This window comes from Rissa tridactyla, chromosome 1 (assembly GCF_028500815.1).
Source record: "Rissa tridactyla isolate bRisTri1 chromosome 1, bRisTri1.patW.cur.20221130, whole genome shotgun sequence".
Classification (NCBI taxonomy): Eukaryota; Metazoa; Chordata; class Aves; order Charadriiformes; family Laridae; genus Rissa; species Rissa tridactyla.
In genome coordinates this window covers 8779054-8903704 of record NC_071466.1, presented here as the reverse complement: position 1 = coordinate 8903704, position 124651 = coordinate 8779054, and the positions used below count along the sequence as shown (strand labels likewise).

At 51.6% G+C, this 124651-nt stretch overlaps 4 protein-coding genes across 5 annotated transcripts; 2 read left to right on the top strand and 2 right to left on the bottom strand.

The window, feature by feature from the left end:
* Nucleotides 1–19622: 19622 nt before the first annotated feature.
* On the bottom strand, nucleotides 19623–48082 carry CHRDL2 (chordin like 2). The gene is made up of 11 exons (XM_054218538.1): nucleotides 47614–48082; nucleotides 39217–39329; nucleotides 38675–38768; nucleotides 37587–37729; nucleotides 33992–34085; nucleotides 32834–32889; nucleotides 31320–31488; nucleotides 30213–30407; nucleotides 27178–27360; nucleotides 22455–22547; nucleotides 19623–20565 (listed from the first exon to the last, which is right to left on the bottom strand). Exons 1-11 carry the CDS (start codon nucleotides 47693–47695, stop codon nucleotides 20486–20488), a joined length of 1302 nt encoding a protein of 433 aa, XP_054074513.1. The 5' UTR covers nucleotides 47696–48082; the 3' UTR covers nucleotides 19623–20485.
* A 14377-nt stretch (nucleotides 48083–62459) lies between these two features.
* RNF169 (ring finger protein 169) lies at nucleotides 62460–96827 on the top strand. Of its 2 annotated transcripts, XR_008469518.1 has the most exons (7): nucleotides 62460–62838; nucleotides 77755–77831; nucleotides 86560–86706; nucleotides 87610–87722; nucleotides 88395–88494; nucleotides 90701–93485; nucleotides 95410–96827. XR_008469518.1 is itself a non-coding variant. In XM_054222506.1 (6 exons), exons 1-6 carry the CDS (start codon nucleotides 62460–62462, stop codon nucleotides 91907–91909), a joined length of 2025 nt encoding a protein of 674 aa, XP_054078481.1. In that variant the 3' UTR covers nucleotides 91910–96827. The 2 variants fall into 2 exon arrangements, 1 of the variants encoding a protein (XP_054078481.1); XM_054222506.1 differs by having other exon boundaries at nucleotides 90701–96827.
* Nucleotides 96828–97755: 928 nt separating this feature from the next.
* On the bottom strand, nucleotides 97756–112712 carry XRRA1 (X-ray radiation resistance associated 1). Its single transcript, XM_054219211.1, is given in 18 exon segments — nucleotides 97756–97786; nucleotides 97788–97992; nucleotides 98751–98856; nucleotides 99435–99547; nucleotides 99675–99840; nucleotides 100393–100635; nucleotides 101088–101206; nucleotides 101907–102000; nucleotides 103030–103146; nucleotides 103927–103967; nucleotides 105430–105689; nucleotides 106795–106893; nucleotides 107511–107644; nucleotides 109182–109279; nucleotides 109971–110043; nucleotides 110816–110887; nucleotides 111114–111268; nucleotides 112604–112712. Coding segments are annotated over 18 exon segments (2235 nt in total).
* A 2003-nt stretch (nucleotides 112713–114715) lies between these two features.
* SPCS2 (signal peptidase complex subunit 2) lies at nucleotides 114716–124444 on the top strand. Its single transcript, XM_054183364.1, has 5 exons — nucleotides 114716–114791; nucleotides 121615–121698; nucleotides 122009–122173; nucleotides 123352–123482; nucleotides 124186–124444. The coding sequence occupies exons 1-5, from the start codon at nucleotides 114753–114755 to the stop codon at nucleotides 124370–124372; spliced, it is 606 nt and encodes a 201-aa protein (XP_054039339.1). The 5' UTR covers nucleotides 114716–114752; the 3' UTR covers nucleotides 124373–124444.
* Nucleotides 124445–124651: the final 207 nt, after the last annotated feature.

Sequence of the window (124651 nt, the reverse complement as noted above, 5' to 3'; positions counted from 1 at the left end):
CCATCCCGAGGCAACTGCTGCTGAATCGTCCAACGACAGCTCCTTTGAGCCTTGGAAGGAGGCGCTGGAGACAGGGGATATGGGGAGCACTCCTGAGGAACCTTCACTTCCAGCCCCTGAGGGCTTGCAATGCTTTAAAGACCTAAAACATCCTTCCCAGCACCAAGAGTTGCCAATTCACAATCTGGCAACCAGGCCGGCGTAAAGGCAGGAGGCTGAGAGAAATTCAGGGTTCCAACTTGCTTGTGTACACACTGGTTATTTCAGATATTTTGGTGGCTTCTTTTGAGAAGGTGGTTACGGTTCTGCTGATCGCACTTGGCCAACGGGCAGGGACTGGATTGAAGGATGGGGTTAAATGCAAGGCAGTGGGGCTGAAGTCCAAGTGAAACCCCCCTACCCCCATAGGAGACTCTCTTCATCCTTATCTCAGCTTCAAGTGTTGCACTGGGGCAGGGAAGAGCGGTCAGTGCTGTCCCTGGACCAAGATGGGCCACGTTGGCCCCTGATGAGGTCCAGTTCCTCACCCATCCCTGGTCTTTGACTATTTTAAGGAAAGTCCAGCTCTGGAGCCCAACACAAGAAGGACATGGACCTCTTGGGAGCGGGTCTAGAGGAGGCCACGGAGATCCTCAGAAGGCTGGAACACCTCTCCCATGAAGATGGGCTGAGATAGTTGGGGAGGTTCAGCCTGGAGAAGAGAAGGCTCCACGGAGACCTTGGAGCCCCTTCCAGTCCCTCAAGGGGCTCCAGGAAAGCTGGGGAGGGACTCTGGATGAGGGAGGGGAGCCATGGGACGAGGGGGAAGGGGTTTCCACTGCAAGAGGGGAGATTGAGCTGAGATCACGGGCAGAAATTCTTGGCTGTGAGGGCGGTGAGCCCCTGGCCCAGGTTGCCCAGAGAAGCTGTGGCTGCCCCATCCCTGGAGGGGGTCAAGGCCAGGCTGGACGGGGCTTGGAGCAACCTGGTCTAGTGAGAGGTGTCCCTGCCCATGGCAGGGGGTTGGAACTGGATGATCTTTAAGGTCCCTTCCAACTCAAACCCTTCTGTGATGCTATGACTCTCCCTGTGTTCACGTCCCCTGGCTGCAAGGCACCAGAGATGCTGAGTTTTCGCAGAACTTCCAGGGTTCCTGGTGCCATTATTTGATGTTTTCAACACATGTCTTACCAGGAACTGTGCAGATTGCATGTCTTAATTCATTATTTGATTTATTTTTTTTTAAGAGGCTTCTCCTTTTAAACCACATTTTCTGCAGGGCATGGAGGAGGGCATTCGCCACCTGGAAGCTGCCTGGAGCATCCCAAAAGCTCCCGGTTTGGAAAGCAGCAGCACACCAGGACAACTCCCCTGTGAGAACCCTGAGCCCCTGCTCCAATTTTGGAGCTGGATCTCACATCAAAGCTGACCATGCTTTGGAGCTTGGACCGGAGACCTCGAGGGGTCCCATCCAGCATCTACAAGTCTGGAAATTAAACTGGCAGCTGTGCAAAATCACGGTATTTAAACCCCTATGTGGTGTTCTTCCAGGTGGGGATCTTCTCTATGGGATGTTCGCTGAAATATCGACTCCTTTTGGCTGCGGTGTGGCACGTTAGATGTCTGCAACAGAAAAACATAGCAAATGGGGTGAGCAGAAGGCCACAGCCACTAACAGAGTGGGCCTTCAAGTTAGTAGAGAGGAGAGGGGAGCAAAGCTGCAAAATGCAAGGAGAAAAAGCAGCTGTGGGCTTTTGGAGATGGTTTTTCCACATCCTCTTCCCAGGGAAGTGGTGGAATCGCCATCCCTGGAGGGATTTAAAAGCTGGGCAGACGTGGTGCTGAGAGACATGCGGTAGTGGTGGTTTTTGTCAGTGTTGGGTTGATGGTTGGACTCGATGATCTGAAAGGTCCCTTCCGACCTGGACCATTCTATGATTCCCGTGGTGGGTACCACATGCAATAGCCGAGCATCCCATCCCACTCGCTGAGCCACGAGGGCGCCAGGACCACGATGCTGGGGGCGATAAGCCATTCTTCCTGGATGCTGAACACCCCCATGGGATCTGAGCGTCCCCCAACCTCAGTGCTGAGCACCCTGGGGCCCTTGGGGCTGAGCATCTCCCCCCTGGGTGCTGAGCATCCCCCTTGGTTGTGAGCATCCTTCCGCGGGGCCGAGCAACCTTTCTCGATGCTGAGCATCCTCCGTGAGGGCTGAGCACCGCCCTGGGTGCAGAGCATCCCCCTGGGTGCTGAGCACCCTTCTTCAGGGCACCACCATCACCCAACCTTGGTGCTGAGCATCTCCTTTGATGCTGAGAACCTTCCCTTGAGGAAGAGCGTCCCATCTTGGTGCTGAGCATCCTCCCTCAGGGCTGCGCAGCCCCACTGGCGCTGAGCCCCGCAGCTCCTTGCGGACACATTCATGGTTTGTGGTGGCCCATGATGTCCCCGTCCCCCACGAGCATCCTCGGAGCTGCGGCTTCCACGCCGCCCAGCACGTCCCAGCGCTTGTTTACTCCTCACGTCCCGCCGCGTCGCTTCACCCCAGCGCTTCCTGGGCTGGTGTCTGAAAATAGCTATTTTTAACCTTTTAAAAATAGAAAGTCTCGCAGAATAGCAGCTCCTGTTTTTCCATTCCCTTCTTATTTCATCTTACGGCAAAGGAACCCGAGCTGGGCTGCGCCGGGGGTGGTGGGAACCCAGCGCCGTAAACAGGCTCCTGCAAAACGGGCGCTGGGGAAAACGCACGTGCGTCTTGAGAACAAAAAGAAAGGGGGGAAAAAAAAGAGAAGAAGAAGAAGAAAAAAAAAAATCAATAGAACGGCCGTCCACCTTTCACACGGAGCCTTATTTGGTATTTTCATGAAAAGTTATATCTTCACACTGTAAAAAGTGCCACTTATTACTCATGCTTTACTAGGTAAGTGTATTTTCCTTGGCATCGAGTGCGTTGGGTTGTGTGTTTTTTTTTTTTTTTTATTTTTTTTATTTCTTCACTACTCCCGTACAAACTATTTCGAAGGTCTCATTAGTTTCTCCATCAGAACTGGCGCTTTTTGCCGCTGTCTGGAGGAGCGGGCTATTAAACCCGAGACAGAACCACTGTTTGTTCGGTAAATATTAGGCTTGACTTCGCGGGACCGTAAAAATCACAGCGCGGGTGTCCTGCCATGGGGCGCACAGGGCAGCCTTTCAGCCCCGGTAACGGGCCGCTGCATGGACATGGATGTCACCCCCATCCGTGGATGTCACCCTGTCCCCATGGCACTGCGTGCGTGTGGGCATCATCCACTCCACGGTCACTACAGATGTGTGGGTGTCACCATGGCTGGGCACACACACACACACACACACAGACCCCTTGGTCACAATGAACACACGGGCGTCATCACCTTGTCCCCATGTCACTTGGGCATGGAAATCACTCCATCCCATGGTCGCTACAGATGCATGGATGTCACCCCGTCCCCACGGTGCTATAAGCATAAATGTCACCCTATCCTCCTGGTCTCTGGACACGTGGATGTCACCCTCTCCCTGTTGTCACTGCAGACACAGAGGGATGACACCCCCATCCATGGATGCAGGGATGTCACTGCCTGCGCATGGGCGTCATCCACCCCACGGTCACTACAGATGCGTGGGTGTCACCATCGCTGTGCACACAGACCCCTTGGTCACAACATACACATGGACATCACCCTGTCCCCGTGTCACTTGTGCATGGACGTTACACCATCCCATGGTCATTGCAGATGCATGGATGTCACCTCATCCCCACGGTGCTATGAGCATAAATGTCACCCTATCCTCATGGTCACGATGGACACATGGATGTCACCCTCTCCCCGGTGTCACTGCGGACACGCAGGGATGTCACCCCCATCCATGGATGCATGGGTGTCACCCTGTCCCCATGGCACTGCGTGCACGTGGGCATCATCCACCCCACGATCACTACAGATGCGTGGGTGTCACACACAGACCCCTTGGGCACAACTTACACATGGATGTCACCCTGTCCCCGTGTCACTGGTGCATGGACATCACCCCATCCCATGGTCACTACAGATGCACAGATGTCACCCTGTCCCCATGGTCACTGCACACAGGTGGACATCACCCTGTTCCCATATCACCACGTAGGCATAAGAGCACCCTGTCCCCGTGGCCACGATGCACACATGGACTTTGGCCCATCCCATCGTCACCACATACACACGTGTCACTGTCACCATGCACACTGATGTCAACCTGTCCTCACAATCACTGTGCACACTCATGGGTGTCATCTTCTTCCAGGAGCCCTGCACACACATGGACATCACCTTGTCCCCAAGGCCACTCCATACACATGGACATCACCTTGTCCCCAAGGTCATTACATACACATGAACATCACCTTGTCCCCAGGGTCCCTGCACACAGGGACATAGCCCTGTCCCCAAGGTCACTACATACTCATGGACATCACCTTGTCCCAAGCTCCCTGCACACACGTGGACACCACCTTGTCCCAATGGTCACTACCTGCCCACAGGTGTCACATTGTCCCAGGGTCCCTGCACACACATGGGTGTCACCTTGTCCCTGTGGTCACTACGTACACATGGACATCACCTCCCCTGCACACACACATGCCCACAGGTGTCACCTTGTCCCAAGGTCCCTGCACACACATGGACATTACCTTGTGCCAAGGTCACTACATGCTCACAGGTGTCACCTTGTCCCAGGGTCCCAGCACACACACAGGTGTCATCTTGTCCCCAAGGTCACTACATGCACATGGACATCACCTTGTCCCCATGGTGACTACATGCACATGGACATCACCTTGTCCCCATGGTGACTACACACCCAAAGACATCACCTTGTCCCCAGGGACACTACATGCACACAGATGCCACTTTGTCCAAGGTCCCCGCACACACAGAGACACCACGCACCCCTCCAGCCCCACCATGGGGAAGACCAGCAGCCAAAAAGCCACCTCGCCAGCCCCATACCCGTTCTGCCGGCCACCGCCGCTGGCCACCGCCGCCTGCCTCCGCCGCCCCACGGCCGCCGCCTGGCCCGGGGCCCGAGGCTCGGCGCGAGCCGCGGTTCCCAGCCGCTCTAAAAGCCAGCTTTGTGTTTTACAGCCAGGCCCTCGCTTGGCATACGATTTTAATTAGAGTCTGGTTACACGGCTCGGCAGATGTGGAATGTATTTCTTAGCCCAGGTGGAATAAATCTATTGCCATAAAAACCAACCCCCCTGTTATTAAATTCTCCCTTCTAAATAACCCAGTATTGAGATGCACGGCCCCCCCCGGCCCCCCTGCCCGCACCCCCTCAATGCAAACCCTTCTCTAAGTGCTTAATGAGCTTTAATTTTATTATATTCCCCGGCCGTATGAAATGGGCTTCTGGTCCCGGGGCAGGTTCCCGGCTACCGGCCCTGCTCGGAGAGGGGGTGCAGGCTGCTGGGGAGGACCCTGGCATGGGGGACCGGTCAGCCCCACGGCCAGGGGGTGGCTTTGGGGGGGGGTTGGCACAAGGGTATCATCCTGCCCTGCACCCAGAAGGGGATGCTTGAGGCCAGGGATGCTCGGGACAGGGGATGGCAGAGCTCAGTGCCGGCTGCTGATGGACCATCGTGTCACCCCCAGTGACAGGGATGCTTGTGGGGACTGGTCCCCCCAGTTTGGAGACTCACATCTGCCGGGAGGGCACAGGGACCAGCTGAGAGGTCCCAGGCACCCGAAGGACCTCCCTGCTCTTCCCAGGTCCCCTGTGGTGCACAGGATGTCCACCAGCGTGTCCCTTGGGCTGAGCCCCAGCCCCATACCAAGGCCCATCCATGGCCCTTGAAACACCCCAGTGTGGGCAGAGCCACTCAGGGAGGCAGATGGAGGAATTAAGGGGGACACCTGGCCCCTCCAAATCTGGGATCTCATCCCCCTGCATCCCAGCCACAGTCCCCAATGGCCGCTTCTCCATCCCCAGGCCACCCATGGCCGAGCCACCCTGTACAAACTACAGGGTCAAAAAGGGATGCTGCACCCGCTGCGGGACCCTGGGGTGCGACGGAGCTGGGAGGGTCAGGACACAGCATCCCAACCCCAGGGAATTAAATCTTCTCCACCTCCCCGCCGTGTTGCGGGTGCTGTTTGCAGGGTTTTGGGAGTTGTTTCCATGGGGCTGGGGGCCGGACCCAGCACACAGCCCCCAGTGACACTCACTGACGTCCCCTGCAACGGCACATCACCACATAACAGCCACGGCACCTGGTAAATAAGGGGTCACCCAGCCTGCTAAATTGGGGGTCTTGAAGACTTTGGACCTGTTTATCCAAGATCAGACCTCACTGTCCTCCTCCATCTACTTTTCCTCATCATCCTTCTCCTCCTCCTCCATTGTTGCTCCTGCTTCAGGTCCTGCTCACCCACCACCACGATGTCTTCTGCTAAGGCGGCCATCCCCACTGCACATTTTAAAAGTAATAATATTCAAATAATATGATTATTCTTATAATGATGGATTTCTGCCATTCCTCCTGTCTGAAAGGACTTTAGGAGTAAATTTGGGTGCGATGGGACCTGGCTGAGGTAGCAGACGTACTGTAAAGGAGCTCAACAACATCACCCTCAGCCATCCTTACCCGCTCCCATCCTTATATCCCAGGGATACCTGCCATAGGGGTGTCCCTATCACCCCATATCGTCCCAATTTTGGCCATGAGGATGCTAGTGGAGATGTTGTCAAAAAGCTTTGCCAAAATCCCAGTGTATCCCATCCCTGGCTCACCTGGCAGCTGGAGGTCAGGTTGGTCACGATCCACCCTGGCTGTCCCCACCCTTCACCTGCAGGTGACATTCCCCAGCTGGGATAAATCGGTGGTGGCAGGAGTGGGATCTTCAGTGCTTCGGCCCCAGATGCAAACCCTCTGCCCTGCCCAGGGGTGGAGCAGAAAAGGGGTGTTGATTCCTGTGTCTGGGGAGACAAAACTCCTTGCCGCCGCCAAAGGAGGAGACGTGCCCACTTCTGCTGGCTCTGTAGTGCTGCCCACCATGGTCCAGGGATGGTCCACCTGAGACTGTCCCATGCCAGTGTCACCAGTTGGGTTTATAAGGCTGCTCTAACCATGGAAAAGGCTTTGTCATGCCAGGACTGGATGGATCCTGGGTCAGAGCTGAGTGCTGAAGAGAAAACATCCTGTTCCTGTGGTGTGGAAAGCAGCATTTTGGTCTCCTGGGTTGGTTGGACACCCCACCATGACACCCCACCGGGCTGGAGAAAGCCTCTGAATGCTCCCTGAGATGGAAACTCAGAAACATAGTAAAAAAACTCCAAGCATTTCTAACAAAATCGCCAAGTGCTCTTACCCCCTGGGAGCTTTGGGGGGGGTGTCTCACCTGCTTGGGTGCAAATCAGGAGTAATCAGGGGCCAAAAGTGTTCCTGCAGTGCATTAAAATCTTCTGCAAGACTTTGTGGAGGCCAAAATTATGGGTGGGTTCAAATAGGGCCCAGGTGAGTACGCGGAGCTGCTGATGGCTATTGAGCCACGGTGGTTTGCGATGTGACATCCACCTCCAAGCCCCGACCCGTGTCCTGCCAGGAACCAGGGTGGGGGCACCCCAAGGAAGGGTCATCTCTTACTCACCCTATTTCTGGTGATTTTCCTCAATTTGAGGAGACAAGGATGCCTGGGGAGTTGTCTGCATGGTCTCCTCCAGCAGGCTAAGCAATGGCAGAGCCAGTGCTTGGCAACTTCAAAACTTGGGAAAAAACCCAAAACCAAGTAGCAGTATCTGCTCTCCAAGATCCCACCTCTCCCAGCAGGGGCCATGGGCTGGAAAGGGGAGTAGACTCTGTCCTGCTGGCATCAAAGCAAGGGCTGGAGCCCATGTCAAAGCCTAGAGAGCTTTGTGAACCATCGCAACGCTCTGTTGGGCCTCTGAAAAAGCTCTAAGATGTATAAAAAACCCCAAATTGTAGAAAGGAGGGGAAGATGACACGGGAGAGGAATATGCACAAATGCACGGGGCACCCAAGGGCCTGCTGATTCCATCCCGTGGGAACACTGGCATGTCATTTCCAAAAAAAAAATCTCCCGCTGACATACCCCACTGCACCATCCCAAACCAGGATGTTTGAAGAACAAAACCCCCAGGATTTTTTTTTTTCTGGTTGCAAGAGATGCCTCCTCCCTCCCTTTGCCTTGGTGTAAAAGGAGTAAAACCGTAGGCTCTGTGAGAAGCGGAGTCTGAGCCCTCCCCACCAATTCCCGGCTGGGAGACTTGGCGCTGGGCTCACCCATGAGTTTTCCCCCAGCTGGCCTCTCTTCTGGCTGGTATTTTGCGATTGCTTTTGTGCCAAGGAGCTGCGGATGACGTTATCCCTCTTCCCCAGACCAGGTGTGGGGAGCACGGCTGCTCCCCGGGGGTGCAAAACCTCACGGGGGGATAAGGGACCATCCCCACCGGGAACTGGGACCCCAGAGCTGGTAAGAGCATCACCCAAGGCTTGTTTTGTTGCCCCATGCAGAGATCGGGCTACTTTATGGCTGGTCTCACCAAAAGAAAGAGCAATGAGCTACAACCGAACTATGGCTGCAAATCCCAGCTCGCGCCACTTCTCCATGTGCAGGTAATCATCTGTCTTCTCCTAGGACCTGCAACATGACCCCAAAAGGCACCGAGCCCCTTGGAAGCTAGCCAGCAGCCAATTCAACCCAGACATCCCAATCCCAACCGGTGCACAAGCTGCCCAGCCAAGAAAGAGAGGTAAAACTCAAGTTTTGGGTCATGGGAAAATGATTCCTCCAAGGCAATGACCAGCTAGAAAGGGTTAAATTGCCATTTGAAAGGCAAAACCTCCTTCAAAATCCTTTTGGATGCGTAGGGTTAAACCTTGGCCATGCCAATGTGAAGGACAAAACTCTGATTCTAGTGTGCCTTGATTTTAACCGAAGCTGCTCAGATCTGCAGGACAAGTCCAAGGGCAAGAGGCACCTGAATGCCTTTGGAGAGTCTGGTCACCTTCGGCCAGTGGTTGACGAGGCTGATCTGGAAATCCAAAGTCAATCATACAATCTCTTATTTATTAGCAGATCAACACTCTCTGTAGAGTTCGTTCTAGTTATTTTGGGTATCTTTCACAGGCTGGGGGTCGTTTAGGTGAAGGGCCAAATTATATCCACCTCTAACCGACCTTTTCTGTTGGTTTTGGTGCTTCAGATTCAGCTTCAAATGCCAATAATCCATCTCGGGAAGTCAGCAAAGCAATTTGCTGTCCTCCGCTGGAAACCTCTTGGCCCAGGTAGCAACCGCCAATAGCTGCGTCACGTATTGAAGCAGCTATCATCACGTATTGAAAGCCTTTGCCCGTTGTGCAACTGGGTCTTCCTGACTTCCAAGGAAGGTCATCGAGGGAAGGACAACGTGCAGTTCTCTGTGTCACGTCTGGGCTGTAACGTCAGTAGGCTCCAGATTCCCTCACTCCGCCGAGGAGCAGGAGCCCACACTGGTGTCTGCGTAACTTCTCGGGACGTGCTAAAAGCAGCCTGGAAGGGGATCAATGTTTCCGTTCATTATTTAGTGCTGATCCTCCTGCCATGGAACGGGAGCCGGAAGCCTGATGGGGTTTGGAGGAACCTCAGCAGGTCCCTCTCCAGTCCCCTGCCAAACCCCGCTTGCAAACCGCTGTCTCGGGCAGCCCACTGGGGAGCAAAACTCTGTTTTACCCCATTTTCCTGTGCAAACTGTGGCCTGGAGCACTCGTAACCAAGAAAAAAACAGCCATAGAGACAGGCAGGAAAAATAAAGAAGATGTAAATTTGGCCTGTTTGGGTGGACACTGACATTGTAGGTCTCGGCGGTAGGGGACACCGGTAGGGGACGCTTGCCCACATTTCCCATCTAGATAGGTTTCTTGGAGACCTGCTTGTCCATCCCACTCTGGATCTGGGGGTTTAGTATCGTGTGGTTCCCTTTGTTTGCACAAGGGCCTGGAGGTCGGAGGACTGGTTGCTGAGATTGTCCTGGAGTTTAGCCCTTTCCACATCCCCCACCCATCTCACCACAGCCATCGCTGGGGGAATAACCACCCTGGGCCTCCAGCAGCCAGTGGTTGTGCGACCCAGCGAGGGAGAGATGTGGAGACAGGCAAGAAAGAGCTCCCAACCATGGGAGTGGGCTCTCAGGACTTTCCTCCCCTGGGACGAAAGCTGGGCTTGCAGTTGGGGCTGGGATCCCACTGATTCCTACTGACAAGACCGTACGTAAGCCCATGGTGACATGTCCAGTTTTCTCCAAGCAGGACCAAGTCCTGGAGGGCAACTGGACTGGATCCTTCCTAAAATGTGGGTCTTCATGCCATGCAAAAATGAAAGATGCATAGGGTCACAGCAACAGGACCAACTGATGAAACACATCTCCCACCCAGTCCTCAGCAGCTATTGTGCTGCTTGGTGGGAACCCCATGCCAAGACCACAGCCTGCTCCAACCCCTAGCGGTCCCGAGGAGAACCACTGCTGAGCACAAACACCACAAAACATCTTGCTTTCTGTGGCAATCAGGGATCACAGACACCATTTCAGAGGTGGATGTACCCCCTCCTACCAACATGGATCACTCACCCATGTGTCCTTAGCATGGCCACCCTCTTAAAAGACAATTTTTTCCACCCCACAGGAGGAGAAGTGCTCTCTTGTGCTGCAGGGCAGCTCCAGGATGGTGCAAGAGAGACAAGGAGTTGGCAGTGATGTCGTTCATCTCCCTAGGGAGGAGAACAAGCTCATCCCAAGGATGCTGGATGAGGCTAGTGAGATGCAGTGCTGTGGGGAAAGGAAGTCGTCAGGACAGCTGTACCACGAACTAGTGTCCAACACACACTGCAGCATTTGCCCTGCTGCTCAGGACCTGGGAAGACCCTTGACGCATGGGTCCCGTGCCTCACCAGGTGGACTGGGACACCATGAGTGGGGTCATCCTGCCAAAAAGCATGCCCAAATGCCATGTCTCCTGCCAGGCTGGTCACACTGGCTTCCCCTGGTGATCCCCAGGGAGAAGTGGTGCTGCAAGGGTGGTGTTCATGCCACTGGGTGCCCATATTTCACAACAGCTTCTTCCATCACTTTGTCTCTGTCCCTTTTTGAATTCATATCTATGTTCTTGACCACCACAAGAAGCCATGGTTCCTGTTCCAAACCACAGGTTGAACCTCACCACCCCATCTCAGCTGGGACCTGCACCTTCCCAGGGAAGAGAAGAGGTTTGTTGTCTTCTTCTGACCACCCAAAATCCACCCCTCTGGGCCTCCAGACCAAAAATCTGTCACACAACCACATTTCAGGGATGTCCGCTCAATCCAGAGGAGATGTATGTGTGTATGATCAGATCTGAGCACAAGTTCTTCTGCCATCCGGTCATGCAAGCAATTGCCCCGTTGACGAGAGGAGGTTGACGCATCCAGTTGGCAAAGCTCCTGGTGCAAGCTGTGGTGGCCACAATAATGCCCCATGGAGGAAGATAAATCTTATATCAGTGCTCCTGTGGCTATATCAGGGTCTAGGAAGCTGGGTGCCCTCTCTGCAGAAGACATGGTGGTGTCCATGCTTAGCACAACCTCTAGCAGGCGTGGCCGGACACCCAGCTCCCGTGGGCACAGTGAGGGTGTTGCACAGTGGTGATTGCAGGAAAACCAGGGCTGTAAATCCATATATTGTTCCTACCCAAGACTCCATCCACACCCAGACCCCAACCCGGCCTGGGGGAGATGGGGGACAATGCATCTCATGTGGCTGGTGTGAGGTGGTGGTGATGATGGGGACGCAGAAGCCCATGGTACCACCACTGCTCCTCTCATGATGTAGGAAGAGGTTGATGGGCCCTAAGGGACGTATGCCCAGGCATGAGGATGGGGAAAGGTGCTGGGACCCCAAGGGAAGAGCATTTGGGGACTGCAGAAGACAATGTTGAGGGGATGGACCGATGGTGAGCAAAGGGAGGGATGAAGGGGGTCTGGGGAGGAAAAAGCATGTGAAAAGAGAGGGATAAGGGGATAAATGGGCCAGTTCTGCCTAAGCAGGTGAGTGGACACTGTGCTTGTCCCCGGTCAGTGCAATTTGTCTCATTAATTAATTAGACTCTATCTCCTCATTAAGCTCCTCTTTGCCTGGTTGAGGGGCTCCCTGCTGTGTGTGCACGTGTGTTTGGAGGTCTGGGTGCCAGCAACGCAATCACACCGCAGGTCACAGCCAGGTGGTGGAGAAGCTGTCAGTCTGGGACAGGTACTGGAGAGACTGGGGATGGTGAATTGGAACTGGTGGTACTGGGAGGTCCAAGGCAGCTACTGGAGAGACCATGGAACCTGGGGGCTGGCTGCTGGGAAGGCCATGCAGGGTGCACATGGGTTACCACATGTGGCATCTCCGAACTTACACAACTTGCGTTAAGTCTCATTTCTCAGGTGGCCACCCAGGGATGGACTCTACACGAGTCTGTCCTGAATTTCCAGCAGGCTCCGAGCCCCTCTCAGGGCAGCTTTGGACATGGTAAGCACCCACTCGTCCTTAAAAATCAGCAGTGCTCCCCGCTGCCTTCCCAACTTGGGGGAAGCCCAACTTGGCAAACCCTCAAATCCATCTTCCAGCACCCGCAAGAAACTGCCCAATCTCCAAAGTAGCCCAAGTCCTTCTGAGCAGCAGCGGAGACCTCTGCAAACCCCAACCTTTCCATTGGGCTGCCTCAAGCTTCACAGCTCAAACGCAACCCCCAAAGCTTGAAGAGGAGCATGTCCAGGGCAGAGCTCTTTGCCATTTGGACGTGTGGCCAAGCTCTTCTCCCCTGCTCCTTCCAAGGCCACCACCTTCCCACTCAGGGACACCGACCCGCAGCTGAGAAGGGCACAGCGAGATACAGCGTGATGTTTGCTCCCTCTCCCTGTGTCTAATGAGTCCATCGGGATTATTTTCATTGTCTGTGCAGCTGGGAGGCAAAAAGGGGTGTCCGGGCCAAGTAATCCTTCTTACTTCATTTTCAACTGTTTTCAAAGCCCCTGATCAGACGACCCAGATGGTGCTAAATGGCCGTGAACAACCTTTAAACAGTGGGTTATTGTTGTGCTCATTGAGTTAGATAATTGTGATGGGCCTGAACTAATTAATTTCTACCCAAAAAAAAGCACTGAATCATGGTCTTTTGGCAATGCTGGTGAGAAGGACTTGTAAGCAGCTTTCCTCGGATTTATCCAGCCCCGTACGAACAGGGATCTCCACCGGGGGCCGCGTGCTTCCGTGGGCAAAAAATAGGAAAGCAAGAAACACCATCCCCATGCACTGGAGATGGCAGCCGGAGGTGGGGTGGGAGGCTTTCCTGCATCCCATGGGGCAGGAGGACCACAAGCACCGCGGGATGCTCCATGGGCTCCTTTGCACCATCCGTCTGTCCTAACTCCCCTTTGGAAACCCCACGTTTGGGGATGGCCACGTAACACGTACAGGGCGGAGAGGCCAAGCATCACACCGGAGGAGAAGGCCCCCCGGGGCTGCGGTCATGCCGCGTTGGTCACGTTTCCTCCACCTCCCATCCGTCCTTTGGCTCCAGCTCTGCCAGCCACGGTCTCCGAGGATTTCCCTGTTTTTCTCATCACCCCTCTCTCGGCACCCGTCTTCCAGGCAGCCAGGGGTTTTTTCCAGTGTCCGGATAGTCCTGACTTGCTGGCAAAGCTTTCCTCTGCAGGGATTTTTTTTTTTGTTTCACAGTTCTAGGGGTGTCAAGCTTTGACAAAGCTGGAGGTGGGGAAATGCGATCTCGTTTCCCCAGCAGCTTGGACAACCCGCCAGATTAGGTACATCCTGAGCTGCTCCGGCATCCAAAAAGGTGCAGAAACAGGGGAAAAGAGTGATTACAGACACATTTCTATGTGAGAAGAGACAGGAAATATTAGGACTGTTTAGTCTGGAGAGGAGACAGGTCCACGGTGGCACGAGAACAGCCTGTGAGACGCACAGCACGGATGATCCTCTGGTTTCTCCATTTCTCATCTCTGACAAAGAAAGGGATGTGCAGAGCGGATGCGGGGGAAACGCTCGCCTGGCACGGCACAGGGGTCTCTATGGAGAGCTGCAAGCACCGTTTTAAGAGAAATACCACCTTTTTGGGGAGAAAACCCCCCACCTTGGCTGGGGGAAGTTGATATGAGAACACACAGCCCAACTCATTGGGAGATGCTTCATCTACGAGTCAAAAATTCAAACCATCTCCAGAGCCATGGGCTTCATAGAGGACTTTCAGGGCAGCACCAAACCCAACAAAACCTTCTTGTATGTGACTTAATTTCCCCATGGCAGAGTCCTAATGATGCTGACACCCCAAATTGAGTGGAGCATGTCACCAGCCCCTTCTCTCCCGTCTCGTCCGGTGGGGAACAAGGCTCCAGTGAATGTAGCCGAGAGGTATTGGCTTCCCCTTGGCTCCTGAGCTGCCTGCGGGGAAGGGGGGGGGGCTTCATGCAGATTAAGGTGAAAGCAGATATTTTGCATGACTGCAAATCCGATGCAATGGAAAACAGCAGGAGCCAAGGAAGTGAGTGTAGCTGGCAATTATATAGACATATAGTTTAGAGAAGTGTTTTGACTAACCTGATAATAGAGCATGAAATAGCATGGCTCTGACGTAAAAAAACCCTAAGACCCCGGAGGTAGAGCCAAGATTTCTGATGGTGGCTTGCCATCCATCCCAGAGCACACAGCCACGGGGTAATTCAGGTTGGACGGGACCCCAGGAGGTCCCTGGTCCAACCTCCGGCTCCAAGCAGGGATAGCTTTGAAGTTACATCAGGTTGCTCAGGGTTGCGTCCAGGCAAGGGCTGCGTTTCTCCAAGGATGGAGATGCCCCCCCTTTCCTTCAGTCCCTGTTCCAGCGTTTGATCAACCTGAAGGGGAAAACTTTTTTGGCGTGCCTTCCAGCTGGACTGGGTCCAGCCTGGCACTGCCTGCCTGGTACTGAGGACCCAAACTGGACCCAGTGCCCAAATGCTCTCTGCAGAGACCTAAGGTGTCTCAGCACAGGTTGCACCTGCCATGAGATATCTGATGCACTTATTGCACACAAAACAGATTGCAGCAAGAGGAGAGAAGGATCGCAGGAGGGCTGGCAGGAGATACAGGTCCCACAGAAGAAGCAGCAGGAGACACAGGTCTTGCAGAAGAAGTGGCAGGAGATGCAGGTCCTGCAGAAGCAGTGGCAGCATGCAATTCAATCACAACATCTTCTCCATGAGGGTCAAGAAGAGACTGCGGTGAGGGGACAACAGCCTCAGCCAGGGATGCTGCATTAAACACCCCTGTGTGTTGCTGTTGTCCCATGGACCCAAATCCCTTCCAATGGGAGAGATGCTGCTGTGGTCCAATTGCATGGATGCCCCTGCAAATACCCCGAGGAGCCCACAGAGAGTTCAACAGAGCCGTTACCCAGCGGTGGCGAGAATTAGCCATGTTTAACCCACATGCAAAATGCTGGCAGAGACTAAGCAGATACAGGCAGGGTGGCAAAGCCCATCGATGCCACCTCAGGCCTCACGCAAGAAGCCTTCTCCTTTCAGGGCTGGGTGTGCTGATGTTCCCCTCTCCTCCTGGCTCAGGCCAGGGATGGTGTCTGGGTCCATGACAAGTTCTCTTGGACAGGGCATTTGAAGACCCGAAGACCCAAAACCTTTGGTGTCATACAAGCAGTGTTTGAGTGTTTGCTCTGAGTCTTTTTTCTCTCAAGACATCGGGAAACCTCTATGTGATGGCATCAAGACACATGCTGCTCCTCCAGATCGGTGGTGCCACCAACGGGTGCTGGCTTTCTGCTCACGGGTTTTATCCACACCAGCAAAAGGTCCAAGCTGACTGAAACTCCTTCTCATGCTCTGTGGCTAATTCAAGAGGAACGTGGGGAAGGCAGTCCAGAGCAGGGGGACTTTGGCCGGGTTGTGCAGGGAGGTCTTGGAGAGCTCCATCTTCATCTTTCCCTCACCATGCATCATGTCTGCAACCACAAGCTGAGGTTTTTCCTTGCTCATAGATGTGAAAGCACAGTCAGGATTGCAAGGTTTTGTTCCTAACCCTTGAACAGCTCAGAAGGTAGTCACAACGAGCACAACTGGACAATGACAGGGCTGCAGACCTCATTCAGAAGCTCTAAGGAAGGCGGCCCAGCTGTAAAGAAAGACTACAAAGATGCTGAGCTCAAGGTAAGGGGAGCAAATGCAACCATCAGTGACAGGGTCATGGGCACTTGGGTGGGCAATGGCAGGGCAGGGTGGTCTCAGCCCTGCACATGCCAGGAAGGATGCTGTCCCTGATGGTCCCCCAATTGTGGTGGGATGGGTGCCCCCGTGATCAGGGCTGAAGCAGAGGTGGCCGTGAGATGAGTGGCATGTCCACAGGGAAGGTCCCCTACAGACCCTGGGAGCACCCTGTTAAACCCTCCTTAGAAAGCCCATCCCTGCCCTCCAAGCTCAGTGTCACAAGAGATGAGAGGTCCCGTGGCGCTGGGCCAGCTCTGCCCCAAAATCAGCCCCGGCTTCATGGCTCGTGTGGAAATGGCGTGATTCCTGCAGAGGCAAAAGGACACCGGGAGGAGGAGCGGGGCGAGGGAGGCGATGCCACCAACCGTGAAATGTTGGCTTCTGATCTGTGGCTGCTGATCCAATTAAAAGGGTTAATCCCCAGAGATGCCCCTGTGGGTAAAGCAGCCTCTAAGAGGTCCCCCGTGGAGAGGCATGGTCATTAGGGCATGCTCCTGGCACGGCCGGGTCTGGAGTATCACTGACACGATTACAGATTACCCACCGCTCACAGCCCCCTCCAACCCCACAGCAAGTCCCTCTGCTCCTCCTTGGCCACATGTCACTGGGCAGTGCTACGTGCAGAGGTTGGTCACCAGCCCACGTGGCCCCTGGGCACATCTCCAGCACTCCTCTGGGATCGTTTTTTACAGTCCTTGGAAAAATAAAAGTCTTTGACACTGGCCAGCATTCAGGGTAAACCATGGTGAGGGTGATGTCTTCTCCCTCCCATGCCACTGCAGGGAAGGAAAAGCCAGAGGGCCAAAAAATTTATGGGTGGAGAAGGGAAAGGGTGGATGGAGAAGGATGGATGGATGAATGGATGGATGGGAAGGGTGAGGAACACACCTAAGAAACCCATGGTTGCAGCTCTGCCATCTGCAGGGAGAGCTGAGCCTACTCCTCAAATCCCTGTTGGCTCAGGGATCACCTCAGCTGGGTAAGAACCCTTCCTGCCTCACTGCAGAGAACAGAGGGGAGGCTTTTGGGTCTCCTTGGGTGGAGACAAGCTGTCCTGCGCCACCCGTGGCCGTGTCCCTCTGACAGCAGACACCAGTGCTGCTCCAGGACCAGTGCAAGGCTTATTCCTCCAACCAAACCAGCAAAAGGCAGCGATGTCCTCCTTTTCTCTGCCAGGAGCCGGCAGCCGAACTGTGGCACTTGGCTCCTGCCTACCTGGAGCTCGCCCCTTTGGTCTGTGCTGCCACAGCGAGCGAGGGGGAGCAGCAGCCAAGGCGAAAATGTTTTACTGTTCAATATAAAATTTATGGGGTGCCTTTTATGACAGCGTCCCAAAGCAGGGCTGCAGTAAAGGGATAACTAAAAGGCAGCAGAAAGCCTGACTCGCAACAACAGAGAGCTGGCAGTGGCATAACGCCTGAGGTGGGGGAGAAGTGGGCACCGGAGGAGATGAGATGTTGCTCGGAGGCAGCCAGGGCCCGGCGGTGCAATGGTTCTGGGAGATAAAGAAAGTTATGGGAGGATGGGACAACCACATCATGCAAATGGCATCTTTGGAAACTTCCACATCTTCCTTTCATGGTGGGTACGCTCAGCACCAAACCCTGTGTGCTAGGATCAACTTCAGTGCAAGGACAATGGCAGCAGGAGGAGCAGAGCATACCCAGTCCACCTCGGAGCACCAGGGCAATGCCATCTGTGTTTCTCAGGAATGGACCAGGCCACAGCATCACCTCTTGGTGGGAAGCTCCTTGGGATGAGACCGCTTCTCCATCTCCATCTCGCATCTCCATGAAATCTCTCTCCAAAGAATCTCTCTCTTGCTTATTGCTGTTAATCTCCAAATCTCCCTGCCCAAGGCAAAGCTCAGCCACGTGTCCAGGGTGATACAGCACAGCAGCTCTGGGGTTACTCCAAACACGCAGTGCTTTTTAGAAGAAACATAATGTCCCATGCTCTGGGTAGAGACTACTCGGTGAGGGACGGCAGGGACCTCACCCAGGCAGGTTCCTCTGTCTCTGCTCACCAAAGGGTTTCTCCTGGCTGTGGAGCAGCCGCCACCATCCACCACCCTCCTGGAGATGGTAGAGGAGCTCTGTGTGCACAGCACTCAGCTGATTTGCACCCAAGAGGTCTCCTGCCCGTCTCTGGGCTCAGCATAACTCATATGGGCTCAATATAACCCATACTGGGCCCAGTAATCTATACTGGGATCGGTAATCTATAGATACCTGCAGGAAACCTAGTCTGGGCTGGGCAGTGCTGGGTTTGCGCTGTTTTTTTCCAGGCCATCCCTAGGAACCCAAGCGGGCGGCTTCATTTCAAATGCCTGCGGCTTCTGGTAAACGAGCGTAAATGGGGCCTCAGCTCTGCTTCAATTAGAGCACGCAAGAGCGAGTTAATTAGGCTGAGGAGTGAGGGGTCAGGCTCTGCCCGGGGACTGGCAGCATCCTCCCCGCTGGGGCACGGCTGTGGTCATGCATACAGCCATGGGGCGAGAGGATGGTTTCACTCCCATCCCTTTGCCCCATGCCACAGGGGACACCTCCCAGTGCCCAAAAACATCACTGGGATTTTTTCCTGAATAAATTTAACTGTGTCGGCCCCATCTCCTGGATCATCGCACAGCTCCGGTGAGCGGTGCCAGGTCGCTGCCGACCGGCTGCTCCGATTATCCCCTGTTGCTGCTTGCTGCGGGTTCACTGGAGCTGTGAACATTTTGCTCTTTGGCTTCTCGGCCCTTTGGCCATGCACAGACCTGGTTTCCATCCACATCCTGAGCGCGCGGCAGCAACCGCTGGTTTTTTGGGAGCGTAACGAAGAGAGAAGGGGAAGGCACGGCTGTCCCCAGGGTGGGAGCTGCTCACATTGATCCCTTTACAGCCCCACGTGAGCAGTTGCCTGTCCAAGAGAGAGCACCTGCACTCACTTAGCAGCTTGTTGGGCGCCCATCCAGCACGCCAGGACCTCCCGGTTCCTGGCCCGGGTTTGCCCCCAGCCTTCGCCTGACCCTGGTGCCCCAAAGCTCTGTTTTCAGCCCCAAACCGGCTGCGCACCGTAAGCGAGTGGGGCGGGATGATCCCCTTATGATGAGCAAAGCATCCGTGGGATGCTCTCTGCATGCCTTGATCCCGCATCCCAACCCTTAGGATGCTGCCTGAGTGAGTGAAGGGGATCAGACCCCACCAGGATGGGGGGGGGAAGGCGGGGAGGGGCAACAGGGCCCCCCTATGGGGGAAGGAGAGCCAGCAGAGGAGGCTGAATCAAGAAGACGCTTTAATCAGATTTATCAGACAGATCTGGATCTCCAAATAAATAGATTTATCAAAACAGAATAAAACAAGAAACCAGGGATAAATACATGTACCAAAACAACCTGAAAATCCCCCAAAGCTATTTCCAGACAGGGGGAGGGCGATGCTGGCTGCAAGCCCTCCTCCCCACGCTGCAGAAATGGTCCTGTTTGCCCTTTGGGAGATGCCTCTCCTGTGAATACAGCCCAGTAGATATTATGTAGAATATATATAAATATATAGCATAATAACATGCTTAGTAGCGACCTTAGTGCAGTGTTCGGGGTCTCAGACCCTGTCAGCAGGTGGGTCCTCCCAAAAACTACATCTTCAAGTGACCTGCAAAGAAGGGAAAAGAATCCTCCCAGCTGAAACAGAGGAGAAAAAGCCCAAGATTTTTCAAGAAATGCCCTTCGGAGGATATTCAGCCAAAGAAACCCTTTTGCAGATCACTGGGGCTCTCAAGAAAAGAAATCAGGATGATTTTTCTCTCCTCGCAGGTCATCCTTACGCCGGCGGCTGGTAAAAAGCATGGTCACGTTCTGCTTTACTGCTAGCTCCTGATGCTCTTCAGAAATCCCGGGGTGTCAGGAACGTATCCCCAGTCTTCACATCGCACCAGGTCTCGCATCTCCGCCGTCTCTCCTTCCTCCCTCTGCACACTCGACATCTCCGGTGGCAGGAGACGACGGCCGGCCTCTTCCACTCCCCGGCTGGAGAGAGGCACCTCCACGGCTGTGGCTGCAATGCGGTTCCATTTGGTTCGTTTGCTGGAGTTTCTGTAATTTACACTAGTGTTACCCTTTATTGCTGTGCCAGTCTATTTAATAATGCAACTTTTTTTTTTTTTCTTTTCATATATATGTGTATGTGTGTGTGTGTGTGTGTGTAGATAAATCAATAGCTAGGTTAAAGTGTTTTTCTTTACAAGTTCTTTGTTTCTTTCTCTGGGCTCTCTGTCATCCTCAGCTCTGACGTCCGGGCTCGGAAGATGTTCCAGTGACCTGGATGAGCAAAGATGGACACTCGTTAGTAACAACCCTTGGAGCAGGAAAACACAATTTACCCCACGCATAGCACCCTCCGCACGGGAGAGGACCCACAAGGACCACGCTGGGAGGGAGGTGGGGAGAGAGGGCTACCCACAACATTGGCCAAGGCCAGATGGGGCCCCACAGTCTGGTCCTAGACTTTGCCATCTTGCAATTAAAATTGTATTATTTGAGGTCAAGGGGCCCTTTATACCTCCTGCAATGCAATTAACAGCACAATCGACAGCATAGAATCAGAATCATAGAATCGTTTTGGTTGGAAGAGACCTTTAAAATCATCAAGTCCAACATTTCCAACGCTTTCCCTGGAAACCACTCACACGCTCTTAAAAGAAAAGGAGCTCAGCCCGAAACAGGGATAAATCCTTCCTTCTGCCTCCTCAAACAACGCTTCAACGTGAGCGGTCAGGGCCATGTCTGGGATTGGGGCTGACTCCCTGCCTCTCGGGGGGAAGAAGCATTTCATGGGCTTCTCTCCCCCCTTCTCTCAGTCCCATTTCTTTGGGGTGGGTTGCTCAAAACCCCCACATTTATATTTATTTTTATGCTGCTACCCCAGCCTTGGCTCTTCATGCAGGGCTTTGCGACCACCTATGCAGGGGAAGATCCTGCTGCAGAAGGAGGAGAAACCCCCCTGTATCCCCCCACAACTTCACCAGTGAGCTGCAGGCTCCCCGCAAAGCAAATGCATCGGTGGGAGCTGGGAAACACCCCAAAAACTCGCACAAAGTGTCCCAATCCCTCTCCTTCCTCCCCCAAAACACCAGCATCCCCAGAGGTGCAGGAGGTGGCTGAAGGTGCTTTCCCTCTAGGTGGTTGCTTCCCTTGTAATCCCAGCAAGGATTATGCAGCCCTAATGTCGTCATCCCCAGGGGGGGGCATATTTTCTAGCTGAATTAATCTCCTGTTGTGAAGAAATCACCGGCCAATGCTTTCCTAGAGCTTGTGGCAACGGCAGAGGGATGGTTTCACAACAGGGTTATTTGTCAGGGGAAACTGAGGCAAGAAGCAGTGGGCACACACCGGAGACCCCATCAGGTTGCGAAGGCTAACCTGGGAGCAGGGACTTGAAAAACCCTCCAGGGTTTGGTCAAGAGATGTTGTCTCGAAGGGATTGGAGGTGAAAACAACTCTCCACCCTCCCCAGGGCACTGGGCGTGCTGGTATGCACTGGGCAGCAGCGTCGGTCCCAGCTGACCCCATGACCTGCGGGTGCTGGACAATATGGGAATGGCTCCGATCCGAACCTAACCCATTAAACTCTAACCCAGCCCTGGCGAAGAGGCAGCCAGCGGGAAATAACACGGCAGTTTCGCTCTGCACAGGCACTCTCGGCATGTGCACTGGCATTCCTGCTTTTTGTAACATTTACGCACATCCAAGAACATTAAGAATGATTTTTAAAAATATTTCAAGAGTTTATACTTTTTTTCAAATCCCTTGCATCATTTCACTTCCCCCCCCCGCCCCCTCCCCAGTAACGCCAGATGGATTAGATATAAAAATCAAACAGTTTTACAGGCTTTGGAGAGACAAAGCCTTTGGATTTCACAAGCGCGCATCCACTTTTAGAAAGCTGGCTGCCCTTTCTGATACCATAAAGTGAAAATGCGACTGCTAACCAGGAGTGTTGCATGGGTGTGTGAAGACAGGTCAGCCCCGACCCGTCTGTGATTGCACAAGCTTCTCCCTACGGCTCAGCTCTCCACGCCGCGCCGGGATTTAGGCAGCCTTTGCGAAATGGCAGGAAAACACGGGGGTTGTTTGGGGCATGGTCTGACAAAGGAGCAAGGAAATGGGATTTTTTTTTTTTTTTTTTTTTTTTTCTTTTCTCTCCCTACCTTCGTTCGTCCTGGTGATCAGCCTGAAGTTCTGTGCTTCTTGCTTGAATTCTTGTTTGCTGATCTTCTTGGTCTGTATCAGATGAAATATTCCTGCAGAGGGAAACACAGGGCATCAGGCTCTGCGACGCTCGGTTTAAGGCTCAGAGGGGTTTGGACGCACAGCGCTCTGTCCCCTCCTGAGATGCAGAAGAGAGACACAGGCTGCACTGGATGCCCCGGGGTCCTGGTTCGGTGCGGGACCTGCTGCCAAAGCCTGGTGGGACTTTGGGAGAGAATCCAGGACTGGCCAAGAACTAGGAGAAATCTCGTTTGAAAACGGTGAGTGCTCGTTAAATCAGAACACGGCAGGGACAACACCACGAAGCAGGTGAAAGAATAATAAGACTTTGTTGCTCTGGAAAGCATCTCGCACTGGAGGAGGTCTCATCTCCCCAGAACCATTAGAGAAATTAAGGTGACGCCAATGGGCTCCCCCTCTCTCTCTCTCTCTTGCTCTTGACCATCTACCTTCCCTGACCGCAGAGGCCCCTCCATCCTCAGATGTTTTCCTTTCCTGGAAGCAGCCGGAGACCAAAGTTTTCCATCTCTCTGCCCCCAGCCCTGAACCTCCTCCAGGACAGAAAAAAACCACGAATGACCTCAGCAGAGATTGATATTTCTGTCCGTGCCAGCACCGTCCCGTTAGTGGAGGTGCCTGACTCAGACATTTGACCCAAGAAAACCAGAACCTGCATTTAGCAACGGAAGCGACCTTTCGGCAGGATTAGGGGTTACGATATTCATATTTGCCTGCGAAGCGTGACAAACCAGACAGGTATGCCTGGCACATCCTTCCCCACCTCTCACCCGGGCTCCTCGTGCGTCCAGCCTCTCGCTACCGGCAGACGTGAGAGGCAACGTGGTCCCCCTTATTTGGTTAAGAGACTTTCCCCGATTCCCAGCAGCAATTACACATAAAAAGAGTATGTAACAAATGAGAACCGGCTAGCAATCCATATAAACGAGATGTTATGGACTGTGGAAAATTAATACAGGAAGTCAAAGACATCCGGAGAAATATGTGGATATTTGGACTATTAATAAGTCCTTTAAGTGGATCAGAAAAAGAAGTCCTACCAGTAACAAAAGAAGATACGGGATGAAGATAATAAAACTGTTAATGACGCAAGAAAGGCACAAGTGTTCAATAAATCCTTCTGGTCTATACTTAGAAAGGAGCAGAAGGGTGTGCTTATAGTCCCTGTGGCTGATGAAGCACTTTCCAGTACATTAGTAACCAAGAGGATATTTTAAACAAGAGCTACAAGAGATAAACATCTTTTAATCAACCGACCTAGATAATGTTCACCCAAGAGCCCTCGGAGAGCTGGCTGAGACCTTTGGCCCCACGGACGGTCGTTTCTGACGGATGCCAGGACCTGGGGAGCAGCGGAAGAATGCAGACGATGCTCCAGCACACACAAGGAGAGCACGAGGTGGCGCAGATAAGAATAGCCCGCTGAGCCTGTCATCCGCCGGAGAGGCAACACGGGATGGAGCTGGTAAAAGGTGATGCCGTTTCCCGGTGAGCAGATCCTGTCCACCAGACAGGACCGTTCTGTGCAATGTTTGGGATGAGATGGAGGGAGGTGGCGGGGCTGTCGGGCACTTGCCACCCTTCTTGGTGCTTTAAAGGGGGCTTATAAGAAAGATGGGGACAGAATTTTTAGCAGGGCCTGTGGCGATAGGACAAGGGTTAATGTCTTTAAACTGAAAGAGGGGAGATTCAGAGCAGATATTAGAAAGAAATATTTTATGCTGAGGGTGGTGAGACACTGTCCCAGGTTGCCCAGAGAGGTGGGAGAGGTCACATCCCTGGAAACATTCCAGGTCAGGTTGGGTCGGGCTCCGAGCAACCTGGTCTAGTTGAAGATGTCCTTGCTCATGGCAGGGGGTTGGAATAGAAGGCCTTTAAAGGTCCCTTCCCACCCAAACCATTCTATGATTCTATGCTTTAGGCACTGCCTCAGGACCAAAAAACAAGCGGAGTCCAGTAGGGCGCAAGGAATGAATTAAGGATCAGCGCCATCTCCTCCAAGGCAGCAATTCATCTTTCCTAATTTTGAAGAGATAAGTTCTTCCAGACAGCCATTCTGCCCACCCTGAAATGGATGGACGGGACATACCTTCACCGCTTCTCTCTGTGGACTACATGAGGAGCCAACATGACTCTTTAAACATGATATTTAGCGCTGGGCTGAGGAGTGAAGTTCAAGAAACCGGTCTCAGTACTTGCTAAATCAGCTGCAAAACAAAGCTCCAGCAGGTGGACTGAGACAGGAGCGTGGGTGCACATGGGTGTATGAGACCCACCCTAGCAGGACACAACCTTTACCCAGAGCCCTGCACCCCATTTTGGGCTCTGAACTTCTAGAAAGACAGAGAGAGTCCACAGCAGAGCCATGGGAAGGACCAAAGGACCAGAAATTTCTAACATCAAGGAAAGACTGAAAAAACTCAACTGCTTAAATTGTGTAGGAGAAGACAGAGGCAGGACCTAATGGCATCTGCAGAGGAAAGGAGTCTGCTCTTCACACCTGCGGTGGAAAGGATGAGAAGGCAGGAGCTTGAGGCTACACAGAGGCTGCACATTGCCCTTAGGAAGGGTTTTGTGGCTCTGGAAGAGATTACATGGGCTGTCGAGTCTCCGTGGCAGGAGATCTTCAAGCACATGCCAGAAGAGCGCAAGGACAGCTGTTTTGGAACCTGCAAGCCCCCTCCAGCCCAGATGTGAGGTACACCAGTGTGATGAAACACTGGGCATCGCTGAAGGTCCCAGAGCTGCAGGTTTTCAGAATAGTAAGGAATATTTTGGTCAATGTCTAATCAAAAGCCTGGCAGGGTAAATGTGGGAAAGAGGTCCATGGGGTGACAACAACTCCAAGTACAGCTCAGGCCTCCAGCAAGGCAGGGTGAAGGGCAGGAGTCAACAACAGAGCCTCCAAACCGTGCTGGTCCCTCTCTGATCCTGCCTGTTCCTTTGCTGTCTTCACTCCCCATGATAATTCCTGCTCTAAAACACCAGCAAGTACCATTTCGAAACTTCTGAGGTGTTCAGATGCCTGAAAGCGTGGGGAAACGCCCACTGCAACTCATCTGGGAGCTGGTGGTGCACTACCAGCAAGCTGGTTAAAGCTTTCAGCTGGGTGTTGGCACTGGTTTCTCCTCCCAACTCCTGCCTTGTGGAGGAAACCATTCCGGCACAGAAATAGATGAGGCCACGTAGGTATCATAAGCCCATACAAAGGCAGATGGACAGGTTCCAGGCGCAACTTGCAGTCTCTTTTCTCTACACACGCTGCTCTGTTGGTAGAGTGATGGACCATGGAGAGGTGGAATCCATATGTGACTGAGCTCATGCTCTTTCCCAATAGTAACACTTTGCTCTGCCAAGCAAAAGAGCTGTGTTGGCCTCGGGGACAAGGGCCTCCCCTGTCCTTGGCTGGCAGGGTTCGGGAGCTCCGTGCAGACGTGAAGCTTTTGGCCTCAGAAGGTGGCAAGAAGGTTTGGGTGGCGACCTCTGCCAAGGAGCGAGGAGAGGAAATGGTGGGGCCCAGACAGTGCAGGCTCAGAGCTGTCCTCCAGCTACAAGGTGCCATTGTGAAGGAGGCTTTGCCGAGGCAGGGGGGAGGACGGGGAGAGGGGCACCGTGGAGGACGGAGGATGGCAGGGGGAGGATGGAAACATGGTGGCAGCCACAGCTTCATCTCTGGAGTTAATTTCTCCAGATACTATCTACGTGTGCCCACCCCCGGCAGCTGGAAAGAGCCAGCCCCAGGAGGCCTGAGGTCTCCTTAGGGAGAGAAGTGAGACACGAACATACCCAAGAAACCAGAATATCTGCCTACACATGTCCAGAAGACACCCAGCTACCTGGTGTGAGGGTTGCTGTATCCGTTCTGGGGTGTGACCAACCTCAAGTGCTCAAGGCTCAAGCTTTTGCAAGGAGTAGAGTATGTCCAATGAAGACTTGGGGTTGGGGCGCTGCAATACTTTCCAGGGCCCAAGAGAAAGACAACACAAATATTTACTGGACCAAGCGCCTCCAGTAGAAATAGGCTCCTCTGGTCCATAAGAGTGTTGCAAAGCTAAAGGTATGGGGACAGAGCAAGAGATTTGGTGTTACTTGATGGTGTATCTGCTGTGCTTTGACCTTTGGAGGACACACCAACAGAACCATCCAAATCCACCCATCCAAAAAGTGAGCTGGGGGCAATTCAACCCCTCCTGTGTGCACCTTCGCAGCAGCTCTGCCAGCTTTGCTCCCAAAGATGGGTGGACTGGGGCGGGGGGGCGAGCAAAAGCAAAAATATGGAATGACCAGAACAACTTTTTGTTTTGTTTTCCATGTATGTTTGGCATGCAAGCGGGCAGGTTTGGTGGAGCAGCCCCATGGCCCATGCTTTGTTTGCCCACGTGCTGTGCCTCTGGGTGGTGTTGCAGCTCGTGGTGGGTACACTGGGGCCAACAGTGGTTTCCAGCCCCTGGTCTGTATGCAACTGCAGCACAAGAGCATGAAAAGGGGAGTTAGAAAAGCCAGCCCGCTGTCAGCAGGTTTCGACTCACTACACAAGGTCTGGAGCACCACTAGAAAAGCCTGAAAAATTGAACAAAGCTTGGAGAGCACCAGGTTTCCACACACACCTCCTCCGCTGCTGCCTGGTTTCCTTACAGGACTCACCTTTAATCAGCTTCCAGTTGTAGATTTCCACCTCTTCCGCGGGCTCCTTCTCGATCGCAATCGTCCTGAGGATCTCCTTGGAGGTCTCCGAGCTCGGCGGCACAAACATGTACACCAGGACACGGTTGGGGTTCTTGCCACATCGCGTGGTCACTATTTCATCAGTGGGTTTGACTCTGGTTTCTGGGCAAAAACAAGGACAGAATTCATTAAACAGGGGCAGGAAGAAGCTTGGAGGAGGTCATCTCAGCACCTGAGTTGAGGTAAAGGCATCTCATTGGGTTTGACACCATGTAGCACACCACGTCTCTGAAAAAGACCCTAGCTCCCAGGGTCTGATCCCCAGTGCTCAGATTGGCAACAAAGGGAGGTGTTGATAAAGGATCTGTGGACCCGCTCATCCCCATATTTTCTATTCCCTTTGTTTTTGGCAGCCTCTACGCCAGCGGGGATGGGGAAGGGGGATTTTCTCCACCTGGATCCCCCGTACCCACTGCAGGGACCTTGGTGCCATCCTCAACGCAAAGCCCAGGCTGGATTCCCCACTTCCCATCTCGCTCCTGCTGCTGTCCCAGAGGAGCAACGTCAGTGAAGCGAAGGGATGAGCCCGCAGCGCGGGAGCCAGCGCCGTGGCTGGGCTGCCTGGGCAGCGCGCCCAGCTCAGCCCCACGGGTGGGCTCAGCCCCAGCCCGAGCCCCCTCCCCCGTATGGGGTACAACGGCAGGGAGACCCACACCAGGGATGTCAGTGGGACCCTACGTGACTTTTTCAACATCCCTGGTGAAGGAGAGCCGCAAATTTTTTAATTTCTTTAATGTATCTGGAGTAATTAAGAATCCCCCATGGTTTTGGAAGGAGATTTATTGCCTTTGGTTGTGGTCCTTGGAACGCAGAGGAGCCCAGCTCTGCTGAATTTAGCCTTGTTCTCCCCGTCGTTTTGGATGCTGAAGCTTTTTACACTACTCGAAAGAAAGTTTGGCTATAAATAGACGCGTGGGGTTTATTTTAGTAGACAGTTATTTTAGGCCTGATTCTGCTCTCCCCCGTGCTTTCTGGGGTGGTCCTGAGCTACTCTTCTCAGAGAGGCATGGAAATCCCGATTTAAAGGGATGGAAAGCCAGGCTTTTTCAGCGGTGGGAAGACAAGCGTTCAGTTCTGCAGGCTCAGCGTGATGTAAAAGGGGACAATCCCAGTCTACCACCCTCACCCCTGCCACCGTGGGGTCCGGGTCCCCAAAAACCTCCGTCCCAGACCATTAAATTTCACCCACACCAGGGCTGCTCTTTGCATCAATTGAGGCAGCCCCACCTTCACAACAGGGAAGGAACCACACGTCCTCACAGGTACAACAGGTATTTAACAATCTTGGAGCTTCACACTGGAGCCACACAACGGCCAAGAGCATTGGGAAAGAGGAGCAGGGACCCAGGGGTCCCGGCCGCTAGCTCTGTCCCAGCAGCTGCAATGGTTTTTCCATCCGACCAATGCATCCCAGCAATTCCCTTTCGATCAGGGTCCCTTTTGCAAATAGAAATCACTCAGCGTTTCTCTCCAAGCCTCCCGGCTACAAAGGAGGAAGAGGAGGACAGTCATGGAAACTGCCTGGAAAAAGAAGATGGGTGAAACCTCCGTGCAGTGAAACAGAGGACAAGCATGTAACTTGGCTGAGCAACGTGTATGTGTGTGCGATTGCTATCTGCGAGTACTGGAAAGCAAGAAGAAAATCATTTTGGCTAGGTCAGAGTGTTTAACTGGAAATAAATGAAGACTGAACAGCAGACAAGAGATCCCAGCAGAGAAAGTTGTAGACTTTAAACCAGAAAGACCCGTTATAATGAGAATGCAAGACTGGAAGGGCTCTGCTCAGTCATCACATCCCATTCCCACCAGGCACCACGTCATAAATCCTGCTCATAAACATATCAGAAACCTTATTAAAACAAGCTGAGCTTCTGCCCTTCACTCCCCCGGGGAGGCCATCCCAGAACCTCCTTGCTCAGAGGCTGGAAAAGCTTGAAAATCCCAGCTGAAATTATTTTGCAGCCTGTTTGCCCCCATTCTTAAATGTAGCAATCCCCTTTGCTTCTTCTCCCTGGTGAGACCCCCCTCCACAAAACCACCTTGAAGATGCACATCAGAGGAGATCGCCCAGAAACTGCTGCATCTGCAGTCAGGCTCAAAGAGACTCAGGTATCTTAAGTCTCTCCAGGGAAGCAGTGGGTGGTCCATCATCTAAACATCTACTGCTGAATGATAGTACAGAGAGAAAACATTCTCCAGTGGGAGCAGGAGAAGATCTCATGCCCTGCCACATCTTTGCCAGGTCTGTGGTTTAAGGTAAACAGCTTTCCAAAGACCAAGAAGCAGCTGAGAGACACAAAACCCATTGAACACGAAAAAAAAGAATCATAGAATCATAGGATTGTCTAGGTTGGAAGGGACCTCTCAGATCAAAAGAGGTCCTCTCCACCATGTCCCAGCCCCAGCACCAGCCCTGTTCTACCTGGCCCACCCCAATAGTTGTGTGCCAAAACCTCCCCTTCCTTGGACGGGGACCTCAACTCGAATCAAACAAACCATGAGTGCCACAGATAACCCCACATCCAAAAAGTGTCTTTGTAATCTCAAACCTACGTTTTAGCTGCCACAATTTAACCCTATGACTTCTTGTCCCAGCTGGTCTGGAGAACAGACTGTGCCCTCTGCCCAGAAAGCATCTTCTGTCTGTCTGAAGACTCCTAGCATGTCCCTCCTGGGGCATGCTCTCCAGACATCTTTCTCCAGACTACACCTACCCAACAGATGCAACTTTTTGGGATTGGTGCAGCTTCCTCACCTTTGCTCTCCAAGACAGGCCAACCTTTACATCAGTGCTTGCCCTGCTGAACTCACCTGGTGTGAATTCAAGTCACCAGTGATGTGAACATCTACACATCTCGGCTTTAAACTTTAAACTTTTAAAGCTCTGGGCTTTAAACCAAGGCTAAAGGAAGGAACTGGAAGGCAGCTGCAGGGGCAGGTGGGATCTCACCTACCTGGACATATTTTACAGCATTTTCCATCTACTTTCTCTGGATAGTCACACGGATACTCCTTGGGGCACGTGATCTTCTGGCAGTCCTGGACACCATCCCTGCAAGTGCAGAGGATGCAGGGCAGGAGGCCGTAGAGCCGGAAGACGGGGTGCCACACTTCCCCATGGGAGTAGGTCTTCCCATTGTAAACACAAGCTGGAGGAGAGAGAGAAAAAAGTTGCCAATGGAAATAAATCCTCCTCCTCTCTGTACACTCAGGTCTTGGTGGAGCTCAACACATTTCACCGCCTCAGAAACGGGTGGCCCTGCTGTCTTGAGGAGCATGATCTGCTGGCAGCACATCCAGCAGCAACGAACACTGAGACATAGCAGCCACCCCGCCCAGGAGGTGCCATGAGGCAGGGGACCAGGCTCCAGGAGGTGGAGGCTGCTTGGGTCAACCACCCTGGTGGGGGTGAGTGGAAAGTGTGGGCAGGACCTCACCTGCCTCCAAGCCTCTGTGAGCCCAGGGTCTCTCCGAGGCTGTCACAGGCATGAAGCACAGTGAAGAGTGCCACCTGCTGACTCCTCCATGAAAATTTGTGGAGGTCCCAAAATTTCCTCCAGGGCTTCATCTCCAAGGACTGGAAAGAGCCTTTCTGGAGACACAGTGGTGGGAGAGCCCCCAAGAGAAGAAATGACCTGTCTTTCCCCCTTTGGCTCCATGGGGTTGCCTTCTCATCTCACATTTCTACTCTCTCCTCCAGGAGAAAGACCGCAGCACCAGGACAGACCCAGCACATGGTGTGTGGGTGCAAGGGGGAACATCCTGTCCCTCTGCCACACTGTCCTGGAAGGACCACATGGAGTCTTCCAGCTGAGCACTGCCCTTCCCAGTTCCCAGGTCTCCAAAACACCCCAAATACCAATCTTCTTACAACTCTTTTTGGAAACTGGTAGATTCATGCAGTCAAGAGGCTGTGGGCCACGAGGACTGAGATAGCTAGTGAGGAGTGGGAGGTGGGACTTGATGGTGGAAAGCTGCTGCTGAAACAGATTCCTTGGACAATTCACAGTCCCAGAGAAGTCATCTTAGTCCATGTACAGACCAGCCCTTCTATCTCTTACCTTTCTTGTGCTTCTCCTTCAAGACAATCTTCACGGTGGTGCCACCTCCTCCCTTGGGTTTGAAGCTCCTGGGAATAAACTCCAAGGAAGAACTGAGAACAGTGGACATGGTGGCTCCAGGTGGCTTCCTGCCCATTGCTTCCCCCAAACACTGGTCTTGCGAATGCCTCTGTGAGCAGTCAGAGAAAAAAAGGGACTCAGACCCTAGCAGTTGGGTTGTTCTCACTCCAAAACATGCTGGAAAAAGCCATGCACAACTTTCATCAGGAGTGGAAAGTCTAGAGACCACAGGGATGAGCAAAGACCCAGGAGCCATCTTGGTGCCTGCAACCGCCTAAGGGGTGCTGAGCAGTTTGTGTCAGTGCCCCACACTGGTGTCCTCCCTATGCTGCATGCAGGTCACCCTTATTGGGGCAGCACCCTTCTCATCCCATGCTCATCCCAATGCCCTCAGGTGAGGTCCTACATCACTAACACAGGCAGGGAAATGGGCTAGTCTTTTCTAGATGCCTGCTGGGAAACTGAAGACCAGCATCCGTGCAATGTAACCAGGATCAGAGACATAAGGATGGGTCTTATCCTGCCCTCTCACCTGGCTGTCACCAGGAGGGTTGGTGTGTGGCTGCCAGCCAGCAGGATTGAAATCCCGGTAACATCCCCATCTTCCACGAGCAAACTGCTGGGACAAGACATGCAGCACAAAGGGTCCCCTTGTGTCTATTTTGGAGGTTTTATAGGTGGTGGAGGTGTGACGCTGGCGTTTCACCCAGCAGTATGGAAAAGGGCAGGACCAGGAGCTGTAAGTGATCTAATCCCACAGACCTGGCATGGGCTGCCCAGCTCTGAAATGTCACCACGAATCCACCCTCGGCAGCCAAGGAGTCACTTTTTCCTTGCTGGGGCTGCTGATACAAACAGCCTGGGGAAAGCACACTGGTGGCCAGCTCCACTGCTGGCTGCTCTGTGGGAACTACAACTGGGAGGCAGGACTCCTTTGAGCCCAGAGTGGAGTGGAGACACCATGTCCTGAAGCAAAAGCCCCCAGAGAGAGATTTGGCCCATCTGATTCTATGGGTAAGAGTCACATTTGGCTGTTGGTCACCTCTGAGTCTGCTCTGCCCATGCTCCCCAGCTGTTTTAACCTATTGGCCAAGTTCAGCCAGGTTGGCCAACAAGGAGGAGAAGCGGCCAAGATTTACAGTTCTCGCAGGTCTTTTGCTCTTCCAAAGACATTAGAGGTTCTTCAGAGGAATAGGATGAGAGTCTTTCCCTGGTGGTCTGAAGTCTCAGCCTATGCTGATAGCCCTCACCTAGAGTCAACGCCAAGACACTATTCATCTGCAAACCAGGTGTCCGTGGCTCTGCTGTCCAAGGAACTGACTACCCTCCTAGAGCTGCTGTGGGTCATTTCTTTGCAGAAGATTATGGTCAAGGACAAATGGCTTTCTTTGAGCTGTTTAATGGGGCTGTGCTAGAAGCAATAATCTGAGTTTTAAAATGCAAACGTCACGTACAACACCTCTGTTTAACTGCAGGGGCTCCTCCTCTGTGGACTTCTCATATGAGCCATCTGCAAGGGAAAAACATTGTCCTGTGAAATGCTGCAGGGTTGGATGAGGATTTGCTCCCTGGGGTCCAACTGACTAAAAGCAGCTCTCTTCAGGGTGCTGGCCCACCTGCAAGGTCTGGAAGGAGAAGAGCTTCGCATAGGCAATGCACATCACCCAAAGCAAGTGGGAGCCATACCCCAAAAACCCTTTTATCCCCACTGACTATTAACAAGATCTCAGCTCCAAGAAAGACGTGGCCTTGTAGCTTCTGAAGTCAGGCAGCATGAAAACACCCCCAGAAGTAGAGTATCAGGTGATGGGGATGATCTGGCATTAAAAAGAAATCCAAAGACATTTCTCACAGAGTCAATGACATGTCCCAGCTGCACCAAAGAAAACTGGGAGAGAGGAACACAAATTGCAGAAGGGGAGAGTTTGGAGGAGGCACCTAGAGGAGGTCATTCTGTGTCCACAGCCAGGAGACCACCATGGCCTTACAGCTCCATAAAATTTTCTCATATTAAAGAGTCATTTTGTTCTGTGACTTCACTGTCAGCAAGGTGTGAACCTGCCCACTCGCTCTTGAGTCTGTCTCATTTGGAGACACGAAGCTTGATTTTCTCCTAACCCTCTCAGCTGTGAGTCAGGGGATACAGCAGCAAATTCAAGTATTTCTCCCCCATGGAGGGCTGTGGGAGTAAAACTCAGTCATGCCGTACTGAGGGGGAAGGGGGAAAGTTCCCTGACTGGCCTGGAAACTTCCCTGGAGCAACAGACGCATGCACAATCTTTACGTGGTCCATACAACCATCTCCATCCTGGTGGGTGAGTGGTCTGAAGGACTTTGCCCTTCATGCAGGTCACATCTCTTGCATGATGCACCAGTGGCAGGGCAAAAAGCTCAGCTCTGGCCAGCGTGTGGGCTGCAGGGAGGCAGGACACAGCTAGGTGTGGGAGGGGAAGCACGCAAGGAAAAAACCGAACCCTCATCTTTTGTTTCCTGGTGCAACCAAGACATAGGCAAGTGTCCTGATTTACAGCAGAGGCTTTCAAAATCCTGCTGAAGTGGCTTCAAATGGCTCCCAGCCCTCGCTCAGGAGCAGCTCCTGGGCCCCTCCTTACCTTTGCAGACCTGGCAGCAGGAATCCGGCACAGTTAGGGGAGAGGAGCACAACAGCTCTGGGCATGTCACCAAGCCGCAGTAAATCTGGCCTTCCTAGGAGACAGCAATAAAACCAAAAACACTGTCAGCGTTATCAAGGTCTGGACAGGGGTGTATGTCACCCGTGTTAGGGTGTCAACACTTCAAATTGCAGATCTAGCATAAATCAAAAGCCCCCCAATAGTCCATCCTCAGATATCACCAATTATCTATCAACTGATGAAAGCTGAAAATCTGCCCCTGCCGCACACTCCATCCTGTGGGGTATAGCGTGGTGGGTGGTGTCTTCTCCTGGCATGGCTGGTTCACCAATTGTCAGTCATCATGCTCAGGAGTGGAGTGATCTTCCCCAAAAAGAAGGAGACAGTGCCCTGCTCTCAGCCACTGTTAGCGCTACCAGATCTGAAACAGCCACCACACACCTATAAACTCTGCTTGACACCCACCAATTCAAAGTGGCGCAAGAACCTGACGTCTCCCAGGACAAGGACCTGGAGGAAAGGTGGAAAGGGTAAGTGTGATGCTGAATCCAGGCCCAGGTCGAGGTCACAGCTCTGCCCTCCCTCTGTCTTGGGTTATTCAATAACACCAGAGCCAAGCACACAAAGACGTTGGGTCGAGAGCTGTGGATGGATGTTCAGGTCTACACCTTCTTCTACTGGCTTGGTGGTTAGTTTGGTAAGTATCATTGCTGCAGCGTTTAAGCTGAAAACCATGGGCCAAGGCCAGTCTTGACCTCAGTGCATCCCAGTCCCACGTCAGTCAATGGATTTGCACCCGTTTGCTGCAGGTCTAAGTTTTTCCTGCTTTGCAGAAGGGTAAAAAAGGATGTTCGGCAACCCACCAGCCAGACCTCAACAGCAAGTCCTCTTCTCCAAACAGCAGTTTCCTCTGGGACATACACAAGCTCTCAGTCAACTGAAGCCAAGAGGTTAACCAAAGATTTCCTCAGAAAACCAAACCACAGCAGCTTCTTCTACCATCAGTAAGCCAAACCGCTGTGCAGGGGACGTGAAGAGGAGGAAGAAAGTTTGGTAAATGAGAGGATCTGGTGGAGGCCACTGCAAACCAAACCCTGCTCTCCACTTCAGGGACCTCCACGGGGTCCAGACCTGCAGGGAGCAGGGTTTGGCCATGCAGCTTCTTCCTTCTTTCTCCTTCTGACCAGTAGCTCTCGGCAAAGACCTGCCTTGGGCGGGAAAGAGCAAATGTCATAAAAAGCAGGATTTATCCCGGAGGCACTGGTCTCGGGGCAGTTTTCAAAGAGGTTTAGACCAGCTGTTCACGCAGCTGTTCTAGCAGCTGACAACATCAGACACAGCCCGGCAAGACCCCGCCGCTGCAAAGCTCCTCAGCCATCCTTTTATTTTCCCCTTCGTATCCAAGGCATTATCCTGCCGAATAAACAGAGCTTGAGCGAGAGCCAGTGCCTCTGAGAGGGACACGAGGGTCGCAGGCTCCTGGGGATTGTGGTGGATGGGGTGGGAAAGCAGGGCCAGGTGGGCATGTAAAGTTGAATCCAAGGGCTTCTTCCCAGCGTTTGTCCCCAGCCTGGTGGGCTGGCATCCAGATGGGGTCCATAAGAGAGGAACCAGCCCCAAAAACTCTATAATTTCTATGTCTAAGCTACGCCTCTTGCCACCTAGCTCCAAGCCACCTAGCTCCAAGGCGGGCACAAGCACCAAAGGCTCAGAGCAACTATCCTGGCATCATGGACACTTTACTATCAAGCATCAGCTGATGGTAACCACCATGTGCGTGCTCATGGCATGAGAGAGGGAGGTGGTTTGGGGTCTCTCACCCCTTTTTCTTTTCTGGCCAAACTTAGTCCAATTATTTGCTGCAAGCAAAGGACAGATCAGTGGAGCCTGGTCCCATCTAAGGGCTCTGTATGATGCGTGGTGAAAGCCACGTCTGAAACCCTCTTCTTTTTTACAGCAGAGGCTGTAGCGGGTATGAGAAGTTCCCCACAGCATCCAAGTCCAGCATCGGCACTTTCAATCCCCCTTCCTTGCTCCCTCTCAAGGAGGAGGAGCTGCTCCATTTATCTCCCAACACTCAGCTCCTGGCACGCGTGGCTCTACGCTCCACACACCTTCCTCATCGCCGCTGGCCAGGCTGCCTCGCGTCTCCTGAGTAAAGCATCAGGACTGGGTTTTTGATGGGTTTTTGCAGGATCCCAGACTGCGGGAGAGGGCTGGGCAGAGCGGAGCCAAAGCCCTGTCTCAGGGCACTGACGGAGGCTCACGGATATGGAACGTCCCTCCAGTGCTGGCAATGGGTGGTGGATGGGCAGTCCATCCCGGGGGTGCATGTTGAGGACCACACAGCATCCTGGCCACTGTCACAGCCCTCAGGTAGGGCAACCAGGGCCATCAAGGAAGATGGGCATGCAATGGTCCTGCAAAGGTCATTGTAACTCAGCATGAAAGGCAAATGCTTCCTGAAAACGCTTTTCGTAGACAGCCTGGGAAGCACATGCACAGCCCTTCTCCAGGGCACAGCTCCACACACAACAGCCCAGAAGGTTCGTGAACACGCTGCAGGAGTTTCCAGACAAGAGTAGCTCCTGGTGCTCAAGCACATCTTGGCCCTGAGTTCAGCTTCCACTTAAATCCAGGCAAGGGGAATGAAGATCGCTAGGTGCCTGCCCATTGCCATCTCTGACTGCTAGGCTCCACTGCCCCTGGCTCTCTGCTGTCATCTCCTGGCTGTGTCGGAGCGTGAGATCCAGCCATGCAGGGCAGGAGCTGGCTGCTGGAGGCACTGTGAGACCCAGGCACCCACCAACGGTTGGGAGTCACCAAATCCTTTCTGGAGCTCAGCTCAATTTCACCAGGTCAACATGGGGCTCGATGTCCCAAGAACTTCTGAAGCCCAAGAGCTGGCATCCATGTTGCCTTGAAGGCACACTGAGCTCCCCCATCTTCCCCTGGCTACAAACCCCACCTGCTTTGCACCAAGCACATGGGTAAAAAGGCTCCCTGTCGTCCCCTCTGCCAACCATCTGCCATACGATGCCTCGGTGGGGCAGGTGGGATAGCTGGATGCTGTGGGGACAGCACTGGTCCCCAGCAGGCAAATGCTCAATGGGGACAAGGGCTGTCCCCCTGCCCACCCCAAGGAGCCCCAGAAGGGTCCATCCAGAACTGGCCTGTGGGATGTATGCTGAATAATCCACTCTTGGAGCAGCTTGTTCGTGCTGTTCCCACCAAGAGGAGATGCAGGCAAGTGTTTTGTGCTCTGACCCCAGGGCCCAGCGGACATTTGCAGCCCACCCTGCTCAGGGTCAAGGCCACATAACGCACCTGGGCAGAGGGGGAAGCACCCAGCTCTGTGGTGGTCTTTGGTCACTGGGTAGGGGAGGACCCATCACCATTTCAGAGGAAGCTCAATCTCCTGCACTGATAACCTGATCCTGATAATAAACCATTCCACCATGGGCTGGTACCACCCAATGGTCTTCATGAGGCTTTTGACCTGGTGGAACACTGTTGGGGTGCAGGAGCAGACCCCAAGTCCTCCCCACGTCCCGCGGGCTCGCAGGTAGCTTACGGAGCAGCTGCACTGCACACACTGGTTTGGCTGGCGGCTGGGAAAGAGCTCGTTGGTGGTGAACATCTCGCCTTGCTGGTAGGTCGTCCCGTTGTACTGGCAAGACTTGATGGGTGCCCGGAGGCCAGAAGGCGAATGTGGCTCTGGAAAAGAAGATGAGAAAGCAACTGGGATGAGAGTCAGCCCTTACTTGGCTCCGATGTAGCACAGATGCTCAGCAGATTCCCACCAGCCCAACCCAAAGGGACAAGGAGACCTTTACGCACCGCAGTTATCAGGAAGAAGTGGCCGGGGTATTGCATGGCCAAAAGCTTTTGGAGAATGAGGCTGCCCTGACTACACTGAGCTCAGCACAGAGTTGTGGAGTCTCCTTCTCTGAAGAGAGGAAACCTGCCTGGATGCATTCCTGTCCAAGCTACTCTGGGTGGCCCTACTTTGGCAGAGGGGTTGGACTACGAACGTTCCTTCCAACCCCTACCATTCTGTGATTCTGTGAAAACCTGGAATTCTGATCTCCCACAGTCTTGTCCCCTGCTGTGACAGAATGATGGCAAAGCTAGTCAAAAACCAACAGCAATTTGGGAAATTAGAACAAAAAAAAGAGAAAAAAACACTATTTTTAATTTTTAGCCAATTATCCATGGGAGAAGCCCTTTTTATCTGACTCCATCTGATGGTGAAAGGCATTACACCCAGAGGAGGGAAAAATTCAATAATTGTGTTTAAATTCCTCTAAATTATTCTTTTCCCTACATCCAACACATTTTGCTGGCAAACGATCTGAATAAAGTGCCAGCTTCTGCTTTGTCCCTGAACTGACATTTTGTCTGTCCCTACAAGGTTCTGTGGATGGGGGAGAGTTGGAGAAAGTGGTCTGGTAGAGACACTTGTCCGTCAAAGTGACATTTTGGGGGGGAAAAAAGCAACGTGAACAGCCTGAGCTGCCATTGCTGCCATGACCCTTGAGCAGGGCCAGACCCAGCATTGCTGCGCTGCTCCAAGTGTGAACATTCAAGTGACTGCACTTGAGGTATGCCCTGCAGGACATGGCAACCTTGTCACCTCCTCCCCATGGGATGTCTACCTACCGAGACACCGTGGGCAGCACTGCTGGGGGTCCGTGACGGGACTGGCACACTGCAGAGCCGGGCACTGGATCCGGTAGCACCTGATGTTGGTGTTCTGGGGAGAAACAGAGAAAGATGGTTCGTTCAACTATATGTTCACCCCTGCATGAGGAGGAAGGTGTTGGATGACGGCCACATTATCACAACAGACTGTGCTTGTGTAGCTCACCTAGACAAGGACGTCTCCATCCCTGGCTCAAACCCAGCCAGCTCATGGTCTCATCTCTCATCATCAAAGATCACTTGTGGTCCCACAGCAGGCCTGAGCCACTTCCACCCACAACCCATCAACACTGCCGAGACAGCTCCCTCACAAGGTCAACCCAACAACCCCAGGGGGACATGGGGCTTTGTCAAAAGGAAAGAGATTAATCCAATGTCCCTATGGGACTGGAAAGGGCTTCTCTGGTCAAATTAGACACCAAAACTTAAAAGCTGCCAAAGCAATGCCCCAGGGCAGCAGCAACCCCACCACCTCCCGTGGAACCTCACAGGGGACGTGCCTCAGAGCAGCTGCAGCGGATGCAGTACATCAGCCCCTGTGGCTCCAGATAGGGGTGCCAGCTCTCGCCAGGGCTGTACTTCTTGCCATTGAAGTCGCAGAACATATCGGGCCCTGAAAGTCAACCAGGAGAAGCTATGTGAGAGAAAGGAACGGTCCTTGGGAGAGCTTTCCTCCCTCCATGATAAGAAGAGCAAGGCCAGGTTGGATGGGGCTTTGAGCAACCTGGTCTAGTGGAAGGTGTCCCTGACCATTGCACGGGGATTGGGACTAGGTGATCTTCAAGGTCACTTCTAACTCTAACCATTCTATGATTCTATGACAGCTTGGTGTCTTCATGCTTTCTCCCATGAGCAGATGATGGCCATATCCCATCCACCAAACCCCAGAATGAATACATTCCCCAAAAGCCATTTTTTTGCCGTGATTTGTTATATTTTTAGCCTGGGACCCATCTGACCAGCTGGCAATTCCTCTGTGCAAGCTGGACTCCCTTTGCAGGCAAGGAACAGAATGGGTGGGTTTGAGCCATAAATTAGAGCGCTCTCTCTAAAATATGTCAGTAGAAATGCTCATTTGATGATGGACAGGTGATTTCAGGGTGATGTTATGGGACTGAATTTTCCCCAGAAGGGCTGTGACTGGTGGGGGGGGACAGGAGAGCCTGAATTTAGGAGACGTTTTCACTGTTACCCAGAAATAGAAGAGGAAAAAAAGATATTTTGGGATAGAAACACATTCCAAAGGAAAACCTTTTACTCCCCCTAAGAGCTTCAGCTCATTCTGTCCAGGACCCCTGGACAAGCGCCATCAGCACACAGGCAGCGGAGCATCAGCCCTGAGGAGCAGGACAGTGCTGCCTTGCCCCATCCCACCAGGCTCAGTCCCTCGGCTTTACCAAGCTTGAGATGGCACTGGTCTGTCTGGAATGGGTTGAACCATGCTCTTCATTCATGGGCGTGTCCACGGGGACAGCAAGTCCACCTCATCCACTTTTTGCCCCCAAAAGCACAAAGCCATGTATTTTTCTACTCCTTCCTGATCCTATCATCCTGAGAAGAGCCAGTTTCCAGCCATGCTCCTGAACTGGAAGTGTCTGTCCCAGAAACGATCTAACCCTGCCTACGCTGGCATGGGTTTAACCTTGCCGTGGCACAGGGAGATGGATGAGATGGTGCCCAGCACAACTGGTGAAGGAGATCCCCTTTGGAGATCTCCCCTCTCCCTGGATTTTAGCAGGTCTCTATCAACCCCTTCCATCTCCAAGCCCTTGATTACACACCAACCCTTTGGCAGGACAAGGCCAGCCTGCAGCAGGACCTGTGGGACAAACTGTGGCCATAATCACCACCAACAACCAAAGGGTTTTGGCCAGAAAGCCCAGATCAATCATCCTTAATGTTCGCATCAAAAAGCATTGCAGGACCAAGCTTCGAGCCCAGTTGGACCTGCAAGAACCTGGACCCTGTAACTCCCTCCACAGCCCAGTGGCTGCTCCTGCTCTCCCATGGTGTGTCCTCAGTCCCCGAAAAGCCAGAGGGACGCATCGGGGCTTAAGCTCTTTCATGAAGAAGCACATGCCTGCCCGCGTGTGTTATTAGTGGTTTCAGTGCTTACAGCCCTGCTAAAAACTGAAGGTGATTTAAAAGGTTATGTCATCGAGGGGATTTGAGGTAGTTTGGGTGATTACGTTGCACGAAGGCAGCAGAGACATTTACGCTCCCTGAAGCATTTATGGGTCTTTTAAAGCCTTGTGGTGCCCTGGGGATGTGGGGAGCGGGCAGAAGGCTGTTTTCCAAGGCATGGTGCCCAGCTCTCACCACCTGCTGCATGGTTGGGCAAGCTAGCATGTGCTGACCCCGCTACATGGCTGGAAGGAATCCTCGATGAATAGCAGAGGGTCCCCAAAATCAGCTTGGTGGTGCTCACCACCCCAATGATGCTAAAAGTCATCCCATGCTCCACTCTGTCACCTGGGGCAAAGCAGTGGTCTTGAGATCCATGCCAGCGTTGTCCCACCTTGCCAAAGCTGAAGATGCCACCTTCTTCATGTGTTTCTCCCACCAACCAGGCAAAAACCATATGAATACAACATGGTGGGCTGACATCCCTCCTCCAGCTTCTGACCGTCCTCAGGATGAACCCAAGTGATGCTCTACCACGGCTGGTCCCCATGGCCATCAGGAAGGGCAGCCCTACCTGAGGACCCCTAAGGGTCTATGATGATCCTTATGGGTCCCTTCCAACTCAAGCCACACAGGTCTGCCAGCAGCCATGAGCTCCTCATTGAGTTCATGTCTTCAAGCACATGATTCTACAAGTTGTACCTTCAAAGGAGGTGGTCACCAGCTGCCCAGACCACCTAGTCCAAGCACAGTGGTGTGGGGCCAGTGTTGTGTCTGTAGAGGTGGAGATTTGCAGTGACTTTGGGGTGGATGCTGTCACAGGGACAGGCATTTTCCTTCCTTTTCCCTACTCCGGTCTTTACATTGTCCCCATATCTTGCTCCAAACCTCTCGACAAGTCAGCAAACCCTGGCCATGCACAACACAAGCTTACAGCAAACCACACAAGAATGGGAAGCACGTGGCTGGAAACTGCAGAAACCCAGAAGAAAGGGGAAAAAATCCACGAAACTAAAAAAAAAAAAAAAAAAAAAATCATCATTTTGCAAAAGGGTGAGAAAATGACTTCATTTTTCCCTGCTTGCAGCATCTTCATGAATTACGCTGAGGGTGAAGAAATCGAGTTGCCTTCATGTGACGCGGCCCCGCTCAGCTCGCAGGCTTCCATGCCAGTTGGCTGCTTCGTTCAAACATTTAATCACAAGTCGAGCCCTGGTTTGGGTCCAGCCCTCGAAAGCAGCCTGATTCATGTCTGCAAAGGGCCCGCTGGTAAAATTAAAGCCGACTGGCAGCGCTGGGCAGCAGCAGACACTTGTCCGCATCGCAGTAGCACTATGCCGCGTATTTGGCAAGAGGCGCCAGCATGTTTGGTTAAAAGCAAGCTGGGGATGGGTGGAAGGAGGAGGCTTAAAAGCTGAAGGCTCTGGATCATTTTTTCCCATGCCAGGCTAATAATTTCATTTTCAGAGGTCAAACTTTGGATATCTTCCCAATTCACTCGGACTGAAAAACCATTTGTGGCAGTAAATTGCTCCCGTGCCGTTCAGTCTCCTTATTTATTGCGTCTTCGGCAACAGCATGCTCACAAAAGTCACGTTGTTTTACTTTTCATTTTCCAGAGAGGGCTCCTGAGCTGTGGAGCATTTTCAAGGCTGCAGTACCAAAAATCCAGATGAAGCCATCACCTTGTTTTCCTTCCCGAGGACCACGCCACCCCTGGGTAGGAGAAGACAGGGGGCCAGCCTGGTCCATGCCACCTCGGAGACACAACCACAGCTTGCTGATTGCAAGTCAGAGGCTCTACGCTTGTTGGTGGCCCTACGGGACCTGGAAGCAGGAGCAGAGGTGGGAAGGGGCAAACAGCTCTCATTGCAAACACCTCCAAGAACAGGTCCCATCTAACAGGTCCCACCTAACCAGTTTCTTCTCAAATACAAGAAGCCCCCAATACAAGACCCTGCTCTTCAGAGTATCGTTACGGGTTGTATGAACCAGGAAAACCAACTGAAAACCATGGAAATGATTTCTCTGCCACCCAGCAGCAAGTCCTGTGCCTAGAGGGAGGGTGGGAGATGCTGCAAAGAGCAACTCCTCCATGCAGGAACTGCTCCGCCTTTCCCACCACAAATGGTTCTGCTTGGGGACATCATGGAGGAGGAAGGTTTCTCCCTTCCTCCCCATCCAACAGACAGTGTTTTCTTGGGTGAAGACCACCTGGTTACAACCAAATCATTGAATACCCCAGGCCAGGGTCTGGGGCCTGTGGCCCGGCCCAGCTCATGTTCATACCCACCTGCTGGAACTGCCCTGGCCCAGCTGTCCCCAGGCATTTGCCAAAGCCCAAGTTGGCATCGGCCAACACCACGCTGGGGACTGCACCTGCAGCGAGAGTCTGGACACCCCCAGTCAACACTCAAGGCTGTGCCCAAGCCCTGGTTTACTTTGATTATCATTAATTGTCATTAATTATCATTAATTGCATCCTGGACAGCAAGGAGGGTATGTAATATGACGTGGAAAGTAAGAGGGGGAGGACAAGGCAAGAGAGAAGAATAAAGTTACAAAGAAAAGGGTGTTTTTTGTCCATAACAGGGACAAGAAGCAGTCAACCTGAGGTAAAGCCTGGAAGATTTAAGACAGGTATTGAGGGAAGGTTTCCAGCTACCAGGAGATTTAAACCCCAGAAGAGGCAATCACAAAGTCTCTGAGCCACTCCATGAACCCCTTGGAGCAGCATCTTCATGAAATGGTCTAGAGACATCAATCCAGGGTCACAAACTGAATGGCATGGAGAAACCCCTCCTGCACTGCCTTTTGTGACCGCTGACACCCTCTCACACCATGAGAATGGCCTCAATGCCTCTTTGGGATGTATCTCAACAGCTTCATACACCAACCACCACGGCACCCTGCATCTTCGTGACCTGCTCTAAATCCAGTGAAAGACCATGAAACAAGGGGAGATGGGCAAAATCCCATGGTCTCCTTGCTGAACCATCAAACTGACTGATGTTGATCAGACCACCCCCAGACATCTGGCCTCAGATGCAGACAAGTCCACTCAGGCCAGCATGTCCATGAGACCTTTTCCCTTGAAGCTCTCCCAGCTGCTGACACAGCCCGTTTGAGCCGGTTCCTTCCACCCCTCCACATTCACAGTGGACAAGGATGTCCCCATGGGTTTCCCAACACAGTGTGACTCCTCCCACGCCCTGGGCACTTTGACCTTGGCTGAACCAGGGGCCAAAAACAGGTCAGATGTTCTCCTGCATCAATCCCGAGCATGGTAGCAGGAACCGCAGTGAGCTATCAAACCCGCAAGCGTGGTGGCTACCAAAATGCCACGTTCTGCTGCCAAATCCTCCTTTGGCTCAGGTTGAACCATGCTCACTTCACCTTCCTCTGGGTATAGGGACTGATGCTCAAGAAAGTCAAGCCATAGACACACCTGTGCCTGCAAGATCCTGCCCCTATGTCCCCAACTCCCACATCGGGGTTTCCCATACCTGAGCAGAGCAACCTGATGGGTCATGGGAAGTTTAAAGATGCTTTTACCTCACTGCTCCATCAGCCCAGGGATTCTCACACCCGTTACCCAGTCGGGTCTCCACACACGTGGGATCACCATGCATCAATCCTTACATTCACTGGAGATCCTCCATGCTACAGGACACTGAGGAATCCCCAGAGGCGATTCCCTGCTGCACGTAAAGCCTTGACCCATGGCTAGAGAGGGGCTAATGCGCCCACAAGACCCCAGAGCATGGAAAATGAAGGTAATAACCTCTCCCAATTTGCTCTCCCACTGCAGAAAGCTTCCACCAGCCCTGTGCCTCAGTTTCCCTAGCAGGGACTTTCACTCCAAACCGGCTCCGACAAGGATGCTTCCGAAATATCCCGCAGGTCTCACCCTGCTTCTCCCTCCTTTCATCTCATGGGGTGGGGGGTTTCCTCCACCTCTGCATCCCCAGAGGGTCTCCCCATAGCTCTCCCCCAAGCAGGGCACGTCTGAGCCAGGCTCCCGACCCCGACAGCTTTGTCGGAGGTCAGGCACCTGCCAGCCATCCCTGCGCCGGGCGTGCGGGGGTGTGTTTATGCAAACCATTTTGCGAGTTTTAAGAGCCGCCATAAATAAAGTGTAAAAACCACTGTCTGGTACACAAAGTCCAGGCGCTCCTGTGACAGCCCTGTATTTATGAAGGGCTTAAAATGCAACTTAGCTGCAAAGGGACTGGTTAAAACACACTGGGCCCTTGACATGTGGCATCCTAATGACTCTGCTCACGTCCAGATCGCTTCCCACGCGCTCGCCTCGCTCAGTCCTGGGCTGGGATTTTCTTCTCAGGATTTTGGGAGCCTGGAAAACTCTGCAGCTTTGCAAATGCAGCCTCACAAAGCATCGCTGAACTCCCCAGGGTGGAGGAGCTGAGTGAAGTCCCGCACCCAGAGCATCTGCAGGGGTTCTGCGAGCAGCAGACAGGGCCCCATTTCCCTCCTCTCCTTCCCCCATTTCCCTCCTCTCCTTCCCAAGGGGATGCTCAGTTGTCTAAAGCAGGGCATGCAACCCTCACCCCTCCCTTACCCTAGCCACCAGCAGGATTTGCTTTTCATCCGCATCGTTCCTATCTTGGACCAGTCAGTCCCTTGTCATGCTGAATCCGAACTCGTAGGACAGAAGGATCCCACAAACTCCCTTTTCTCCAAGAATAACATTAAAAAGAAATGAAACGGCAACTTCCAAGCTCCTGGGGAAAACCACTGCCCCACGCTCTCCAGAGATGCTGGTGTTTAAATGCCTCCAGCCAAAACATCATTGCATTTAGCTATTGCCGCTGAATTACTCATAGTGGCCGGGCTGCAGCACATTCGGCCCAGTAACCTGTGCCTCTGTTATTTTTTCAGCTGAGAGTATAAATCCCCTAAAATAGCCTGTTTCTGTGGGCAAATTCTTCTTTTCTGACTGGCCTTCAAGCCCGAGCTTTCTGCTTCTCACCTATTTTTAGCCACGACACTGTAGGTCTCTTGGCTGATGAGCCTGCTCGTAACTAATTTATTCCTGTCTTCATTCTCCTGGAGCGCTCGGCCCTGAGCAAACTTCAAGGCAGTGAGCTGCAGAGGTGGACAGCGGAGAAAAGTCCACGATTTGATGAGGACCTTGTCAACAAGACCCTCCTGCCCTCGACCATGGGGCATCTGGAGCCCCAGCCAAGTCCCCTGCACTGCACCGCAGGATGTGCCCAGCGGCAGAGCCAAAGCGATGCAGAGCTGGGGGTGATCCCGGATCTCCCTTCTCCGATCCTGTCCCTGTCCTGCGGTGTCCAGCCCTTTATCACCATTATAAATCCCACAAACAGACCCCAGCGCTTCCTCCCAAAGCAGACAAACCCCTACTATCCCCATTCATCCTGGCTTATGCCCAATTTAGGGGCTCTGCTACCATCAGCAGGTGCCTCCGAAGAGCAAACACCTCACCTAGCATCTGTGTCACCTTCTGGAGATGTCTCCATCCTCCTCCTAACGTGGGTACCACAGTTAACGCAGCCCTGGCAGAGGCAAGGAATCAGATCCACATCCCTCGCACAAGAAATAGATGCTGCGGTCTGAGATCGGTGGCTTTCCATGAGCCCAGGGAAGGAAAAGCAGCCAAACTCACCCAGGTTTTGCTCTCCAAGGCTCTGCACAGCCCCATCGAGCCGCCTGCCTTCCCCCCCACCAAGCACAACCCACCACCAGGACAAGCAATCCAGCGCTCACATTTTGGGTCGGCACTCCAAGAGGACGATTATTTGCTGAGTGCCTAATGCACTGCTGGCAGCGGGCAAGTCATAAATCATCCTAATGCAGTCACCGACAGACTCTACTGGGATTTCGGGAGATTAAAGGAAAGAATAAGTGTAGGGACACAACAGGTCCTGCTCTGGTTTGCTCGGTGTTCAGGTAGCTTTGTGATGCTGTAGGGGTGCCCTGCGCCCGTTGGTGAGGTCCCAGTGCCTTGCCCAAGCCAAATCCACCTCCCGGTCCCAGTTAACACCTCCGGCACCCTGCAAGCTGCTAAACAGCCCCGGCCAAGTCCTTCAAGTCCTTCTGTACAAGGAAGTGTTGAACCTCCCTTCCCTTCCCCATCCCAAAGCTTATCTTCCCAGTCAGCCAGCTGGGAGCAGGGGTAAGGAGAGAACAAGGGATGGACATGGAGATGGACAAGGGATGGACACGGAGAAAAGCCCCCAACTTTGGTTTGAAGGGGTCATTTCCCACAACTGCCCGCGTCCCCATCCACCCTCAGAGGGGAGATGCACCCATGCAGCGTGGGATCAATGGTTGGACTCGATGATCTGAAAGGTCCCTCCCAACCTAGGCAATTCTATGATTCTATCTGTGCAGGGGAAGGGCTGCAATTCAACCTCCTGCCCTCTGTGATTTCTAGCCCACAGGAGGGGGGGTCCCAGACCTTCAGCACGTCCCTGCCAGCCCATGAAACCCCACAGCCCCCTCACCATCATGCAGCAGTGTGCTCGGCGCTGTACATCCCCACAAAGCAGCCGGGGACAGCAGTGGGTGGAGGGGGACACAGTACAGGATGGGGGACCCAGCTTGCTGCATGCCCTGGGACGTCCTGGCCATGGAGAATGGGCACCTGCCACAGCGAGGAGTCTCCCCGTGATCCTAGCCATGCCCGCAAAGCCCCTTCTGCAACTTCCTGGGGACCCTGGTGATGGGGAAACTGAGGCACAGAGGGAACCAGCCCAGCCGGGAGGGGAGTGGGGGCGACTTACGAGCCCGGGCTCGGCTCTCAGAGGCGAAGAGGAGCAGCAGACACCGGAGGAGGAAGGCGAGGGGACCCGCGCCGGGAAGCATCGCAGCCCGGCGATCGGCGCCCGGGGGCTTCGATCCCGGTGCCCGGCGGTGTCTTGGTCCCAGTGCCGGGGGGCTGCCGCTGCCAGATGTCCCGCTGCTGGTCCCGGTGCCCGGCGGTGCCGCGATCTCGTTCCCGGTGTCGGGTTCCTCGGGGCGGAGGCCGGTACCCGGGGGTGTCGGTTCCCGGGGATGCCGGTGCCGGGAGTGCCGCGGTGCCGATGCCCGGGGATGCCGGTGTCGGGGGTGCCGAGACGCCGGTGCCCGGGGGTGTCGCGGTGCTGGTGCCCGGCGGTGGCGGTGCCGAGGGTACCGAGATGTCGGTGCCCGGGGGTGCCGGTACCGGGGGTGCCGCGGTGCCGGTGCCCGGCGGGGCTCGTCTCGCTCCGATCAAAGGCGCCTCCTTTAGGGAGAGCCGAGGAGTTTGTTTGTTGGTATTAAAGGCGGAGATGGGGAGGGCGGGGGGGGGCGAAGGGAGGCGGGGGGGAGTTGTGTGAGATCCGCAGGGTGGTTGTTTTTTTTTTAATTATTATTATTTTCCCACTTTTTTGCGGGGGGGTGTTTTAGGAAATTCCTCGGCGGCGGGAGGGCGGAGGGAGAGCGGGCGGGCGGGGAGCGGGTGCGGGAGCCGCAGGTTTAACCCCTGCCTCCCTGCAGCCTGGCCGGGGCTCCGCGGGGAGGCTCGGGGGCGGGGGGGCCGGGGGGGTTGGGACGGGACTGGAAGGACCTGCAGGGCTGGCCCCCCTCCTGGGGAGCTACGGGGTGACACTAATGGGATATATCACCCCACACACACAAGGCTGCACCCCTTCTCCCGGTTAAACCCCACCTGGCTCTGGGATGCTTGAGTCCCGTCCCCCCGCCCAGGGAGAGGTTTAAGCCCCCACGCGGGGGTTGAGCCCACGCAGATGCATCTACCCCAGCCCCGAGCATCCCACCGCAGAAATCCAGGTTGCAGCCTCCCCTCCCAGTGCTCTGCTCCATCACCGAGGTCCCCCAGTGCCCTGACTCCCTTCCCAGTAAATCCCAGTGCCATGGATGGGCTCCTTCCTTCCCGGGACAGAGGGGTGCAGCAATCCCCCCTGTACCCACAGGACGTAGGGACAGAGGTTTCAGCGAGACAAAGCGGTCGATCTCGCTCTCCCCGCCAGCTGCTTTACATTCCTCCAGCTGCATAAAGCCATCTTAAATGACCAGCGTAGCCCCTGCCTGCAGGAAACCCCCCCTGTCCCCAAGCCACGATCCCAACAGCGATCATACCTCGACTGCCCTTCGTCTCTGCAGCACGGAGCTGCTGGGCAGGAAACGCCGTCGGTTGGAAAGCCACCGGTCACGCAATCAACCCCTGGAGAAGCCACCTCGCCTCCACACACATTGCTCCTGTTCCTGCTGCTCCCCAAATTCTGCATGAAGTGGTCCAGCTCTGGCTGCCAGCCCTGCTCTGCTTGTCTGTGGGGCTCAGCTTTCTGCTCTCCAGGACCCTCACGGAGAAGTTCGGCAGCATGGGATCCTCCCCGAGCAGCCATGTCCACTCAGCAGCACTGCTTCTCACCACCAAAATAATCCAGGGCCACCAGCCCACCATGGAAATGGGTTCCTGCAGCCTCCTTAGGCCCCCAAGGCCAGATTTTGCGTAGTTTTTTACCCATTTCTGCTCTACCTTCACAACTCATACTTCCAGGGGTGCTTAGAGCAAGACACTTTAGTAGCACAAGAAATACCTTAACGCAGCGCTGAACACCTTCTTGCCCACGTTCCCCCATCGGGCAGGCTTGAACAGAGGTCCCAGACCTTGCAGGAGCCCTGGGCTTCTCCTTCACAAACGGCTTCGTCTCTACACCATGGGGTCTCCTTCAGCTTCCTCACACAGCTGGCCAAGGAGAGACTGTCATCACCTGCGATCCCTCGGCACCAGGTGACCAGAGATCTCCTCTATCAGCTAAGTTATGATTTATTTTGCTCCATTAATTCAAGCTTGGGATTGGGTTTTCCAGAGTGTGAGATCATTGTGCCCGACGCCAAACCACTTGAGAGTGGCACCAAGCCACCAGTCTGCCAACGGCTCCAAGGTGGCCCAAACCCCCTAATACTGGTCACACGAGCCACGTACCTCATTTGACTCGGAGAAGAAAACAGTCAAGGGGAATTTCTGCAACAAAAACTCTTCTTTCCATCCATCTCTTCTTTCCATCTGGCTCTAGCCCTGCCCCAGGAGCCAGACACATCCCCCTGTACCACACCGCATCTGCAGGTGCCTGTTCCCAGAGCTGGATATGAAAGAGGGAAATCTTTGTAAGAAGAAACCTGTTTTTATAACAGTTGTAATCATCATCTTTGTTATTGTCTCTTTAAGCTGCTGAGCACAAGAAGTCAAGGCGCATTTCTGCACCTGCATGAGCTGAACTCATTTTCTGGGAAGAAGGTGTCAATCACCGAACCACGGGCAGCAAATGCAAACGAGTCCTCAGCCCACCTTGACTCTCCCATACGGGAATATCTGTGACCCTCAAAGAGCCCAGCCCTGTGTGCAAAGCAGGACAGAGAGCTGGGTCATCTGCAGGGATCGTCACAGGTTGACTTGTTTACGAGCTCTAAAAATAATTTTACCGCTCGGTGACCTCCCCTGCGAATTGTGAGTATGGTTCTGCTGAAGGACCAAGTCGCTACGGGGAAACATAGGAGCCCGGAACCCAGGACTGCTCTGCACCCCATCTGGCACCCACCACCTACAGAAAGCACAAGCATTGCCATTGCTGCTGCAGTTCAGGGCTACCCAGGGCAATCCTGATGTGACCACACACCTTCAAGTCAAACTATAAAGCTGGTTTTTAGAGAAGGCAGCACAGGAGAGACACGGAGCTGTTGGAGCGGGGCCAGAGGAGGCCCCGGAGATGCTGGGAGGGCTGGAGCCCCTCTGCTGGGAGGACAGGCTGAGAGAGTTGGGGGGGTTCAGCCTGGAGAAGAGAAGGCTCCGCAGAGACCTTGGAGCCCCTTCCAGTCCCTCAAGGGGCTCCAGGAAAGCTGGGGAGGGACTCTGGATGAGGGAGGGGAGCCATGGGATGAGGGGGAAGGGTTTTCCACTGCCAGAGGGGAGACTGAGCTGAGATCTCGGGCAGAAATTCTTGGCTGTGAGGGTGGTGAGCCCCTGGCCCAGGTTGTGGGAGATGCCCCATCCCTGGAGGTGTTCAAGGTCAGGTTGGACAGGGGTTTGAGCAACCTGGTCTAGTTGAAGATGTCCCTGCCCATGGCAGGGGGTTGGACTAGATGGCCTTTAAAGGTCCCTTCCAACCCAAACTATTCTGTGATTCTATGATTTTATGAACATGCCTCGTGAATTACAGCATCGTGTGTCAGAGCAACCCAAAGGCTGGGATGGTCCACGCTGCCCACTCCTCTGAGCGATGGGTCAGCACCTCTGCAGCCTCCACGTAGGTCTGGGATGGGGATGTCCCATGGTGTGGTTGGAAAACCCGCATTTTTCCCCCATCTTACTGTCCCCGCTGCATTATCTGCATGCTGACAGCTCCGTGCAGGGCAGATCCATACCGGCCACGTTCAACTCACCCAATGGTTCCAACTTCTCACCATCTAACCCAGTTTCCCTTGTTTCACTGCTTCACTCATTTCCACCTCCCTGCAAATTTTGCTAGCAATGCCCCTCTATTTTCTTCTCATGCCTCGATAAAGATATTAAAGGGGTTTGCGTAAACAGCAGGCTCCTTCCAGCTCCCACCAGGAACAGCCGGTACCTCCTCTCCCAGCTCTTCCCTTGCACAGGGCAGACTTGAAAAGCCCATTTGTAGCGTAAGTCTGTGGGCAGGTTATGAAAGTGCTTAGAAAAATGGGGACGCGAAGCCCAAGTCAATGAAGTTATTTTACGTCTCTGCTGCAACAGCAACAGCTGAATTCAGGACTGTAGATCCTGGCCCCGCATCAGGGCTAAAACGTATGGGAAAGTTCAGCCATGTCCTAAGCACAGACCCAGGAAATAAAGGCCAGCCTTGTCAGGAGCAAGGTGCTGTGTTACATCTCTCTTGCGTCTCATAAAGAATACATTCATCCTTTGGCAAAAACGAGGCTCTTTATCTTCATCTGCGAAGGAATCCGTCTGACAGTTCGATTCTGCCAACATCAATCCATCTGCGATCATGAATCAGGCTCCAAAAACCATGGGATTGGCTTGGAAATAATAAAACTTGGGTCCTTTTTATTTGCCTTCTGGTTCCTGTGCCTTTAGGTCAAACTCGCTTCATGTTTTCAAGAAGATGAGACGATTCCTTTTTTTTTTTCTTTTTTTTTTTTCGAATGAAAACCGAGATTCTCCTACAAACTACTGAATAAACAGCGTGGGCTCCAATAACATCCCCCGCCACGCAAGCCTCGTGGCAGGATCGTGAGCTGGCCAGACTGCAGGCTGGAGGAGCTGGCTGCACACCACCGTACCTTTCCCTGGAAGTTTGCAGCCCAGCATCCCCGGTGTTTGATCCGGCGCGCGTCTCCAACGCACATGCGAGGGCTGCCAGCTGCAGGCGACGGAGCTGGAAACCTGCAGGACCATGAACCGTTGCGAGCCGGACTAAAGAAATCCGCCTGCAGGAACGAGCCCTGCTCTGGGGACAGAGGAGCTGCTGCCTCACTTGACCGCAGGCTGCAAAAACACGCAGCCTGATGTGGTTCCTTCTGCTCAAGTGTGAAGGCTTGAGCCCGTCCTGGGGAACGCAGGAGTAAATCCTGATTACCAGTAATCCCACAGTGAAAAGCACGGTCCCCGTTCAAGCCCCGCAGCCCGCCCACCCCACCAACCTTCAGCCAGCAACAAAATCCAAGCTGGTACCAACCTCCTCTATCAAGCGGGGAAAATCACCTCCCATGAGCGGATTCTGCTCTTTTTTATTTTTAATCACAGGCTGTGGCATGAGACCCTGAGAAAAACCATCACAGCCTCGTGGGAACTGTGGGCAGTGGGAGGACAGATGCGCTGGCACACGAATTCGGGGTCACCCAAAGCAGAGGTGAGATTCCTGCTGCAACTCCATAGTCTTCCTCCAACCCCGTTGATGACCAGCGACCACATCCTTTATTTTTGGAATGCATTCAAGGAGGAGTTGATGCATCCCACATCGTCATGGTAGAGGTCCCAGGCTGGAGTCAGGGAAGATGGAGGTGGAGATGGAGCCCTCCCATCCCAGTAAGATGGACGTGAAATGGGATGACGCCTCTCCGCCATACTCCACCGGGTATGGCTAAATCGAGCAAAATCCAAATTTTCTTCATACCACAACTACATAAAACTCCTCTCCTATACCTGGAGCCTCGTGGGCTTCCTCTCCTCGTCTGCAGATTTGAAAGATGGTTCATGGCATTTCTGCAGGGAGACACAAGCTGATGGTACCTCCCCAGCCCCCAGCTCCAGCCCAGCCTCCCAAGAGCGCAAGAGTTGTATCTTCAGAGCCCTCAAGAGCAGAAGACATGCCACCAACACTGGCAGCCCAGCCTGAGCCTTGCTGCAGAGTTCAAACCACCCCAGCTGCACAGCCCCAACTGATCCCCTCCATCTGCTTTCCCACATCACCTCGTTTCGGTGGGGTTTATCCCTCCTGTTGCCCTCCTCAAGGAGGAGTCTTGTCACTTTTGTCACTTCTATGTCGCGCTGCTTTTGTACACTCTCTGCAGAAGGATATTGTCCTGCTTGGAGAGTATCAGCCACAAGCGGGATACCCTGGAAATGCTTCCTATCAGCCCTTTTCCTATTTGTCTCTCTTTTTGGCCTTTCCAGCAGGCAGCAGCTATGAATTCTCCTTCATATCCAAAAGCAGCCACCACAGAGAAGTCAGTCCCCTCCACCTCTCAAAGCCTTGAGCCCATGCATGGGTTGGGCAGGAGTGTAAGTCTCCTGCTCCTGGCCCACCCTGCTGTAGCCCTCCTCCCTGCAGATACAGAAGCCACCAGGAGGTAGAGGTGGACATTTGGGTAATTAAGGCTGATGGCCTGGGTGCCTCCATTCCCCGTTGGTCCCTCAGGGCAACATGCAGAGATAGACAGCTGGAGGGGTAAAATATCTCTTTCCAAGCTGCAGAGTTAATCTTGCTGTGAAACCACAGGAGAGGAGCTACCTCCTTCCCACGACTGATGGTGTAATCCTTGAACTTCTCCCTGGGCTCATTGCAGCTGGGCTCCTGCGCCTCCTCGACCCAGGGCCTGGCTTTGGTGCAGTAATGGCAGCAGATGTGCCTCCAAGCTAGAAGTCGACACTGAATGTCTCCTGGAGCTGCAAGGAGACACCTTGCCTGCAAGCAATCAGCACCTCCTTGGGACACAGCAGCTCGGGGAAGCTGCCTCCGGCTGCAGATCTAATACAGACATCACCTTACACAGCATACGGTTTTCTGCTCCCATCCTGATGAGTGATGAACGCTGGCGAGAGCTCCTCCTGAAGGTCTCTTGAAGGCAACTGTGTTCAGGGGATGTTCAAGGAGAGCATTCACAGTGGAGCAGTCCTGGAGATAGCTCTGCCTAATGGACCATGCATGAAACTCAGCCTCACACAGCAGCTTTATCTCATCTCATACCACACCTCAAGCAACAAAGACTGTCTATAGAGGACATCACCCTACCTCTCCTGACTCATGCTCAGGGGAAAAGGAGGAGCAACCTTTGCATCTGTCACCCTACAGCGATGGATCTCACGACCTGCAGGACTCGTGCTGGAGGCAACATAATTTGTCACAGCACCTTGAACACAAAGTGTGTTCCCAAAAGCTTTGCAGAGTTGCAACAGGATCTGGTCAAACCCTGCGAGAGCACGTGCCAGCTCTGGGTTGCCAGCATCTGAGAACGTCTTTTCCTCATGCAAACAGCCATAACTACCACAGGCAAGTGGTTGTTTTTGCATGAATCTGAGTGCTGGAGGACTTTCAAGAGCCCTGAAGCTGCAGCTTCGGGGGTTTAAGGCAGTCAATGACTGATGAGGCTTAAAAAGATTATTTATAAATGGAAACAAGTAGTCCAACCTGGAATGGGAAATCCAGTCATTTTTTTAACATCTAAGCATGTCACCAAGCACAAGACCAACACATAGTAAATAGTCTATACAATCAGGGCAAATCAGCAATACAGAGAGGACAGTGAGTAAAATATTCTCCTCCAGGAATGGAGATCAGCAACCATGTAAGAGCGAGGGGTGATGAGAGGCTGGGCAAAGCAAGAGGGAAGGACAGAGAGGAAAAATGGGGGAGCACAGTGCCATGGGCCTGTCCATATCTCCTGTCTCTGCTGTGACACATACCCACCTGCACCCCGTGGCACGTGTCTGGCCAGTGACAGCATCATCACTGGGAGGGCCACAAAGAGAAACGGCGGTGGCAAAACCCTGCCGGCTCCTCGGGAGAGGTGAGAAGTGGAGAAACATTCCCCGGCAGCCTGGGCAAGGCAGAGGTTTTGGCTTGGGGTGGCGGGATGCGAGGCTGGAGCTTTGCACGGGCTTAGGATACCCTCTGCAGGCCAGTCCTGAGCTCCACATGCCCCGAATCATAGAATCACAGAATGGTTTGGGGTGGGAAGGGACCTTCAAAGATCACATAGTCCAACCTCCCTGCCCTGGGCAGGGACACCTCCTACCAGACCAGGTTGCTCCAAGCCCCGTCCAACCTGGCCTTGAACACCTCCAGGGATGGGGCAGCCACAGCTTCTCTGGGCAACCTGCTCCAACGTCTCACCACCTTCATCATAAAACAGTTCTTCCTTATGTCCAAGCTCAACGCTTTTTCAGTTTAAAACCGTTGCCCCTTGCAGGGGTTTGGGCTGAAAGACAAGCTGGAGACACAGAAACCAAGTTCTGTCCAGGGTGGGCTGGATGTGCAGGAGTAATTTGGCAGAATATCTGGCAGAGATCCCTTTCCTAATCCGCTGTCACTAGGACCTCTGCAGAGAGCTAAAGCTCTGCACAGCGGTTTGTCCCATGAGTGGCTTCGGTGGAGAATTTTCTCCACTTCCCATGTTCTCTGTTCCTCCTCGAGGGCTCCCCAGGCCCCAGCTCCCAGGCTGATCCCGGGGAGTGGGCAGCTTTTGCAGGGGGACAAGGCCTCTGTGGGAATAGCACACCCCATCAGCTTCTACAGGACAGGCACCCCAGTTGCTGGACTAAGTCCAGTCCCAGCACCAAACCGCTGCTTCCTTTGCGTCATCATTCATCTTAATAAAGTCACCACAATTTTTCTGTTGCCTGGAAATCAGCTTTTTTGCTGACTGGCATTTTGCGGATCCCGACAACAGCGAGGATCAATGCACTGATAGCCTTTTAGTCATTCAACAGCTAGAGTAGAGATGACTAAAGACAGAAGCGTGGGTAAAATAGCAAGCAAATGATAACCCCTAGCAAGTTCCTGGCACACATTTAGAGGCTGTTTCTCGGGCACGGATCTTCCCTTCCTCTCTCCAACCGTAGGTCTTTCAAGGAGGTCCAAAGGTCCAGGGCTTCACCTCAGTCTCTGCAGCCACATTTTCTCTGCCGCCATCCCAATGCCTAGGGTAGCTGAGAGCCTTCACCAGGGAGGGACCTGACTCTAAAATATGGTGAAAAGACAGATTGTTTTAGTGCCCCAGTAAATAGATGAACGGCAGAAGCGAAGCACAAGAGATTTCCATAGCAACCAGTGCAGAGACTCTGCCTCCTCTGCTTTTCTCCAATTCACTTTCCCTGCACACAGATAATCCAGGGGTGCTGGTGTGACCACTGACCCCACTGGAAAGGGATGGCCTTAAAGGAAGTGCGGTGAGCACGTGATGGAGCCACGTGGACATAAATCTTCAGCACTGGCTCTTCCTCCAAAGGAAGCACCAAGTTCTTCTAGAGGGGAATTCTGAACCTACGGCTTGCTTAAACACGCCAAAAAAAAATCAGTTCTTCAAGCTGATTGAAGCCCCTGAAGGTAGAAACCTGCAAAGCCAAGTCATGCTCTCAGAACCCTGAGTACGGTTGCCATCACGGTGACATCCAGCCCAAGCACTAACTACTAACTAATTCCATTTCTGGCAATATACAGAAAGGCGAGAGCTCCGTTTGACTTCAAAATAAAGCCACACACAGACTCGACGCTCCTTTGGTCTTCCCAGAAGAAATAGAAAAAACAAGCATAAAGTCACCCTGAGAGCTAAGAAAGAAGTTCTTGCACACCTGAAGATGAAGCTGGTAGGACGCAGAGTCCTGGCGGAAGCTGCTGTGCTCTGGAGAGCACAGAGAGCGGAGGGACAGCAATGGGGGGCATCAAAGCAGGACCGTGTCTGGGGCAGCCCTGCGAGAAGAAACGTGTCCTCTGAGCTGCGCTGGCATTTGAGACGTCTTCTACTTATCATACAGATGATAAGTAGAAACAAATACTTGTTCGGACAGGATGGCAGGTAGGGGTGGGCATCCCAGACAAGACAAATCCCTGGCTTAAATTTCAATAAGAGAAATTCAGATACAAGAGTGAGAGACTAAAAGATTGGGACCGATAATTTAGGAAGGCTTCAGGGTCCCCACTGCTGGAGATCTTTGAGAAGAGGCTGAATTCATCTGTCAGCGATGACATACTCAGAGCTACCTTGGACCGAAGCATAGGAGCAATCTGGATCGCTGTATCCAGCCCTCTGACCGAAGGCTGCCATGCAGCAGAGGTTTCATTCTGATGGTCAACAGGGCATCCACACCACGTGCCACACAGGGACAAAAAACACCTCCCAACATCCCACCTAACGAATGGCTTACCACACCAGGGGAGTGCCTCCGAGCTCAAAGGCCTCTCCTGTACCTACAGCCCTGAAGCAGCAGGGAGGTTGGGTAAAAATCAATCCAGCAACCCCGGTTGCTTGGACCAGGGTGAAATTCCCTTAAACACATTTGGTGCTGGGTGTTAAGGGCGTTAGGCACTGGAAAGCAGGGTGTGCAAACCCAGGGCATGGCTCCTCTGGGCTCTGTCTTGCTCAGCACACAGCTTGGCAAGAAAAAAAACAACTCCCCAAACAGATGCCCCAAAAACACACACATGAGCTGACGGTTTGGTGGCATTTACTGATACCTCGTGCATGTCCTGGCCAAACCCTCTGCCCTGCCCCTCCACGATGGCTTCATGAAGCCTTCGAGCATCCCTGTGTGAACGCGTGTCTCTCCCACTAGCACTGTCTCAGCAATGCAGAGGTCCCTGGAGGTTCTGCTACCCTTGATCCAAAACCTCAGTGCTCTACTCAGCTGCAGTTAAATAAACTCCAACTATAGGTCCCTTAGGTCTCTTCCAACCTAAACCATTCTATGATTTTATATGGCAGCCATGAGGAACTGTTGGAGGTATCTGAAAGATGGAAAGGTACCACAGAGATCTGGTGGCCACAGTGACCTGAAACCAAGAAAGAACAAATCTCCTGAAAAAAAAAAATCCCTAAATCTCTATTATACCCACCTTCCCCTTGTTCCTAGAGCGCATGGAAACAGTCAAACCCGTGGCAGGTGGCTGACAAAGTCCAGATTGTCCCATGTCCCTCTTCCCTAGTCTGGCAGAAGAAACAGCCTCTCCTGCTCCCCGTGTGAGTCCTAACACCCCAACCCCAGCCCGCACAGCTGGCACAGGAAAGAGTAAACTCACCCCAGGAGAAGCTTCAGGGCAATTAGATGGTTTTTCCTCCTCTTCCTTCCCTGCTAACTCACCTCCCAGGACGATTGGATGTTCCCAAGTGTCCTGTGTACTTGGTGCTGCACAAATGTTGAAGCAGGGGTCGAGGATCTACTTAAGCAGAGCGACAAGACTCCTTCCTGACCCAGTGCACGCAATGACCTGGAAAGCAGAACAGCTGGTGAGGTGGCCAGGCGTCCTGCCTGCACGGGTGCTCTGCATCTCCCACTCCTCACATTTAACACCCCAAACAACCTTCACGAGCCTGCACACTGCCTCACTCATGCCAGGCCAGCTCGGAGGGGTGCTGGTGGGCTTTCCAAGCAAATATCCCTCTCAGACTCAGCACAAGGAGCCCAGATTTTGAAGTAATTTAGGTGTCTGGAAAGGGAGATAGGCACCAGATGGGATTTTAACAGCACACAGGCGGTGGCAGCAAGGTGCCCATTGCAGCAACCCTCGCCGACCTCCTCCCACTCCTTCCCAGGGTGCCATGCTGTTTGTGGTAGGCGTCACAGCAATTCATGGCTCCACAGATGGAGCCTGTAGCTGCTAACAAATTAAATAGTCCTTGCTCAGGCTAAAGCCACACTATTAAGTGCTTTGTTCCTTCCCAAACACGGTGGTTGCATCTAAACTACTTTTGAAGAACAACCTGTGGTCCCAGTAACCCCAAAATCGTGCCTGGGGATGGGCTGGGTTAGCATGAAGCCGGTTGTTCAAGACAAAAACTCTGCCAAGGATCTAACAGTTCACTTGGGATGCGTTGGGGTGTAACACCATCCCTGGGATATGGACTTCATCCTGCAGCCCCAGCTGCATCAAGATGAGAGCGGTGGTCAACAGCCAGCCAAATATGAGCCAGCAGTGTGCCCAGGTGGCCAAGAAGGCCAACAGCATCCTGGCCTTCTATCAGGCCAGATCCTGTATCAGGAACAGTGTGGCCGGCAGGACTAGGGAAGCGATTGTCCCCCTGCACTCAGCACTGGTGGGGCCCCTCACCACAAAAAAAAGCCCTTGAGGTGCTGGAGCGTGTCCAGAGAAGGGCACCGGAGCTGGTGAGGGGTCTGGAGCACAAGTCTTGTGAGGAGCAGCTGAGGGAGCTGGGGGTGTTCAGTCTGGAGAAAAGGAGGCTGAGGGGAGACCTTCTCGCTCTCTGCAACTCCCTGAAAGGAGGGGGTAGCCAGGGGGGGGTTGGTCTCTTCTCCCAAGGAACAGGCCATAGGACAAGAGGAAACAGCCTCAAGTTGTGCCAGGGGAGGTTTAGGATGGATATTAGGAAAAAGTTCTTCACTGAAAGGGTTATCATGCATTGGACCAGGCTGCCCAGGGAAGTGGTGGAGTCACCATCCCTGGAGGGATCTAAGAGACATGTAGATGGGGTGCTGAGGGACACGGCTTAGTGGTGGATGTGGCAGTGATAGGTTGATGGTTGGACTATATAATCTTAAAGATCCCTTCCACCCAAAACGATGCTAAGGTAGCTGCTAGTCTAGACTCCTTTGTTACCAGCCTGAGTCAGGAGGAAGGGATGGAGGTTAATGGAGACAGCAGGGTCACCAAGACAAGAATTACGGAAGATTTACATCCAACAATGGAAAAATAGCTTTCTGATGGCAGGGATAAGCTCAGCCAGTTGCCTGGGGGGAAGGTGGGTTGCCAGCAGTGGAGGTCTTTAGGAAGAGGATGACCAAGCCTTGCTCAGGAGTGACCTGGACTGCACTGATCCCACTGCAGGGAAGGGGGGGATAACCAAATAACCCCTTGGGGACCATGCCAGGCCAATTTTCCATGATTCCTGCATGCTCTTGTGTAATATATCACACACATCTGAAACCCCACATAGTATTTGCCTTTAATAACTAGCTGGTCAGCTTAGTGGGGCGAGTTAACAGGGAATTGCGTTCCCCTAGTTCCTAAGGAAATCACATGCATCTGGATGCCACAGCTCCTCTCCTCATGTCTTTCCTCCTGGAAGAGTGTCCCCTCTGCAAGCCCTGCTCGGAGAAGGAAGGGGAAAAGGGAAGCCACCACAAAACAGACCCCAGGAATCTGCTCCTAAGGCAGCCGATGACCCCACGGGGATGGAGCTGGGGTTCACTGCACGCACCAAGCTCACCCCGGCCGGCAGCCAGCACCCCTTGCTTGTGCCCACGCCTCACCATCTTTGCTTCTTTTCCAAGCCTGTTTGCTGCCTCATTTTCCCTGCCCACCCTGCTCTGAATCCACTCTAAGCCAGCTCCGCTTTGCAACCTCTTTCCCACACCCTCCCTTTCCTCCCAAAAAAACCCCACAATGATTAAATGTGACTTTGCATCTCTTCCTCCAAGGCTCTCCCATAGGATGCGGTACCTCTCAGGAGGAAAATAGTTCAAAGCTTTTCTCTCTCAGTAAAAGCTGTTTGTTAAACCGTCAGTCTGCTCCATGAGCATTGAAGCTCTCCTCCTCGTTTGCTAATCGCTTAACGCTGCAGGCCAAACACTGTCTATCTTCCATCAGAAACGGCTGTTCCTCACATTAAGCCTCTGAGGAGTATTTGTTAAATGCTGTTAATGAAAATAATCAACTCTGCATCGCTACACCTTCAAACGCTAACAGCCATGGTTGTACAGCAGTGCTGCCCCTGCAGCTGCGAGGCTTCACACAGGAGTATTGTAAGATTTTTAGGTCTAATTGCTTCTTAATCAGACGGACCTTTCAACCAGCCTGACGGAAAGATAGATATCGCAAAGATATTGTACACCACAATATTCTGTGCAAAGAGGAGCTAGGTAGGAGAAATGTAAATTAGTACCCTGCAGTAAGTGGGATACATTAGTAGACACTGGAGAATCCACAAGGAATGGAGCTCTGTGGGAAGCACATCATTTCGATGACGATTTCCTAAACTTCCCTGCCCCTCACCTCCCAGCAGCTCGCATCCCAAATTAGGCAAGATTAGAACCTACCCCACCACCCCTTTTACTCCTCCTCAGCAAGTTATTTAGCAGAAGTGGAAGTCTTGAGATTAATTCCCAGTCCCTACTTCAAGCAGCAATAGAAAATGATGGGTTAGGGGAGACCTGGAAGTCTTGGGATGTGGTTGGGGAGCTGGGAATTTGGGTTTCTCCAAACCCCGTGGCCGTAGGGCTGAGCACTGCAGTCACCGAGCAAAAACACTGGCTGAATGCTTACAAGCATATACTACCTAGAAAGGGTTAAACTAAAGGGTTGGTGTGGTACTGGCCCCTGTGCTCTGCTGGTTTATAACTTGCTAGTCTCATCTGTGGAGCTCCTGGACACTCATATCCAGCCGGAGAACGGAATGGGGGCTCTCCACTGGCTTGGCCTGTTGATGTCTGGAGTCAAGCTGTGCTTAAGAACCACCAAGGAGTCCAAAAAGGAGCATGTCCTGGGGATATAAGGAAGAAAAGCTGTAACAATAAAAAACAAGATAGAAAAGGCTTGTTAGCACATGGGGATTCTGTGGTGTCCTTTTAAAGGCCCACCACTGGATCTTGTTGGAGGAGGAGGCTGGAGGCAGCCAGAGGGCTCTAGGGCTGCTGAGAGCCCCCATCCAAGAGGGATGGTCTTAAACCCCCTGAGAAATCACAGGGATTTGAAGCAGCACCATGAAAGGCAGGCCAGCAGGAACAACCCGAGATTACGCCCTTCACCCAAGCACCCAGCAAGGCTGAAATAAAAGATACCCCAATCCATAGCCGACTGTGGAGGTTTACCCTCGTGTGGCAGACAGTTTGCTAAAGGATGTGCCACTATGCCCTACGCCCTCCTCGGGGTGGTGGAGGGGACGCTGGCCTCCTTCAGGGACAGGGCTCCTCCCGCCCCACTGCCCCTCACACCGGGCCCGGGCTCCGTGAGTGGACCCGCCGGCCGCTAAACCACCGCCGTCGGCTGAGGCCCCCCGCCTACTGAGGGAAAAGGGAGGCGGCCCCTCCTTATATACCCGAGTCATGAATATTCAGTGAGAGGGCGTGGCTTATGCGGAGTGAGCCCCCGAATACTGACGCGCCGCGGTACTCATGAATATGAAGCGAGGAGGGGCGTGGCCACCTCATGAATTATGTGGGAATTGGGAGGGGCCGCGCGCCCCAACGCTCTGTCCCTTCAAAGTGTGTGAGAAGATGGCGGCGGCAGCGGCGGGGCCCGGCGGCCGGGCCGCGGTACCGGCGCGGCGGGGGCGGCGACGGCGGGGGCGGGCCGGGTCGGCAGCGGCGGCGGAGGAGGAGGAGGAGGAGGACGAGGTGGTGCTGGCGGTGGCGGAGTGCCCGGTATGCCGGCAGGCGTTGGCGGAGGCGGTGACGCCGCCCTGCCGCCACTCGTTCTGCCTCGCCTGCTTCCAGCGCTGCCTGCAGGGCCCGGGCCTTTGCTGCCCGCTCTGCCGCAGCCGCCTCTCCACCTGGGCCCGCCGCCAGCAGGCCCGCGCCGAGCCCGCCGCCACCACAGCCGCCGGAGGAGGAGGAGGAGGAGGCGGCGGCGGGGAGCAGCGGCCGCCGGACCAAGGTGCGGCGGGAAGAAGGCGGGGGGGGGGGGGGGCAGGGTTGGGGTGCGATGAGTTTGCGGGGGCTCAGCCCCGAGGGGGCGGGGCCGGCCTGGCCTGACGGGGGAGGGGGGTGCGATGAGTTTGTGGGGGCTCAACCCCGCCCCCCCACACTCCCCTTCCCCACCTCTTGCAGCGGTGGGAGACGGGTTGCGGGGGGGGGGACATGTTTTCCCACCTCACCAGTTCAACATCTGCTCCGTGCACCGAGTGCGCCCGGGCCCAGCTGTCGGGGTCCCCTCACTGACAGCATCAGGGATGGGAATGGGGGGGGGGGGGGGCAGCAGGACCGTGCCCCCCTCCACAGAAACGGTTCAGCCCCCCACCCCCGGGGCTGAGCCCACCCTCCTTTGCAGTGGTGGGATGATGGGTTGTGGGGGGGCGACGCGTTTCCTCACCTCGCCAGTTCAACATCTGCTCCATGCACTGAGTGCGCTGGGGCTCAGCCGTCGGGGTCCCCTCACCCACAGCATCAGAGATGGGAATGGAGGGGGCAGCAGGATGGTGCCCCCCCTCGACAGAGGTGGTGGAGGGAGAGTCAGGAACCCTCCACAGAGATGGACCAGCCCCCCACCCCCAGGGCTGAGCCCACCCTCCTTTGCAGTGGTGGGATGGTGGGTTTGGTGGGGGACACATGTTTCCGGACCTCCCCATGCCCGGTTCAGCATCTGCTCCATGCACTGAGTTGCGCTTGGGCTCAGCCGTTGGGCTCCCTTCGCCAACAGCATCAGGGATGGGAATGGGGGGAGCAGCAGGATGATGCCCCCCTCCACAGAGTTGGCTCAGCCCCCCACCCCTGGGCCTGAGCCCACCCTCCTTTGCAGTGGTGGGATGATGGTTTTGCAGGGAGGGGACACATTTCCCCACCTCGCCGTGCCCAGTTCAGCATCCGCTCCATGCACTGAGTTGTGCCCGGGCTCAGCCTTCAGGCTGCCTTCGCCAACAGCATCAGGGATGGGACTAGTGGGGGCGGGGGGGAGGTGTGGGCAGCAGGACAATGCCCCCTCCACAGAGATGGCGGGCTGGGGAGATGCAAAGGCTGGGTGGGAGAGGGCTACTGGCATCGTCTCGCCCCATTCTCATCCATGATTTTTAAGAAAACACCCCACGTGGGGCAGGTCTGGTTTGAGCCCCGAAATGCCGAATGGCCAGTTATGTTTATAATACGGTTATTATTTTTGTAAGGGTTCCAGCGGTGCTGCCTGTCGTAAGGGCTGGTAAAAGTCGCGTTGAGAGAGGAAAGCTTTTACACTGTGGGAAGTTCCACTGCTTTGTTGACATTCAAAAAAAAGTCCATCGTTTCTAAGTTCATGGCTTTTTGTCACGCGTTTCCTCCCCGTCCCAAAAGCCGCCAGCCTTCCTCAACTCCTGGAAAATGCTTCCCTTGCCTTTCCTTTAAAATAAATCCTTGTTTGAGCTGGTGGCGTGGCTTTTTCCTGGTGGGAGCTGAGGTGCTGCAGAAGATGCCCTGTCGAAACTCGCGGTGTGCTGGGACCGCTTCTGCTTGTGCCGCGGTGCGTGTTGGTTGGAGAGGGTTGATGCAGCAGCACCGGTGGAGACTGGCCGCCGACGCCGCACCTCCACAAGTGCTTTGCCGACGTCGCAGTGCTGGTGGGAGCCCTGTAGAGCTTCTCCGAGGCTTTAAGCTGCGGATAAACATCCTTTTAGCCATCCAGCCATGCCCTAACCGTTCCTTTTCGAGCGGGTTACGAGTCTCACGGTTCATGCTTGTGTCAGCACCCTCTAATTTGCTGCGGGAAAAATTGGCAGGATGAGCTTAAACGGCTTAAATTGGTGGTTTGAACTAACCCCGCTAACCTTTGCTCGAAGCGGACTGGGAAGCCTTAGCGCAGAAGGATTTGCTGAATCAATGAACAGATGGGGCTGTCCGGAGGGAGCTGAGCCAAACGGCTGGGAGCGGTTCCTCCTCGCCAGCCCAGCCGGAGGAGGGACAACAGCAACTCTCTGAGTTGGTCTCCACTCCGAGGTACTTCTGTCAGTCACACTTAAATATACTCAGCTTGGTCCAGCCTAGCTGGAATGAGAATATCCAGACATGCTGCAGGAATACTTAACGGAGTGCCTTGGCTGTTTGGGTTTTTTTTAAATTAATTTTAATTCTCTGCTTGGCTTGAATTGTCTGAAATATGTATATTTTTGCAGCGAGGCACATGGTTGTCATGTTGATTGTCATTTTCTGCCTGTCCAAACTTCTTAAAGCTCTGGAAGTGTTTTGGAGAGAATTGTGGAAGGTCTTAGCACAGAGAAACGTGGGGTGTGCTCCCCAGACGCGGACGGACACCTGCACCTGGGTGTCACCTTGTACACCTTGAATATGGCTTTGTCATCGGCACTCTAAATTGGGCTGGACTAACCCTTGTACTCTGATTGCGTTTCGTACCATAGACCTCGCCGCCATGAAGTTGCACTTAGAGCTGCAGAGCAGCTGAGTTATCAGCCGATGAGGTGAGCTAAAACCAGCCGTAATCTCAAACGGCGTTTCTGTGGCATTTCTAGCTTAGGCTCAAGCTTGTCCGCCAGACGGCCGAGTTGGGCTAAAAGCTGTCAAGGTAACTGGCCATTTTTAAGTTGGGCTAATAGTGTGGAAATCAAAGGTAGCTGATCCATTACAAACGGTAACGTGCAGAGGGTGAGCAGTGGATGTGCTTTATCTTGATGTTAGTGGGGCTTGTCAGAGAAACACAGCATGGCCGAGGTTGGCAGGGACCTCTGGAGACCACCTAGTCAAACCCCTGCTCAAAGCAGGGTCACCAGGAGCAGGTTGCCCAAGACCATGTCCCGTTGGGTTTTGACTGTCTCCAACTCTGCAGATTCTCTGGGCAACCTGTGTCAGTGCTTGGCCACCCTGACAATAAAAAAGTGTCAACCAGAAGGCTGTGCCGCCATCCAGAGAGACCTGGACGGGCTGGAGAGTTGTGCAGAGAGGAACCTGATGAAGTTCAACAGGGGCTTCTTGTAGGGTCCTGCACCTGGGGAGGAATAACCCCATGCACCAGGACAGGTTGGGGCTGACTTGCTGGAAAGCAGCTCTGCAGAGAGAGACCTGGGAGTCCTGGTGGGCAACAGGATGACCATGAGCCAGCAATGGGCCCTGGTGGCCAAGAAGGCCAATGGTCTCCTGGGGGGCATCAAGAAGAGTGTGGCCAGCAGGTGGAGGGAGGTCATCCTCCCCCTCTGCCCTGCCCTGGGGAGGCCACAGCTGGAGCACTGGGTCCAGTTCTGGGCTCCTCAGTTCCAGAAGGACAGGGAACTGCTGGAGAGTCCGGCCGAGGGCTATGGAGATGCGGAGGGGCTGGAGCATCTCTCTGCTGAGGAAAGGCTGAGAGCCCTGGGGCTGTTCAGCTGGAGAAGAGCAGACCGAGAGGGGATCTCATCAATGCTCAGCAAGAGCTAAAGGGCGGGGGGCAAGAGGATGGGGCCAGACTCTTCTCAGTGGTGCCCAGGGATGGGACAAGGGGCAACGGGCACAAACTGGAACACGGGAAATTCTGTGCAACCACGAGAAAAAACTTTCCTGTGAGGGTGGCAGAGCCCTGGCACAGGCTGCCCAGAGAGGTGGTGGAGTCTCCATCTCTGGAGGTATTCCAAACCCACCTGGACGCGTTCCTGTGCCACCTGCTGTGGGTGACCCTGCTCTGGCAGGGACTTGGATGAGATGATCTCCAGAGGTCCCTTCCAACTCCTACCATTCTGTGATTGTGTGATGATCAGAGGGCTGGAGCACTATGTCACCTATGAGGACAGACTGAGAGAGTTGGTGTTGTTCAGTCTGGAGAAAAGAAGGCTCAGAGGAGACCTTATAGGGGCCTACCAGTATCTTAAGGGGGCCTACAAGAAAGCCGGGGAGGGACTTTTTAGGATGTCGGGGAATGGTAGGACTAGAGGGAATGGATTAAAACTAGAGATAGGTTGATTCAGACTGGAACAGGTTGCCCAGAGAGGTGGTGGAAGCCCCATCCCTGGAAGTTTTTAAGGCCAGGCTGGATGGGGCTCCGAGCAACCTGATCTAGTGGGAGGTGTCCCTGCCCATGGCAGGGGGGTTGGAACTAGATGATCTTTAAGGTCCCATCCAACCCTAACAATTCTATGATTCTATGTTATCCTATGTTAAATGGAACTTCTTGTATTTCAATTTGTGCCCATGTCCTCTTGTCTTGTCACTGGGCATCACAGAGGAGAGCCTGGCTCTGTCTTCTCTACTGTCTTCCACCAGATATTTGAACACATTAGTAAGATCCCCCTGAGCCTTCACTTTTGAGGCTGGACAGTCCCAGCTCTCTCAGCCTGCTCTTGTTAGTCAATACTCCAGTCACTCAATGATCTTCATGGCCCTTCACCGGCGAAGATAAACATCCACTGCTCTCTGCTCATCCACCAAGGCAGTCATCTCCATTAGTTAAGTATGCTTTCCTCTTCATATATCCATGCTGACTACCTCCCCAACACCTTCTTGTCCTTCATGTGTCTGGAAATGGTTGCCAGGAGTAGTTGCTCCATTACCTTTCCAGGGATCGAGGTGGGATGGCCAGCCTTTCATTCCTCCTCCTTGCCCTTTTTAAAGGGAGAAGTGACATTTGCTTTCTTCCAGGCCTCAAGAACCTCTCCCAATGGCCATGACCTTTCAAAGATAATCAACAATGGCCTCCCAATGACGTTGGCCAGCTCCCTTAGCACTTGTGGGTGCAACCCATTAGGTCCCATGGACTTGTGTATGTCCAGTTTGTTTAAATGTTCCCTAAGCTGATCCTCCCTCCAGCGAGGGTGGGTCTTCCTGGCTCCAGACTCTCCCCCTGATCTCAGGGGCTTGGGATTCCTGAGGCTGGTCTTTAGAATGACAGAATGGTCATTGTTTGGAAGGGACCTTCAAAGATCACTTTGTCCAACCCCCCTGACATGGGCAGGGACATCTTCCACTAGATCAGGTTGCTCAGAGCCTCATCCAACCTGGCCTTGAACACCTCCTGAACACCACCTGAAACACACGCACTGGCACAGGTTGCCCAGGGAGGTTCTGGAGTCTCCATCCTTGGAGACAGTCAAAACCCAACTGGAGATGGACCTGGCCAGACGGCTGCTGGTGACCCTGATTGAGCAGAGGGGTTTGGTCTCCGGAGGTCTTTGCCAACCTCAACCATCCTGTGATTCTGTTACCAAACACCAAATAAGCTGAAGTATTTCATTAAATCACTTAAAATCTGTAAAATTGATTTAGAAAACTACTTGGTATTATTTTTTCTTTAAAAACCATGAAAGGTGCCTCCACTTGACACAGCTTAATTCTTCCAGCTTAAATTGGCTAACTAATAATGGTTTCAAGTCCCGATTTTTGTCATTCACTGTGTCATTTATACATAATAGTGGACTTAGGGAGCTCTCAGACCTTGGCTGAGATTGAGGATTCTCTGTTAGGTGCTATATGGATACGTATGAAGACAAAGTCCTTGTCACAACACTCATCAAACAAAACTGGATAGAAGTAAGAGGAGACATCACGTACTCGCTCCCTGTGTTGTGTCTTAGCATGGGCTGGGTTTGGTTGCCTGCTCCTGGGTATGATGCCCTTCGAGCTGCCCCGCTGCCTTCAGTCTGGTCTCCAGTTGCCGCTCCAGAAGGTGTGAGTGGCCCATCAGTCCCACGTCCTCTCTGCCTGCTCTGTGGGCATCTCTAGGTACCATATAGCATCTGGAAATTCACCCTCAATGCTGGCGTAAAACTGAATCTTGAGATAAAGATGGAGTCCTGGCTGTTATACTTTGCTAAGGAAGGTTTCTTATATTAAACCAGTTGCCTGGTGGAAGTCTTGGAAGGCAGATAAGTGCGGCAGATGGGAGGCTTGGAGACTGCGGGTACGTGTTTGAGGATTCAGTTGGCCAAGAAGAACAAAGATGTACGTATCGTGTTTGCAGCAAGTTGCTCAGCCTGATTTGTAAGAAAATAAGTACATTCCCATTTCTCCGAGGAAGATGGAGGACCCTATGAATAAGACAAAAGAAAAGGATGTCATGAAAAAGGACAAGCAGATGAGATTTTGGCGCACTCAGACAGCAGGCACAAGTCCCACCTTCAGTATCAGATACTCACCTGCATCGATAGATTTTTGCCTATCAGTCCTGACATTACTGTCCCAGATTATAGATGCCTTTATGGAGCTTGGAAAATTGCTGAAGGGCAAGCATTCCTTCATGAACTGGGAAAAAGAAATTCAATTTTCCAAGGAAAGGGCTTGTTAAGCTGGTCAAGCGCTTTAAACTCCTACCAGGAAAGTGGGTGGGGAGGGAGAAAATAATTGACTGCTTTTGGAAGGGGCAGGGGAAGTCTGCTCCCCTTCGCCCGGGTAGGATTGAGCGTACCTAAACCATTCCTCGTAGACACCCAAGCCATCCATTCGTCCACAGATGGCAGAAGGGGATCCCACAGCCACCTTTGTTTCAGCCTCTGCACGCCTGGAAAATTTTGCCTAATATCTAATCAAAATCTCCTTTGTTATAAACGCAGCTGATTTCTTTTGTTTCTCTTCTGCCCGGTAGCTATGCAGAACAATTAATAACTGATGGTTTTATAAGAGGGGTGGGGTGTTTTTGCCAGGCTTCTAACGTGACTTCCCCCTCCTTCCTCCGAGTCTTTTTTTGGCTGTGGTTTCCCTCTTTCCCCGCTGAACCAGACCAGTCTAGTTCTTGAGCATTTCCTAGTGATCCCTTAATTTCCTGTCACTTCTGTTGTTCTCTTGCCTGTCGCCAGTTTTTTTGCCTCAAGACCACAGTGCTAAGAGTTTAGAAATGGCAATCCTGACGAAGCCTTTCCCTGCTACATGAAAAGCAGTGATTTACTCCCACATAGAATGGTTTGGTTTGGGTTGGGAGGGACCATAAAGATCATCCAGTTCCACCCCCCTGCCCTGGGCAGGGACACCTCCCACTAGACCAGGTTGCTCCAAGCCCCATCCAGCCCGGCCTTGAACACCTCCAGGGATGGGGCAGCCACAGCTTCTTTGGGCAACCTGGGCCAGGGGCTCACCACCCCCATAGTGAAAAATTTCTTCTTAATATCTAATCTAAATCTCCCCTCTTCCAGTCTGAATCCATTACCCCTTGTCCTATCACAGCCCCTTGTAAAAAGTCCCTCTCCAGCTTTCTTGTAGGCCCCCTTCAGATACTGGAAAGCTGCTCTAAGGTCTCCGCGGAGCCTTCTCTTCTCCAGGCTGAACCCCCCAACTCTCTCAGCCTGTCTTCATAGTAGAGGGGCTCCAACCCTCGCAGCCTCTCCGTGGCCTCCTCTGGCCCCGCTCCAACAGCTCCATGTCTTTCTGATGTTGGGGGCCTCAGAGCTGGACATAGTAGTCCAGGTGGGGTCTCACCAGAGCAGAGTAGAGGGGCAGAACTGATTCAATCAGTTCATCAAACTGGTTAAAGTCAACACCACCTCTTCTTTCCTCCTTGTTGCAGCGCTGGTGGTGTATGGCTGTTTGATGGGATGGGTTTAAAATGGGTTAAATTAAATTAAAAGATTTCCCAGGAAAAGAAAGAAGGCAAGGCTGCCTCTTTGGGGGCAGGAACAACTGTGCCATGAGACTGTTGAAGAGCTTGCACCTCCATCTCCTCCCTCACTGTCCTCTCTCCAGTCATCCATGATACTTAAATTCTTTTTAATCTACTGGTCAAGCCGTTAATGAAGAGAGTGATGAGGACCAGACCCAGAGCTAGCCCCAGTGGCCAATGTGAGAGGCAGTCCTGGCATGGCGGTGGATCGCTAACTCTTGGAAAAATAATTTTTCTGCTAGTTGTGCATCCATCTGAAGAGTGGTTATACCTACACTAGCTTTTTTTTTTCTCACTGTGCTTCTAAGAATGTTTTTTTTTTAATCTGCTTCCAAATGAAGACAAAATAATTTTGACGTACTGTTACTCGGGATGCTAGGGACATGGTTATCCTGCACAACGGGGCTACATCCAGAAAATAGGGGAGCTAAAGGGTGAGCTGGGGATCGGCTTGCAAGGAAACTTCATGGAATGAGCCTGCGTCTGCTGGAATTTGAGCTCCGTCTCGGGACCAGCCCTGCTGCACCCAACCTGGCAGCTCTGCAGGGTTGCACGTGCATCCCTGGCAGCTCCAGGAGAGCACACGAGCTTTTGTGTTTGTGCAACGCTACGCCTGAGCTGAAATGGTCTCCGTGAGCCCAAAGGGTGTTGGCAGTAAGCCGTATCTAGCAAAATTTCTCAACCTACCTTCACAAGGTTAAGAGCTATCGCTCCTTGTCCCACTCCTTACAGCTTCTCCATCTCGTTCTTGGAGCTTCTTCCCTCCGATGCCTCCACACCACACTCCAACCTCCCCAACCAGCTCTTCTCCTCCTTTTTCCACAGAAGCATAAAGGCAGGATTCTGAGTTCCTTTGCGGTGGTTCCTATTCTCATATTTTCTTGCTTTCTTTCCAGAGCAAGTTTTGGACGGTGTAGGAGCAGTTCCTGCATGGGCTGCTCAAAATTACTTGTGTGACCCCTAACACAACACATCCTGCTAGTCCTTAACTTTCTCCGTAAAGAAAAAGTGTGGATATCTTGGTCTCTACAGCTGGCAAAATACCCTCTCACCCCCAGGAGATGAACTCATATCGTTACTTGTTTCTCTCTCATCCCTTAATTATTCCACCAAAGGAGGAGATTGGACTGAATTAATGTGAGTTCTTCTTACTGAGTTGGTTTGTCATCTGCTTGTTACCTTTTAGAGACTTCCTTAATGAACTAAAAATTGGTTGTAGTACCCACTTCGCTAAGTGTGCTGTTTTACAGATTTCAAGTAGCTGCTTCCCCTCACGTTCCCCAACTTCTCCATGACCTTAAAAAAAACCCCTTTTGCTCCAGGAAGCCTCAAAGAAACCACAAACAGTTCAGAACTTACCAAGGGGGTTTTTACCAGCTTTCTAAAGCATCCTCTTCTCTCTTTCCCACTCACATCCCCAGACACCTTCTCCATCTTCCATCTTCCTTTATTCCAAGCCTCTTCCCAGGGTTTGCTACCAGCAGGAACACATCTTTTGGATTTATACCCAATATGGCTTGAATAACTCCCATCTTCACCGAGACTGGCTCTCAATACACCATGCAGAGGCATCGACTGGTCCTCGGCTGCGTCCCGGGAAAGGTCTTTCCATTTACAGTCTATTGTATTCTTGAACTTGGTACATTCCTTTTAGCTTAGATGGCCTTTCATCTATTTATACCACTGTACAACTCACAAATTTTATAAATCCTATCATTTGGATATCATTTGGAGTGGGTCCAGAGGAGGCCACAAAGGTAACCCAAGGGCTGGAGCCCCTCAGCTGTGAAGACAAGCTGTGAGAGCTGAGGTTGTTCAGCCTGGAGAAGAGAAGGCTCCAGGGAGACCTTAGAGCAGCATTTTTACCAAGGTCTACAATGACAGGACAAGGGGCAACACCTTTGAAACTGAAAGAGATTAGGTTTAGATTGGACATAAGGAGGAAATTCTTTACGAGGAGGGTAGTGAGACACTGGAGCGAGTACCTAGAGAAATTGTGGATTCCTCATCATTGAATGTATTCAAGGCCAGGTTGGACAGGGCTTTGAGCAACCTGATCTAGTTGAAGATCATAGAATCATGGAGTCATTTAGGTTGCAAAAGACCTTTAAAATCATCAAGTCCAACCGTAAACCCAACACTGCCAAGTCCACCACTAAATGTCCCTGCCCATGACAGCAGGGTTGGGCTAGGTGAGCTTTGAAGGTCTATTCTAACCCAAACCATTCTGTGATTCTATGAAAATCCGTTGGGAAGACTTGTCTTGGGGAGATTATTGAAATTATTAGTACCAGCCTATTTAGGGTGAAATGACAGTGTGTTAATAGCTATCTACCAAAAAATTAACATTTTTTTAGTGTCATCATCTGCTTCAGCTGGAACTCCAGGCTCAGAACTAGATTAAGTCTATTTTTGTCCCATTTGGCTCTGCATGAGAACTGGTCTGGAGCATGTTAGGTTATGGGAGCTGCCCTGGGGTGAAAAAACAAAACTTTCTGGAGGGTTGTGGGTTTTTTTTTCAGTAGATCAGTCGTAGCTTGGCTTAGTTCCCGTCTCCGGTTTGCTGGACCACAGATGCCCACAGCAGAGCAGGAGAAGGGGGCTGGCGATGCCGCATGTTGTCCTACCAGTATGTGACAGCTGCAAGTCTTCCTACAGCTCCCACCTTATTGATTCTTCCACTTATGAAAAGTTGCAGATTTCTGGCCAAAATATTCTGAGTTTTGATTTCTTGTTTTCAAATGCGCCCCAATCCACCAAGGATACATATATATGTATCCCACAATACAAACCCACCAATAAAACATATATATGAAGTATGCCATTGCATGTCTTCATGTAATTTAGTTAACATCCTTTTAAAAGAACTAGATAAATTATTCTTGTTGGATAACCTCCCCGTAGTCAGAAAACTTCTACCTTCTTGTTTTGTGTTTTGAAAAAATTAAGATCTCATCTTCAGTAACTGCTGGAAGTTAAAAGGAAAAAAAGTGAAAACCTCGAGGTTTTGATTATCCCTGCCAGGAATACAGGGAAGCTACGAAGGCTGCTGCAAGTTTCCATGGAAGCTGGGGGTGAGGGGGATTCGCTGCCGCGGGTGGCAGGGCTTTGACTTGCCGGATGGCATCGGTTTGGCAAAACCCAGGAGCCTCTGAACGACAGGCAGGGAACCGAAGGGTTTCTGAATCGAGTTCAACTTATTTTTATTCAACCCATGTTGTTGAATTCACCAGATGGATGTTTCGGAATCTTTTGCCAGTAAATATAAAATCTGCTGGTCGGGAGTGCGGATTAAGGGTGGCAGTGTGTAATGCATACTTCTGTGCTAACGTTGGAAGGATGGAGTCATTCAAGGGGATTGAGGCTACAAGTCAAATGCCTCTTATAAAGAGAACCAGTGTTAAATAATTAGAAAATATTTTTTCCTCTCAAAAAGTGCAGAAATCAATTGGGTTATTTCCAAGATTGAGCACAATAGGATGAAACTCTCGTCTGCCAGTGTAAAAGAGCAGGATGCCAGGTTTGCTCCTGCCACTGCGACTGTTTCGGTGCTGTCATCGTGCTTGGAAGGAGCATCCCAGTGCCAGCCTTCCCCACAGCCCTTCAAAGTTGTCTCCACTCGGAAACCGTTTCTGCTGACCCACAGCTCGCTGGAGAAGAAAAGCAAGGAGCTTTGCAAATTAAAGCACAAGAAGGACATGGAGCTGTTGGAGCGGGGCCAGAGGAGGCCCCGGAGATGCTGGGAGGGCTGGAGCCCCTCTGCTGGGAGGACGGGCTGAGAGAGCTGGGGGGGTTCAGCCTGGAGAAGAGAAGGCTCCACGGAGACCTTGGAGCCCCTTCCAGTCCCTCAAGGGGCTCCAGGAAAGCTGGGGAGGGACTCTGGATGAGGGAGGGGAGCCATGGGACGAGGGGGAAGGGTTTTCCCCTGCAAGAGGGGAGATTGAGCTGAGATCTCGGGCAGAAATTCTTGGCTGTGAGGGCGGTGAGCCCCTGGCCCAGGTTGCCCAGAGAAGCTGTGGCTGCCCCATCCCTGGAGGGGTTCAAGGCCAGGCTGGACAGGGCTTGGAGCAAGCTGGTCTGGTGGGAGGTGTCCCTGCCCAGGGCAGGGGGGTTGGAAGTGGATGATCTTTCAGGTCCCTTCCAACCCAAACCATTCCATGATTCTATGAAGGCTTTTTCTTCCATCATCTTACCCATTTCATTGTTCTCTTAGGCTGTAGCACACATTGAAACAGCTGCACAGCTTTGTCCTGCACCTGAACATGTAGAATTAGCACATGAGGTGTGCTGGAGGAACACGTGTGATGCTCTGATCATCTTGCCTTCCTCCACAGTTGCGCCCCAGTGCGAGGACCAGTCTGGTCTGCAGCAGTTCTGTGCTGATAGAAGCATCCACAGTGTAGCATCATTCTACCCCAGAAAGTATAACGGGGTGTTGTAAACATGGATATACAGTTGTGCAGAGAGGGGCCTAGGAGTCCTGGTGGGCAACAAGTTGCCCATGAGCTAGCCATGTGCCCTGGTGGCCAAGAAGGCCAATAGTCTCCTGGGGGGCATCAAGAAGAGTGTGGCCGGCAGGTGGAGGGAGGTCATCCTCCCCCTCTGCCCTGCCCTGGGGAGGCCACAGCTGGAGCACTGGGTCCAGTTCTGGGCTCCCCAGTTCCAGAAGGACAGGGAACTGCTGGAGAGTCCGGCCGAGGGCTACGGAGATGCGGAGGGGCTGGAGCATCTCTGTGCTGAGGAAAGGCTGAGAGCCCTGGGGCTGTTCAGCTGGAGAAGAGCAGACCGAGAGGGGATCTCATCAATGCTCAGCAAGAGCTAAAGGGCGGGGGGCAAGAGGATGGGGCCAGACTCTTCTCAGTGGTGCCCAGGGATGGGACAAGGGGCAACGGGCACAAACTGGAACACGGGAAATTCTGTGCAACCACGAGGAAAAACTTTCCTGTGAGGGTGGCAGAGCCCTGGCACAGGCTGCCCAGAGAGGTGGTGGAGTCTCCATCTCTGGAGATATTCCAAACCTGCCTGGATGTGTTCCTGTGCCACCTGCTGTGGGTGACCCTGCTCTGGCAGGGGCTTGGATGAGATGATCTCCAGAGGTCCCTTCCAACCCCTGCCACGCTGTGATTCTGTGTCCACACATTTCTGTTTTCATCTCTTCTGCACACAGTGAGAAATTTGGGTTCTCTGTCTTTTGACCTATCTATAAAATGTACAAGTTGTTGCATAAAGATGCTCTACATAAAATTGCCTCCACCTGGTGTTAGACCACAAGCTAAACCAGCCCAACTTTATAGATAAACGTACCGTTATTATAAACCTCCTCTGGGCTGCCGAAGCCATGTAAGCAATGAAACAGTTGATGCGGCTTGCCTTTACTGCTGCGCGTTTCCCTCGGGTTAGCTAGTATGCTTTTATTACCCTGGAGGGAAAAAATACACCTCCTTAGCCTCGAAGATAAGGTCTGAGATGAGCCTTAGGCATTCAGAAGTAATCGAAGGTTGCTGCGGGTGCCTTACAGATTGCTGCTGCTCTTGGGACCATCTCCGTGGAAGTTCAGCTTGATAAAATTCACAAAGAACTGGAACTGTTCAAGGACACAATTGAAAAAAAACATTTTGAGAAGCCGGTGGAAGGTTTCCAGCCCGGCCGGTTGCAGGCGCAGGAGCGAGGAATGCAGCCTGGCCTCCCCAGCGTCGCCACCGCTTGGGATTTTTATCACACATGTTGGGACATTTTTGGATGTTTTCCTTTAAAAACAAGCCTAGCTCGCGCAGGCGTGCAAGTGAGAGGGAATAGCAGCTCTTGTTTTTTAAAAAAGAAAAATAAATTCTAGTTTGCATGCTTGAGGTTTGATTACAAGAGATTTTTTTCCTCCCCTTTTTAAAGCAAGTATTAAATACTCTGTCATTTGTTCAGCTCTGGCGTTGGCAGCGTTCCCTCTCTGGACGCTCTGAGTTTGCACTCACACTCACTGGTGAGTGAAGTTATGGGGCTTTCCTCTAAGAAATTAAAAGCAAACCAGTGGAAAGCAGGACAGGTGGAAACAGGATTTAATCAGTCTTCAAATGGCACATCTCAGCACCAGGGCTGTGACCTGTCCCTGGGGAGGAGGCAGCCGCAGCCATGAACTGGAGGATGCCCAGCAGGGCAGTCGGCCGCTGGGTATTTGATTTATTTGCCCTGCCGTGAACCTTTAATTTTTGGCCCAGTGTGTTTGAGGAATAAAAACGCTTCCTAAATAAAACATGCGGTGGAGCTGCCGGTTTATAGCCCTTAATTTCAGCGAGCTGGGAAAAGGAAACACCACCGATGTTTCCTCCTTGCTCGTACCCGTTTCATCCTGAGCGTGGCACGTCAGGGTGATGAGCTCTGCTGCACCCTGCCTGGAGCACGGATTTGGGCTGAGCCGGGACGGTTGTTTAGGGGTCGTCGTTTTATTCCGGTTGTTCAGGGATCATTTTTTATTCTGGTTGTTCCCTTTTCCATTCAAGCTCCTCCGACTGCAGCGCAACTTGCCCCATGCAGAAGCGGGAAGGAGCTTTGAGACCGTCGTAACGAAGCAGGTCATTTGGGGAGTAACTATATTTGGGGAGGTTAAATTATAACCCCGTGGCAATATGCTTTCGCTTTCTGAATTCCCAAGGGGGAAGGGAGGAAGCGGGAGCAGGACGGGGAATTCCTGCCGGACGGAGCAGCCCGCCCGGCTTCGAAATATCCACCTCGGGGAGTGCGTTTGCAAGCGGAATAAAAGCTGTGTTTGCTCCAGACCGGCACGACGGCACCGCAAACGCCTGCGAAGGTGAAGGGGATGTGGAGGAGTGAAAACACCATTTCTATAGAAAACAGAGAGTGTTCTCAATGTTTGTTTAAACGGCAGAAGGGCAGGGGTGTGAATTCGGGGTGTGCTGCTGCTGTCAGCCTGTGCTTCTCGGGTGTTTGGCTGGAGGAGATGTTTAAAGCCTGGTTTTATTTCTAGCGCTCAGATTCCCTGTGATTCTCAGGGCTGTTACTTAACCTCCGTGTTTACATCCTCCTAATGCTCCCCGGATTGCTTAACTGCTCGTCAAGAACTCTTGAGAGTCTCAAAAGTAACTATAGGCGTGCAAAATGGTATTCCTTGGCCATCCTCCTCCGAATGTTTCTGTATGTTAAACAGAGCTTTGATAGCAGTGTCATAATATGAACATATGTGCTTGAAAAAATGCTGCCGAACCTCTTGTGCAGTCCCGGGAGAGCTTACCCTTTTTGGGAAATAATGGACAACCCCAGTCATCATACCCTAAAAAGTGTTTCCTTTATTTTTTTTTCCCCTTCTCTTTCCAGACTTTATATTCAGAGCACCCATTAAATTAAGCAAACCAGGGGAACTCCGAGAAGAATATGAAAGCCAGCTAAAGAAGGTACGGTATTCTGTGTAATTGCGGTTTTTCTTCCAGAATAACTTGGATTTCCTGCAGGAATGCCATCCTACCTATAAGAAAACTTGAAGGGCTTTTTATTCCTGCTCTGTAACAAAGGTCATTTATTCCCTTTATGCTGTTCAGCCAGTTCAGGAAAATGTTGGCAGTAATGGAGCATGTAGAAGCCAGATTTTGCTGTCTTAGGCTGCCTTCCAGAACATGGAAATGTACCTTCCTTGGTGGACCTCGAGTGACTGTTGGGTTTGTTGGAGCGTCAGTATTTGTGGATGTAATTCCAGAAAGGCTTTTGCAGCATACGGCATCTCCTGCAGTAACATCCTTCTCAGAAAGAATTTATTCCAAATTAGAGCTTTCTGTCTATTTTTAGGCAAGAAAATAATGTCATTTAAAGACAAAAAAACTGAGAAGGAAAGAAAAGCTTTTCAGTTGATATGGAGTTAAAGTCTGGGAAAATATTTCCTACATTTAAAAAGGGATTTTTTTTGCTTAATCTAAGTCATTGAAATACCTCCAGTGACTAGTCATTTATCGAAATTGGCTGCTTTTTAGGTGACAAACATCACAGTGAAGCAGCGACTGCTGTAGGCGAACAGATAATGATTTCCATTGTGACCCTTCTTGTTTTAGCCCGTAAGTTGCTAAAACATTCCCGCTGTCACTCGTAGCTCCTGCCTTTGCCAGACCCTGCGCACTCTCCTGCCAAAACAAGGTGGACTCTGCCCCGCTCCTGGTGTCTCTGTCAATAGATTTAAGCGCCGTCCTGGGGCCTTGATCTCTGCGATGGTGTTCGGCTTTGAGATGGTTCCAACCTCTCGCGGATTAGTTTACCTGCAGGGGGAAAAGGAACAGGGGGGTTTTCCTCATTGAAGAATTTTCCTTTGGGTTTTTACTTGAAGATCTCAACAACCGTAGAAATGGCTGGGAAGCCATTGAGTGATGCTAAGCGGGGAAATGCTGCTTAGGTGATATTTAAGGTAAATAACTCCTCTGGGAAATGCATTAAAGGATACAGTTATAAATGTGGAAGGGTCTTCTCTCCTGCTTCTCTATGCGTGGCATCAGCAGTGACGCTGACGGACATTGTCGCTACAGATTATTGGGATAACTTAACTTTGGCTGACTGTGACCTTTCATTAAGTGATGTGAAGAAATGCAGACTCTTCCCTGGTCCTGGTGACTTCGTCTGGGTAGGCAGGCATGGCTTTGTGCGTAAACTCTTATGACATTTTAAGCATTTTTAGCAACGGTGAGACACTTTGTTGAGAAGTTTAGGCAGCAGCGTAAGACTTAAGTGCCCAGAAATCTTATTCATATAAAAATCTAGTTTGTTAAGTAACTTAAACATGCATCATTGTGGCAACTTAATATTTTTTCACTGTAACCTTCAGGATGAGTATACTCAGGGCGTCTTTGGCTTAAAGAAGAAATACATTTTTTTCTATAGGTATTAACTGTAAACCCTGCTAGGGTTTTATAAATCTCTTCATAATAATGAGTGGGAGGTGTTCTGTGATGATATTGGAGCCGACTGCTCATTGATCCTGCCAGACTTGTTGCTTGATGTCTTCAATCCAGCTGCAAGGCCAGAATTTCCCGGGTGTCCAGAGGAGCAGGAACCACCTGAGTTCCATGGGGGACAGGATCTTGGCTCTGCGGTTGTTCCGAGTGCCTCCGCACTGATGGATATCTGGATCTTCTGGAAGGATTAAGCCATCTTCTCTCCCATAGTCCATAACATGAGCCGCCAATGTGCGCTGGTAGCCCAGAAAGCCAACCGCATCCTGGGCTGGATCAAGAGAAGCATGGCCAGCAGAGTGAGGGAGGGAGGGGACTCTGCTCCGCTCTGGTGAGACCCCACCTGGAATACTGTGTTCAGCTCTGGACCACCCAACATAAGAAGGACATGGAGCTGTTGGAGCGGGGCCAGAGGAGGCCCCGGAGATGCTGGGAGGGCCGGAGCCCCTCTGCTGTGAGGACAGGCTGAGAGAGTTGGGGGGGTTCAGCCTGGAGAAGAGAAGGCTCCGCGGAAACCTTGGAGCCCCTTCCAGTCCCTCAAGGGGCTCCAGGAAAGCTGGGGAGGGACTCTGGATGAGGGAGGGGAGCCATGGGATGAGGGGGAAGGGTTTTCCACTGCAAGAGGGGAGATTGAGCTGAGATCTCGGGCAGAAATTCTTGGCTGTGAGGGCGGTGAGCCCCTGGCCCAGGTTGCCCAGAGAAGCTGTGGCTGCCCCATCCCTGGAGGGGTTCAAGGCCAGGTTGGCCGGGGCTTGGAGCAAGCTGGTCTGGTGGGAGGTGTCCCTGCCCAGGGCAGGGGGGTGGAACTGGATGATCTTTCAGGTCCCTTCCAACCCAAACCATTCCGTCATTCTATAAAACTTCTATAGGAGCATTGCATCTGTGCAGGACAAAGTGGGTACTTTGTCACTGCTTGTTAACCTTGATCACTCCGCCACCGACTTTAAATATTATCTATAAAGTTCAGGTAAGCACAGCTGAAGCATAGTCAGACTGCAGCTGAAGAGGTTTTTGCATCTACCACTTGACTTCAGCAAAAAGGTACCATGTGCGCTCCAGTGCCAACACTTCTCACTTCCCCACCAGTCAAAAGGAAATGCTTTAACGTGTTTCTAGCATTTTGGACGTGTTTTTGTCTTATTCCTGTTCAGCCTCCTGCCTTCCCCTTTTTTGCTCACTGGTAGATGGGAGATAGGTTTCTATCCCCTGCCGACTTAACTCACTTTTTATGAATCTCGTCTGAAAGAGCTGGGGTAGGGGGGAAATTCTCTGAATCATCAGCTAAGAGGAAAAGGCAATGGAATTTTGCCAACAAAATAGCAGCCTTTGATACACTCACGCTTTTTCCGTAATCCAGGCAAAACTGTGACTGTTGCCACTTAGTGAGAGTTTCTTGGGGTCTCCGAATTTCTGAATTAGGCAGGAGGAGACGAGAACTCAGGTTTGGGAATGAAAGTTTGTGTATAACTGGGCTTCCCTCTGTGTCTCGAGGCCAGAGATTTCATCGCAGCTTCCCTGCCTGTGAAACGGGGATAACCTGTCCTGAATTTCCTCCTCAGGAAGGGAGAGGAGCGTTCAAAAGCTTTTACCTCTCCCAGATGTGAGTTGTTCTGAAAATCCTAGCTCTTGACCTCCTTCCCAGCCTTTTGCAGTTGAAAACCAAGCGGTTACCATAATTATGTACCGAAGAATTTTTATTTGAAGCGGATAATCTCGTAGTGTAATTTTCTCAACTGGCTTTCGGAATGAGATGAAGTGTTTGCCGTCCCTGCAGGATAGCGAGATATTTTTTTTCCCCCTCTTTTACACAGCGCACTTGGTGCTCTTGTATTTTGTATTTTTCCAAAGGAGGATATGGTTTCTGTGGACTAAAAGCCTAACTCCTCCTGTTAAACTGTCTTTGTGTCACAAGCAGTTTAGCGCTAGTAATCACACGCCATCGGGAGGGAAACTCCTACCTGAGGCATGTGCTGACATGCAGCTTTCCAGCAGCACGGGGAGACGGAGCAGGCTCCGGGAGTGAGGAACCCGCACAGTTTATGGAGTGGAAAGAAAACGCCAAACGTGAGTTTACCAAACTTTGGGAAACTAATGTTAGTATGAAGAACGATCTTCCTGAAATTCTCATTTCTTGAGCAATTCTTGAGCAAAAAAAAAATCAGCGATTGCTTCCACGGCGTTTTTTTTTTCCTGCAGTTCCAGTATCCGAAAGGGCTACAGACAGGTTAAAATGCGTTTTCTGATAACTGCACCGCTAATGGCAGCTGACGGTCCTGCGTCCCGCGTTGGAAAGATGCTACTCCGATAACATAAGATAATTCTCCCAGCGTAGATGTTTCACACCAGCTTGTTTCGGTTTCTAGTCCTCATATCCCAGCACAGCATTGCCACGTTTGGAAGTAAATTCTCTGGGAGATCATTTACATTGGGCTACTTAAAATTATTTCCTTTAATTAGTACAGATTTTATCATTAGAGTTTGCTTTTGTTTGCAACCTGAATTCTGGACCTAAATTCCTTTTTGTATCCCGCTAATTAGGATTAGGATCCTGTTGTTGCTTTTTTCGCTGTCGGCAGAGCTTGTGCTTGTGCCTCACATTAACTGTCCCATGGGTTTGCCCCAAATCCTTAAATATTCCTGTATGTTGTTACATATCCTTGTGGCTTTAGATTTGGGAATTGAGTATAATTTTATAAGGTAGACAAAAAAAGTGAAGGTTTCCATATAGCTTCCTACCATGTGAGAAACACAGAGGGGACACAAGCGTTGGGTAGTATTTCAGCTGGCAAAAAAAAGTCATCTTTGTGATAAATGGTGGAAGTGATCTCGTTTTTCAGATAATTAAAAAAGGCTCTTTCAAGTGCAGAAATATTGTTCATGAAACGTACAGCAGACTATTCACCATGTCTGCATCATGTGGCCATAATCTGTATTAGTCAGACACCGTGTTGTAGTTATTGCTCGAGATTATAAATAGATCAGGAATTTAAAGATACATCTTAAAACAACTCTAAACGAGAAGTCAAGCCAGTCTTTGAAAACATTTGCTGAACACCCACAATCAGCCAAACACTGGGTTTTTTTCCTGATTTCTACCTTCTCTCCTCCTGCCTCTCTCTCCCTCCTCTCTGGGGGTTCGGATTTATTAGGATTTGGGTCCTTCCCAGTCTGAAAATCATGATGTGCTTTTCATGTAGTGCATCGTGAGCTCTGTTTTCTTTATCTCTTCACCTTTTAGGGCAGGTTCACCCGCATCTCCATGGTTTTGGTTTTGGTTTTTTTCCCCTTGCAGCAGGGAATAAAAATACTAAACATTTTTGGAAGAATGAGGAGTTGTTGCAATGTCACCCACTGCCTTTATGTGCAGTGCTGTAGGATCAGTGCTTGAGCTGCCTGTGGGTGCCTTGAGCTTTCATCGAATCACAGAATGGTTCAGGTTGGAAGGGACCTTAAAGACCATCTAGTTCCACCCCCCTGCCCTGGGCAGGGACACCTCCCACCAGACCAGCTTGCTCCAAGCCCCGGCCAACCTGGCCTTGAACCCCTCCAGGGATGGGGCAGCCACAGCTTCTCTGGGCAACCTGGGCCAGGGGCTCACTGCCCTCACAGCCAAGAATTTCTGCCCGAGATCTCAGCTCAATCTCCCCTCTTCCAGTGGAAAACCCTTCCCCCTCGTCCCATGGCTCCCCTCCCTCATCCAGAGTCCCTCCCCAGCTTTCCTGGAGCCCCTTGAGGGACTGGAAGGGGCTCTGAGGTCTCCGTGGAGCCTTCTCTTCTCCAGGCTGAACCCCCCCAACTCTCTCAGCCTGTCCTCACAGCAGAGGTGCTCCAGCCCTCCCAGCATTTCCGGGGCCTCCTCTGGCCCCGCTCCAACAGCTCCATGTCTCTCCTGTGCTGAGGCCCCAGAGCTGGAGGCAGCACTGCAGGGGGGGTCTCCCCCGAGCGGAGCAGAGGGGCAGAGGACACTTGGAGGGCACCAGGTCCCACAGCACTGCTCTCCTGGGAGGCGAGGGGGAAATTGTAGTGGTGTGAGAAGATCAGAGGGGAACGTATCAGGGCAGCTTCTCAAGCATCTGAGATGCCTACACTGAAATGTGAGCAATAAACAGAAGTATTTGAATTCCGAGTGCTTAGCTATTTCTGTGATTCATCAGCGTGATGGAGATCTGTCAATCAAAGGTCAGGCTTGTTGTCCCAGACGAGGATCACTTATGCACAGAGGTTGGGTGGAGGAAGAAGGAAGAACCTGGTGTATATATACATATATATGTAGACTATTCATGGCCTTTGTGTAAGCCTGAAGTTGAGGAAGAGGTGAGACACAAGCTGGGTGAATGTCTGGGTGATGTGTGAGAAGGGAGCTGGGTGATGTTATCCTGGGCAGGGACGATCAGATGGTGTTACGTGAAGTGTGTACTGCGCAGCCGGTTCATCAGAAAAAGGTGGTGGAAAGGAGAAGAAAAGGGATTTCTTGGTTTTGAGTAGCAAGTGTGCAGGAAAGAGGTCCTGACAGAAATGGGGAGTTTGATTCCTTAAATAGAATCATCGAATTATGTAGGTTGGAAGGGACCTTTCAGATCATGGAGTCCAACCATCCACCCAACACTGACAAACCCACCACTACCCCATGTCCCTCAGCACCACGTCTGCCCGGCTTGTAAATTCCTACGGGGATGGCGACTCCACCACTGCCCTGGGCAGCCTCGTCCAATGCTTGACAACCCTTTCGGGGAAGGAATTTCTCCTAATATCCATCCTAAACCTCCCCTGGGGCAACTTGAGCCCGTTTCCTCTTGTCCCATGGCCTGTTCCTTGGGAGAAGAGCCCGACCCCCCCTGGCTACCCCCTCCTTTCAGGGAGGTGCAGAGAGCGAGAAGGTCTCCCCTCAGCCTCCTTTTCTCCAGGCTGAACACCCCCAGCTCCCTCAGCCGCTCCTCACCAGACTTGTGCTCCAGACCCCTCACCACCTCCGGTGCCCTTCTCTGGACATGCTCCAGCACCTCAATGGCTTTTTTTGTGGTGAGGGGCCCAAAACTGGACACAGCACTCGAGGTGGGGCCTCACCAGTGCCCAGTACAGGGGGACAGAAATAATGCAGCAGGACAGGAGGACAGGCAGCCCGTTGGAGTCATGGATTGTCCTGTGGATAATCCTTTGGTTCAAGAAGAAAGAAATCTCTGCAGGCAGAGCCTGGCCAGGAGGAGCTTGTGGACGCTAAAGATTGACCTTGGTTGGTTAAAAGGGATGACGAAGTGATGGATTGTGCTTTTTTGGAGGGAGGGAAGGAAGGAAACTGCACTTCTCTGAAATCCACTTTCCTTATTACCCACTTTCCTTATTACTGGACTTCCGGAGGCTCAAGAGTGGGTGGGGGATCTGGGAAGACAAAGGAGTATATGCCAGGAGGACTGGCAGCTAATGCAAGAAGCACGCTTTAGAAGGCACAGCGAAAAAGTGCAGAAAAGGGCTGGGAAGTGCAGAAAAAGGCTGTGTCCAGCCCCAGCAGGATGCAGCTTGGGGCTGCCCTGGCGGTTCGGGCGGATTTCTTGTGCAGCCTTTGGGTTTGTGAAATGCAGTAGCACAGCACGTGGGGATAAAATAATGTTGCATCATCGCCTTTTTGAATTGCCAGGGTGGTAAAAAGTAGCAGGAAGACTGTCCTGGTTTGAGCAACGTGGGATTAATTTCTCTTTCAGTAATTTTACTTTTCAGTAAGGTCTCTTCTAGTGCTTGGGAAAACTGCATTTTTAGAAGACTCTAGTGTCTGAATTTGTGAAAATATTTACTTTATAGCCGGCTCTGGTGTGCGGGTTTCAAGGTCTCAGTATTTTTGGGCTCACCAGGTGCAGGGACAAGGAGGAGCGAGACCCGGCACTTGTCCCAGGCTGCCAGCAGGATTATTTCATACCACGAACATCACGTTCAATATAAATTAGAGAGTTTGTCGAGGAGTTTTTCCTCTTCTGTGATGGCTGTGATCCCAAGAACTCCTTGCCCCAGTGTGCCGGAGCCCTGAGCCCTTCCCTTCCTCCCAAAGCTGCAGCGCTCACAGTGTCCCCCATTGGCTGTCCCTGCTGGAAGTGCACGGCTTCCTGCTGATGGAATGGGCTGAGTATAAGCCTTGTGTATTTTATATTTGTATTAGGATCAATATTGGTTCTTTAGTGTTATTAATTATTTAGTATTATTCTATTAAATCTGTTTATATTTCAGCCCTCAGGTTTCCTTGCTTTTTCCCGATTCCCCTGGCAAGGGGTCATCAGGCGAGAGAATAATTGTCTAAACAACAATAAATTGTTGTGGGTTCTTCAAACCATAACAAAAACATCTAAGAATGCATTGGAATTAGAGAAAAACAAAAGGAAATATAGGGGAAGTTTTCCTCATAGGAGGTGATACCAAAAAGGCTGAAGGTACTCGGTGCCTTCTTCGGATCAGACTTCTTAAATTGCAGGATCATATTAAAAAAGCAAGGGAATTTCAATAAGGGGTTGACTATGGGGCAGAGTAGGAAGTCAGGAGGTAAATGTCAGTTCGGTCCCATGGATCCATGTACCTCATGTCCGTCCTAGATCCTGGCATTCGCTTGCACTTCTCATCCCAATTTGCACTTCAGCTGATAAACTGACTTCAAGCTTTGGGCCTCCAGTTGGACATCAGAGAGTTAGCTCATCCCTCTGGATCTTCTCCATCCCAATGCGTCAATGAAACAATAGGATTTCATGTAGCGCGTGGGTTTCAACATGGGAACTGCTGTATCTAACCAATTTTAATTTGGGTGATGCTGTCTATATGTCTGCCAAATTGAGTGTGCTGTGTTGCAGGCCATTTGAAGACTAAAATTGAAATGTCGTAGCTTGCATGCAACTACTGTTTTGCCCATCTTTATTTGTAGTATGATTATCTCCAAGTAGGCAAAAGCTTTTGTCTCTCTCTTTTACAAATTGGTGTGGCAGAGAAGTCTTTGTCAAACCCTGGACCTTTTTGCAAAGAAAATATCCGTGGTATTTGTGTGGAGTGCACGTCAAAGCATTGTAGAAACAAACCGATCTTCACATTATCGTTGGTGAGCGAGGCAGTGGCTCTACTTGAGGGTAGAGAAACGAAGACACAAAATTAAATCACTTGTTGGCAACCAGGTGTAGGACTTAAGGCATTTCAAATCCGCTGTCTCTTTTGTCGTTATTTCCAGCTGAGAGAAGAAAAACTGCAAGAAGAAAAAGCTTCGGAGGATCTGATTCACAAGTTCGTTCTCGATGACATGGACGTAGGCAAAAGAAAAATGGAAGAACAGCAGAAAAAAGATGAATCTTTAGTGTTTAAAGTGAACCAAGAGTGTGTAAGTAAGCGTGTGCTTCTCTTTCTTATCCACGTCATAGACACTGACTGGTAGGTGAAATGCTGCTAAGACTCAGTCCTGGAACAAGAACTAGGTTTTTTAAGACCTTGACTAGCTGAGTATCTCCTGTTCCTGCCCGCTGAAGCTGGGAGCTTTCATCCTTTGACACAGGGAGCTTCCCAGGATTATTGGATTGACTTCATTGTAGCCCTTGAAGGCTATGAGCTAACAGATTATAAAGATCCATGTTAGTGAGAACCGTCTTCTAAGGTTTGTTATGATTACGGCTGTTCTTCTAGAGGTTTCTATCCCCCTTTTTACCCACCGTACTCGTGACTGAAGCCGCAGCTCTGCCAAACATATCAGTTAAGCCTGTAGAGGCAACCGCTCTGCTTTGTGTGTCCTTGGGCTTCAGGCAGATGTGCATTTCCACGAACATTTCTCCATGAGTCTTCTATGGTGTAGGTGTGCGATACTGTAGTCCAACAGATCCCTCGTGCTGAGTTTTGGCTCTCACTTTGGTTGTGATACTCTGCAGGAAATGCTCTTTAGAAGTAAAAACTGATAGGCTGGTATGTGGTTACTGAGTAACGTCTCGCAGTACCTTTCTTGTAGGATTTTCTCACATTTCCTCGATGATTAAATTAACTTTCTTCGGTGACTGACAGCTACATATAGGAGCTGTGTGCTTATTTTTGCATTATTTATGCTGTTAGAGCTCCAGTGAAGAGAGCTTCACGAGCATGTGTGTCTGCTGGCAGGTTGCATTCTTGGGTTATGTCATCTAGGTGGAATCAGAACAGGGGTTTTGGAATCTTTAATATCTTTGCAAGAGCGAGCTTTATTTTCCAAGTGATTCTTTTTGTTGTATATGTCAGCTAACTCTTCCTTGATTGACTTCAGTTTCCTGAACGTCTCTCGGATTCAGAGAATGAAGAACCATTCCAGGGCAAGCAAACGCATCGGTCGGCTTTTGTTTCCAAGACCAGTGCCTACTCCTTTGCTTTCCTTTCAGGGTAAGATGCTGAGACTTTATTCGAGCTAATTAATGTCCATTACAGATGTTCTAAACATGCCTAAGATGCTTTAATTAAAATCATTGTTCCAATCCAAAATAAGTAATTTTTTTCCTGGAAATTTAGAACAGACTAATTGGTAGAATGTAGCATCTGTCTGGTTACCTCCTACCTGTTATAAAATCCTAGAGGTTAACAAAGTTAGCGTTCGTCCCATGAAGCAGAAAAATCATTGCCTGTCGAATTTAAATGAGAGAAATCGTTGAGGTACAAAATTCTGTGCGCTGAACTCAAGAGCGCTTCTCCAGCACAGATGTTAAGAGATAGCACCAGCCCCAAACAGCTTATCGCGGAAAGCTGTTGCATGATTCAGTGGAAGCGGCTGAGTAACTCAATGTGTTTTCACATGAGAAGCCCAGAGGGTTTCCATAGTGGCATCGTTTGCTCTGACCTCAATTAATTATAAGCTGTAGGTGGAGGTGTCGGTGTGTTTAGTGTGGAGCCCTTGAACACAGACCGGGGCTCCGCAGCACATCCAAGATTCCTGGATCCCTTTACCCCGAGGGCGTAGGAGGCATCTCTTGGAGCCAGGCGCTGCCAGGGCTGATGCTGTCGGGCCGGTTGTTCTGAAGATCGTGAACAATCTCCTCTTTTCACCCGTCTGCTTTTCAGGAACCTAACAGCCAAGGTGGAAAGGAGTCGGAGCTGCAACGACACCATTCAGGAGAGATCAAAGAGCAGGCAGAGATCAGCCCCGGCCAACAAAACAAAGGTACCGGCTGCCTCTGAAACGTAGGGTTTCTATGTGTAAGTGTTCTTATCTGAGGTTACACAGCGCCGGGAATCCGGAGACATAAAATACCGTGTTTGTGGGGCTGCCAGTGCTGTGTTATCGCCATGGGGCCAATCGCTTCCTTGCAGCTCACACTAAAAACCTGCTAGGTTAGGAATTACTAAGCAGAAAAGTAGACAGCTTGCAGAGTTGTTTGTTAGCGTTGGAGGATAATTGGAAGTTGGAAGGGTACTCATCATGTTTTTGTTTTGTAATTAATTTTCTTTTCAAGGCTGAATTCGCAGCCATTTAATGAAAAATCTTGTAGAAGTTTAGAAAAAAATCCTCTCTTCCTCCCCCTTTCTCTCCTGTTCTTTCCCAAGGTGTTTAAATGGAGAAAAACTCCTTGCTTTCCTGATGTTAGGATACTTTCTTTTGCACTTCCACGCTTTGGGAAGAGCTGGCCTGCTCTCGCTTCCCCTCGCATCCAGCAGACCAAGTGAATTAACCGTATCTTGTTACCCTGTGCAACAGGACTGACTTTACAGTGCACCTCAGTGCTTCAAAACGAGCGGTGATCACGAAGCACCGCTGAAAATCTGAGCCGGGGTTTTTTCAGGCTCTTCCAGCAGTAATCGATGGGTATCTTCCACTCATTGGAGATGACCTTTGCAAACGCCTTTCCTTGCACCATGTCTGGCAGCACCACTGATCCCTCTGGCCCTGCCAGCAGAAGCCAATTTTGCACTCTTGCTCTTGTACTCATCTCTGTCTCCGGGGCCGTGCTCTGCCTCCTTTCCGACGTGCCTCTCTGGCCCATGGGATCCTGGTTCAGCAGGATCTCATGATTTAATCAACAGCTTAAATCACGAGAGCTGTGAGTTCTCAGCCTGAAACAGCTCCAGCGCTGCTCCGCTGGGGCCGCTTGGTAGGACATCTCACCTCCTTCCGCTGATGCCCCTCCTTCTTGGGCTGTTTCATCCCAGATGGAGAAGGGGAGGAGGGTTCAATTCCAGAGATCCCAAAAGGTACAAAAGCCTCTGCGATCCTTTGGAAGGTCAGTTTGGTTGGTGCAAATTGCTTGGAAAGTGGTAAAATCCCCATTGGGCACAAGAAGTTGACCCCAGTGATCACCTAGTGTGACATCTCTGAAGTTATGGGCATGGAGCATGGTCAGAGAGTCTGTATTTAAAACCCGGTCCAGTTCCCATCTAAGCTGACAGGACTGGACTGAGCTCAAAGTGAGGGTCTGTAACTGACCTGCCTCCTCAGGACTTGGGGTTTTTTTAAATAGATCGTTTATGGACGTGGCCAATTAAGACTTACACCACCAGGGTGTTCCACAAATTTGTTTTGACCCCAAATAAGCAGGGAAAGGTTATCACTGTTTCAAACTAGCTGCTGGATAAAATAATTTCATCTTAGAGAAGATTAATACCATTTGCAATTGTGTATGTGCAGCTTTTGTTTCTGATTTATTTGTAGCTGGATTCTGTTGCATTCCAGATGTAGCAGCATTAGGGGATGGTCTTGGAGATGACAAGAAATGTTGCTCTTAAGCTCTGCTAGAATCTGTCTCAAGCAGTGGCCGCTGTGGTGGCCACGGTGTGGTCTAGGACCACTCATCAAGGAGGGAGGCTTTGTGCCAACACACAGGTTTCCCAGACTTTGGGTTTTTTTTTTCCTTTTCTGTAGTATCTCCCTCTCACCTCAGGGACATACGCACCTTTTCTCATGACGTTTTGCAGCGCAGTGTGTCAAGCCTGGGCCAAGTATTTATTCTTTCTCTCCTACAGCTTAGTAGGAAGCAAAAAACCCTTTGGAGCTCATTTCCCTTGAAAAACATGGCTTCTTTCAGCCGTGGTGGTGCAGTGCTTCTCGGCTTCTCCTTGTCTTGCCTTGCTTCAAGCATTTTGCCATGGGAGTGGTTGCCACCTGTGGCAAGAACAGCTCTTAAAGTGAAATAAATTTGAGGCCCAGATCGTGCTGGACTCTGGTGTCCTCTGCTTATGTTATATATTGGCCATGAAATGTGCCATGACCAGCAGAGGCTGCCATGGCCGTTCCAGAGAGCATTCCAGCTGGTCTGCTGCAGGAGCACAGCGTGGTAGCCACATGTCCTCCTGTTCTCCCCCGTGCATGCTTGCCCATGTTCTTCTCAATGACAAACGACAAACTTTCTGAGCTGTGGTGCCTTGCCTTGCAGGTGCCACCCGTCACCAGCACGTCAACACCGCTGGTTGGAGTTTTGTCGTCCACCCAGAACAACCGCTGCCTCTCGGCCCCAGACCTGACGGCAGAGAAACGCCTGGTTCTCAACCCCGTTTCGTCCCTCTCGGCCCTGCACAAGCCAGAGCGATCCATCAGCCCCGAGAGCAATGACAGCATCTCGGAAGAGCTCAACCACTTTAAGCCTATCGTCTGCTCCCCGTGTACTCCCCCAAAGAGGCTTCCTGACGGCAGAGTCCTGAGCCCTCTCATTATCAAGTCCACCCCGAGAAACCTCAACCGGAGCCTGCAGAAGCCAACCACCTATGAGGCCAGTCCTAGAATCCTGAAAAAATGGGAGCAGATATTTCAGGAGCGCCAGATCAAAAAGACTCTCTCTAAAGCAACCCTTACATCCTTGGCTTCGGAGCCTGGGGAAGATGTTATCGTTCCCGACATCACCAACTCCAGCAGCTGCACTAAAGAGCAGCCACAAGTGCAGGATGATCACCTTCCACCTGACACAACAGGAGACCCTCGCCCCGAGCTGGATTTCTTTCCTTCCATCAGTGAAACGAAGCCAGCAAGAGGGAGTGAGAAAAACAGAGATTCCCAGGCCTTAACAGATGACAGCGCTGCTGAACCAGATGTGAAATCAAATGTAACCTCCCTAAACACACGAGTGTCTGAAGTCCCTGACCTGAAAGTGAACGCGTTCATGGACAAATCCTGTCTTAGTCTTGGCCCAAAAATGCTGAGCAGAAGACTCATGGGCGTCAGCGCATCGCTGCCTGACAACAGCACGCTAGGAGTCCCCATCAAGACGTCAGGAAAAAAGCAGCTGAAATACCTGAATAACAGCGAATTGATCAACGTCCAGAACAGCACCTGCAATTCCGTCGAGAACATCATCGGGGAACAGCCCCCGTCGCTGAGACGGGGCCGGAAGAGACGCTGCAAAACAAAGCACTTGGAGCACAACGGCTCCGTCAAAAGACTGAGGCACGCGGCAGGGGAGGTGGGCTTGCCTCCGGAGGATCGTTTGGTACGGGAGATGGAGCAGAAGCTCCAGCAAGAGGAGGAGGACAGGAGGTTGGCCCTGCATCTGCAGCGGATTTTCGACAGCGAGAATAGGACAGTGGATAGGCGGAAAGTCAGAGTCGATCGGTATCTGCTGCGGTCGAAGAGCACTCTGGGTGCTAAGTAGCACTGGTGGACAATGTTGCCTTTCTAGAGGACGATGAGGTTTATCAGATTATCTTATAGGAAAACTATTTTTTGTCATACTTCCACCCACAACAATTGGTTTTTTTTTTTCGTTTTGGTGGTAAGACATTTGTAGGTCCAGTTCAGAGAGAAGCCAGAGTCCTTCCAGATTAACAAAAAAAACAAAAAAAAAAGAGAGAAAAAAATCCTCCAGCTTTCTGGTCCGTTGGTCTGAAAGACGTGTCTTTCATCCCCGTGAATACACTGCAACGCCTCTACATGCAGTCGGTGACATTTGGGTTCCCCAGCTGGGAGGGTTGTCTGAGCAGTATGTGGGGTACGCAATAAGGACCTCATCCATTCCTTGCCTTGCAGCTTCAATATGCCAAGAGAAATCAGAGCTCTACTCATGGAAAGTAGGTTTTTCTGTCCTAGAAAGAGTCTTCTCCTCTCTGCCTGCCCCGTTTTCTTCCTTACGCTGCAGCTGGCTGTGGTGGTCAGATCATCGCCGATGTCAGCGTGTTCGAATGACCTGACTTGGGGGCTGTTGGGGAGGGAAGCTGATCCGTATTTCTGCTAGGAAGTACCAAATAGATCCACCCGTAGCACTTAAAAATGAATGTATCTCACTGTCTGCACCGGCAGTACAGGCCACAGGTTATTTTCTTTAAGTAGAAGGCCACATGCAATGAAGAAAGATGTAAAATAAGGATTTTACTGAAAAGCCTTATAGCATCTTGCACGTTCGGGTTAGTGACACAGAGAGAGCTCAGGTAGAGCAGCTGGGAGCCGTGCTCTGGGCGCTGTGACCCAGGGAGCAACTGCAGCTTTTCTCCCAGTCCCTGCCTCTTCCAGAGCAAGAGAATTTCACGTTCTTCCCACTAATGCTGAAATCTAGAAAGGAAACCCTGGCCGGGTGATTTCGGGAAGAAGGTTCTCCCTGCTGATACGTACCCTGCAGGTTCTTGCTCAGTTAAGAGATCTCTCAGCACACCTAAGACCTGTCCTTACATGTCTGAGAGCGGCCTGAGGAGGCATCCCGAGGTGTCTGACGCATCGCCGTCCTTTCCCAGGCACGCAATGGGTTGGTGGGAGAGCTGGGACAGGAGCCCAGCCCTCCCGGCCCGCGGGCACATGGATGTGGGTGCTCAGGGTGATGCAAGCCCGCCCTGCCCCTGCTCCGAGCTGGCTGTCTTCAGATCCAAACCACCAAGAAAGCTCAGGTGAGCAATGCACTAAAAATTTCTACTTAAAGGCATGAAGTCGGGCATGGTAGCCTGAACCAGAGCTAGCTCGGAGCCTGGGCTTGGTGGAGCATGTGGTGTCTGCCCAGATGTGGCCTTCAGTGGCAGCCCAACCTCTGGGCTCTTCGTGTTTCTAACGCTCTTCCCCATCGTCCATTACCAGCACAATAATTTCGTTGATTATTTCCAGTATTTGGGCTCAAAAAGGATCAGCTCAACTCGATACTTGAAAGCTGCCTTGCAGAGTATTCACTGGGGACCCTCGGTGCCCGCAGGGACCGTCGTCCAGGGTGGAGGCTGCGGCGTTAACAATCATACCGACCCGTGTGCCAGGTAATGAGTGGTATTTTCAAGACACAACTGAAGCACGGTGCTGGGGCAAACTTAACGTGACCCGTGGCGTGAAGGGAGGACAGCTGATGCATTTAAACAGATGGAACTGATCTAAGAAAACGGTCGTTGTCCAAATTCCTCTACCTAAAACATGGTTGAATTTTCTCCCTCCATCTTAAATGGTTAAAAAAAAAAAAAGAACAGGAACTGGTTTTCTTTTTCTCTCCTGGCATACTTGCGTAACTGCAAGGACCCTGGCGCTTTTTCCTACTGGAACTGGATTTTTTTTAAAAAAAAAAAAAAAGAAATCTTATATTTTAATGGATAAAATTTATATATTTTAAATACTATATTTCAACAGATTGACACTTTCGTTTTGAGAAAACTTATAGCAATGATTCCGTAATATATATCTATCTATCTCTGTATCTCCTTAACACACCAACTACTGGATGTTTCAAGTCATACCTAGGGCCGGGTAGACCTGGCCTGCTCTGCCTACCCGCTGCGGCTCGTGGGCGATGGCTTTCTGTGCCCTCTCGCACGCCGCGGCCTCGTTAGGTGCTGATCGAAGCAGGCACTTTTTGCCCCAGACCAAATCCTGCTCCCGTACCCAGCTGTGAATTGGAAGGAAATTAAGTAATTAGAGCCTTGGCTGGACCTAGAAGAGCGGCGCAGAGAGAAGTAGCGATGGCCTGGATTCGCCCCTTACAGTGAAATAAGCTCAGGAGGGAAACCCAACAGCTTTTACTCAGAATTCATGTCATTTTTTTCACGACATTTTGAGTTGAAGTGTGCACTTTCCAAGTGCATTTAGATTTATAATTATTTTTTACAGGACCCCTTCTCCCCGCCCCTTCCCTGCGGTTGATCCCTTGAGCCCAAATCAGACTTCCCTAAAGTTTCCTCCTTTATCGCGACGCTTGTGCGGGTTTCATCCAGGCTTGGGCTGCCAGGCGCTCTCCAAGCAAGCCTACACCATAAAAAACTAGATTTACGTACTGAATGTATCTTTTTTTTCCCCCCTCTTCAAATAGATTTCACAGTCCAATGCACCAGGCCAGTGTCTTAAATATCTTCTTTTTAAAAGATGACATAAATATTTAGGGGTTTGTGTGTTAATTTCCTCTTTCTAAATCCGAGCTGGGCGGAAGCGCAGGAGGCAATGCCTGAGCTGGAGCTTGTCCCCAGCCAAAAAAAGCTTAATGGGACCCCTCGCACCCCCAGCTTCCCAAACCTCGCCTTCACTGGGCAGCCGGCTCCCGCCCGAAACAGGGAGTCCCCATCCTGGCAGCGCTGCTCGGTCACGCGTGGTCCGTTGCATCTGCATTGAAGGAGACCTTTGGAGGTGGCGTCACAATCGTGTCGTGGCAGGGTTGCGGTGGCAGCAGCTTTCAGTAAATAATCACGGTGGGATGGATCTTTTCTCATGAGGTCCGATGAAGCTGCTGGCTGCGTTTCTACATTTGCTTCTCCATCTCCTTGCTTAAGGACTGGGGAAAACACACGTAGTTTTCCAGCCGGCCCACCTAGACCCTCTCACCTTCTTCCTGAGCTAGCGAGAGCACGACTGCCCTCGGCTAAAATCCACCCCAGGCTGCGTCGGGTTCGAGACTTGAGGCGACGTGAAGCTAGGATGAATGTTTGTATTAATTTAACACTCTGTAAGTTTGTGTAAGCTTGCACACACACACAAAAAAATAATTGTATATAATTCCACTTAAAAGAGCAGGAATTCCCAGCCTCTACCCTTTAAAGATCAGGTATGACGCTACCTTCGCCACAAATGATACCAGCTGAGGAGTAAAATACCTCTTGCTGAACGGTGTGGATGCAGCACAAGATCTGCAGAGGCTCTAGGATGAAACCAAGTATTTATTTACGCTTACCTGAAAGTCATTTTTAACCCTCCTCCTTTCTGCAGCCACCTTCTCTCTGGGATGAAGGCAGTCCTTGCCGGCCGGGGGACAGCGCGGGCGTGCAAGCATCCTCCCAAAAATGTGAAGCTGTCTTCTCTTGCGAGGAAAAAAAACCAGGTCAAGAGAATGCACTGCCGGTAGCGCTGGAGGGGCTGGGGTTGGTTTGACGACAGAAGGACCGTATCTGCCAAAGATGCCACCGACTCTGGAAAGTTGCTTTCTGACCCTCCGGAGCTCTCTGCCTGGGAAAAGCCGTACGGAAAGGTCCGTGTTTGGAGTCCGTGAGATCAGATAAATGAAGGAAAAGTGCCAAAAGAAGGGATCATGCGAGATGATTGTATAATGTTGTTCTATATTGTCAGTATTTTTCTTCAAATGCTCTTGTACATGCAGTGCACAGTAGTCATGAAGTGTAGCTTGAACAAGTGCTTCTTTGTATTTTCTCAATGAAAGCGGAGGGGGAGGTTGAAGCCTTAAAGACTATCACTGATTTTAAAAACAAGCCTTTAGCAATGCTCCGAGGACAGACCCCAGGGCTCCGCCTGGACCCTCCAACAGGCCTGTGCCGTCTCCCAGTTGTCCGGCGAGAGGTTGACTAGGAGCTTGTCCCGTGTGAGGGGGGATGAATTTGACAAAAACCCGGCCCTTCTCGCCCATTAGGGGACAAGAGACGAAAACTCATGACTGTTGGACGCAATGGTCTCGCGTGGCACCATGATGGAGACCCGTGGGATGTCCCCATGGATGGCAGCTGGGTGGAACTGGGACGTGACGCTGGTTTGAGCTACAGCACGGAAGCTGGGATGATCCCCACGTGTCGCATGCATCGGACACAAACCTTTCTCTTCCCCGTGTCTGTAAAACACCGCGAAGCATCAGCTCTAGAATTAGCTCTTCACTATGCAAACAGAAAAACCTTCAGCTGGTTACAAAGGGGGTTTGTGTATGCCTGGTTTCCTTGGTGTTTACTGTCAAACTGTTTAAAACAAATCTAGATGTTGCTACACTTTTTTTCCCCCAATAATGCTTTAAATCGTTGTGCTTTCGTGTTCTCCTCAGCTCGCCAGCGGAGCACCGGGGTGGTAAAAGACTTCACGGTCATTTTTGGGTCTCAGCTGAACCACCGTGGCTTCATCTGAATGTTTTAAAAAGCGATGGAAGTTACTGAAGGACCGTTGACTTGCATGTGTAAAATGTGTGGGTAAAATGACATGCAGGCGTCTGTCATGTTGTGGCTTCTGTTATTTGGAACAGAGTAAATCCTGCTTGTGAAAAAATTGTCACAAACCAGAAATATGCCAACTGTGTACAAATAGCTTGTACATTTTAACAGCGACAAGGACTTTAACTGCAGGACAAAGGTCGAGGTTAAAACAGAATAAAACCAGGTTCTGACAGTGAAACTACCTGTTTCTGCTCAAGTTGCTGCGCTCGGAAACAAGCGGGATCCTACTGCTGCCTCTCCCGAACGGGTTACAGTTGCCCCTGGCTGAATGAGGTGGTTGATTAATCTTTTGCAGGGGAAAAAAAAATGGTGAAGGTGAGTATAATGACATATTTTTCATGTAGGTAAGCAGCCAGCGGGGAGCGAGCATCCTCCATCGCTCCCCATCGCTTGTCCCAACCCCTCCGATTGCACTGACACACCTTTTTTTATGGGTGCCAGACCAAGGGATGGATTTGGGTTTTTAATAACTCTTTTGTGCCCAGCTTGGCATCCTGAGCAGTCGGGTCCGGCTGGTTGGGCACGTACCTGTGTCAGGATGGGGCTCTGTGCTGAGATTTGCCAAGAGCAGCGCTGGCAGCGCTGCCCCAGCGCGAGATGGATTTTCCCCAGGGCTTGGCTGTGGGACAGACCGATGCGGGGATGGCGGGTGAGAGCTGAGAGGACCGGGGAGCTCGTATTAGCTTGCCACGATGGCAGGGGTGTTGCTGCTCACCCACAAGCCCTCCTTGTACAACCCGTCCGTCAGCGTGGGCAGAACCCTGTCACGAGCCACCCTGTTCATTGCTGGCCAAAACCTCCCTGCAGTGCCCCAAGGGTGCAGCAGTTTTTCTTACAAGTGATTTTTTGCGCAGGGATGGCTGAGCACACGCCTTATTTTCCAGGAACTGCAGAGCGCAACAGCGGGCAGACATGGTTTTTGTGTGCTGTCACGGCAGCGTTGTGGCAGTATCGGTGCTTTCAAGCTGGAAGTCGCCTGAAAGCCTGAGATGAATCTTGTCACCGCGCTCAATTTTCCAACCTCAGGAGGGCAAAAATGGCTCCAAACAAGTTACAAAATAACATACTTTTTATCCAAGAGGACGGGGGTGTGGCATGCTTTATTCAATCCTGGCTGTATTGTGGACTAAACTGTGGGCACCTTCTTGGCCGCTCTCTGGCAGCTGTAGCTGTTCGGGGCTCCCCTGCTCAGATGTTGCCTCCGTGAGAAGAGCTTTTACCACCCACGCCTCATCCGACAGCTTGGCCATCTCCTCACCTACGGTTGTGGGGAGGATCTTGAACACCTCCTGGAATTCCTCCATCAGCCTCTGTGCCTCCCGGTATGCCCTGGGGTTGGATTTCCTCTTTTGCAAAACAGACACTGGAAAAGCCAAGGGTGTGAGCAAGAGCGATGGGACGGCTCCTTGGCTGCAATATTTGATCTTCCCTCCCGTGCCTTTGCCCACCAGCAGCCCCCGTTCTCTCCCGTCCCTACAGCACGGGGCACATCACCATGGCAAGGGCACAAAGGTGGCTGCTGGGATCCTGCTCTGTCCTGGTGCCCACATGAAACACGGGAGCCCCGAAAGCAAAGGCGCCGGTGGTCCTGAGTAACTCAAGAGTGAAGACAGATGTGCTGGGTTCAAGCCTGGGCAGTGGCTCTTACTGTAGGTGGCAGAAAGTGCCTTAATTTCTTGCCTCTCTTCCCTGGTCAGTGCGGGGAAAAGGAAAAGCACCGGGGAGTAGCCAGGTCCTGCTTGAGACCCAAGTCCTGCTTCATCTCAGGGGTAAAACCACTTTTACCCCAAGGCCGTTCTCCCACCAGCTGGGTTTGGGGTGGGGTAAATCCAGCTGTGGATCCAAGGGACCCCAACAGTGTCCATGTTGCATTTACCCCTCTGTTAACCAGTAGCTAGAGCATCGGGGTCCAGCCTCATGGTGGGATGAGGGCATTCAGCAGGTGAAGCCCTTGTCCTCTCACAGGGACATGAGGGGAGGCTGCTACAATGGAAGGAACCCTCCATTCCCAACTCAGCCGTATCCCGGGGCCCCACCAGCTCAAGGACACCTTTACATTCAGATCCTACCCCTGCCTCTGCGGTGCCATCAACAGGAGAGATTGGGAATGCAGGAACATACCCAAGGGTACTTCAGTGATGGTCGAGGTGTTTCTCATGGCCATCAGGATTCCTTCCAGGACTTCTGCTTTTGTCTTTCGGGCCGGAGGGCTGGGCAACCTCCCATGCTGCAAGAAAGACCAGGAAGCTGCAGCATGCCACCCCTCCAGGCTGATGATCCTCCACCTCCTTTTCCTGCCCCCTCCCCAAACTAACATGGGCCTGTGCTTCTGCACAAGGTAGGTGACACCGTCTCTTTTTTTGGACCAAGCTGGTCTGGTTTTGGCACTGATTTAGGATTATAGGTGTATTGAGCAGTGCTGCATCAGCTTGTGACCCCAGAGCAGCGCAGTGGATCCAGGGACTGTAATTCTACTACAACCCACCCGCAGATCCAGCTTGGAGGTCATTTCCTCTGCCTCCCTTGGGACGGGGCTGGCTTTGTCCAGGGCATTGGTGACAAGTGGTTCCCCCTGCACTGCCCAGCGGCTAGCAAGGCTCTTGGCCATTTACCAGCCGCCTCATCCCTGCAGGTCGGTTCCCGTGGGGGCTGCATGTACCACACCATGAGGGTGAGAGAATAGGGAGGTGCCGTAATTGGGAACGGGGGCAGAGCCCATGCTCAAGCTCTCGGCATCCATCCAAACACGCGGGTTGATCCAGATACAGATACAAACGGTCTCCCTTCGGAGCTTTGGCTCTTTACCTTTTTCTGAGGCAGGTAGGGCTTCTGCACACTGTCCAGTCGTGACTTGGCATCCTGGTAAGCCAGGGAGGGGTTCTGGGTGTAGTACAGGCCCTGCACATTCTTCTGTATCCCTGTGAACCAGAGGAAAAATGGGACAACAAAAGCCTTTGCTGCTTCTTTCTTGGTCAGAGTGGACCATAGTGCTCATCAACCTGCCAAGGCTTTTCTAAGCAGGAGCCTTCTGCTATCTTCACTCACCATCTGGCTCAATAAAATCCAGGTCCTTGTCTCCACCGAGCAGCTCCTCGTAGCCTTTGTATTGCTCTGGAACCACCTGGGATCTTCCTTCCCTCCTCTGCTCACTCCTTTTCTCCAGCCTGCCCTCTGCCACAGGTCTCAGCAGGGGTCTGGACACATCCTCCACCTCAAAGCAGTAAAATAAAGGAATTCACAGCAGCCCTTTCTTACTAGTCCTGCTGTGGCCAGAGATCTCTCCCAGTGGCACTGAGCCATGCAGCCACCACCTCATCCCCTCTCTGCTCGGCAGGAGCAGGCACAGGGAGAGAGGGGCCACCCCCATCCCAGCGCAGACTGGATTTTTCCCTGATAACACCAAGATTTTCAGGGAAATCAAGTCAAAAAGCTGCCCTGGTGAATCCTAGGAGGAAGTTTTCCAGCAGGCACTGCAGGGATGATGCTGGACTGAAGAGGTCCTGCAGTTGGGGCTGCCCACCAAGCCAGCATGCCCTGTGCCACCCTGTGAAATAGGCCACCAGTTCTTGTTCTTGGTCACAGCGTTGCATTTATGCTTCTTGCTAGTGCTTCCTTTCTCAAACCCCTTGCAACCAAAGGAGGGTTATAACCACTGGTGCCCACAGCAAGTGTACACAGTTCATTCACTTAGGAAATGAGGATTCATCTATGGACCATTTCTGGTCAAGCCCTGCAGTCCTGAACGCTTACAGCCCGGCCTCACCTGCGTCATGAAGAAGGATGGAATGTCCTCCTTGGCTGAGCCAGGAGGAGGCCTGGAATTGCCTTCCCCTTCCTCCAGCACTGGGGTTGTGGAGCTGATGGAGTGCAGTGGCTGGGCCGGACTCGGAGGTTCCGCATCTCTCGCAGCCTCCACTGCAGCTGGGAGCTGTTTCCACAGAAAGGTCTTGGCAGGAGCTTCCATCATCAGTGGCCACTTCATGACTTTGGGGAGATGTGACGTGACCTGAGGGGAACACAATGGATGTCCACGCACACTGCCACAAGTGTCAGCGTGGGGTCGGGTCCAGCAGCTGGAGACTGATCCTTGTGGGACAGGGAGCGTCAGGACAGCCCTGGCTCCAGGGACACCCTGGCAGCATCTTCAGTCCTATAGGATCCCTCAGCCAAGGACGATGGGCAGGACTGAACCCAAAAACCCAGTGACAAACCCTGCTTGGGGCAGCAATAAGGGGGTGGTTGGACTCCCCAGCCTCATCCTGAGCAAAATACTTCCAATTCTTCCTATCCTTTCCTCCATCCTTCCAATCCCACTGGGATCCATGTGTCCCACCAGCTCTTCCTGTGCTCCCCAGCAAGTCGATTCCTGGGTAATCCTGCCCTGCGTATCACAGCAAGGGTTTCATCCCTGCCTTAGGCAGGAAAAACCCCACACTCCCGAGGCACATCCCTCCTTACCTTCCAGCTGGCTTTGAGAGGGATGGAGAAGTGCCACCTCTCCACGGCTACGTTCTTCTGTCGGACAAGTTTAATCCCCAGATTGTGCTGGAGGAGCTGGGTCAGCAGAGGCGGCTGCCCTGGAGGAGCAGAGATTCATCAGAGCTGCAGGCCGCTGGTGGAGAGCCCATGGCCTGCTCCTTCACTGGCAGCACACTCTGGCCTGTGCCAGGCTCAGCTCAGAGCGTGGCATTGCCCAGGCACCAGAGTAGAAGCCACCCTGTTTTGTAGGGAGATGCTTTATCCCTAAGGGCACACACGGGACTGGGCCACGTGCCACCAAGGCCAGAGGAGCAGTCCTGACCTGGTTTATTTACTAGTCCACACATAGCTCATGGAGGGAGCAACACCATTGCAACGTTTCATCAGCATCCTTCTGGCTACCTTCAAACCTTTGGGAGAACCTTTGGGGTTTATCCCCCCTGCTCGGAGAGCTGCTGGCAGGAGGAAACCTGGACCAGTTTCAGACAAGCCCTTTGTGGGATAAACACCATTTGGAGAGCAAAATTTAGCCTGAGACTGCACTGCCGCAAGTCACGGATGGGCTGTTATGGACTTGCCAGGAGCAGCAGCAGGGCATTAACAGCGTTTGCAAGAGCAGTGCTCATCTGCATTGCTCTATAGAGAGCAGAAATGATTAAAGCACCTCCCTGGGAGCCAGGGCCAGTGTGGCAGGAATGTCTGAACACCAAAAAGCAGCGTTGTCCCTGTCCCAGAGAGCTAACAGCAAAGGAGGGACAAAGCAGGAGTCCCCCCTGCAGAGCCAGGCTCATACTGTACCACTCCGGGTGGTGGTAAGAGGGTTATTGTGAAACGTCAGCTCCTTCAGGCACGGGAAGAAAGCCACGGGTAAGAGAGCTGTCTCATCCGCGATCTGCAAGATAAAATTGTTTGCTCTAAGCACTATGTCATGCCAGAGGCTGTAGAGTTTCATCCCAACCCTCCCATCAAAGCATGCTCCTCCGATGCGTGGGGTCCCTTGCACTGGGCAGGTACGTACAGCGGCGAGGAAGAGGAGGGAGATGGCATCCCTTAACCAGCAATGCCCAGCAGGTCTGCTGCCTGCGAGTATCGAGGGCAGAGGCAGCGCTCCTCTCTCCCTCCTGCTTGCTGCAGTGAGAGGACTGGTGCCCCCAACGCTGAGAAGAGCCGCAAGGTAGAGAGGCAGGACTCTTTTTTGCAGCCCAGGGCTACAGCTGCAGCTTCTCTGAGCAGGAAGAAAGTCCTGTCTCTCCACCCTGCAGTCCAAACCACAGCCTGGCCAGGGCAGCACAGCCAGAAACCAGCTCACCAACAAGGCACTGATCTAAACCAGGGTGACGACACTCGGGGAAGAGCAGCAGAGCCACCGCATCACGTCCCAGGGGGATGCCCCTTGCTGAGCAGAGGTGACTCGGCACTGCCAGCTCACCTGGCTGGGAAGCAGCGTGAGTTAAGGCCTGGGTAGGAGCCAAAAGCACCAGGAAGAGGAGCTTAAATGTTGTTGCATGTTACTTGTCCGTTGAGGTACACTGAGAACCCGGTGTGGCTCAGCAGACAGGTATAACCTGGCACTAAAACAGCAAAGTCCTCGATGAGACACAACCATCCACCAGGCAGCTCCAGCAAAGGATCAGTCCAGAGGGAAAGCAATCCTTCATATATGCTCTGATGAAATCCCCAAATATGCAGGAGTTTAGACAAGCTGGGTGCAATTCAGCTGCCTAAATAGGTGTCCTGTCTCACCCGAGAGATCCTGGATATCTGACACATTCCCCTGGGCTGGCAGATGGACACAGGAGCCTGGGAGAGCTGTGCCCTTCTGCAGTGGCAGTTAAAGAGCAAGGCTGTCTCCCAGGGAACTAAGGCTGGGCTCAAGCAGCTGAATCTTGACACTTAACTGGAGCCACAGGATCCAAATCACCTTATTGAAGGCCAGGCTGAGACGCTTCAGCTCAGGAAAGGGAGCACAAATGTCCCTGAGTACGGAGGGAGCCGGCAGAGTCTTAGAGGCAGATGGGTCTCCTTCCCTGGGAATAACCTTAAAGAGAGGAGGAAGAGGGTGAACAGAGACACCACTCCAGAGGCTCCGGTGGCAGGAGACACACCCAGTGGCAGAAGACCACCCTCCTGAGCCCAAACACAGCTATAATTCGAAGAGCTTTTGGTTCAGACCCACTCCGGAGGTTGTCTTGTGGCAGCTTGCTTTGGCTTCTGCGTTACTGTGGGAGCCCTGCAGGGAGTCATGGCAAACGCACCGAACTCCATCATCCAGCACTGAAAACCTGCACGGGCTCAGGAGGAAGCAGCTGTGCTCTCGGGGAGCAAGCGTGTGCGCACGTGTGTGTTACACTAGAACACGCTCCAAGGGCTCAGCATCTCTGAAGCTTAGCCCCTTGCTCAAGTTCTAATAAAAACCAGGGTCTTTGGCTTCAAACACCTGATTCTGAAGAGCACCATATAAATAAATCTGGGGGAAAAGATTACAGGGCTAAGAATGATTAAACTCCCATCTCCCGAGCTTCAGTCCTCACCTGAGCCGCAGAACACACTTCCCCATGCAGGGAGGGGCACACAGTCACGAGCAAATGGCAACCCAGCTTTTATTTGAAAGTGATACAAGTTTAAGCTCCCGTATCCCTTGGTTATGGGAAAATTTGCTCCTGATCTCCCTGACAAGAGACAATACTCACTGCAAGCCTTTGCAGGCACACAGGACCCCAGCTGTACCCACAGGCTTATTGAAACTCAGCTGAGAGGCTTGGGGAAGGGAAGTTTTGGAGCTCACACCCCAAACTACAGATCAGCCAATGGTTCTTACCGGCACCGGGCATCCCGGAGAGCCAGAATTAAAAATGACCCCTGCAATGAAATACAAGCAAAGTGAGGGTTTCTACATGTAGCACCTGAAGCTGAGCACTGCACCAGCCCCACGGCAAGGCTGGAATTACCATGGAAAAGCAAGTTAGCATCAGGCAGGATCTGACTCTGTAGCAAGACGTGCCCAAGGTGAGGGAGGATCAGTCCCACCATAGCAAGCTTGCTGGCAGCCCCATCGCTCCAGGTGAGGTTCACATCCCTGAGCACAGCAGAAACCCTGCTGCTGGCCTCAGGGCAGCCAGGAGCTCCCCGCAGGTAGATTCTGGTTTGGAATCTCACCCGTGAGCATGAGGCCTTTCCCACATCATGCTGCTACTGCCAGGCCAGCACCAGAAGTTGCCCCGTTGCCTGCTCCACAAATACTTAACAGGGACTGCTGCAGCGAGCCAGGGGACACGAGAAGTGCTTGGAGGAGCCTCACCGGCAGCTGCCATCACAGCCCACTCCACACAGGAGACACCAGGCAGTCTCTGGATCCATCCCACCATGTGGCCCAGCATGGTGTATGCATCACGCTTTGGTAAGAACATCCAGAGGGGAGAGCTGACCTACCCCAGGAATGCAAACCTGTGCATGTGCTACCTATACAACCTTCTACACAACCTTCCTGCCCTCTGCTTGTCCAGCATCCACAGTAATGCACATCCTAACCTGAATTATTTCCCCATTTTTGCCAGTTTTCCTCCCATCCAGCATACAGTGTCTGCTTTGGAGCAAGCTACCCTGGAGAAGTCATAGAATGGTTTGGGTTGGAAGGGACCTTAAAGACCATCCAGTTCCAATCCCCTGCCCTGGGCAGGGACACCTCCCACCAGACCAGCTTGCTCCAAGCCCCGTCCAGCCTGGCCTTGAACCCCTCCAGGGATGGGGCAGCCACAGCTTCTCTGGGCAACCTGGGCCAGGGGCTCACCGCCCTCACAGCCAAGAATTTCTGCCCGAGATCTCAGCTCAATCTCCCCTCTTGCAGTGGAAAACCCTTCCCCCTCGTCCCATGGCTCCCCTCCCTCATCCAGAGTCCCTCCCCAGCTTTTCTGGAGCCTCTTGAGGCTCCAGGAAGGGGCTCTGAGGTCTTCCCGGAGCCTTCTCTTCTCCAGGCTGAACCCCCCCAACTCTCTCAGCCTGTCCTCACAGCAGAGGGGCTCCAGCCCTCGGATCATCTTTGTGGACTCCTGTGGACCCACTCCAGGAGAAAGAATGGGGCACTTCTGTCTGAACCATGGGAGTTGTCTGCTTTGGGGTGATTCATGTCCAGTAAGCTCCCAGTAATTACAGAGGGACTGTACAGGTTAGCTGAGATGTCTAAAATAGTTCTATGTATCCCTCCCTCACTGTTTTAATTTTGTCAAGCTGCTTCACTCACTAGCAAACATCCAGCAGATCCTCGCCCTGACATAACTCAGCCCCATGGTTTCAGTGTGGACAGGGAGAGGCAGGCGCTGCTCACCCGTCCTGCCTGGATCCCTGTTGTTCTGTAGCATAACATATCCAAGCTGTCCTTTTTTCCCTTCCAGCTCTGCTGGCACCTCCGTGTCCTCCTGCTTCGGCAGCCGGGACTGCTGCCAGAGGCTGCTCAGGGACTTGTACCACTCTGCCCTGAAGCTGTCACCGTACAGCGCGGGGTGGAGGAAGAATTGCCTTCTCTCTGCTTGGTGCAGGTAGGGGACAGACGAAATCCTGTTCCTGTCCAGATTCAGCTCCCTCAGGCTATCGGAAGAGGAAATGCATGAGAAATGCCATGATTGCTATCGGTGTATGCACAGGGCCATCTGTTCGCCCTGGGCACCCACAGGGCAGGGACCTGGCCTTCGACCTGCCTCCTTGCTGAGCTTCCCAGCAGCAGTGCGGAGGCATCCATGACACCTGCATCTCCCTGCCCTGTTCCCCCTCCTCTCCAAACCCCAACCGCAGACTCCGTTCTTGGCACAGCCCAGCGTTGCCCCTGAAGCCCATGACTCTGGTCCCCTACACCAGCCCAAGGGTCACCTCGCTCTAAGTTTGCCTCTTGATGAGAATTTAACAGACAAAGAGACATCCTGGCAGTTCATTAAATCACCCAGGGCTCTGATGAGCTGCGGTCCTACTGGGATTCCCTAACAATATTCCATCTTCCCATGGAAGTATAACAAGTATAATGCACTTGCTCAGGGCCACAAGACAGCTTGGGGAAGAGCAGAATCACAAATCTCTGCACTGCAGCCCTTCAGTCTCGTGCCTAAACCTCACCCACTCTCCCTCCTCTCTCATGAACAATGCGGACAACGTGCAGTTTCCTCCAGGAATGTCTTGGCAAAGCCAGGGCAACAAGCCAGACCAGATACCCACTTCCAGTCTGCAGCACTGGAGGGAGGCCTCTGCACTGTCCCCAAACCCAGCTGAGGGGCACGTGAACAGCCCCCTTTCCTAGTGACTTCTCTGGCCGAAACAAGAAAGCCCACATTAAAACAGAAGGAGATGATCCGCAGCCCTTCCTAGTGCTGCTGCGCTGAAATAAAGGATGAATCTGGGCTGAAGAAGGGAAAATGGAGAAAGCAACTGACATTCCAGAAATCAGACCTGGAGATCAGCAAACACCCAGGGCAGGAGCTGAATTACCAGCCACCTGCCGGGTTTGGCCAGCTTGTGCTTTGCAGCAGGCTGTTTGCTTCCGTTCAGTCCCATTTGCAATACTAGAAAGACTAAACAGGGAAGTATCCAAGTGAATCACAAAGATTTTGTTTTTCATTTTAAGCCTGGCTACTGTGCAACAGCTGATGGAGGCAGCTGCCAGCCCCTAAAAGCCAGAGCCGTCTGCTGCCAGGTGTTTCCTTACCTGCAGAGATGAGACAGGCTCACAAAGACGCTCGGGTCTGACAGGCGATTGTCATCCAGCGACAAGACCTCCAGAGATGGAAACCTTAAATGAGCAGAGCTGCGGATACAAAGAGGCTCATTAATAACATGCTCATGCAAAGACAGGTGAAAAACACACCATTTGCTGTCACCAGGGGAAGATATATCCCCCAGGAGACTGGGCTGGGGCTGTTTTCATTCTTTTAATAGAAAACTGATATCCTAACTCAAAGCAGCTAAATTGAATCAGTCCAAACGACCATTTAGCTCAGCATCTTATCTCCAACCATGGCAAACGGCGGATACCTTGGCATGGTAACTGTGGCTAAGGTATACGTGAAAGGTCTAATTAATGATGAATAAATAACATCCTACTCACGTGGCTTGGCCACCCGACGGGGCTGCTGAATCACAGTCAAGAGGTTCCTCTCCAGCTGCTGATGACAGCAGATACCCTGGGTGATCTGGGGCTGAGCTGGGATAACGCTTTCCTGCCACCCAGCACCCACCATCAGGTTATTTGATCTTCCAGTTTGCAAGGGAAGAGCTCTGCTGCTCTACTCATAAATCCCAGGCTGCCCACACTCGCTGCTCACCGCTGCCTTGACAGCTCCACCGCTCCATCACCCTGCCTGCCCAGCGCATCCCACCGGCACACCAGCAGCTCCCCACCAAACCAAAGCTGCGTGCACTTACTCCCAGGAGCCTGCCAGGTCCGGAGGCAAGGACTGAAGCCTGTTGGCTGTCAAGCGAAGGACTTTGAGCTGGGACAAATCTCCCAACGTCCAAATGTCTTGGGGGGACAAGTTATTGTAGGAGAGATCCAGATCCTGAAGGAAACAGAAGAAACAATCCCCTGGAGCAAAGAACAATCTCTGTTGGCTTTCCCCAGTTGGATATTAAATATTTACAGGAGACTTTCAGTCATGCTACCACCCACCCTAGAGTGATGCCGTGAGCATCTCTGACTTGCAGGGACTTCACTTAACAGCAGTGGGACTCCGCACCTTGGCAGAAGTGCTCAGGGCTGGTCCCCAACTCACACATGTGACTCACGGGACGACGGCCAGGAAAAAGCCAGGGAGCAGACCCTGCTGGGGGCAAGGATGAGGGTTTCTAGGATATGTGAACCGGAATAGCTTTGCTGGGGCATTACAATAGGCTGCTTTTTCCCGGGAGGAGCTCAAAGCACTTTCCGAATCAATTTAATATGAATTTCCAATCAGCCTTCCCAGGGCTGATTTCTACAGGCTGTCAGCAAATGAGACCCAGACACTGGTCAAGGATGAAGCTGAGATCCACAGGGGCATGGCAGGAAGTGTAATTTAGGTGGGTCCCTTCCCCACCTTTCACAGCTGATGGCAGCGACAGGGGAGCTCACACAGAGGCACACAGGGACAGACAGCATCAACCCTGGCCTCATGAGCCGTGGAAATTTGGTTCCCCATCACCTGGGCACGTGCTCACTGAGTCAAACCCTGAGCAGGTTATCAACAGTGCACAGGAGAAACATGGGAGGGCTTCATGGATTTGGGAACCTCCCAAAGCCTGCAGGCAGGAGGGAGGTCAGGATCTGAGCGTACAGAGCTGACAGCTGAGCCACCAACAATTCTTTGAATGAGACAAGAAGGAAGAAGTCTTTTAAGACAAAACTTTATATCCAGCTGCAATCAGAAACCGTGCGTACAGTGAGAGAGAGAAATCCAGGCAAGGACACCTCCTCGAAGACAGCAAGCCTAGATAAGGTCAGTACAGCCAAGCCAGAGCCTGAGCAATCTGTAGCAGACACACACTCCAAGCTGGATGGAGAGGACAACTAGAGCCATCGTTCCAGGCATAGTTGCTTATTCTTAGGATCCACTTTGTCTCTTTTTTAAAGCAAAAAACCAAACTGACTCCTTTGCTGTGTTAGAAAAGCAGCTCATAAGTTGGGGAAACTGCAGAGACCTGTTTAGAGAGGAGGAGGATGGGAAACAGAGAGGTAGAGCATAGCGCTGACAAGGATGGGGATCTGCCGAGGACCACATAGCAGCAGGGAGGTGAGGGATGACACAGGTGACTGGGAGACCGCAGGGAGAGGATCCTACAGCAAAGGGGGCAGGCCATGACAGGGGAAACAAGGAGTCCTGTGGCAAGGGGCTGAGCAATGGGGATCTGTGAGGGATTGCTCTGTGGGAGGAAGCAAGATGTGAAGGTTCTTGAGGGACAGCAGAAAGGACATCCCAGAGTCACAAGGAAGCAGGAAGAGAGAATGACCCTGCAGTTTCAGAGAACTCACACTGCAGGGACACGCATCAACACTACGTGTAGGCTTCAGTGTGACGGTTGGGAGGAGATGAATAAGGTCTCAGATTCCCCTCATCTTACTTCCAAATGCAGGAAGTCTCCAGCGGTGATTTTCAGATTTCTTAGTCCGTTCAAGGAAAGTTCCAGTTCCCGTAGTCCTGGAAACTTCCGAAACGGTTCTGCAAAGGTGGAAAAGGAAACACTCCAGCAAGTGAGGAACAGCAGTAACAGAACAAACCATGACTTATCTGGGTCTGGAATGGACCAAAACCAGCCAGAATAAGCAGCACGAGTATTGTCAGTGGGCATGTCTGAAAGAAAATGCCAGCTCAGTTAGATGTTTGTCCCTACAAAACATGATGCCCCACCAACCTACTCCTTCCACAACTGGTTTGCTTCCATGCATTTGCTCCCATCCCAAATTGGATTATTGCTTGAAGGCACTGATTGCACATTTAGCTTATATGTTTTACTAGTTATAAACGGATTTCCTTTTTTCTTCTTCGAATTAACTGAGCCCACGACGCTGGATTTGGATTCACCTCCCAGCTCTACCATTAACCTTCTGAGCCTTTGGGACAAGTTGCTTCATTATTCCATGCTTCTATATATTAAATAGGGATTTTCTTTGTAAAGAGCTTTGTTTTCTAATAATGAGAAGGATACCACAGTGGCACACAATTATCATTAATATAAAGGGAATTAGGGCAAGGATTTCAGCTCAGTAACAGGAAGAAAGCAATTCTGCAAAGAAGTGCTGTTATGTGTATCTCAAACCTCTTTGTAAAGCTCTAGACCTTTGTTCAGACAAGCGTAAGCTTCCCTGGGTTGAAAAGCAGTATCTATTTTTTTGGTAATGCAATCCTTTACCTAGTGTCAGCAGGTTCTCAGCAGCATTTATAAAAGCAACACAATCGAATTTCTCAAAATCATCTTCTTTAGCCTGAAAAATACAGGAGAAAAAAAAAAAATCATTCCACTCCAGCCCTAAACTGATCTGAAATGACTGGATCTCTCCTTTTCTCAGAATGCCTAAATCATTGCATTTCCCATAATTAGTTCTTCATTTCTTTTTCTGACTATGGAGAGCAGACTATGCGCTTAATGCACAGCTGCCTCAGTGACCAACACCCAGAAGACCTGGACCAGTTGAAAGCAAAGCCCTCTCTGTGTCTTCATTGCTGACCTTGCTCCCCTGCTTGTGTCGCAGGGCTCCTGAGCCATATCTCATACCTACGTGTGACCCAGCAAACGTAGCCACCCTACAATTTAGCACCTCTGTCCTTCACAGCACCAGGAGGGAAACCTAGAAAGCCACTAAAAACCTGTCAGCATCTCAGCTCATTTTCTCTTTGCATGGCAAGTTAGTCATGAACCCAAATAAAAGTCACTTCTCAAGCTGAAGTTGAACTCCTATCGTAGTTGAGCTAAACGTGCCTGAACCCAAAGAACAGCGTTGCGCGAGGGGATGTAAGTGGGGAAGGGGCTACGCCTGATGAAGACCAAGTTCATTTGATTATGAAGACACGATCCAAAAGTTTGTAGGACAAATCATACAAGCCTGTCCACAGCTGGATGGCTAACCTTTCTGTGCAAGGAATATACCTGCATTTAACGTGTGTTTTCTCTGATCTCTGGACATTCATGTGCTGATAGGGTAAATTTTTCAACTTTTAAAGCAGTTCCCTAGTCCTCCTTGAGTCTCTGATACTCACAGAGATCAGATTTTGGCTGCTTATGTTCACAGAGCACAGGTCAGAGGGGTTCTTCAAATGGTGGTGCTTCATCTGGGGAAAAAAACAAACACACACACACAAATGGTTAGTCCTACAGCAATCCTGTATGTCGTGTCCTGGGATCTGAGCCCCAAAACTAGACCTCGGCTGACTCCCGGTCAGGGGGAGAAGGTGGCATGGAGATGTGGAGGGAGAGGCAGCCTACCAGCAGGATCTTCCCAGCTCCACAAAGCGCTATCAGAAAGTTTAGGCAATAACAGGGGAAATCTGCACTCACCAAAAATGGCTCATCTAGGACATGGTCTTCAGTATTTTCTTCCACAGAGACAGACACTGGGGGCTTTCTCCTCTGCTGTGGTGTTTTCCCAGTGGTCCCCTTCTCAGTCCAAGCCCTTGGGGTAGCTCTGCGTGCCAGCATCCAGCGCCCAGACCCTGGCATGATGATGGACCAAGGCAGCAGAGATGGTATGGTGAGCACGTGACCCTCCAAACATGCCCTTCTCAAAGTGACTGCACTCTACCTGGTGTTTCAGCCCTACACTGAAATCCATCATTTTAAAATCCCCTATATGGACAAGAGGAAAGGGGTTCAAGTTATGTCAGGGGAGGTTTAGATTGGATATTAGGAAGCATTTTTTCACTGAAAGGGTTATTAAACATTGGAACAGGCTGCCCAGGGAGGTGGTGGATTCACCATCCCTGGAGGTGTTTAAAAAAAGGGTAGATGTGGTACTTAGGGACATGGTTTAGAAGTGGCTTTTGTCAGGGTAGGTTAAAGGTTGGACTTGATGATCTTAAAGGTCCCTTCCAACCTCAGCGATTCTATGATTCTATACTGGAGCATAAAATGTTCAATGACCATAAATTTAAGGTAGGAACATCAAAGCTACAGCCAGAGCCACAGAAGAGGAGAAACGTGTTACTTTATAGATGGTAATAGAGCCATAGGTTGCAGACATGTAAACGTGGGCTGGAAGAGCCTTCTGAAGGTCTCTAGTCCAACCTCCCACGCAAAACAGGACCACCAGCAGCATTAGATCAGTCAGTTGTGGCTTTGTCTAGCGATTCCACCACCTCCCAGGGTAATCTGGCGCAGAGGTGCACCTCCTCCCAGCAAAGAAGTACCTCCTAACGTCCAACCTAAACCTCCCAAGGTGAAATGTTTGGCTTGGTTATGCCATCTGCCACTGTTAAGAGTTTGTAGCTGTCCTTCAGGTAGCTGTAAGGCACAATCTCCCCTTGGAGTCCTCTTGGCCAGATAAAAAACAAGCTCAGCACCCTCAGCGTCACCTTGAAGGTCCTGTACTCCAGATCCCTGACCAGCCTGGCAGAGCTCTCAACCACTTCTCCCATATTAGAAGACATTTCTGCCAATTTTAAGCATTTTGCAGATGTGACTCTCAAAGCCCAGAGAAAAAGGAGAAGCTCTAGCTCAGAATAGCTGCTGGAGAACCATGCTGTGCTATCCACGTCACTGTCTGAAGCTTCCCTCCTGCCATTATGTGGGGATGGCTGCTGGAGCCCTCATTTAAAGGGTGGCCCTAGACATCCTGCCCTCTTCATTGCAATGAAGTTTTAAACAATGTTAAAACCTTCCGGGCACCATTTTAAGTTCTGTTATCAACTCTTATCTGTGTTATCAGCTGTGATGTTGATACAGGAAACCACAGCTGAATGTACCCTCTACCTGGCCCAACAACAGCACAGATGGTGGACCTGCCCCTATGGACAAGACATTATTCTGCAGGGCGACTTCGCCAGCAACGCTCAAAGAAGTGTCACCTTCTTTACTTGCACGTAAAATGTTGCTGGCAGGGAAGCAGTTAGTTCCATAGTTGCTTTCATCACCTGTTTTATACTGTCCTGTTGTAGCCATCTCGACTGCAGTGTTCCTGGGGAGAATGGGAAACGAATAAATGGGTTAAAATTTTAATTGGCTCTAACGTTACTTCGCTTTAAACAGCTCTTCCCAAGGGTAGCCACAAATGAAGTGTCAGCCTGGAGGCAAAGGAACACTGTCAGGGACACATGAGGAGCATCACCTCCTAAAACGGAGAAGTAAATGAGGTGACAGGAGTACACACATTATTTTCCAGCTCAAGACAGCAAAATGCAGACACCAGCGCATGCGTGAGTCAGGCTGTGTGGACGACGACTCACGGGATTTACGCTTTACTCCTCATTCCTCCTTCCCCTGTCTCCTTTCCCTTGTCACTTGTGGAGGCTCTGGGAAAAGAACTACACCAGTCACCGCTCCCCAGACCTCGGAAATAAACTTCAGAGGCGCTGCATCGCTCTCGCCCTGTGCCCCTGTAGCAGGAGATGGTCTCCCAGTGCCATCTGATGGTGTCTCCACACTCAGACACCGCTCTGATATACTACAGCACGGCTGGACTACGGCGTTCACACACAGTGCCAGTATTTGGGGTGACTCTCCCCGGGAACAGGCACACGCTGTGTGTTCATGCACCGATATAAGTGGGAGGGCAGGTGTGTGCAACCTTGTCAACAGCATCAGCTGGGATTCACCACCGCACAGCGACGCTTCAGTAACTACATCCACCCAACACACACCCACTGACCCCTGCTACCTACGAAATGATCACACACTGATCACACACTGATACACACCCCCACAAAAACACCCAGAAACACCCTCACACAGCCCACTCGCACGCATATACACCCCACGCACACATCCAACACATAAACGCCCCCACACACTCCTCGCTACACCTCCGAAACACACACCCTTAACATCCCAAAACAGCAACACCCATGCACACCCCCCACAAATACCCACACATGCCCCATGCACACACACTCCCCACACTGGTGAACAACCCACAACGATGCACACCCCACAAAAACACGCACATATCCCTTCAAACACCCCACAGACACTCACAGAAACACTCCCCACACTGGCAGACACCCAACAATGATGCACACCCCACACAAACATCCTCACACACCCCACGGAAACCCCCACACACACTCCCCACAGTGGCAGATGCCCACATCCACGTACCCCCACACGAACACGCTCACATGCCCCACAGGCACCCACACACACACTCCCCACACCGGTGAACAACCCACAACGGTGCACACCCCACACAAACAACCATGTACTCCCTCACACACCCCACGGACACCCACAGAAACACTCCCCACACTGGCAGACACCCACATCCATGTACCCCCACATGAGCACCCTCACACACCCCACAGAAACCCCCCACACGCTCCCCACAGTGGCAGACACCCACATCCATGTACCCCCACACGAACACCCTCACACATCCCACGGACACCCACACACCCCACAGACACCCACACCCACACTCCCCACACTGGCAGACACCCATAACGCCACACACCCCGCACGAACACCCTCACACACACCCCACGGAGACACCCGTGGGCACCCTCCCACAAACATACACCCCCGCACACCCACCCACGACACCACAAACACCCCCACTCCTCACAGACACCCCCTCTCCCCCTCACATCCCCCCCCCCACACCCCCCTCCCCTCACAGCCCAGCGATCATAGAGTTCACAGTCCTCCACAGTCCAGAGGGGCCCCACACCCATCTCCCCCTCACGCTCCCCAGGTCCCAGACCCAGGGGGCCCGGTCGGGCAGCGCTCCCCGCCGCTCACCCCGCGGGCCGAGGGCCGCCCCAGCCGCTGTCCCGCCCCCGCTCCCCGAGCGGACCCCGCACTGCCGCCGCCTCCCCTCCGCGCCGCACCGTCGCCATGGCGACGCGGAGGGCAGGCGGACTACACTTCCCAGCGTGCAGCGCGGCGGGAGGGGGGCGCGGCCTTTGCTCCCGTCGGCCCCCGCGGGTGACCAATCAGGGACGACCAGGTCGCGCGGGGAGGGCGGGGGCGGAGGGCGGCGAGAAGATGGCGGCTAAAGGCGGCAGGAACGGTCTGCTCGACAAGGTACCGTGCAACGGCCCGCCCGGGGACCGGCCTGCTGGGGCTCCACCTCCTTCCCCCCCCCCGGCCGCGTCTCAGCGGTTCCCCTCGGACCGCCCCGGCACTGGGCCGAACCGTGGCAATCCCTAAGCTCCGGCCTCAGTGTGCCCCCCCCCCCCCCCGCTCGCTGCTGAGGGGGATCCCCCGCCTCAGCCGTGGGGCTGTGGGGAGCTCCCGCTGCTGCCTCCTTGTAAATGGCAGTAAATAGCAGAAGAGGCCCCGGGGAGGGAGGGAACATCCCGCAGACAGGCCGTGCCCTACGTCCGGCCGCAAAAGCAGCAGCAGCCGGCTGTGAAATCGCTTCTTTTTTTATTATTGTTTTAATTCTTTTGCCAGCGTGGCTGGTTCTTAGCCCAGCCGCCCTGACAAAAGCCCGGCTAGCGGTACAGCCGCGCTCCTCCCGGTGGGTGTTTTGCCAGAAAAGTAACTCTGGGCATGGTAGAGACGTCAGGTGGAACAGAGCGTAATGTAAAAGTCTGCTGATAAGATACTCAGTCTCCGTAGTTTAAAGGAACTTGTGTGTAAAGTGGCTTTCAGCTCAGTTTTAAGCGGTCAGATGTTTGTGTCACAGCTTTTTGTGGTATTTGGGAGGTGAAAGCTAGAGACCTAGAGGCATTTTTTTCCACAGGAAGGTGGAGACAATTGTATCTGTATCTCTGGTTGCAAAAGGGTGTATTCAGAGTGATATGTTTGGCATCTTTCACTGTATTTCAAAATATGGTTTACTGCAATTGAGAACACTTAGGGTTTTTTTCGCATATGTATATTCAGAACTTAACATAAACATACTATGTTTCGTAACATAAAGAGTATAGTTTTCCTGCATCTCTTTGAGAGGAGGCTATCTTACTATCCCGAAGAATTTGGTGGGTTTTCTTCAGAACAGTAGATCAAGTTGTTGAGCGAATGCTTTCAGGGGAAGGTGTGCTAATTAAATATTTCTGTCTATCTTCTGCAAATGTGCGCAGCTTCCGGTTTTGAAATGACGGCCCTTTGTGGTTAAACTTCAAGAACTCTGGAAAGCATCATGCTCTCGAGGCGTTCTCACTCCTGCCACATTCTGTGGATACTGAGGGGTAGTTATTTCAGGAGAAAAAGGAGTTGTTGGTAAGGGAAATAAGCTGTTGTTGCGGAAGCTGAATCCTTTAGTGAGAAACCAGTGAATATTTTCAGCAGGACTTCTACCCGAAGTACATACACACGCTTGATAACGTTCTGTCATCTTTTCCCTGTCACCATGCTGATCTGTGTGCCTTCGTTTCCCCCCTACCCCAGATGACTTAAATGAAATCTGGTCATTTCTGCGAACCAGTGTTTATATTGTTGAGGTATTATCTGGACAGTTGTGGCCTTAGATCCATAATTTGCTCAAGCTTTTCTTGAACAGAGAAATAATGGGTTGTCAGTGAGGCTTTAAAGTCTTCAGATGGGTTGGTTGTTTAGCATGTCTTTTTGTACTTCACTAGTAAGCTAAATCAGGGTGAGTTTAGGGAGGCCTGTGTTTTAACTATCCCTTTTTTTGTCCTCACGTTCTTCCAGTGTTTGTGATAATCAGGTAGCTCCTCCTGACCTCTCCCCACTTAACCAGGACTGCCTAAGAGTGCAGACTCGCTGACTTCAAAATGGTGTGCAGCAGCGGCTACAGTCCCCTCGAACATCTTGAGATTTCACCCGTTTAGCACAACACAAAGTTATTAACCATGCTCTGCTGCTACTAGAGCAAAACCTTCTAAGGTTTTGCAAGCTCCAGGACTAAAACCACTTCCTGAATACCAAGTTCTGTAACTGCCTTCCGCTCCTGTGCCCCAGAAGGAGCTCTGTGGGACCAGGCGATGTTGACTGTGGGTACAGTCAGTCAGCACTGGTATTTTGGGGAGAGTGAGGTCCAGAATTCCTTCCTCCAAGGTAGAGGCTGAACTAGTTGGAGCTGAGAACGACCACGCTGACTCACTGGAGTGTGCTGCGGCTCTTCCTTCAAGAGGAAGAGGAGGGAACTGATGTACCATGGACTCTGCAACTTGCAAATCCAGCTTCTGCCTGGTTTGTGGTGCGCGATGTCACTGTTAATTTAGAATTTATGTTAGGGGGCGGGGACCTGTGGTTTGGGACTCTGCTCTGTGGGCTGCAGCCCAACCCACAGGAAAAGGCAATCAGCTGCAATGTCGGCTGTGTGCCTTGAGGGAGTAGATGAGCATCATCTGCTGAGGCTCTTCCAGCCTCCCTGGGCTGCAGCATCGCGGGTGCCAGTGTGAATAGTTTCTGATTTTAGGGCTTAGGAAGGGGAGGTTACTTTCTTTTCATCCTTGCAATGCAAAACACAGGTTAGATGCAGGAATGTTATTCCTCTTGAAGAGTTTATGTAGTCTACGCTGGTGCTCCTCTTGCAGCAGCAACAAATCTTTTTTACTGTATGACTTGACTGGTTTATTTGTGTGTGTAATACACAAAGTGCACTATAAACTTCAGAGCAATATTCAAGGAGACAAGCTAGCTACCCAGAAGATGTTGCAGGCTAAAATTGAACATGATGTAAAAGAGGCTGACAGTAGTGGCAGAAGGAATAAGGCGGAGGGGGGAAACGTTAAGTTTGTGCCACGTCTTCCTTCTGAGTTATGAACATCTTGAAGTTTCTCCTGCAGGATTTTTCTGTGCTTCCTGCTTTTGAGGGAGGAGTTTGAAGGGATTTAAATGAAGGCGATAGCTTGACAAATGAACCTTGCGAGCGCTCATATCCCACGGTGTCTGTTGTGAAAGCAAGCACTCGTTTTGCTGTCCCTTTCTTGGAGCTAACAGCAGAATGCTCCCCTGCTGCAATCCAGCTGCAGGCTGCATCTTTACTTGCATGTGAACAGCTGGGGCCTTTGCATGCTTCTAGTGTCAGATTGGGTTGGTGGCTTTCTGAAATTGCATTTCTGATTTTATTCTTTGTTATTAAGGAAGGTAACTGCTGGCTATGTTTAAGCTGTTGTTCTGAAGCCTTGTTCTTAAACAGGTATGCTTTCAGGTACCAAATCCAATTCCTAGGTGTGCCTGGCTGTAGAATACCGTATTTGCTTCCCATTTGTAGTTAGGATGTGTTCAGGACAAGTTTGATAACCTTTCACTTAGCTTTTAAAACAAAGGAGTGAAATCACACCCAGACTATAAAGCTGTTTTGAACTGGTTGAGTTTTTCTTTTCCTCCATCAGATGGGAACCAAATCTGAGCTTTTCTTTGAAGCCTTTGGAACTCTCACCCGAAGTGCTGAAAATAATGAGTAACTGGTAGAAAAATGCCATCCATGATCTGGAAGAGCAGACATGTTTGCATCATCCAGGCTCCACAGGACACCAGTGCAGCTTCACCTTCCCTCCGCAACCTGTGTAGGCAAGGCAGGGCTGTTCTGCAGACCCGAGAGGGGGTGGAGGCTTTCCCGCCTGCTTGAGGGTGACCATTTGGTGGTAGGCGCTGAATATCCAGCTCTCTTCCAAGCTGAACATGGGGCTGGCCATCAGTCGAAGGCTTTGCCCATGGTTGCACTGGTATATAGATGTCAGTGTACAGATGTGCATATGTTTCTGAGCACATCTGGACACAGAGGTAGCGTTGATGTTTCCTTTGAGTATCTCCTGCTCCTCTTCCGCAGCACTGGCACTCCAGGTGCCAGCACGGCATCCCACCTTCTCCCTATCTCTTTCATCCTGCGGATCAGCCTGGAAGAATGAAGAGAAGCGGCAGCTGTACTGTGTTAGGAGAAGTAACCTCATGGGAACATCAAGACCAAGGTGAAGGGAGGGCTAAATCTTCACCCTGGCTGAAGTCCCAAACTGCAGGTGTGTCTCTGATGCAAGGTCCCTTCTGACATGAACAGCCCTGGCATTATCAAGCTGTTTCTGTCTTGAAGCAGAACAGCCTCAGACACAGGGAAGCCTGAACAAGAACTGAAGAACTGCTGGTTCAGCTCATTGCTTTAGACAGTCTAAGATTAGATTATTTTTTTTTTCCCCAGTAACAGCTTTATTTCAAAAAATGTCATGTGGGCTTTACATCTACCCCTGAAAATGCTGCTTCTCTGCTAGAGATTGGTATCAGTTAAATATCATGGATGTTACCTGGCAATTCCAGTGTCAGGTGAGTCGGGACAGAGAACAAGAAGCAAAAATCCATTTCTCACTCTGTCACGGGCTTCCTGGCTATATGTTATTACAGCAGTGCCTTGACTTGTTTTACGTACAGATATTTCTCTCTGTGCAAAACCCTTCTGCAAGTAAAGTGTTAGCAGTCCTGTGCCTATAAAATAGCTTTAAAATCTTGAGGTTTTTATTCTAAAAAAAGCCTTGGGCTTTATTTTCATTTATTTCTTGATTCCTGAACTTCCCTCGGTGTTTTACAGCTATTCTATCTTTGAGTATATCTAGAAAACTGCTGGTTTTATTTGGGAGGAGAAGAGAAGAAATTTTAGCATGAGCCTTGATTCCATCCTCATGGGCTTTAGGAATTAAAACCAGACATAATAAGATTGACTAAAAACTCGAGTGTTGGTAGATGCATTGCACTTTAATACCAGGTAAACCATGCTGTTGCCAAAAGCAAATATTCCAATATTAAATATTTAATTGTAAAATGTATCACAAAAATATCACTTGAGTGGTGTCTTCCCAAGTATCTCTGGATTCTTGTTCTCACTTAGGAACAAGCTGGGGAACACTGTCATATTTTATACTAAGGATTGTCTTGTTCTAACCCTAGAAATGTGGAGAACTGTTAATTCAGAATATTTGCTCGGATATATTTTTTTACTTCTTCAAAATGATTCCTTTAGCGGCCTTTGACAAAAACAAAAAATCACAACTGTACTTAAGGGCAGACCTGGTCAGAAGGAAGGCTTCAGATGGCCTGCGGAGGTTCCTCGTGGTATTAAAACCGTCTCATGAATTTTGTTCTTTATCATTTTTAAAATCAGCAGGGGGGAGGGTTGAACAGCTGTAAAGACTGAGCCTTTTCATGGACTTTTATCAATAACAAAAATAAACTGCAGGCAAATGACTCCTTCCCTCCTGGGTAAGGCTTGCCTTCTCTGGAGCTGTACAAGTACAAGAAAGGACAGAATATTTGCCCACAGTCACATCTGAGTTCAGGGTTCGGTTATTGGCGTATCTCGCAGCGAATCCAGCTGAGCTGCGTCTTGCATCTGTCTTACTCGTCAATATTTTTGTCTTTAAAAATAACAGGACTTGTCTGCACCCTACAAGAATAATTCTGCGGCAGTAGCAGCTGGCGCTGTTTCAGGAAAAGACTCTGTTTTAGGGTTTTGCTAAGCAGAGTACATTTCCACGTCGAAAGGCTTTTTTAGCTTTCCTTCTGCTCCCTCATGAGAAATGGAGGCCGCACCTATGAGCAGTGAGGTCAAGTCTGAAAGGGTTTCTTCAAAGCTTTTTTTGATTTATTTGTGAGATAAGGAGAGAGGGATTGGGTATTGGTGTTACTACTTCGAGACTTCTGACTTCCAATTCACTAATTAGGAAAAAAGGTAATTTTTTTTTCCGCTACCTAATCTAGCTCTTGATAGTTTAATCATTGGGAATTCCAAAGGGCAAGAAATAAAACTGTTACAGATGCTTTTATAAGGAAAAAGTAAATCTTTGAAAGGATTATTCTATAGTCTTTCATGGCAAAGGGTTTGGCTTTCAACTGGCGTGTGTGTTAGTTAACCTTAGGAAAAACTGGTGGCTACAAAAAAAAGTAGCCACCTAAAATATTTTGTAACTTACACTGATGTGAGAGCTTTTTCTGGCTTCTGGCTGTTGCTTTTGTCCCTCATAAACCAGGTACAGCATGTGAATGTACGGTGACGTTTACTGTGCACCTAATAATTCATACCTGCAGAGCCTGAAGGATAATCAGGCTTTTCCCTGGGCGAGTGTAGGGGGAGTAGATCAGGTTTTACATCTTACTTTAAAATGGTTTCATTCCTGCCAGAGAAGGGAAATGAGCTCTTGTGACGGGTGGTTAATAAATCCAACTTGGGAGCTTCAGGAGCAGGAAATAACATAAGCAAAGTTGAGAATTGCTTCTAATGGCAGCTAAAATTTGAGCTCAAATCACTCAACTGTTTGAAATAATTGATGGCTTGAAATACCCAGGGCTCAAGCTCATGTGTCCGACTGCGGCTAAAAGCAGTAGTGTCACCGAAAAATAATATAATTCAGAGGAAAATTAACCCCTTTGAAAAACTGAGCTGTTGTACCTGAGATTCATTATTGATGAAGAACCCGCTTCTGAGGAAAATCAGAATATAGAAGAGCAACAGAGCCTTTTGGTTTTGGTCTGGGGGATGGTCTGGCTGAAATTTTCTTTTCTTGTTTGTGCCTTTATATTCTCCCCTTGTACCTGGATTGTTAAGGCCACCTTGAAATTTTCCTGCTCTCATCATCTCCTGAAGAGTTGATCTGTAACAGCTGGGCTGAAAAGCGTGAATACCTTCAAAGGCAAGAATTAAGTCATAACTGACACTTTCTGCAGATGGCAACGGGAGCAGCAAATGCAGAATCAAAACTGGGGTAAAACTGATGTAAAAAGTCCCTTCAAATATCTTCAGTACCCACGACAAGCTTAAATCTGGAAGGGTAATGGGGACGTTGGTGCCGAGGGGGGCTTTTGGTGCTGTGTAACAGGGCCCGAATTCTCTCCGTCTCTGGGCACGTATTCCCAAACAGGGAGCAGTTTGCTGGGTTGCCTCCTGTCTTTGTGTTCGCGACATTAAAACGAAAGGCCAAATTCTCTTAACGCCGTTTGGTTTCTGTTGCAGTGGAAGATCGACGACAAGCCGGTAAAAATTGACAAATGGGACGGTTCGGCTGTGAAAAATTCTTTGGACGATTCTGCCAAAAAGGTACGTCCTGCGACTGCTGATTTCTCCCTCTTGGGAAACGCTCTATTTGCTTAGGTTTCTACGCTTAGTTTTAAAAACTCTGTAAACTTTTTTTGGTTGGATTTGGTTGGAACCCCTATCTGTGCTGGTTCTGTAGCATCTCTTGCAATTCCCATGGCTAAAGCTTAGAGCATCAGCAATTATTACAATGTCTGATGCAGACATTAATTCTGTATAAAGTTTCTGCTCATTTTACCCTTATAATTGAGATTGGTTTATCTGAATCTAATGAAAAGCACAAAATAAACTTGGCTGCCTGTTTCTCCCGCAGGTTCTCCTGGAGAAGTACAAGTACGTCGAAAATTTCCGTTTGATCGACGGTCGCCTCATCATCTGCACAATCTCTTGTCTCTTCGCCATTGTAGCTTTGATTTGGGATTACCTGCACCCTTTTCCTGAATCCAAACCCGTTCTTGCCTTTTGTGTTGTATCATATCCTTTACTTACGTCGGCTCATTTATACCAAAAAGGGTTGATTTTCCCCATAAACACAAAACCCCTCTCTGTATTCCCATTTTCAGGCCCGTGGTGTGGAGATCAGCTGATAATCAAACAGTTTTCATGTGATGGTAAAATTCCTGCCTGGCTGGCTGTAACGTACCTAAATTTGGGTGATCTGGGGGTGCAGCCTTCCCCTGCAGGGGTTGGAAGCGATTCGGCTCACGTCAGAGGAGTCAGCGGCTGCCGGGGCGGCTGATCCCTTCTCCAGGCTCCCGGCTGTGTTTGAGTGCATTTCCCACATCTCAGACACCGTGTCAGCTCCGGTTAGAAGTCAACTGTGAGATTTCCAGTAACACAGCGTGACTGGGGTTGGGTTTTTTCCCCCTGTTTGGGCTCCAGAGTGTCAGCATGGCGCCGATTTCCCTGCGGCTCCTCTAACAAGAGAGTCGCCTGCAGAGGTTTTACGACCCAAACGTAGGTGACAGATGAGGGGTGCTCTCAAGAGCTGCCGACGGGCGGCTTTGATGGTACCAGTGAGGCAGCGTGAACTGGTAGCCTGGAAGCTTCTCGCCGGCCTGGGAGTCACTGTACCACTGACGGCTGTGGGATCGTGGGCGAGCGATGGCCTTATTTTACAGTTGTTCTGGTTTTCAGCACGAACGTTGAGATAATTCATCTTGCAGCACTTCATCTTTCTCATTTTTGGAAGGAAATAATTCTAATTGCTCGGTCTGTGCTTAGGAGGAATGGACAAGCGATTAATTTTGTGGCTCGTTTGGTCTCAACGTTTTCCCGCTGTCTCCCAACAGTTGCTCCAAAAATTTAGCGAAATAATCGAAAACGGGATTTTGTTGTGATTTCTCCTTCTGCTTCATGGATTTATGAGCGAAGCATCTCGTGTGGCTGGAGAAATCCCTTTCGGGAAAGCGTGTTAGGGAGTTGTCGCTTTCCCCACCCCTTCCAGGCATCGATTAATGTCCAACGGCAAAGATTGAAGAAAGTGTCCCGATAATTATTTAACTTCTCATGCCGAGCGTGCCGCGTGCCGTTTGGAATGATAATGTCACGAGACGTGGTTAAACCGCGGTGTCTGAGGGGATCCAAGCAGTTTCTGCGCCTAATTTCTACTTCTAATTACAGCTTTCTAGTTTCCTTAACTTTTCGAGCACATATTTTGTGATGATGGGAATCCTGACCATCTATACCTCATACAAAGAGAAGAGTATTTTCCTCGTAGCTCACAGAAAAGACCCCGCGGGGATGGACCCCGACGACGTTTGGCAGCTCTCCTCCAGTCTCAAACGGTAGCGTTTCCCGGGCTTAGCGAGCGGGAATGACCTGGTGCCGCACCAGGTTTCGCTTTGCCTCCACTGGTAGCTACCCGGCGCAAAAAAGCTGCATTTTGGATAATTCCTAAACAAAATGGGGGGAAATATTGGTATTTCTGCAGCGTTGGTGGCTCTGCTCCGGGGATGCGAGCTTTCCGCAAAGGACTGGCTGCCGTGCCGTGATCTTTGGGGCTTCCCAGGCAACTCGTGATGAATATTCACTGCGGAACATAATTACTCAGAAGTAACAGCGATCTGCCACGGGCTCGCCAGCCTCGTGCGCACCGTTTCCGTCCGTATCTCTCCATAGGCTCACCCGAAATATTTTCCTTCATTTTTTTTTTTATACCCCCAAATCTGTTTTCTCCGTCAAAATCGACGTCCCAATCTCGAAATGGGAGTGGGTGCCACGCGGTTATCTGCTGCAGATGCTCACGTTTTGTTTCTCTTTAAATGGGGGGGGGAAATTAATTATTAAGAGTATAAAAATCTTTAATTGAGGTATAATTAACGCCTGCATGTTGTGGCTGCTGGTGCCTGGGGCGGGGACCTCCACTCCTGGGGGCTTTCCGGGAAGACGAGGATTTCTCCTCACCTTGTCGTTGGTGTCTCAGCTGAGCCAGGCTTTATTTCAGATTTTAATTTCTTTTATTCTGCAATCTCGCCGCCCTCCCTGCAGGTTCGATGACAAGTACACCCTGAAGCTGACTTTCATCAGCGGCAAAACCAAACAGCAGAGGGAAGCCGAGTTCACCAAATCCATCGCCAAATTCTTCGATAACAACGGGACGTTAGTCATGGAGGCCTACGAGCCGGAGGTGTCCAAGCTGCACGATAGCCTGGCCCTGGAGAGGAAAATAAAATGATTTCCGACACCGCCTGCCTCCTGGGAACGCGCTAAATTAACACCAATAAAGAAAAATAGCAAAGAAAGTGAATCATTGCCTCTGTTTTTTGTCCTGAAATCCTATTCCATTTGGGATGAGCGGGATTTTTAATCTTGGATCCAAGATTTATCTTTTTTTGAAGCTACACAACCTTGGTCTTGGCCTTCATGGTCCTGCCGCCTCCGGGGCGGACGGTGGAGGAGGATTTGCCCGTGGGGACCCTCTGGAGGGGGGGGACTTTGTCACCCAAACTGTCCC

Bases quoted from the DNA above. Each gene is read 5' to 3' on its own strand.
- RNF169 (XM_054222506.1), top strand. From the start codon at position 62,460: ATGGCGGCGGCAGCGGCGGGGCCCGGCGGCCGGGCCGCGGTACCGGCG. The intron at 62,839-77,754 runs GTGCGGCGGGAA...TTCTCTTTCCAG, and splicing joins GCAGCGGCCGCCGGACCAAG to ACTTTATATTCAGAGCACCC. The intron at 77,832-86,559 runs GTACGGTATTCT...CGTTATTTCCAG, and splicing joins ATGAAAGCCAGCTAAAGAAG to CTGAGAGAAGAAAAACTGCA.
- SPCS2 (XM_054183364.1), top strand. From the start codon at position 114,753: ATGGCGGCTAAAGGCGGCAGGAACGGTCTGCTCGACAAG. The intron at 121,699-122,008 runs GTACGTCCTGCG...TTTCTCCCGCAG, and splicing joins TGGACGATTCTGCCAAAAAG to GTTCTCCTGGAGAAGTACAA. The intron at 123,483-124,185 runs GTAGCGTTTCCC...CCCTCCCTGCAG, and splicing joins CTCTCCTCCAGTCTCAAACG to GTTCGATGACAAGTACACCC.
- CHRDL2 (XM_054218538.1), bottom strand. From the start codon at position 47,695: ATGCTTCCCGGCGCGGGTCCCCTCGCCTTCCTCCTCCGGTGTCTGCTG. The intron at 39,330-47,613 runs GTAAGTCGCCCC...GTTGACTTTCAG, and splicing joins TGAGAGCCGAGCCCGGGCTC to GGCCCGATATGTTCTGCGAC. The intron at 38,769-39,216 runs GCACGTCCCCTG...GTTTCTCCCCAG, and splicing joins TCCGCTGCAGCTGCTCTGAG to AACACCAACATCAGGTGCTA.